We start from the raw sequence: 120,247 nt of genomic DNA, 5'->3' as shown, positions 1-120,247 counted from the left end.
ATCATCATTATAGGGGAATAACTCTATTAAGAGCTAACTGACAATTTCAGTCATGTTGACATTATTATAGATCTTATCCTGCTGATAATGCCGAATGGCAGATGCCCTATAGTGATCAGTCTGTCCGTCTGTCTGTCTGTCCGTCCGTCTGTTCGTCCGTCCGTAACAAATTGTGTCTGCTCTATATCTAATTATGAGCATTATGATTTCAAAGTTTATACTTGACATGTATATTAACCAACACCAGAGGGTGTGTCATAATGTATGTACAACTTCATAGGTCAAAGGTCAAGGTCAAAAACTTTGGTTTTAGTTGACAACCCCATGTCTTATGGTAAAGATCGTGTCCGCTCTATATCTTGAGAACCGTTATGATTTCAAAGTTTATACTTGACATGTATATAAACCAACACCAGAGGGTGTGTTATAATTTATGTACAACTTCCCAGGTCAAAGGTCAAGGTCAAAAACTTTGGTTTCAGTTGACAACCCCATGTCCAATGATAAAGATACATTTTTTTTACCACACATTAATCACAGAGGGGCCCACAGAGATGGCTCCTATCTCAATGATGTCTAGTTTTTCCTAAAAGTTTTTATTTATCTGTTATAGTTTTCAAAATACAGGCAAAAAACACAAAAACAAAAATTGGTAAATTTTAAATGAGTCAACTGAAGATTTCAGCCATGATGGCTTATTTGTAAGTCTTGTCTTGTTGATCATTTTTGCTTTTTAGCTCACCATTCCGAAGGAAATGTGAGCTTTTGCCATCACTTAGCGTCTGTCGTTTGAGGTCGTCGTCGTCCGTCTGGTGTAAACTATTTCAAACATCTTCTCCTCTGAAACTACTGAACCGATTTCAACCAAACTTAAGCTGAATGATGCTTAGGGTATCTAGAATAAAGTTTGTGTTTTATTTACTGTTTCATCAAATAACATGGCCGCCATGGCTAAAAATAGAACATAGGGGTATAATGTAGTTTTTGGCTTATATCTCAAAAACCAAAGCATTTAGAGCAAATCTGACAGAGGTCAAAGTGTTCATAAGGTGAAGTTCTATCAGCCCTAAAATTTTCAGTTGAATCTGATAACCCATTGTTGGGTTGCTGCCACTAAATTGGTAATTTTAAGGAAATTTTGCAGTTTTTGGTTATCTTGAATGTTATTAATGATAAAGATAAACTGTGAACAGCAAAAATGTTCAGCAAGGTAATTTCTACAAATAAGTTCGTATGATCAAAATTGTCAATTGACCCCTGAAGGAGTTATTGCCCTTTAAGGACAATTTTACACAATTTGTTTATAATGTTTTCTAACTTTCTCTGAAACTTTTGAACCAATTCCAACCAAACTTAAGCTGAATGATTCAAAGGGTATCTAGAACAAAGTTTGTGTTTTATTTTCTGTTTCGTAAAAAAACATGTCCGCCATGGCTAAAAATAGAACATAGGGGTAAAATGCAATTTTTGGCTTATATCTCAAAAACCAAAGCATTTAGAGCTAAACTGATGCGAGGTAAAAATGTTTATTAGGCCAAGCTCTGTCAGCCCTGAAATTTTCAGATGAATCTAACAACCCATTGTTGGATTGCTGGCACTTAATTGGTAATTTTAAGGAAATTTTGCAGATTTTGGTTATTATCTTGAATATTATTAATGATAAAGATAAACTGTAAACAAGCAAAAATGTTCAGCAAAGTAAGATCTACAAATAAGTTTTGTATGACCAAAATTGTCAATTGTCCCCTTAAGGAGTTATTGCCCTTTAAAATCAATTTTTCACAATTTGTTCATTTAGTTTGCTTACTTTAAAAAATCTTCTCCTTTGAAACTGCTGAATCAATTTCAGCCAAACTTGGGCTGAATGAGTTTCAGAGTATCTAGTATAAATTTTGTATTTTATTTTCTTGTACGTCAAGAAACATAGCCACTATGGCTAAAATGAAACATAGGGGTAAAATGCATTTCTTTGATTTTGAAGAAAATATGACAGATACAAAGAACATTTCAATGGAAGTTTTAAGCCATTCATTAATATATATTGAAAAGCAAAAATAATCATTGATGAAAGATTTAAGCAAAAAATTACAGGTGAGCGATTCAGGCTCTTGAGAACATCTTGTTAAAGTTTCTATCTATCCATTATAGTTTTCAATATAATAGGCAAACATGCAAAAAAATGGTAAAAATTGTTATTTAAGGGCAATAGCTTCAATCAATAAGGTCTCATCTGATGATTTTGATCATGTTGACATATTAGTAGATTTTGTCTTGCTGATCATTTTTCTATTTAAAGTTTCTATCTGTTATAGCTTTCAAGATAAAACGTGAAAAATCGTCATTAAAGGGCAAAAACTTCAATAAGTTCTCATCTGATGATTTCGATCATGTTGACTTATTCTTAGATTTTGTCATGGTGATCATTTTTTCTATTTAAAGTTTCTGTCATCTTTTATCATTTTTCGAGAAAACAGACAGAAATTAAAAAAAAAATCGGTAAAATTTTTCAATTAAGGGCAATAACTCTTATAAGAAGCTGTCCTTTAGTTTTGATGTCAATAGTCATTAGGTAGATCTCATAATTTTTAGCTCACCTGGCCCAAAGGGCAAATTGAGCTTTTCTCATCACTTGGCGTCCGTCGTCTGTCTTCCGTTGTCGTCCGTTAACTTTTACAAAAATCTTCTCCTCTGAAACTACTGGGCCAAATTTAACCAAACTTGGCCACAATCATCACTAGGGTATCTAGTTTATAATATGTGTCCAATGACCCCGCTTGCCAACCAAGATGGCCAACATGGCTAAAAATAGAACATAGGGGTAAAATGCAGTTTTTGGCTTATATCTCTGAAACTAAAGCATTGAGGGCAAATTTGACATGGGGGTAAAAATGTTCATCAGTTTAAGATCTATCTGCCCTGAAATTTTCAGACGACTCAGACAAGCCATTGTTGGGTTGCTGCCCCTGAATTAGTAATTTTAAGGAAATTTTGCAGTTTTTGGTTATTATCTTGAATATTATTATAGATAGAGATAAACTGTAAACAGCAATAATGTTCAGCAAAGTAAGATCTACAAATAAGTCAGCATGACCAATATTGTCAATTGACCCCATAAGGAGTTATTGCCCTTTAAAGTCAAATTTAACAATTATTCGTAAATTTTTGTAATCTTTTACAAAAATCTTCTCTCATGAAACAACTGAGACAAATTTAACCAAACTTGGCCACAATCATCACTAGGGTATCTAGTTTAAAAAATGTGTCCAACCAACATGTCAGACATGGCTTAGATAGAACTTAGGCAGAACATGCAGTTTTTGACTTATATCTCTGAAACTAAAGCAAATGTATAACGGTTGCATTATTTCATGCATCAATTGTAAATAAAAATATCAGGTGAGTGACACAGGCTCCTTGGAGCCTCTAGTTAACATTTTTGCCCTGTCAGATTTCTTCATCTAAAGCGATTTTGAAGATAATAGACAAAAATTGTTTTTTACCCCTATGTTCTATTTTTAGCCATGTTGGCCATGTTTGTTGACAGGCAGGGTCATTGGTCAAATTTTTTAAACTAGATACTACATTAATGATTGTGGCAAAGTTTGGCATAATTAGGCCCAGTAGTTTTAAAGGAGACAGACGATCTTTGTAAAAGTTAATGGATGACAACAGACACAAGTGATGTAAAAAGCTCACAATGGCTCTTCAGTAACTGTGAGTACTCTCAGATCTGTACTTTGTGTGTCTCATTGGCACTCATACCACATCTTCTTATATCTATTTGTGTCTTATATGTGTTTTTGTTAGTTGTTTTTTGTGCTTTGTATTGATCTTTCTTTTCATGAGTTTGCTCATTGTTGAAGGCCTACAGTTGTTAAATTATCGGCAGTCATTCGGTTGCTGGTGGAGAGTTGTCTCATTGGCAATCAAACCACATCTTGAAAATAAATAATCCTGATTGAACTATTGTCTATTCCTTGTTGAAAATCATACAGAGATCTCCGGTTTGGTTTGTTTTACTCAAGTTTTGGATATTGTCTCATGTTCGTCTCTCCCATCATAACTTGTATTATGAATAAGATTTGCTTAAGTTTAGGTGATTTCTTGCAGCCATTTCATATACAAAATTTACATGCACTTCTTTGACTGATGGCATGATTTTTTATCAACAGGTAAAGAACTTTTACCTTTCTTTCAGTTACTGAGCATTCTTTGATACAGTATGCACACTTTAGAACAGAAATGTAAGTTTATGTCACTATGATGACATTCACATGTTAAAATTAACATATTTTATCTAAAACAGCCACTTTACACATAGCTTACATGGCAAAATAAGAATGAAATTTAAAAATATAAAATATTGATACCAAATATACATTACAGAGAAATGACCTGTGTAGGGTTTTATTTCGTAGATTTGTAATACTTTTTAATTTTCAAGGGACGAAATAAATTGCCTAAACGTACATTTTACTTTTTTAAGATCCAAAAGACGTAATTAGAACAGATTTATCAGAAATGAATGCACTGAAATCCAGCTAAATATTTACAGTAAAATGAAAACATGCATCATTTTACCTGATTTATCCCCTTAGTCACAACCATGAAATTAGTCTGTAGTTACATCAGGAAATATAATTTTGACAACACGTCCCAAGGAAAATGGGACCAGGGTCAATTCAAACCAATCCTTTGGTAGCACTCCAGTTAGAAAATAAAATTAAAATTGAACCACAAAATGTTTAATCACCTTCTATTCATGGCTTTCTAATACATTAAGCAAACTGTTTGTGTCATACATGACAGCCTGGGGAGATCACTGTACATGTGCATATGTATGTAATCAGTATCTTCCATAGATTTAATTTTCAAAACTAAAAATGGTGAAAATAATTCCTTTTTTTGTGTATCCATAGCAACATTCTGCATTTATTTATCATAAAATATTGCAAAAAGGGGCATGAAAATGTCACATTTTCCCCCAAAATTTGGTTTAAACTAGAATTTCAATGCCTATGAGTGATACCTTTTCTGAAACTGTTCACATTAATCTACCAAATGATCAAATAAAAATTGGGTGTCTTTCGCCTCATTTTTTTTTTGTAAAATTTAATCACAAAGTTTGTGCGACAAAAAGATAGAAAAAAACAATGCAATAATTGCCGGACCGATGTCTGGCATAGATATGAAAATACGGACTGTCATACAGAAAACAGTCCATAATACATACATTACACAATCTTGATGTTTCTATAAACCCACTGTGAAGGCTATATTAATCTTCAGCTATCCAAAAATGAATTTTATTGCTCACTAGCTCTCATATTTGAAAAATCCACAGGGGCCAAAATGCGATACTACACACCTAACTGTGGAGTGCTACCTTTGGTAACAGAGGTGAAGAACAATAGTTTACCAGACTGGGATGCCAAGTGATAAATACTAAAGAAATGACTCAAACAGGAAAACCTTAAAATGACATCTACACTTCACAGAGCAATATAGCTATTATAGATGACCATAGGATATGATTTCTGTTCATTGTACATACATGCATTGAAAGACTATAGTTGCTTACATCCATGTCGTTTGGACTATGGTGGATAGTTGTCTCATTGGCATTCATACCACATCTTCTTATTTTTCTCAGACAAATACACAAACATATCAAGTTTAAAATTTATTTTTTAAATACAAACAATATTTACACAGTATAATGCTGATTGTCCTTCATCTTAAAATAACCGTCATCATTTAGATAGGAATAATTCCTTTCTATCTTAATCAAATGAAATTTCTGTAATCTATTTTTATTTATTCTCAAAATTCAGAAAGGCAACTTGATATAAATTTCTCACAAATATACTTACTTATAATTTCAATAGGACAAGGTAACAAGTATGTCTAAATACAGCAAATGTAAAAAAAACACAAATGATATAAATTCTGTGTGGTTTGAAAAATGTGATTTCTGCTTGAGAAATGATTGATTTGATTTTTGGTGTTTTAATGCCACTTTTAAGCACCGCTTTTGGGCTATTTCGTGGCGGACAGTTTTTATTGGTGGAGGAAGCCATAGTGCCCAGCGAAAACCACTGACCTTTGATAGGAAAAACTTGAAAAATGAAAATGACAAAATTAAACCGTATTTCATTAGACCATCCACTGATTACCATAAATGCTTGAAATACAAATAAACAATGTCCATAAGTGTATAGAAAGTCAAGTATACATGCATTCAAAATATTTCACTTTCAGCAATATTTGTAAAACATTTTTCTCTGTCCCTGCATGCAATTAATTAAGGTAACTGGTGTACTGAAGCATAATTTTTGTTGTATAGCGAGTGTTATAAAATTTTCAAACTATCAGCAAACTGGAAGTAGCTGCACGGCAGATGTAAACATTGCTTACAGGCTACAACTCAACATTATAAAGCTGTAAAGCAAATATAAAATCATTCCCTTTTATAGAAGCCAAGAAAACTTTGAAGAAAATTTTCTACCCAAGGTCATTCAGACAGACGAACAGGACAGTATGACAGTTGCGATGCAACCAAAAATTACAGAAATTTGTCCAACTGTGGGAACAATCAATTTTTGTAGAATATTTAACTTTAAGTGCATACCTTGATAAAGGCCTGCAACTTAGAAAATCAGAAAATTAGTTAAATACTCTAATAGATAGCAAAATTATCTCCCTTTGACCACTGACCCTTTCCTCATGCATTTGAACTATTATTTTATGTTTCTTTAATCACTCTGTAATGTTTATGTCATTTGTTATTAATGTTATGCTCTTAATGGGCCCTTTAATTTGGAAAAATAAAAATATTGTAAATTGTATTGTAAATATTGTAAATTACTTCTAAAAACAATAGCCGTTCCAACCTTTATCAAAATCAATTAACATACACATTTTCATGTTTTGACATCAAAGAACCAAATGATTTAAGCCAATAAAATACATTACATCTGACCACTTAAATTTCCAATTTTACATGCAGTGAAAGGAGCTGATATTTTTATCCAAATCAAAAAAAAAGAAAAAGCATTACGTCATTTAACCTTGATATTGTAGTACTAAATGCTGATTATAAAATCACTGTTATTTTATAGTAGTTATTGTGAACTCTTATCAAATCACTGTTATGTAGTAGTTATTGTGAACTCTTATAAAATCACTGTTATGTAGTAGTTATTGTGAACTCTTATCAAATCACTGTTATGTAGTAGTTATTGTGAACTCTTATAAAATCACTGTTATGTAGTAGTTATTGTGAACTCTATCTTGGAAAAGTGTGACAGCTAAACAGACAAATCTATTTTAATCGGTGTTTACACAGGCAGAGTATGAAAAAATGTCTGAAAATAAATTTTAACTTTTTTTTTTTAAATACCAGGTGTGCATCTTACAAAATTCTTACAGTTCTCATATATATTATGTATATAGAAGCCTTAGAAGATGCATCGTAATAATAGTTTTTCAAATGGTTTTTATTCTCCTAATTTGAGTCATTATGATCACTAATTGAAATTTGCATTTTGAAGAACAAATGTTTCTTCTACCCAATGATCACCATTTAATTTATCTTTATGCCTTAATATCTCCTTTTACATTACTACAGTAACCAATAGTAAAATAATCATCAAAAGTAGCGAGAAGGCAAAATAAGTGTTTGGGAATGTGCCTGTAGTACAAAATAACCCTTTAATTTTGGCAAGCTTCTACACCTCAAAGAAATAACTGGTTGTCATCTGGTGAAAATGGTGTTGGCCACAAGATTCTGTAGCAGTTCTTGATTTAGACATAAAAATTATCAAAACAGATCCAGCTAATTAGAAGGATAAGATGATGTTTCGTAAGCATATAATTTATACCTTTAAATTCTCAGTTTAAACAAGGTACTTTAAAAATTCAATAAAAAATCTATAATATTATTTTGTTTATTACGATTAGAAATTTTCATTCATTGAGGAACAAAAACCCAGATAACATTGAATTTTTTTAAGGGTTCCAAACTAACACTGTTTCTAAACAGTGTTTACCAGAAATTTTTCTTATTTTAGGGGGAGTCAGTAAACTGTGAACTGTCTTCTCTTTTTGCTACATTTTCATAAAATAAGATTATTAATGGGATTATAATTCACTTTCATAATTTGTTAAAGAAAAGAAGAAAAATTTACAAATAAGAAGTGAATTTTGAAAATAAATTTTTAATTACTTAGTTCTTTAGTTTTTATAACATTATATTCATCCATTGCTTTATAACAGATATGCATAACATACAAGATGTGCATTGCTATCTATAAAAAAAATAAATAAATGTGGATTGTGTCCAAATGTGGATTGTGTCCACATGTAGACACAGATGATGCCCCTGCTTGCATATCATATAGTTATGAAGGGACATAACTGAAGAACGGTAAATGTGACGCTACCCAATTTGAACTTGATCCGAGTTTTGTGGTAATAAGCATTGTGTGTAAGTCTCATAACATTTGGTTGAGGCTAACTCAAGAAGAGAACAGAAACGAAAAATTCAGCAATTTTTCTATTTGTAAACTCGAATAACTCTAGAACGGTTGTGTATAAGTTTTATAACATTTGGTTGAGACAAACTAAAGTAAGAGAACGGAAACGAAAAATTCAGCAATTTCTATGTTTATAAAGGATGGTAGAAGTGACACCACCAAATTTCGTACTTAATTTGTATTATGTAGTAAAAAGCATTGTGTATAAGTTTTATAACATTTGGTTGAGGCAAACTAAAGTTAGAGAACGGAAACAATATTTGTACCTGATCTTAGTTTTGTGGTAATGAGTTTTGTGTTTAGGTTTCATAATGTTTGGTTGGGGCAAACTTAAGTTACAGAATGGAAACTAAAGATTTTGCAATTTTTCGATTTATAAAGGGGCATAACTCAATAATGGTTAAAGTGACACTACCCAAATTCAACTTGATCTGTGTTTTATCAGTGGAAGGCCAAATTAAACATTGCATTGTATAAAGCATTGATTGTAGTTGATTTAACTATAATCATGGACAAAGGAAGATAACTCCAATTTTAAAAATTACTTGAATAATGACATTGATATTTTTGGAAAAAAAAAATGAAAAATTTAGCAATTTTCCCATTTGTAAAGGGGCATAACTCTAGAACAGTAAAAAGTGACGCCCCCAAAATTCAAACTTGATCTGTGTATTGTGGTAATAAGCATTGTGTATAAGTTTCATAACATTTGGATGAGGCAAACTTAAGTTAAGGAACGGAAACGAAAAATTAAGCAATTTTTCCATTTGTAAAGGGACATTACTCTAAAACAGTAAAAGTGACGCCACCCAAATTCAAACTTGACCTGTGTTTTGTGTTAATAAGCATTATGTATAAGTTTCATAACATTTGGTTGAGGCAAACTAAAGTTAGAGAACTGAAACCAATTTTGGGACGTACGGACGGACAGACGTACAGACGGACAAGGGTAAAACTTAATGCCCCCACCGCAACGGCGGGGGCAAAAAAAAAAATAGAAATATTGAATGATTTAATTAAAAATTTCTTCAAGACCTTCTCCAGAAAAAAACATTTAACATTAACATGATTAACAGAATTCATTATATCAACATATCAACATCTTCCCTGATTTTAGTTTTGTTACAATGTAAGAACAATGTATTTGGCTGTTAATTTATACACAAAACATGTAACCAACATGGTCTTTATCTTTTCCTAGTATGTCTGTTTTATCTCTATCTGCTCACAGGTAATTGTCATGTTCATTACAGTTTTATTACGGTTAGCTGTCTCCATCCATTCATCAGGTAACTTCATCATCATTACAAGCCAGGTTCTAAATTTTATGAATGTATTGATTTTTCAATTCTTTTTCTTATTATGTCTATTTTTCCTATCTATAAATTTTTTCAAATCTTTATCTTCAATCAAATCACTGAGTTCTATTGGTTTGTCATTTCCACAACCGCCCACAGGACATCTAAAAATACATAGCAAACACTAATTACTGTTTGGTAACCAACAGGACATATCTAAACATAAATTGTGAACACAGCATATACTAGACATCTAATCGTGCCCGTCCCAAGTCACGAGCCTGTAATTCAGTGGTAGCCGTTTTTTGCTGTATATCATATTTGTTTTTCTATTTATACTGTTTTGTATATAAATCAGGCTGTTAGTTTTCTCATTTGGATTGTTTTACATTTGTCATTTTATGGCCTTTTATAGCTTTCTATGCGGTATGGGTTTTGCTCATTGTTGAAGGCTGTAGTGACCTATAGTTGTTAACTTCTACGTCATTTGGTCTCTGATGGAGAGTTGTCTCATTGGCAATTATAGCACATCTTCTTATTTCTATATACACATGAAATATAGAATCTCAATACTTTTGGTTTATGATACATTTGTGTGATAGTAAAATCACTATCAAATACAAAAAGTACTAAATTATATATTCATTGGTTATTAGAATTCAGAAAAATTACTCAAAAATGAACAAACTTCTTTAGATTATGTAATGAGGGCAAATCACAACTGAATTCACAAACTTCATGATGTTATGATCTAAATTTTGTCATCATGAAAATAAATATGGTTACAAGCCAAGAAATAAGCAATGGATAATTCTGAAATCGTACATTCCTAACACATAACAGAATATTAATAAAATACAGTTAAAACTACTTCATTTTTCATTCTTTTTTGGGGGGTTAAATAATACAATGTAAATCTGCATGCCATTATTTGAAACTTCCATTACATGACTGACCATTTTCTACACTAGATGTGTGATGAAATACAACTTTCGAAAGCTTTTGTTTTTACCTAGACTAAGGTAAACAATTCTCACATTCATTAGGTCCTTTGTGGAATACTGTGGATTCATTTATTTTCGTGGATATTTGATTTGATGGTTTTGCAAAAGTCACTATGATGGGCCTATATAAAATATAAACTTTGTTGAACATTAAAATTTCATGGCTAACCAATACCCATAAAATAAACAAAAGTTGGTATTCCACAAATCATAATGAATCCACACTAGACTAATATAACATTATTTTAAAGACAGCACTTTTTCACACAAATTCTGATGGACCTACTTTGCTTTGCGTCCCTTTATTTTGATATAATGACTGATTCCCTCTTTATCATAGTGATGACCACAATAGGAGTTTTTGACAGGATTAATCATATCTTTGCCTGTATATGGACAGCGTGTGTTGACCTCTGGCTGTGTCATGGCAATATCCTCATCAATCTGAGTTGATGTGGCTGGACCAGCATAGGATCCTTCTGAAACAAAATATTGCAAACAATTGTAGTTTTATATACACTAATTATTGAAACAGTGAAGAAAAAAGAAATGTATAACCTAACATTTTTTATTATCATATTACTGAAAGTAATTGTTTATTAAAGTGTCAAAATCAAAGAGAAAATTCTAAGTCACAGTTTGACCCCTATAAAGGATTAAAAGGTACATTTATAAGTTGTAACGTTGCTGTTTTTAAAAAAAAACATTCATTTCTTTTAACGACCAAACTTTTAAAAAACAGAACAGAATTTTTTTAAGAGGTTAGAAAATATTTATTTCTTTTCTGTATTACAGGAAAACTTTACAGAAGGGACAAGTTTTTCATCATTAACATGATTAAGTCACAAAACTCTTATACATATGTACAGTTATTCATATGAATATATCGATGACAAACGGCTGTGGGTTTGTATGTGTAAACAGACAGTACCAAGGTGCTCGAACAAGGATCCAGAAATTTTTCACACAATTTCGGTCATTTTGAGATGAATTAAAAGTTGGTGCCTTTTTTTTAAATTGTCGATATCACACTAGATTCATAGCATCAAACAACTTGTATTGACTGTTCATTGCATTTACTTCGTGAAATTTCTTACCATTTTTTCTAAAAACGTTCAAGAACAGTTTTGGGAAGGCAATGGTTTAAAATTGAAATGATTTTAATGACTAAAATGGTTAATTTCTCAGACTTAAATAATGTTTCTTTCGATTTTGAAGTCAAAATGAAAACCGAAAGTTTTGCGACAATACTAAAGTACGAATAATTCTGGATTCATTTCCGGGATTCGTTTTGTTTATCAAATTGACAGGAAATCACCGGCTTTTTAATTTTATTACCTTTAAAAGTGTTTTAATATAACAGATAATAGTTGCACTCGTTTAATAAAGCATTAAATCATTTTGCATTTTACAATTAAATGTCTAATCTGCTGAAGACAACTTCACGCATGCATATTACATAATAAATAAAGCACATGTGTTACTCGTGAAAAATTACCTTATTCTACATAAATTAAATTAAGTTTTTAATTTTTAAATCAGAATTGATGATTGTCTTTGCTGAAAGTAATAAATAATGAATACAGTTGTCATGGAATTTTAATTTCTTTATAATATGTGTTCTGAGCTTGTGATCAATGTGTGTGAATTAAAAACACAGGTAAAAAGTGATTAGCGATCATTAGCCAATATTTCACAGAGGCATTAATATAGTTATTAGAAGGGCCCTCAGGATTATCAGACCTAACTGGAGTGGCAGTTTTATTATAGGAAAGGGATTATATGATCACAAGTGCAAAATGGTGATTAAGAAACCTGATCTCAATGAAATGACCGAAATTATTTCTATAAAATAATAAAAATTTGTCCTAAATCCCAATTTTTTGTTTAGGACAAATAATTTCAGTTTAGGTCATGACTGGCAAATATGACCATTTCCGGACCCTTGTGCTCGAAATCATATCAAACCACCATAAGTTTCTGAGATAAGAAGAATTGTAAAAAGTTGTAGATTTTATCATAGAAAGGTTTCTCAAATAAGGAGTTTAATTCAAAAATCAAACATGTCACTCAAAAATAAAATAAATTACTTAAATATCTACAAATATACATGTATTATTATCTTGCTGAGGCAAATTTTGCGTGTGAGGAATGAGTTCACATGATGTTGTGTAATGTCAACACAGGATTTCAATCATACAAAATTCTTCATCATAGACCTGAGATAAAGAATAGATCCATTATATATAATTAGACACCTGGTATTATCATTAGAATTTTCAACCATTGCAGAAAAAGTCTGAACCATCACAAAACAGAGTGAAGATAGACACACATTGATAAAATCAAACTGTACAAACCACAGAATACACAATCTGAAATAGGTAAGTAAATTATTATCATATTCTATATTTCTAATAGGATTGTATCAATTACACATTATGACAGTTAACCAGGGCTCACACTACTGGGGATCAAGGGCTAAAAAAGCCGCTTTGCCTTTTGTCACATGGCTTTTCTTGACCCCAAAAGTGATATCTAGTCACCCAGGTGTATGCAACAGTCGCTTTTGACGTTCGTAAATTTCCATTTTTTCAAGTTACTCTAATGTCAATTTTTCATTTATAAGGAAGAAAATTCATGGTTTCTGTAGATGGGTTGTATGTTATTTCAAAGGCACACATATTTATGCAAACAAATTGAGCATACATCCAAAGATTCTGGTTTGCATCCAAATAAATTTGTTCCTTCATGAAAACATAATTTTAATTGCCTTTCGTTAAATCTATACTAACCATGAATCAGAGCTTGACCAACAATGACCGAAATCTGTTTTCTTAAGGTAATAATTACAAGCATGCATGGCTCAGCTGACACAACAATTAATGATTCCAAAATTGAAAAATATGCATTCAACATATAAATTAAACATTGTTAAAAGACAGTTGGTTAGATTCACTAAATATTTCATGCAGTTGCATTGTTTCAATTAATTGATTAGAGTTTTTTAAATTTATTAAAGTTATCAATTTTTTTATTGAGAAACAATGCGTAGCATAAACAGATTAGTTTTCCTCCTTGACCTTTAATTGATAAATGATATCATCTTTTTCTTTAAATCTGCAACATATTTAGTTGGTAATTCCTGACAAGTGGAAAAATATAATTGTGTAACTATAAATGGCAATTTTAGACATAAACTGAGACAGCTGAATTGGTATTCTTAGCCATAAAATGAATTTGTAATTATGTACAAGAATGTATGATGAATAGGAGAGAGGCGAAAGATACCAAAGGGGCATTCAAACTCATAAGTTGAAAATAAACTGACAATGCCATGGTAAAAAAGAAAAAGACCAAAAGACAAACAACAGTATACAAAACACAACATAGAAAACTAAAGACTGAGCAACACGAACCCAACCAAAAACTGGGGGTGATCTCAAGTGCTCTGGAAGGGTAAGCAGATCCTGCCCCAAATGTGGCACCTGTATCTTCCCATTTCTATCCTATTCATTTATGTAATCAGAGCCGGACTGTCAGAGCTCACACTACTTCAGAATCATAGGGAGAACGATTAATTAATCAAAGTGCTTGTGAGCACTGAAGGGTAAAGATTGCTTTCATTTTGCAATTTTGTGAATTTTTAAATAAAACATTGAATTATTTTGCTAGGCAAGTTAAAAATTTGAGTTGGAGTTATCTTCCTTTGTTCATGATTGTACATTTGTAGTTGAACCTATTTTTTATAGCAGATTCATACACCATGCATTAATTCTGTAATTTTTCATAAAAAAATGTTTTCTTCACAAGTATGGTAAAATTCAAATACACGTCATATTGCATTTAAAATATCAAAGTATAACATATCATCAATAAATTGCATGACTTTGACTGGATAAAATCTAAATAATGATCACTTCACTGCACTATTTTGTTTGAACTATCAAAGGTAGTGATCAACCTTGGATGATATAGATATCAAGTCAGTACCATAGGGTTTTGATTGCATTTCATGCAATCTTTACCCCAAAATTGCTTATTAATTGAAAGTAGATGGACCATAACTAAGTGGTCCAGCAAGGATTTCAAAAGGGCAGGGAGTCAATCATGAAAAGGGCACTTTAGCACACTGATTGTCTTATGTAAAAAGCAGGGGTTTCAGCTAGGAGTTTGAGGGCATAAGTCACTTTTACGCGAGATGAAAATCAACCTTATTTTTGGGAACAGTGAGGGACCAAGGACGTATATAACTAGCTATACATATGCCCAAGTCCTTCAAGGACCAGTATCTTTGAAGGCCTTAGGCATGCTACAAATGTAGGCAGTCATGGCATGATTTGACTGGTGTGATGCTTAAATATGAAGATTAGAACAAGGATCTGGAAATCTAGTTCACAAATTCAGTTATTTGCAGGGGGACATCCTGATCAACAAAAGTTGGGTTCCTCTTTCTTAATAAATTGCTTCGCCGAGCACAGCTGGATACGACCGCAGAGGTCCAACCCTGAACAGTTGGGGCAAAAATGGACACAATATTCGCGCTTGATACAGGTCTGAATTTGGATTGTAATTAAATATTTGACACATAATAGGTTTCTGACACAGAAAAACTGTAGTCAAAGAACTTAGAATTGGTTTTATATGATTTGAATTTATATTCAATTTTTTCGCTTTTGTGCAATACACTATGCTGTTGCGAATTGACCCCCCCCCCCCCCCCCCCCCCCCCAAAAAAATATTTGAAGAAATTTTCTTTTTAATTTCTGAAATCTGAAATGAGAAGAAATTGTCCCCCCTCACAATTTCTTTCCCCCCCCCCCCCCCTAAAAAAAAAATTTGAAGAAATTTTCTTTTCAATTTCTGAAATCTGAAATGAGAAAAAATTGTCCCCCCTCACAATTCACAATTTCTTTTTTCCCCCCCCAAAAAAAAAATTTGAAGAAATTTTCTTTTTAATTTCTGAAATCTGAAATGAGAAGAAATTGTCCCCCCTCACAATTCACAATTTCTTTTTCCCCCCCCCAAAAAAAAAAATTTGAAGAAATTTTCTTTTTAATTTCTGAAATCTGAAATGAGAAGAAATTGTCCCCCCTCACAATTTCTTCCCCCCCCCCCCCTGAGGGTCATAAACTTGTCAGAAATATGAAGACAGGTAGCATTATAGTATTTTCATCAAAATATAACGACAATAAAGGTATGGACTTACAAAAAAAGGGCAGGGAGTCTTAAAAAGGGCACAGGGCATCATTCGGGAAAGTGCATTGATTTTAGAAAAGAGTTCATCAAAGATGGCACAGGACATTCCAAAACCAACAGCAAGTACAATACTAACACTTGGATTTTTTTGTACTCATCAATGTAGTTAATCACTTACATCAAAAAGGATGATAGTTAGCTATAATTTCAAATATTTTGTTAAATTTGATACAATTATGATTTAGAATAAAATGCATTACTGGTATATTTCTTGCTTAAACTAGCAATAGTCTATTTCTAATCAAACCATTACCTGGCTGTTGCATTTCATTAACTTTGTCAATAAGATCCACATATTTCTCATGCTGTGTCAGTTCTGCATCCTTGTTTGCTTGCTTAAGTTCCAACAATTTATTATCTAATTCTTTCTCCAAATCCAAGGGTTCGTTTTTCTTTGTTGCCTGAAAATAAATATGTACCAGTAAATTATTATCAAATTATTTTAAACCTATGCCCCATTGTAAACGCTTTAATACAATGAAAATTTAGATTTGAACAAACCTTGTACTATATTGACAGGTACCTTATAATTGTCAGGGATCACCATGACCTATTTAAGCACCGCCATGCTTAAATTCCTAGCACCACGCTAAAATTCAAAGCACCACGCTCATTTTATTGTCCGCCACACTTGCAAATTCAATAGATTGAAATATTTAAATTCCGGGTATCCCTAATCCAATTATCATACATGTTCCTCATTATCATGTCAGTAGCAATTAAGAAATCTAATTAGTGTTTAATGGTGTGAATACCCGTACATTGACAGCTGATTGCATTGTTTATATTGTCTAACGTGGTTGAACAAGGTAACATTCAATGAACGATCAGTTTCGTCAAATTGAAATGTAAAAATTGTTTGCAAACTTTTCTTTAAATACAAATGCTTGACTGTACCTTAAATGGAATGCATATATATATCCAAACTAAATTAATAAAAGCAGTATAATCCAGAAATCAAATGAATTCCCTGACCACAGGTTTTTATAAAAAAAAAATATTAAAAATCATTATTAAAGGGTAATAATGAGTTGACTGAAAATTTCGGCCATTTTGGTTTATTTTTGTAAATCTCGTCTTGCTGATCATGTTTGCTATTTAAAGTTTCTGTCTATCTATTTTAGTTTTCAAGCAATTAAGCAAAAAGAAAATCATGGTAAAATTTGTCATTTAATGGAAAGTAGGTATATCTAAACATTCTGAAAATTTAGGATCCAGTTAGATTTTTCATTATCTATAGCAGTTTTCAAAATAATAAACAAAACTTGCTATTTTCACTATGTTCTATTTTAAGCCAGCATTTTAAACTAGATAACCCAATGAAAATTGTAGCAAAGCTTGGTTCCAATTTTGCACAATAGTTTCAGAGATCACTGATCCATGAAATGGGGTTGAGGACATGTGAACCTAACCTCATGGATATGTAGACGTTGCAAGGAACCCATAAACCAAATATAGTTACTCCATTACTCATAATAAGTGTCAGAGTATGTCACTGGACAAAAATCTTTAATTCTTTTTTAAGCAGTCACTGAACCATGAAATTCAAATGAGGTCACGGACAATGGACATATATGACAGATGGAAATTTGTAACATAAGATATCTGTATACAAGGTATGAATCATCCATTTCTTCTACCTTCTGAAATATAAAGCTTAATACAAATAGTTTATGTTGTTGCTGATTGACAATTGTAATCATCCTGCGACTTTCGTCACAGGCGAGACAAAAATGATTTTTTGTGTTTTCATATTTCAAATTTTTAACTGAAATAACTCTAACAGTAAGTTGGGAAGGTATATTTCTTTGCACATTTCTATAGTAGAATAAAATAAAATTGAGAATGGAAATAGGGAATGTGTCAAAGAGACAACAACCCGACCAAAGAGCAGAAAACATGTATAACTCTAACAGCAAGTTGGGAAGGTATATTTTCTTTGCACATTTCTATAGTAAAATAAAATAAAATGGAAAATGGAAATGGGGAAGGTGTCAAAGAGACAACAACCCGACCAAACTGCAGAAAACATGTATATCAAAATTGAATCAGTATCAAAATCTTAAGAATAAACAAAGAGAAATTTTTTGTAAGCCTTTAACTGAATACACTTAAACTTTTATAAGGTCTGGTACACTGGTAAAACTTCCATTTTCACCAGATACACCGCGTCTAGTAAAATTTCCAAATTTTTTAAACCCTTAAAGGAGAGCCAATAAGGATAAGTCATTCAAGTTTGATCCTGAAAGGCCTGCAGGATCCAGGAGAAGAATTAAAAAGAAAAATTATTTGAAAGTGTTTAATTCTGAGTAGAGATGATAATAAACGGTTATCACAGAGATATGTCTCGCCTTTTAGTAATTTTGATAATGCAAATGTTGAAATTAAAATAGCAATACTTTGACATGTAAGTTATGTAAATATGCAAAGTCAATGAACCATGACTGAAGGTACATGGCTAAACAATCTCCATGGAATGAGATGTACCAATGCTAATACAATTGCATACCAAATACCATTGACTTATTATAAGTCGTTCCCTTTAAACAAACCTAAACACAAACATTAACTTGTAAACTATGTAAAGGTTCAAAGTCATTGAACCATGATCAGGGGTGGGGATATATAATCTCCATGGAAACAATACTTGCAAATGCCAATACATTTGCATACCAAATATCATTGACTTAATATTAGCAGTTCATCTTAAACTGATGTAATCACAAACTAATACATGTAAACTAAGCAAAAGTTTCAAAGTCAATAGACCATGACTGAGGGGGCGGGGCCAAATATTCTCCATGGAAATGAGATGTGCTAATGCTTATTCAACTGAACACCAATTAACATTGGCCTACCACTAATGCTTCCCCTTGAACTGACCTAATCACAAACTAATACATGTTAACTTAGCAAAATTTTCAAAGTATATAGACCATGACTAAGGGGGCAGAGCCAAATAATCTCCATGGAAATGAGATATGCCAATGCTTATACAACTGCATACCAAATATCATTGACCTACCACTAGTGGTTCCCCATAAAATGACCTAATCACAAACTAATACACTATGAAAAGTTTCAAAGTCAATAGACCTTGACTGAGGGGGCAGGGCCAAATAATCTCCATGGTAATGAGATGTGCCAATGCTAATACAACTGCATACCAAATATCATTGACCTACAACTAGTGGTTCACCATGAACTAGACCTAATCACAAACTAATACATTGTTGACGCCGCTGCCACCGCCGCCGGAAACAGCATACCTATGTCTCGCTTTTTGACTCCGTCAAGGCAAACAAAAATGGAACACACGGGTTCTTCAGACAAATCTAACTTCAAAGTTTACAATCAAAGTGCTTGTGAACACTGAAGGGTAAAGACTGCATTCATTTTGCATTGGGAACTTAACATCAAACATTGCAATGTATAAATCATTGGAAGGCAATTCTGTGAATTGGTTCATCTATAACTATGGACAAAGGAAGATAACTCCAATTTTTAAATATTACATTAACAATGACATCATTGACATTTTTAGAAGAGATACTAGATTTATGCACCATGCACAATATATCATATGTATTTTCTTGATAAGTATGGTTATACACATACACATCATTCTGTAACTTGAATATTTGAGTATATCTTTTATTGATTTAGTTCTTGAAATGTTCATGATAGATGTAAAGAATGTTGTATTCAATGCACAATATTTTGTTTATCTCAAAAGTGGTGATAAAGTTTGGAATATTGATAACTATCAAGTCAGCCACATAAGGCTTTTGATTGCATGAATGCAATCTTACCCCAATAAAAATTGCCTGATATGGAAGAAGAATAGGTAGTACAAATGTATCGGGAATAGCTATGACAAGCTTTCAGGACCAAGGGGAATGAACATTGTGTTGTCAGATTTAGTGTTGTTCAAAAGCAGACAGGGATAATTATACTCTCACTATTCCTCATTCTAGGGAATATAACTCAGCACATACAGTAGATTTGACACATTCAACAGCTTCCATAAATTGCTGAAGATCTCTTTCCATTCTAACATAGTCTTTCATCACAGATCTCAGCTCATCTATTTGTTTCTCATTGTCTGGAAAATAATAAAATGGGTGCTAAAATTTATCATTTAATTAAAAAAAGTAATAAACAAGGGGAGGTTTCACCACAATTATAACTGGCTTAACCCCAATAAGGGCTGTTAGGACCATGTGTTGATTGTTGTTGTCATTGTTTGCACATCCTATTTCATGGAAAAAGTTTCTGGAGTAAAGGGTATAGAATATTTGTTCCAACAGAACAAGATATTATAGTATTGTTTATAACTAAGTTTCAAGTTCTGTTAGGAAGAAGAAATATATGTTGACAAAGGGACCAAAGGATGAAAATTGCAATTTTATTTTCAAATGTCATGATTATGCTTCAACCAAAACAATGACACCACTGCAAAATTATATTTGTCAGTGCAAACTTTTGTCTTTGTTGTAAACATTCATGACATTACAGATGTGTCAGGTGACCTACATGTATCAAATACAGCTGTGTCGGGCATACTGTCAAATACAGCTGTGTCAGGTATATTGTCAAAATTGAATCATGTTAAGATAGAAAGTTTTGTTGGCATTATAAAGTGTCTAGTTTTCATGAAAGGATTGTCTGAAATATACAGTAACAGCTCTATTTCCTTGCCTGGCTTGGGCTATACTTTTTGTCCTTTTTGGTCTATTAGCTCTTCACTTTATTTAAATAAGTTTTGGATTTTCAAATATTTTGGCATTTATTGTAGAAATGCGTATCTGGTGAAGAAAAATTGGTACCGTTAATGTTATATATCAGTAAATATATTTAGTGTTGGATTATAACAGCTCTGACAGTTACCTTTGTCATGTTCAACAAAGTCCATACCAACATCTAGAGTTGTTTCCATACCAACTTTGATGTATTCTTCAACAGTCTTCATAGACTTCATAGCCTGATCAACAACACCAAAGTGTGTTCTGGACGACATCTTTAAACCTGGAAAGATATTGAAACTGCCAACGTTAATTACACTGTATATTAAAGGTACCATATTCTTACTGTTTTTAAAACCTACAATCTTGACAATGTACAATGGCATAAATGATGTATTATTAGTTATATCTTTTGTTCGTTACATAATCATTTGTTTTCTGAACAAACTATAAATGAATAGCATTCTGAATATGATAAAAATACATTTGTACACAAGGGCCAAGAAACAGACATATTTGCCAAACATGGCCGAAACTGAAAGGCCAAACCATATTGCCAAATCTGTCAGAAATGGCAGATTGGGATTTAGGTCCAATTTTTTTTACAGTTACAGAAATAATTTCGGTCATTTCATTGGGATGCCAATTTGACCTTATTTTTGTTTAGAAATGCTTTTCCAGTTATCAAACTTCCACTTGAGTATAGTATGATAATTCTAAGGGCCCTCTCAATAATCATATGAATGCCTCTGGGAGATATTGATTAATGATTTGCTAATCCTTTTTTTACCTGAGTTTTTTCGCACCTGACAGAAGTGATCAACCTCAGAACTACATGAACTAATCATGCCAATATTATAAAGAAATTCTATTCCATTGACCATGACAAATCATTATTACTTATTATAATAATTATTTAATAAAGACAATCGCCAATTCTGATTTAAAAGTTAAAACTTTTATTAATTTACGCAAAAAACGATAATTTTTCAAGAGTCAAACATTACTTACTATGTAATAAGCATGCATCAGGAATATTGTCTTCTCCAGATTAGACACTAAGTCGTAAAATGTAAAATGATTGCATGCTCAATTAAACGAGTGAAACCATTAAAAGCATGATAAGTTATATTCAGTTATAAGCATGATAAGTTATATTCAACACTTTAACAGGCAGTCAGGGGTACTACTTGTACAAGTTATTTTTATTTACTTGAAGAAGAAAATATTAATATACTTATATAAGTAAGTTTGTAAGATACTTATGCAAGTGTATTTTATTTTTTTGTATAGGTTAATTATTTAAAAGGCTTAGTTATGTCCCTTAGGCATTCAGATTTTTTTACTAAAAAAGTAAAAAAGTCATACTACATGTATCTTCTTTTCTTGAATTTCCCAGGACTTCTTTGCTCTAATAGAATTTTTAATTGTCTGTCCTTTGCAGATGTCTTTACTAATCATTTAAGTGTAATTTCATGGACAATGATAATCTCATTTGTCTGTTATCTTGAAAACACTGCTGATTTACAAGGCAATTTTTGAAGGCCTTGTGCAATTACTTAAGATCTTTGCGCAATTAGTTCCTTTGTTGAATTAATGCAGCCTTCACGATAAACTTTTTGAGTCCACAACCCTGAAGCTCCATTTTTGTAAAATTTTAGTTGGATTCTGTTGGCTTGTAGAGAAAAAAAAAGAAAAATTTAGCAATTTTTCCATTTGTAAAGGGGCAAAACTCTAGAACATTAAAAGTGATGCCCCCAAAACCTAAACTTGATCTGTGTATTGTGGTAATAAGCATTGTGTATGAGTTTCATAACATTTGGATGAGGCAAACTTAAGTTAGAGAACGAAAATGAAAAATTTTGCAATTTTTCCATTTATAAAGGGGCATAACTCTAGAACGGTTAAAGTGACGTCACCAAAATTCTAACTTGATCTGTATTTTGTGGTAATAAACATTATGTATAAGTTTGATAACATTTGGTTGAGGCAAACTTAAGTTAGAGAACGGAAACCAATTTTGGGACGTACGGACGGACATACAGACGGACAAGGGTAAAACTTAATGCTCCCTCCGCTTTGGCGGAGGCATAATTAACAAGCCTGAAAGCAATTTTACAAGCCTGGGCCGTAGGACTTGAGGTTAAGCCTGAAGACTGTTAATGAGATGAAATATTGAACTCTATTCAAAAATTAAGAGCTAACAAGAGAAAAATTGTTTAAGCCCAAAACTTGAGAATTTTGGGGATTGTAAAAAAAAAAAATACTTAACAAGTAAATTTTTTTGAGAAAATTAAAGGGAGATTATTCAAACCTTATCAGAAAATATGGATATAACATATTTACTTATATAAGTATATTATTATTTACTTCTTCAAATAAATAAAAATAACTTGTATAAGTAGTACCCCTGACTGACAGGTAACAAAATAAAAAATATGATGATTTCCTCTCATTTGATAAACAAAATGAATCCTGTAAATCACATGCACTCGTAAATTACCTTGAAACTTCCGATTTTTTTTTCTACTTCAAAATGGAAAAGCAGAGTTAGCAATTCTTGAAATATTTACTATTTTACATTAAAATCATTTCAATTTCAAACTTTTGCTTCCATAAATCATTCCTTAATGTTATGAGAGAAACTGTAAGAAACTTCATGAAGTAAAAGCGGTGAAACCATCAAAAAAAGTTTGTTGATGCCATGAATCTATGAATTATTTTGACAGTTTGAATAAAATGCTCTGCTGGGTGCAGCTTGATACGACCGCAGAGGATGAACCCTGAACAGTTGGGGCAAGTATGGACACAACATTCAAGCTCGATACAGCACTGAATTTGGATTGTGATTAAATATTTGACACAGCATAGGTTTCTGACACAGAATGAATGTGGTCTAAGAACTTATAAATTTTTAATTTACCTATTCAAACCATATCATTATTATTTGCTTTTATATATAAATCAGAAATAGCCAATACTTAACAAGTAAATTTTTTTGAGAAAATTAAAGGGAGATTATTCAAACCTTATCAGAAAATATGGATATAACATATTTACTTATATAAGTATATTATTATTTACTTCTTCAAATAAATAAAAATAACTTGTATAAGTAGTACCCCTGACTGACAGGTAACAAAATAAAAAATATGATGATTTCCTCTCATTTGATAAACAAAATGAATCCTGTAAATCACATGCACTCGTAAATTACCTTGAAACTTCCGATTTTTTTTTCTACTTCAAAATGGAAAAGCAGAGTTAGCAATTCTTGAAATATTTACTATTTTACATTAAAATCATTTCAATTTCAAACTTTTGCTTCCATAAATCATTCCTTAATGTTATGAGAGAAACTGTAAGAAACTTCATGAAGTAAAAGCGGTGAAACCATCAAAAAAAGTTTGTTGATGCCATGAATCTATGAATTATTTTGACAGTTTGAATAAAATGCTCTGCTGGGTGCAGCTTGATACGACCGCAGAGGATGAACCCTGAACAGTTGGGGCAAGTATGGACACAACATTCAAGCTCGATACAGCACTGAATTTGGATTGTGATTAAATATTTGACACAGCATAGGTTTCTGACACAGAATGAATGTGGTCTAAGAACTTATAAATTTTTAATTTACCTATTCAAACCATATCATTATTATTTGCTTTTATATATAAATCAGAAATAGCCAATTTAAAATGGAAAATTTTAAAGAAAAAAAAAGGAAAAAAAAATCCCCCCCAAATTTTTTGAACCCCTTTATGATTCATCACCCCCAAACTCAATCCCAGCCTTACCTTTGAGGTATGGTACCTTGCAGTACAATTTCAGAGAGATCCATACACTTGAACACTAAGTTATTGTCTGGAAACTAGAAAAATGCTTGTTTTTTGGCCCCATATTCCTAAACAATTAGGGCAATTACCTCCAAACTCAAACCCAGTTTTCCCTTTGAGATATGGAACCTTGTAGTACAATTTCATAAAGATCCATTCACTTACACACAAGTTATTGTCCTGAAACTAGAAAAATGCTTGTTTTTGCCCCTTTTTAGGCCCCTAATTCCTAAAATTTTGAGGCAATTACCCCCAAAATCAATCCCAGCCTTCCCTTTGTGGTATGGTACCTTGCAGTATAATTTCAGAGAGATCCATACACTTGAACACAAGTTATTGTCTGGAAACTAGAAAAATGCTTATTTTTGGCCCCTTATTTTTAAACGTTTTGCGCAATTACCCACAAACTCAATTCCAGCTTTCCCTTTGTGATATGGAACCTTGTAGTACAATTTCAGAAAGATCCATACACTTACACACAAGTTATTGTCATGAAACTAGAAAAATGCTTGTTTTTTGCCCTTTTTTTGGCCCCTAATTCCTAAAATTTTGAGGCAATTACCCCCAAAATCAATCCAAACATTCCCTTTGTGATATGGAACCTTGTGGTACAATGTCAGAGAGATCCATACACTAACACACAAGTTATGTCTGGAAGTTACAAATAATGCTTATTTTTGGCCCCTAATTCCTTAACTGTTGGTACCATAAAACCCAAAATCAATCCAAACCTTCCTTTTGTGGTATTGAACCTTATGGTAAAATTTCATAGAGATCCATTCACTTAAACTTAAGTTAGAGTGCGAAAACCAATGTGTCTTTGGACGATGACGACGACGACGCCAACGTCATACCAATATACGACCACAAAATTGGTATAAAAAAGGACCCAAACTTTTTAGTCATTTCAAAATGACTGAAATTGTATGAAAAAATTTACATGATTTACGGATCCTTGTTTGTACACCTAAACAAATAATTGCAAAGCTTCAAGTACATGAAATAAATAAATATACATTAGTGTTGGGAATTGCCAATTGGCTGAAAAAAAATATTATAGATTAATTAGAATAATTGGATAGCAAGCTTGCAGCTGCTTGCTCAGATTCAATTTTCGATTATAATAATTATCCATTTTGTTTGCAAATAATGTAGGAATTTAGTAACACATTTTTATTTATGTAATACTTGTGTATACATTTTAAATATATAGCATAGAATTGAAGTAAAATTATACTTAAACATACAGATGCATAAATACAGAGTATTGTAGTTTGTACACAAAAACATGGATATTTTACTGGTAATTTAACATGTTTGAGGCATTCCTTACATTTACAGGAAGAAAAATAAATGCCCATCAAAATCCAATAAAACTAGAGGCTCTAAAGAGCCTTTGTCACTCACTTTGGTCTATGTGCATATAATGGCATATTCAACAAAGGACACTCTCCAATATTGTAGATGAGAATAGAATTCATGACAAAAATCTCAGTTTTGTTGATCTTGTATTGCTGATCATTTACCATGTTTACCTGTAGCCTGTTTAGTTTCTCTCTATCTTCTTTAGTTTCTGCTCAAAACACAAAAGAGGGTAAACAAAATCCTTATTTAAGGACAATCACTCCTATAAAGAGCGACAGTGTACTAATTATATCGGCAAAATTGGACTTGTTAGTAGATCCTGGCTTTCTGATAGTTTTTTTGATTTAAAGTGTCTATTTAACTCTTATAATTTTTAACATATGAGGCAAAAACTAAAAGAAAAGGTAAAAATCGTCATTAAAGGGCAATAACTCCAATAAGGAGTCGTCAGACAATTTCCACCATATTGTTTAGATTGTAGATCTTGTCTTCCTGATCATTTTTCCTGATTTGAGTTTCTATATTTCTATTATAATTTCAAGAAATAAGGCAAAAACGCAAAAAAATTGGTAAAAATCTTCATCAAAGGGCAATAACTCTAATAAGGAGTCAATTGATGATTTCAACCATGCAAAATTATTTTTAAAACTTGTCTTGCTGATAATTTTTGCAATATAAAGTTTCTCTCTATCTATTATAGTTTTCAAGATAATCATGATAATAGGCAATAAATTGCTTCGCCGAGCGCAACTGGATACGACCGCAGAGGTCCAACCCTGAACAGTTAGGGCAAAAATGGACGCAATATTCGCGCTTGATACAGGTCTGAATTTGGATTGTAATTAAATATTTGACACATAAAAGGTTTCTGACACAGAATAACTGTAGTCAAAGAACTTAGAATTGGTTATATGATTTGAATTTATATTCAATTTTTTGCTTTTGTGCAATACATTTTCAGTTTGCTGTTGCGAATTCACCCCCCCCCCCCACCAACAAAAAAAAAAAAAAATAAAAAACTTACAACCCCCTTTTTTTTTGCTTTTGTGCAATACACTATGCTGTTGCCTATTAACCCCCCCCCCCCCCCCCAATTTCTTTTTACCCTCCCCCCTTATTCCCCCAAAAAAATTCTTTCCCTCAAGATATGGTCATAATCTCAATTCAAATTTCCAATGGAGTTTGCAACCATAATTACCCATTTAAATTTACCATAATGCTAACTTAATCTAGTATTTTTTATAATAGAATTTAAAATATGGTGTCAAATCTTTCATATGGATTTTTTTGTAAAAAAAAGATGCAACATTTGCAGATATTTTTACTGGTCTTCATTTATAAATATGCATTTCTTTAAACATAATTTAAAAGCAGTGTAAGGGAGGTAATCAAAACGTTGTATTTGGATTACCTCCCTTACACTGCTTTTAAATTGTCTTAATTGTTCATTAACCATTATTTTAAACATGATTTAAAAGCAGTATAAGGGAGGTCATTCAAATGATGTATTTGAATTACCTCCCTTACACTGCTTTAAATTACACAACAGCCCGTGTGGATTTTGCTTTTTCCACCGGCCCACCGTGGGCAGTCCACCCGTGCCCACTCTAGCTATAATCTCTCTTTTGTAAAAATATTGATTACAAATGCTTATCTGCTTTTTTCAAGTGATTGTACATGTACTTGCAAGTCTTTAGATGAAACAAAAGAAATTGAATGCCCACTCCCATGGTGGGCCGGTGGACAAAGCAAAATCCACCCGAGCTGTAGTGTATGTTTTGTACTAAATTATTTGTCCATTAACCAGGACACTCTTGTTTTCCCCCCTTGTTTGCCCCTAATTCCTAAACAGTTTGAGCCATAACCCTCCAAAGCAAATCATAACCATCCCTTTGTGGTATGAGAACTTGTGGTAAAATTTCAGAGAGATCCATACACCGTTCCACAAGTTATTGTCTGGAAACTAGAAAAATTCTTATTTTTGGCCCTTTTTTGGCCCCTAATTCTTTAACTGTTTGTACCATAACCCCCAAAATCAATCCCAACCTTCCTTTTGTGGTATTGAACCTTATGGTAAAATTTTTAGCCATGTCAGTCATCTTGGTTGGCAGGTGGGGTCATCTGACAAATTTCTTAAACTAAATACCCCAATGATGATTGTGACGAGGTTTGTTTTTTATATTTATTATTATAATAAAATTCATAAACACTGAATTCATATCTTTATTTTTATTCCTTATAAATATTTTTATATCATATAACTCAGTGTAGCATGGAAAATATGTTTAGTGACTTCACATAAGAGAGTACAACATACAGATACATCTAATAACCAAATACAATATAAGACCAATACATGACATCCCCCCCTTTTTTTCATGTTTACGGACAACCTTTCCTGGTGTTAACTGATTGTTGTGTTGAATCATAACTGTTTTGTTGTCTTTTAGTTCTCTCAACAGTTTTCCACTGTGTTTGTTGAAATAGTATTCTTGAGTTTGTTGTCTTTTGTTATATAGTTTTTTAACTTTCTGTTCATTTACAAAAGTTGGTTTCAACAGTGGTGCTGATGTTGGAAGACTTGATTTTAAACGTCTTCCAATGTGCAATTGTGCTGGTGATAGTTCAATTTCATCCAACGGTGTGTTCCTGTAATCCAACATGGCTTTGTATGAATCTTTGCTCTTCTTGATAAAGATTTTTCACTGTTCACTAATCCATATTCTTCTGCAAACTGCAAATTCTCTGCAAGCGAATTGCGGACCATTGTGACTGATCAATGTATCCAAATCTAGACATTTGCTTTTTTAAGTAGCAAATTGTATTTGATGAACTTAATTCATCAAGTTTATCAGTTTTTGGCCATTTTGAATAATAATCAACTGTTAGCAAATAATGTTCTCCTTTGAATTGAAACAAGTCAGCTGCTAGTTTAGATGAAGGTCTATCTGGAAGCTTTGAAGTTATCATAGGTTCCTTGTTGTTAGTTTTCTTGTTGTTTACTGCGCATGTTTCACATTTTTCCACAATGTCTTGTATATCGGACATCATTCCAGGCCAATACATGAACTCTCTGGCTCTGGTTTTGCATTTAACGATTCCCATATGTGTTTCATGGATTATTTGTAACATTTCTTTACGTAAGCTTGTTGGTACTATCAGCTTTAATCCTTTGTACATTAGGTTATCGATGCAGGTAATTTCATTTCGAAACTGCCAATACATTTTGAGATCTTCTGGTATTTATTCTCTTTTCAGTGGCCATCCTTCTTCATTTGTTTTCTTCATTTGTTGCAAAATTTCATCACTCCAGACTACACGAATGAATTTTTTTTTTACAGGACATTCGGTCTGGTAAACAACCTAGCTTTACCAGACCGAATGAAATTTTACCAGACCAATTTTTTTTTTTACATCTAATTGTATATTATCCGACAAAAAACAACAAACTTATGACTTGTTGTGCCCTACTCCTCTCCAAAATGCACAAAAACAAAATCATGTGACAAGAGAAAAATATATTTTGATGAAAGTTGTGCACAATTGCTTGAATGCATTTCAGTGATAAAGAAAAGTAATGTCACATTTTATTGGATTTTGAAATGAAAATTATTTGTGAACTTAAAATAATTTAGAGTTTCTGTATAAAATATTTCCTGTATCTTCTTCCTTTTTCATATATCATATTTGGTTTTCAATTCTAGTGTTTATATTTCATAGCTGTATTTTGTGAACCTGCTTGGATTTTTTTATTTATTTATTGTATTTGATCGGCAAACCCGGAATTGGCCTTATCCGTTCCCGGAATCTGATCCGGTATTGTCTATATTTCCGGTTGATGGCAGCCATTGTTGTTTTTGTCGGTCAAGATATGTTTTTACTTGGATTCACACATTACTTGTTGGCGATTTTCGGCATAAAGCTAGCGGTTGAACAAAATAAACATCGCTGTCATGAACAATAAAGATGAAAATGAATTTTGAGATAGTTTGGGAATTTTGCTTCCAAAATTGGTGAAAATGTAGGGTTTTTAGAAAAATCCACGAAAAAACAACACCGGACATTCGGACCGGTATTCAACAAAATTTTACCAGACCGATCCATTATTCACCGGATTTGTTCGACGAATTTCATGTAGTCTGCACTCTCCGTTTGTTTCTTCAACAGTTCATATTTCTCAGGTGATATTGAAAGATGAGCATTAATTTGATTAAACTGAATCTCATTAATTTCTATATCTGGTACCAGTTTTTCTACTGTTTCCTGTAAGTACATTCTTGACAATGTATCTGATACATACATAGATTTTCCTGGGTTATATCAAACAATAATGTCATACTTCTGAAGCTGTAATACAAATCTTTGTATTCTTGGTGGTGCCTCATTTAGTGGTTTACTAAATACATTTTCTAGTGGCTTATGGTCACTTTCTACCTCCACTTGTCTACCATATACATAATGGTGGAACATCATTACATCTAATAACCAAATACAATATAAGACCAATACATGACAGGGACGGTTTGACTTTAAATATGGGGCCGCCGGATTGACTTGGGATGGATCGTCTTGGTGCCGGATCGACATGAAAGCAATTTCACAAGCCTGGTCTGGTGGGCCTATGGTTATAGTCAGTACATGTTATTTGTTCATGTTGTTAATACAGCAGTTTCAGTAATCCACAACATTTCATTCCTTTAAAAGTTGCATTTACATGATTTTATGTCCATAAATGGCAGTTTAAAATTTCTTAAGTTATGAAATCACAAAATTTGAACAAGAGGTTATTTCATGTATTTCTTTCGGACAAGAAATATATCATGGTGACTTGCCCAAAGGCAAAGCTATTGTGGAACCCTGAGATTATACAATTTGTGACACAAAATAAAATTGGAACAAAGCAACCAGGAACAAATTAAAAATGGAACGAATTACCCAAAGTAACTTTGAACGAATTGGTTGGTCATGTTGGTACGAATCAGAGTTGGAACAGATTAAAGGTAATGTTCCCAGATACTTGTTTCGATCCATGGAAAGGTCGACTATCCATAGTCGACCTTCCCATGAATAGACATGATTCAAGTCTACAAAGTGTTACATGGTATTGATGATATCAACTGGATGAACCTATTTACTTTAGCACCATCTAATACAACTACAACTTTTTTTGTATTGCTATGAGTTACAATTTATGACAAAAATCAGCAAAGACCAATCGAAACAACATCTGATACACAAATTTAATAATACTTTTAGATATTTGGATGATATTTTGGCTCTCAATAATGACGACTTCAGTATGTATACTAAAGAAATTTATCCTGTTGAACTTACTTTAAATAAAGCTAATACTAACAATGACCACTGCCCTTTCCTTGATCTTGATATCTATATCATTAATGGAAAGCTTAATACTAAAATATATGATAAAAGAGATGATTTTTCATTTCCTATCGTTAATTATCCATTTTTAGATGGTGACGTTCCCTTGTCACCATCTTACGGTGTTTATATATCTCAACTTGTACGATTCGCTCGTGTATGTAACAATGTTTTAGATTTTAACGAGAGAAATTTATGTATTACTGAAAAATTATTACACCAGGGTTTTCGATATCACAAACTAGTCAAAATATTTACTAAATTTTATCATCGGTATAAGGACATCATTCGTAAATATAGCTCAACATGCAGACTTCTTATACGTTCAGGTATTTCACATCCAATTTTTTATGGAAATATTCTTTACAAAGCACAAAAATGTCAGTATTCACCTCTGAAGCTAACAAAACCTTTAAATAGACTTATTAAGAAGGGATATAGTTACGATACTGTTGTCAGGTCATTAAAGATTGCATATTTTGGCTTTAATATTGATTCACTTATAGGGTCTTTGCATCAGCACTAAACACATTTATTTAAAAACCAGTTGTTGGCATGACACGGGTTATGTTCTTCTCATATATTGGTATGATACTAAACCCCTAACGGGAAGGATTGTGCCTGATATTCATATGATGAAGACATAATCTTTCAATCAGTTTAATTGAAGTCTGGAGCTTGCATGTCAGTTAACTGCTAGTAGTCTGTTGTTATTTATGTATTATTGTCATTTTGTTTATTTTCTTTGGTTACATCTTCTGACATCAGACTCTGACTTTTCTTGAACTGAATTTTAATGTGTGTATTGTTATGCGTTTACTTTTCTACATTGGCTAGAGGTATAGGGGGAGGGTTGAGATCTCATAAACATGTTTAACCCTGCCGCATTTTTTGCGCCTGTCCCAAGTCAGGATCCTCTAGCCTTTGTTAGTCTTGTATTATTTTTAATTTTAGTTTTCTTGTGTAAAATTTGGAGTTTAGTATGGCGTTCATTATCACTGAACTAGTATATATATTTGTTTAGGGGCCAGCTGAAGGACGCCTCCGGTGCGGGAATTTCTCGCTGCATTGAAGACCTGTTGGTGACCTTCTGCTGTTGTCTGTTCTATGGTCGGGTTGTTGTCTCTTTGACACATTCCCCATTTCCATTCTCAATTTTAACTAGAGGTCACTCTTTAAAACTATCTAACATGTTTAAGAAACAGTGTAAGACGACACATAGACTAAATACTTTTTCAATTAGAGAAGTGGATCAGTGGAATAACCTGTCAGATTAAGGTTCATCTATACACTTTTACAAAAAAGGCTGTGTTTACACCATGAAATTTTCTCCGAGTACAGACTAAACTGTGTAACTTAAAAAGTTTTAATGCCTGGCAGCACCTAGATAAATTATTGTTACATCCAATTTATGTTCTAAAAAGTTAAAACAATTTATGGATTTTGTTGAACATTTTCTTTCCTTGCCACAGAAGATGGTGAAATAAACATGATAAGGCCAAAAAAAAATATATGTCTGTTTACGGTTACCCAACCTACCCTACTTTTGAGCGCCAACCCTATGTCATTTTATTTCCGTCGTAAAGTGAAAAATAAACTGAACTCCTGTCAAAAGCGAAGTTAGTGTTGCAAATGATATAAATCAATTGCCTGATACATCCCAATGTTCAAAATCGTGAATATGACAGCTGTTTTAAGGAAATTCGCAACTCAACATTGAACTCGTGTGATGAAATAAACACTTTGCCGCCATTTTTTTCCAAGGGAAATAATCCAATCATCAAAAATATGGGTAAACTCGGCCCATGATCAACTCGGACCACGACAAGTCGAAACGGCATGACTCAAAATCATGTCACAAAAAATAAAATAAAATGAAAATACCGACCTACCTACTCTATTTTTTTAAAGTATGTAACCTTAAACAGACATATTTTTTTTTTGGCCTAAACAAACACCCGAGTTTTCTTTGATACAGTCCACTCATTTACACTATTTAAATCACCTTTGTTGTGAGTAGATTTCTATTGTTCCTCTATTGTCCATATCAAAAATGATACAATACAATCATTACCTGAGGGGGACCATCTAAAAGATTTCACATGACTTTGTTCATTTTTACACCACCTGTGGCAATGAAAGAAAATGTTTAGCAAAATCCACAAAAGTTTTTTTCTTTTTAAAACACAAAATGTATACAACTTGTATATCTAGGTGCTGCCAGGATTTAAAACTATTAGAATTACACAGTTTGTCTGCATTCAGAGAAAATTTCATGGTGTAAACACAGCCATTTTTGTTAAAGTGTATAGGTGAACCTTAAACAGTGACAGCAAAGAATTTGAATAATTTTAAGTCAGCGTTAAATGGCGAAAATTGGAACCTGTATAAATTTATAAGTTCGTGTTAATTGTTAAGCCGCGCTCACCTAAATAAATTTTATTTTTATTAAGTATCGTCTCGTATTTTGTTTCCGACCGTCTTACATTTTCGACCTAATTCTACATTCACTTCCCGTATGCTGCACATGTCCGTGTGAGGTCATATTCGGCTGCTATAATTAGTAATAATATCAAATAATACCACGTGGCGGTTAAGATGTTCCAAGTAAAGTTAATGTAATTAAGTATTTACGTTTTGTTATTTGATATCATATTTGTGTACCCTTTTACTAATACTATTATTACCTTCAAAAAGAATCTATAAAAAATAAACAAATATTCTAGAAATATGGCATGGGGACTTTTTGCACGTGAAGTTTACATCCAGGTCATTAAGTCACATGACTCAGTGAGCAGTCTTCACGCTGAACCACAGGCCAAGCAGCCCAGGCTTGTAAAATTGCTCTCGGGCCTGTAAAAATCAACTCTACAGGCCAAGAGAATCCAACTAAAATTCTCCAAAAATTGAGTTCTGGGCCTGTAGATTTAAAAGTTCATTGTGAAGACTGCTGACTGTCAGGTGGTTAGTTGTAATACTTAAAGTTATTTTAAATACGGAAATCTGCATGATCCTTACAGCTTTTTACAAAAAAAATAAAATATAGATTAGTTTTGATTTACAGAAACAACAGTCTGTCAGTGGAAATTACAGACAATACTCACTCCACAATGCCTTCACTAAAGTATTGAACAAAAAAATGACTGTATACAAGATCAGAGACATATAATACGTATGTGCCTCATGTGAAATGTGTACAACTAGTCAAATAAAGATATCAAAATAATATTTTTTATCTTAAAGTTGTATATGTAAAATTGAGAATGGAAATGGGGAATGTGTCAAAGAGACAACAACCCGACCATAGAACAGACAACAGCAGAAGGTCACCAACAGGTCTTCAATGCAGCGAGAAATTCCCGCACCCGAGGCGTCCTTCAGCTGGCCCCTAAACAAATATATACACTAGTTCAGTGATAATGAACGCCATACTAAACTCCAAATTGTACACAAGAAACTAAAATTAAAAATAATACAAGACTAACAAAGGCTAGAGGCTCCTGACTTGGGACAGGCGCAAAAATGCGGCGGGGTTAAACATGTTTATGAGATCTCAACCCTCCCCCTATACCTCTAGCCAATGTAGAAAAGTAAACGCATAACAATACGCACATTAAAATTCAGTTCAAGAGAAGTCCGAGTCTGATGTCAGAAGATGTAACCAAAGAAAATAAACAAAATGACAATAATACATAAATAACAGACTACTAGCAGTTAACTGACATGCCAGCTCCAGACTTCAATTAAACTTAATTCATTAAGTCATAAGTTTGATCGCCTCCTAACAATTTAAATAATTTGATATAGACATTGGCATCAAATTTTAACCAATTCCAGATTTGTACGACATGTCATTTCCGACTTTTGACTAGTTTCACAGATAGGTCGAAAACACAAGACGCTAGTTTTTGTCAACAAACGTGCCATCGATCTAATGAACTCAAATAAAAAAATATTTTAAGATCGAAATATATTTCAGATACAATTATTTTAAGCACAAGTATACTAGTGACTCTCAAAATATTAGGCATGTCTATCAGTGATATTGTTGTCTTTTTTCAAAACTACCTCTACCGTTTTTTATTGGGAAAAATGCATACAGTACAAATTTCGCGAAAGGCTTCCCAAACTCCGAACACCAAGTTTTTTCTTGGTGTGACACCAGGAAACTCCGACATCCCTCCCTAAATTCTCGGAGAAATTTGGGAGTATTCCCTCCGACTTCCGCGTAAATTCGCTACCTTTTGTTTATTGTATTAGCGACATCTCTCCCAGTCCGGTGTGACGCGGTGTCACACCAGGTAATTAATTGCCCTAATCCTTCTGATCTATACCGGCACGCGACAGTCAAGGTATGTGAGATTACTTATGTAATTAAACAATTGTATTTCCTGTCTATTGATAATCAGGTTATATTTCTGATTGCTTGAAACAAATAAAAGATTTAAAAGCAAAATGTTGTTGTTAATTCTTTCAATTACACTGTACATTTAAAAATAGTTTTATTAAAAAAAAAACTATATCTGATTTTGACCTCGTTTTTCTTCTGGTCAGTAAATTTATATTTAATTTACAAAAGAGATATACTTGTGTAAAAATAAACGGAGACTTACGCTGAATAAATGTGGGCAGTTTAAAGGAAAATTACATGTCTCAAAGTTTTGTATACAAGTAAAAAAGAAAATATTATTCACTATTCGTTATGCTAATAAGTCCACGCCATTTTCATTTTACGATTACATAATTGCTTGAAACAAATTAAAGATTTAAAAGCAGAATGTTGTTAATTCTTTCAATTGCATTAAAGTTTTATAACAAAAACTATACTTGATTTTGACCTTGTTTAAGTTCATTGGTAAATTATTTTATTTACAAAATGAGACATACTTGCGTAAAAATAAACGGAAACTAACGCTGAATATAAAAGTGAGCAGTTTAAAAAATTAAGTGTCTCAAAATTTGTATATGCAAGTAAAAAAGAAAATACTATTCACCATTCGTTATGCTTAATAAGTCTACGGCATTATCTCTTTACGATTTGTTGGCATTACTTTAGGATAAATAATTACATTTCGGCTACAACAGGAATATTTCTATAGCTGCATCAACTCGTCGTTGCATAATATTCATTTACGCACAATGAATGTAAACTTGTGTGTTGTATAAAGGACAGTGATTTTTAAATTTAATAAAAGAAATTAATTGCCATGGGAAGACGATACACATCTCAGTGATCAACAGTCCGTGGTTGAACTTTGAACTTGACTTCGCTCACAATATTGAATGCTAATAATAGTGACATCAATTTTGTCCACGAGATTTTTATTTGGCGGGAAATATTATCACGTAACAGTAAACTCAGGTGACCTTTCTGGATGACCTTGGGAAAATTCATTCGGGGTTTAAATTTGCTTTGGAATGATTGACATTTGTATGCCTTAAGATTGAGGCTCTAGAAGGTCCTTTTACAATTGATTAACCGGAATCTAAAATATAATCCTTTTCTGAATAAACGAACACCAGCCTTTTAATTTTACGTTTCTCAGTCAACACAGGACATAAACCTGGACATTATTTATACGTCCATGGTCAACAATATACATAAATGGTAGATGAAAACAGTTAACAGGATGCATGTCGTTCAGTTCATGTTGGGCGTTGGTAGAGATCCTCTGTGAAAATGTGTAGATCGTAAAAATCCGATCCACATTTTTTTCACATATTTCTTTCTTGTAGAACACGATATAATTTCATTTAAATATTCTATAGTATTAATTGTTGAAATACTTCTTTTTTTTATTTCGCCAAGGACATTTAACGAGCAGTAAAATACGGATTGCGCCCATCCAATTTTATTTTAAATAATAAAGGATCAATAACAGATCCTAACAGAGATAAACAACACATGATTGTTTTCTTCTTCATATAATTAAATTAGGTTGTGATTATTGTGTTGTGTCTGGGCAGGGCACATTGCATTACGTTTTCCCTTCGTTCAACAGAGTTGTCACTTTACAGTTTCTTTTCTGAGTTCAAATATTTCAAGTCGGTAATCTACCGAGGTAGTGAAACATAATATTTTACATTGCAAAATAAATTGAAAGTAACAGAGTTCACTTGTTGATCCGATAAATTAACTCTTGGGTTTAGATTGGACAAATTACCGTAAAAACATCATTTTGTTTTAAGCCAGTTGATATTTATATATTGAACAATAAATGAACCGGATATTGCTCACTGAGTAGGTCATAAAAGATTCTAATTGTAGTAAACAGTCAGAGCTCTGACATAAACAAGTCAGAATAAAATGACTTCCATAGGTCAGATATAATTTGATGTAAGTGTTGTCTCCCTTCTTGCACTCAACAGAATATGACTTGTACAGGTCAGTTTATGTCAGACTTAAATTAATCATAAAATGACTTCCACAGGTCAGCTTTTGCACAAAATATTGTGACTTAATATCTTCATATTCTAATAAGATTTATGCCCCTTTTTAATGCATTTTGACTTCGAGAGGTCATTTTTGTTCTGATTTGAAGCAGTCATTACTACCACTTTGTTATCAATCTCCATAAAAATATGGTGATTACTAGTTTCGAATTAAAGAGTTTTAAAAAGTGGGGCTCATCTGACATCATACCTTCTCCTTTCCAGAATCTAAACATAATATATTTATCTCATCACTTTCAATTATTTCAAAATACAAAGAAAAACCAGGTGAGAAAAAATGGATCATACAATTTTCTGAATATCAAAAGATTTACAAAATACAATATTGGATACATTTACTAGTACCATGACAATACTTCAAATCTTCCAAGGAAAAACAAGACACTTATTCATGATAAGACAATGTTAATAAAAGATATATTCTCATCCACTTTAAGCTAAATTTATTAAGAGCAAAACATTTATTATTTTAATATTTCATTGAGGTAAATACTGTTGTGCAAACTGACTCAAACAAGTCACATTATGTTCTGACTTCAAAGAGTCAGTCATACTAAATGTATTACAACTTTTAAGTCTAGTATTGTCATATTGATTTAAAAATGTATAGGTAAGCCAGATAAAAGACTGAGGAAATAAGGTCCCCATAAGTCACAATAATGAGGACTATAAAAAAGTTTATTTGGTATATTCAATATTAAATGTATTTTGTTTTAAACAGGTCAAATCATGTTCTGACTTAAAAGAGTCAGTCCAAAACTAAAATAAATTTATTGAAATATTTAAGCCGGGCATTGCCATATGATATTAAATGAATGTATGGGAACGTCAGATAAAAGACACAGGATATATATGTTAAGATCCCCTAAAATAAAGAATCATTTGACTTAATTGTTTCTAAAAATTTATCAAATAATAAACTCGAAAATGGCAGATTCCGAAGCAGTCTGAAAGCAAGGACTTTCTTGGATTAAAGGAAGTACACCTAGCTTTGATTGGAAATTTTGTTCTGTAAACTGACTTTAACAGGTCAAATCATGTTCTGACCTCAAAGAGTCAGTCAAAACTAAACTTATTACAACTTTTAAGTCTAGTATTGTCATATTGATTTAAAAATGTATGGGAGAGCCAGATAAAAAACAGAGGAAATAAGGTCCCCTAAAGTCACAATAATGAGGATTATATAAAAAAGTTTATTTGGTATATTCAATATTTAAATGTATTTTGTTTTAATCAGGTCAAATTATGTTCTGACTTCAAAGAGTCAGTCAAAAACTATACTTTAACTAATTATTGCAACTTCTAAGTCTGGCATTGTCATATGCATTTAAGAATGTATGGGAAAAAACAGATAAAAGGCACCCAATAATGAAGTCACAATAATGAGGACTATAAAAAAGTTTGTTTGGTATATGTAATATTCAAATGTATTTTGTTTACAAGTTTCATCAAATTATCTTAAAATTTTATTCTATTTCTGTATTTTCATGACTTTTCTTTTCTGTTAAGTTAACACATGGAACTTTTGGTTGTAAAAAATATTATTTTAAAGACCATTTGACTGAATGTTTCTAAAAAAAACTTATCAATTAACATGATTAATTAACTCAACAGTAGCAGATTCAGATAAAGGGAAAAAAGGGGGGGCTTAGAGGAAGAAGACCTAGTTTTGATTGGAAATTTTGTTCTGTAAACTGACTTTAACAGGTCAAATCATGTTCTGACTTCAAAGAGTCAAACAAAACTAAACTTATTTCAACTTTTAAGTCTAGGATTTTCATATTGATTTTAAAATGCATGGGAAAGCCAGATAAAAGCCAGATGAAATAAGGTCCCCTTATGTCACAATAATGAGGACTATAAAAAGGTTTATTTGGTATATTCAATATTCAAATGCATTTTGTTTTTAAAGATTTTCATCAAATTATCTTAAAATTTTATTTTATTTCTGTATTTTCATGACTTTTCTTTTTCTATTAGGTTAACAAATAGAACTTGTGGTTGCCAAAAAAAAAAATATTTTAATAACCATTTGGCTGAATTGTTTCTAAAAAAACTTATCAATTAATTAACTCAACAGTAGCAGATTCATATTTAGGGGGGGGGCTTAGAGGAAGAACACCTAGCTTTGATTGGAAATTTTGTTCTGTAAACTGACTTTAACAGGTCAAATCATGTTCTGATTTCAAAGAGTCAGTCAAAACTAAACTTATTAATACAACTTTTAAGTCTAGTATTGTCATATTGATTTAAAAATGTATGGGAAAGCCAGATAAAAGACAGAGGAAATAAGGTCCCCTAAAGTCACAATAATGAGGACTATAAAAAAGTTTATTTGGTATATTCAATATTAAATGTATTTTGTTTTAAACAGGTCAAATCATGTTCTGACTTAAAACAGTCAGTCCAAAACTAAGTTTATTGAAATTTTAAAGTTGGACACTTCCATATGATATTAATGAATGTATGAGAACGTCAGATAAAAGACATAGGAAGTATATGTAAGATCCCCTAAAATAAATAACCATTTGACTTAATTGTTTCTAAAAAAATATCAAATAATAAACTCAAAAATGGCAGATTCAGAAGCAGGGCTTAAAGGAAGTACACCTAGCTTTAATTGGAAATTTTGTTCTGCAAACTGACTTGAACAGGTCAAATCATGTTCTGACTTCAAAGAGTCAAACAAAACTAAACTTATTACAACTTTTAAGTCTAGTATTGTCATATTGATTTAAAAATGTATGGGAGAGCCAGATAAAAAACAGAGGAAATAAGGTCCCCTTAAGTCACAATAACGAGGATTATATAAAAAAGTTTATTTGGTATATTCAATATTTAAATGTATTTTGTTTTAATCAGGTCAAATTATGTTCTGACTTCAAAGAGTCAGTCAAAAACTATACTTTAACTAATTATTGCAACTTCTAAGTCTGGCATTGTCATATGCATTTAAGAATGTATGGGAAAAAACAGATAAAAGGCACCCAATAATAAAGTCACAATAATGAGGACTATAAAAAAGTTTGTTTGGTATATGTAATATTCAAATGTATTTTGTTTACAAGTTTCATCAAATTATCTTAAAATTTTATTCTATTTCTGTATTTTCATGACTTTTCTTTTCTGTTAAGTTAACACATGGAACTTTTGGTTGTAAAAAATATTATTTTAAAGACCATTTGACTGAATTGTTTCTAAAAAAACTTATCAATTAACATGATTAATTAACTCAACAGTAGCAGATTTAGATAAAGGGAAAAAGGGGGGGGCTTAGAGGAAGAAGACCTAGTTTTGATTGGAAATTTTGTTCTGTAAACTGACTTTAACAGGTCAAATCATGTTCTGACTTCAAAGAGTCAAACAAAACTAAACTTATTTCAACTTCTAGGATTTTCATATTGATTTTAAAATGTATGGGAAAGCCAGATAAAAGCCAGATGAAACAAGGTCCCCTTATGTCACAATAATGAGGACTATAAAAAAGTTTATTTGGTATATTCAATATTCAAATGCATTTTGTTTTTAAAGATTTTCATCAAATTATCTTAAAATTTTATTTTATTTCTGTATTTTCATGACTTTTCTTTTCTGTTAAGTTAACACATAGAACTTGTGGTTGCCAAAAAAAATAATATTTTCATAACCATTTGGCTGAATTGTTTTAAAAAAAACGTATCAATTAATTAACTCAACAGTAGCAGATTCATATTTAGGGGGGGCTTAGAGGAAGAACACCTAGCTTTGATTGGAAATTTTGTTCTGTAAACTGACTTTAACAGGTCAAATCATGTTCTGATTTCAAAGAGTCAGTCAAAACTAAACTTATTAATACAACTTTTAAGTCTAGTATTGTCATATTGATTTAAAAATGTATGGGAGAGCCAGATAAAAGACAGAGGAAATAAGGTCCCCTAAAGTCACAATAATGAGGACTATAAAAAAGTTTATTTGGTATATTCAATATTAAATGTCTTTTGTTTTAAATAGGTCAAATCATGTTCTGACTTAAAACAGTCAGTCCAAAACTAAGTTTATTGAAATTTTAAAGTTGGACACTTCCATATGATATTAATGAATGTATGAGAATGTCAGATAAATGACATAGGAAATATATGTAAGATCCCCTAAAATAAATAACCATTTGACTTAATTGTTTCTAAAAAATTATCAAATAATAAACTCAAAAATGGCAGATTCAGAAGCAGGGCTTAAAGGAAGTACACCTAGCTTTAATTGGAAATGTTGTTCTGCAAACTGACTTGAACAGGTCAAATTATGTTCTGACAAATTGACTTAAACAGGTCAAATCATGTTCTGACTTTAAAAAATCAGTCAAAAACTAAATTTATTGAAATGTTTAAGTCAGGCATTGCCATATGATATTAATGATATGTATGGAAAAGTCAGATAAAATACACACGAAATACATGCAAGATCCTCTAAGATAAATAACCATTTGACTTAATTGTTTCTTAAAACTTATCAATTAATAAACTCAACAGTGGCAGATTCAGAAGGGGACTAAGAGGAAGAACACATAGCTTTGATTGGAAATTGTGTTCTGTAAACTGACTCAAGCAGGTCAAATCATGTTCTGACTTATACGAGTCTGTCAAACACTAAATGGATTGCAACTGTAACAGTCGGGCATTGTCATGATTGTGATGTGATTGTTAGAATGTATGGATACAAGTAGGAAAAAAGATTACAAATATTAAGTCACAATTATTAGAACTATATAAAAGTTTATTTGGTATATATTTGATATCTTAATATATCATTGAGGTAAATCCTGTTGTGCAAACTGACTTGAACAAGTCACATTATGTTCTGACTTCAAAGAGTCAGTAAAAAACTATACTTTTACTAATTATTGCAACTTTTAAGTCTGGAATTGTCATATGCATTTAAGAATGTATGGGAAAATCAGATAAAAGACACCCGATAATAAAGTCACATTAATGAGGACTATAAAAAAGATTATTTGGTATATTTAATATTCAAATGTATTTTGTTTACAAATTTCATCAAATTATCTTAAAATTTTATTCTATTTCTGCATTTTCATGACTTTTTTTTCTGTTAAGTTAACATATGGAACTTTTGGTTATAAAAAATATTATTTTAAAAACCATTTGACTGAATTGTTTCTAAACAAACTTATCAATTAATTAACTCAACAGTAGCAGATTCATATTAGGAGGGAGGGGGGGGGGGGGCTTAGAGGAAAAGACCAGTTTTGATTGGAAATTTTGTTCTGTAAACTGACTTTAACAGGTCAAATCATGTTCTGACTTCAAAGAGTCAAACAAAACTTAACCTATTACAACTTTTAAGTCTAGTATTGTCATATTGATTTAAAAATATATAGGTGAGCCAGATAAAAGACAGAGGAAATAAGGTCGCCATAAGTCACAATAATGAGGACTATAAAAAAGTTTATTTGGTATATTCAATATTAAATGTATTTTGTTTTAAACAGGTCAAATCATGTTCTGACTTAAAAGAGTCAGTCCAAAACTAAAATAAATTTATTGAAATATTTAGGCTGGGCATTGCCATATGTTATTTAATGAATGTATGGGAACGTCAGATAAAAGACACAGGAAATATAAGTAAGATCCCCTAAAATAAATAACCATTTGACTTAGTTGTTTCTAAAAATTTATCAAATAATAAACTCAAAAATGACAGATTCAGAAGCAGGGCTTAAAGGAAGTACACCTAGCTTTGATTGGAAATTTTGTTCTGTAAACTGACTTTAACAGGTCAAATCATGTTCTGACTTCAAAGAGTCAAACAAAACTAAACTTATTACAACTTTTAAGTCTAGTATTGTCATATTGATTTAAAAATGTATGGGTGAGCCAGATAAAAGACAGAGGAAATAAAGTCCCCATAAGTCACAATAATGAGGACTATAAAAAAGTTTATTTGGTATATTAAATATTAAATGTATTTTGTTTTAAACAGGTCAAATCATGTTCTGACTTAAAAGAGTCAGTCCAAAACTAAAATAAATTTATTGAAATATTTAAGCTGGGCATTGCCATATGTTATTTAATGAATGTATGGGAACGTCAGATAAAAGACTCAGGAAATATATGAAAGATCCCCTAAAATAAATAACCATTTGACTTAGTTGTTTCTAAAAATTTATCAAATAATAAACTCAAAAATGACAGATTCAGAAGCAGGGCTTAAAGGAAGTACACCTAGCTTTGATTGGAAATTTTGTTCTGTTAACTGACTTTAACAGGTCAAATCATGTTCTGACTTCAAAGAGTCAAACAAAACTAAACTTATTACAACTTTTAAGTCTAGTATTGTCATATTGATATTAATGATAATGTATCGAAAAATCAATTAATAAACTCAACAGTGGCAGATTCAGAAGGGGGCTAAGAGGAAGAACACATAGCTTTGATTGGAAATTTTGTTCTGCAAACTGACTCAAACAGGTCAAATCATGTTCTGACTTAAAAGAGTCCGTCAAAAACTAAATGGATATGCATAAAATCTGGTTCATAATTTTTGAAAAGATGGAGAGATTAATGAGTCTATATTTTGTTATGCCGACTCACAAATGTCACTATGTGACAAATTTCGGGAATTTTTCTCTCCTTTTGACTGATTTCTATATGTTGTATGGGTGCCATAACTATCACTACAACATGTACAAAGTCAGCACATTTTAAGGGACGACATTAAAAGACCAATGTAGGATAAAAAAACTTAAATCAAATAGTTTGGGGGTGGGGGTGGGGTTAAAATTGCTGCAAGTTTTGTTTATCCAAAATCGATTTTACATAAATCCATATTGGTCAATCAATCTTTCCCAAATTAAGTTAAGAGGGGGGTGGGTGGGTCAGTGAAAAAACTATGTGATGTGAATTAAGTTTTTTATCCTACATTGAACTTTTGATGTCGTCCCTAATGACTTGACCTATTACAGTATTTCTGTCTGAATTTTGTATGAATATTCTGTATTTACTTATTTAACTACATGTATGTGATTGCAAGTGTATTAATTAGCTTTGTTTATTACTTATATTAAACTAAACCTCTATTAATCAATTATCTTTACTCTGGTTATTGATTATATAAGAAAAACTCTGCCTATTACTATATGACTGTAATCTAAACTCTGATTGTTAACATCCTGGATTGCATATCTGCATGACCATTAAACTCATGGTATGCCCATTTTATTTGAGGATATAAAAGTATTGTTTTTTCAATATAACATTTTCAGACACATTGAATCTGTGAACATGGTGAAGACAACTTTCAATTTGACTTTAGAAATTAAAGAGTTTGTAAGCAAAATGTTGGGGAAATTTAATTATAATTAAGAATGTTTAAAATTAGTTAAGAAAAAAGCCGACATTATTAATGTTAAAAAAATTTTGAGGAGAAAAAAAATACAAATTCAGACCAAATATGGTGACCTTGTTGTCCTTCAAGAAGCCGTACATATAATCCATAATATTTTCACTGTTTTTTAAATACATGTAAAAGTTGAAAGATAACTATATATATTGATATTTTTTTTAAAATAGCTTTTTTCACAACACTTATAACTTTGTAATTTATGTTCCATTGTACACTTGTTATTCTTAATATCTTTAAAAATTGTTGTTTGGGAACAAAATCTTGTCAGGGTTTCTTATGGTACTAGCATGACAAGTGCATTCATATTCTAAAATACTCTAAACATTAAAAAAAGTCAGTATTTTCAGATCATTCTGAGTCTTTCTGACCTTATTAAGTCAGAACATTCAGACTTTTATAAGTCAGAACATTCTGACTTCCAATGTTCTTCTCACTTCTGTAGAAACAAAGACTATCTATGTCTCAAATAAGAGGTAAATGCTTCATGTGGCTAAGCATCTAGGGTAAGAATTATAGATGTGTAATTTCAGAGGAAAACAAATATGCCAAAATTTTTTTTTTTTATATATAGATTAGACCGTTGGTTTTTCCGTTTGAATGGTTTTACACTAGTAATTTTTTGAGGCCCTTTATAGCTTGCTGTTCGGTGTGAGCCAATGCTCCATGTTGAAGGCCGTACCTTGACCTATAATGGTTTACTTTTATAAATTGTAACTTGGATGGAGAGTTGTCTCATTGGCACTCATACCACATCTTCCTATATCCATGTAATTAATAAGATGTGATGCATGTGAGAGGAAAATAATACTGAATAGACAATTCTGTTTGCACAAACACTGATAAATATAATATGTAAAGGTGGTCTCTCACCAGATTTAAATAAACAAGAAATAATTGTAACAGGATGCTGTTACGAAGTCTCCCAAACAAAGCTCCCATAATTCGTCATTCCCATAGTTGCCTGACATTGGGCAAGTTCCAGTACAAATTGGTTTTGTCTAGTAAAGTGATATGCATAAGTGACACCTAGGGTTTGACCCTGCATGTCATTCAAATCTTCTTGAAATGACGAACAGGAATATCATATGGTTTACCTTTAGGGGTGGTGATCCAGAACATTTCAAAAAGGGGGATGGGGATGACCCCAATGGACTTCCCCTATATTTCATTTGATTTGTTTTATTGTCCTGTGCAAGAATGTATATGGTTTAGGGGTGGGGATCTCGACCGTTTACAAGTTTTCAAACATGAGGGGGTGGGGTGACCCTCAGGGACTTCACCTTTATTTCATTTGATTTGTCTTATTGACCCTTACAAGAATATATATGGTTAAGGGGTGGGGATCCCGGCCGTTTACAAGTTTTCACACAGGAGGGGGTGGGGGTGACCCCAAGGGACTTCCCCTATATTTCATTTGATTTGTTTTATTGTCCAATTCAAGAATATATATGGTTTTAGGGTGGGGATCTCGACCGTTTACAAGTTTTCAAACAGGAGGGGTAGGGGTGACCCCCAGGGACCTCCCCAACATATCATTTGATTTGTTAAATTGTCCCATACAAGAATATATATGGTTTAGGGGTGGGGATCTCTACCGTTTACAAAATATAAGAACATTTGCAAATGGCAGGGGGTGGGGGTAAACCTGGAGACTAGCCCGGTATATTTCATTCAAATCAATTTGACATTATAAAGAGGAATAGAGAAATGACAGGGATAGGGGTGATCCCTGGAGACTTGCCCTACATTTCATTTGATTTGTTTTATCATGTCCCATGATCATAAATGAAGACCAGGTGTGTGCATCACTTATTGTTCTCAAGTTGTAAATTTAAAAATAAAAAAAAAAACCTTGGGTTCTTTAGTTAAACCCCTCCCTTCCTTTTTCTTTTATTAAAATTTTTCCCATTTTCATTTCATTATCATCATATCAATATTCACAATGATCGTTTTTCTCATTGGGAGAAACGAATCAGAAAGGTTAAACAAGAGTGCACACGCTGAAATGTCTCGCCTTCTTTACTAATCATTTATATTATGTTGATAGTCCTAAATATAAAGCTTTATTACAACTGTCACATAAACTTAACATTAACCAAGTAAACTAAACATTGACCAATGAACCATGAAAATGAGGTCAAGGTCAGATGAACCATGCTAGGCAGGCATGTACAGCTAACAATTCTTCCATACAACAAATAGAGTTGACCTATTGCTTATAGTTTAAGAAAAACAGACCAAAACACAAAAACTTAACACTGAGCAATGAACCTTGAAAATGAGGTCAAGGTCAAATAAAACCTGCGTGACTGCCAAATAGATCATAAAATATTTCTATACACCAAATATAGTTGAACTATTGCATATAGTATAAGAAAAAAAGACCAAAACTCAAAAACTTAACTTTGACCACTGAACCATGAAAATAAGGTCAAGGTCAGATTACACCTGCCCGCTAGACATGTACACCTTACAATCATTCCATACACCAAATAAAGTAGACCTATGGCATACAGTATAAGAAAAACAGACCAAAACACAAAAACTTAACTATAACCACTGAACCATGAAAATGAGGTCAAGGTCAGATGACACCTGCCAGTTGGACATGTACACCTTACAGTCCTTCCATACACCGAATATACTAGACCTATTGCTTATAGTATCTGAGATATGGACTTGACCACCAAAACTTAACCTTGTTCACTGATCCATGAAATGAGGTCAAGGTCAAGTGAAAACTGTCTGACGGGCATGAGGACCTTGCAAGGTACGCACATACCAAATATAGTTGAACTATTGCACATAGTATTAGAAAAAAAGACCAAAACTCAAAAACTTAACTTTGACCACTGAACCATGAAAATGAGGTCAAGGTCAAATGACACCTGCCCGCTAGACATGTACACCTTACAATTATTCCATACACCAAATATAGTAGACCTATGGCATACAGTATAAGAAAAACAGACCAAAACATAAAAACTTAACTATAACCACTGAACCATGAAAATGAGGTCAAGGTCAGATGACACCTGCCAGTTGGACATGTACACCTTACAGTCCTTCCATACACCGAATATACTAGACCTATTGCTTATAGTATCTGAGATATGGACTTGACCACCAAAACTTAACCTTGTTCACTGATCCATGAAATGAGGTCAAGGTCAAGTGAAAACTGTCTGACGGGCATGAGGACCTTGCAAGGTACGCACATACCAAATATAGTTGAACTATTGCACATAGTATTAGAAAAAAAGACCAAAACTCAAAAACTTAACTTTGACCACTGAACCATGAAAATGAGGTCAAGGTCAAATGACACCTGCCCGCAAGACATGTACACCTTACAATTATTCCATACACCAAATATAGTAGACCTATGGCATACAGTATAAGAAAAACAGACCAAAACACAAAAACTTAACTATAACCACTGAACCATGAAAATGAGGTCAAGGTCAGATGACACCTGCCAGTTGGACATGTACACCTTACAGTCCTTCCATACACCGAATATACTAGACCTATTGCTTATACTATCTGAGATATGGACTTGACCACCAAAACTTAACCTTGTTCACTGATCCATGAAATGAGGTCGAGGTCAAGTGAAAACTGTCTGACGGGCATGAGGACCTTGCAAGGTACGCACATACCAAATATAGTTATCTTATTACTTATAATAAGAGAGAATCTAACATTACAAAAAATCTTAACTTTTTTTTCAAGTAGTCACTGAACCATGAAAATGAGGTCAAGGACATTGGACATGTGACTGACGGAAACTTCGTAACATGAGGCATCCATATACAAAGTATGAAGCCTCCAGACCTTCCACCTTCTAAAATATAAAGCTTTTAAGAAGTTAGCTAACGCCACCGCCGCCGCCGTAGCCGCCGCCGCCGCCGCCGCCGGATATCTATCCCTATGTCGAGCTTTCTGCGACAAAAGTCGCAGGCTCGACAAAAATCAATTCGTGATTGAGTTTAAAAATAGAAAAATCACGTGACGATGTTCAGCTCGAAGCAATAATTTTACTTTTTAAATTGCACTGACTGGTTAATAATGTTAATATTGTTTAAGACAACACGAGTTATCTCCCGAAAATAACAATTCATTATCATAACAACATTTTCTGACCTGAACAAGTCAGAATTGTCAAACACCAGGTCATCTCAAAGACCACGCGTCCGTATTTACAGGTCGCGCGCCTTCATGAAACAGCAAAAAAATCACTTGCAAGGAACTTCTTTATAGGCAAAAAATATCAAAATGCCCATGAAAATACGGAGGTAATATGAATTACCTTTCTAAAAATGCCCACAATGACCTAGATTTTCACTAAAAATCGTAAATAATCAATATAATATTCAATGACTTCTCGTTCGAGACACTTCCAAAACAACGACTCTCAAACACGTGATCTCTTGCAAAAAACCGCGTGATCGTATGTGTCGTAGATCGGCGGCAAATTCAAAATAACTTCTGGTTTGACGGACTCGAGTGAAAACTACGCAAAACAAAAATTGACGCGTACAGGTCAGAATTTCAAAACACTTTCTGACTTGAAGAAGTCATTTTATTCTGACTTGTTTATGTCAGAGCTCTGACTGGTAAAATCGTCTTTGTTGAGAAAAAAAAAATGATGACCTGACTGGACTATAATAAAAATACAAAATAAGTGTTTTATTCTAATTTTTATACGTTTGTACGTTTTATTTCAAATGGCAATGACATGGGGCAAACACATACAAGAATAATTATCTTATTTTGAATGAAAATGTCACATTTTTATCTGTCAAAGAAAGGAAATTTTAATACCGTGTTTTAAAGCACACAGGTGCAATCAAGATCGATTAAATGTACAAAGGTAATAAATCTGGCTAATCCGATTATGTTGTCATGCGTCATTAATTTTCAGTACATCCGATGGGCAATAAACCAATTAACAGCCACGCGGTGTTGGGAGAGAATCTTTGGAGGAAATTGGGAGTATAATCCGTGATTCGCGGTGTGACACCGCTACACTCCGGAATCCGTGCTTAGAGTTCGCGATTACAAACTCTCTGTGCGTACTGTATTTATTATTGAAATTGGGAAATTTGTATATTTTATTCTAAACACATTTCCGATTTTTTGCCGACCTTTGCAGTCTTTTTTGAACTGTTTTTTCATGTATATTTTGGTTGTCAGACATTTTCAACCTGAAAGGTACTTTTCTAAGAGGGGAAAGAAACAGAAGCAATGATGGTACTTAATGCATTGAAAACCACATGTGTTACAAACACCATGATAATTCTGATCAGAAAACCAGATCTCAAAAGTCAAATGAAAGTGCTTTCTAATATCAAAATAATAACATGAATACGATATTTACAATCATTACTACCAATGCCATCACTGTTTGGGGAAAATGTAAAACTTTTTGGGAGGAATTTTAAGCCATTTTTTTTAGTAATTGGGAATTTTCTCTAGGGGAAAAAGCCAAATTTCGGCTGTAATTTGAGGCAAACAATATCACTGTCTATGTTCAAACATATAAAACTGAAATTCGGAGAAATATGTTAGTAGGTCGAAAATACAATACACGAGGATATAATTAAGGTTCATGTGGACCCTTTGGCTAAAATGGCTGCGTTTTCACCTCAAAATTAACTCTGAGTACAGACAAACCTGTGCATCTGGAAAAGTTTTAAGGCATAGCATGCCCTTGATTAATAAAATTCAAATGCATTGTATGTTTTAGAAAATTTAAGACTTAAATGGATTTTGCAGTGCACCTTTTTTTCGTCCCTGCAGAAGATGATAAAATTAACAAACAGTTGAGTTTCACTTGATATGGTCCACTCAGGTACACAGTTTAAATCACCAGTTATTGTCAGGTATCTATTGTCCATCTATTGTCCATGTAAATCAATACAGTTCACTTCAATTATTACCTATGGGGAGGTTCTCAAACCTCTTTCTCAACTTAGTTTATTTTTACACCTTCTGGAGGAATGAAAAAAAGTGCACTGTAAAATCCTGTTAAGTTTTTAATTTTCTAAAACCTAAAATATATTTGAATTTTATTTATCTAGGGCATGCTATGCCTTAAAACTTTTCAAGATACACAGGTTTGTCTGTACTCAGAGTAAATTTTGAGGTGAAAATGCAGCCATTTTAGCCAAAGGGTCCACATGAACCTTAATATAATTATGCGATGAGAAATTGCATTAGACATTCCATGATGAGGGGTCAGTAGAAGCCATTGGCTTATTGATGGACCCGAAGATAAAGGTATAAAGGTCGTTGGAAGGCGTCACAGAAAAAAATTAAAATAGCCTTTCAAGACGTCATAATTATTTGGACTAGTATAAAGGTATAGAAACAACATGCAAGTGCCTGTGGCTGTCCCTGTGGTACAAAACACAAATATTCTGGTGTCAGTTCTACTTGAAGCCGTGGTATCAATACTGTCTTATACCTTTTGTTCCTATATCCTGTGTTTTTTTTCAACAATGCCAAATTTTATAAATCAACGAAGAATGTACCGGAAACAGATTTTCAGTTTTCGTTTTGGCGGTAAAACTAAATACAGATACGAATTCGGAGAAATTTTTGCGCAGGTAGTACATGTAGAGAGTATTTTAAACAGAATTTTCTTCTTCTTCTTCTGCATATTTCTATTCTCCTATTCTTATTCGTATATCCAATTAGGAACACCAAGTATCAGTTGTGATGTCCATATCTAGGATATCTAGATAGACTTGAAAAAATCTTGTATCGTCTTTGCTGGATAATTTTCTCATTTTTGTCGAGCCTTCGACTTTAGTCGAAAAAGCGAGACATAGCGATCCTACATTCCGTCGGCGTCGTCGGCGGCGTCCACAAATATTCACTCTGTGGTTATAGTTTTTGAAATTTTAATAACTTTCTTAAACTATCCTGGATTTCTACCAAAAAAAAAACAAACTTGGACAGAGGCTTGTTTATGATCATAACTTAAGATAGTATCCAGAAGTAAATTTTGTAAAAATAAAATTCCATTTTTCCGTATTTTACTTATAAATGGACTTAGTTTTTCTGCCTGGAAATATTACATTCACTCTGTGGTTAAAGTTTTTAAAATTTTAATAACTTTCTTAAACTATCCTGGGTTTGTACCAAACTTGGACAGAAGCTTGTTTATGATCATAAGATAGTATCCAGAAGTAAATTTTGTAAAAAAAATAAATCCATTTTTTCCTTATTTTACTTTTAAACATGTTAAATGGACTTAAATTTTCTGCCAGGAAACAACACATTCACTCCACATGCTCCATGCACTCTGTGGTTAAAGTTTTTGAAATTTTAATAACTTTCTTATACTATTTTGGATTTGTACCAAACTTGGATAGAAGCTTGTTTACGATCAAATGCTAGTATCTAGAAGGAAATTTTGTTTTCTTCCAGTTAACATTACATTCAGTCTGCAGTTAAGTTTTTCATTGTTTTTAAACATTTATTAGATTCATGAACTATCCTGGATTTTTACCAAACTTGGACAGATTTTTTGCTTCTAACAATCAAAAGATAGTATCAAGAGGAATATTTTTATTGATTTACTTCCTCATTTTTGTTGAGCCTGCGATTAACAGAAAAAGTAGGCGAGACACTGGGTTCCTTGGAACCCATACAAATTTTTTTAGATTTTAAAAGTATGAGAATATTTTAGCCTATCTGTAGATATTAAAGTTACAACTTACTAGATATGGACATCATACAACTCACATTTATTATTTTAGATAAATGTCATATTGCCAGATGGATCCAGGTCCATTTGCCAACAAATTATCAGTTAGACTACTTGCATGTTAGCTCTGGGAATATTAGATTATTACATGTCCCTAGTATCAGCTGGAGACTCCCATATTGGACCAAGTGCTTTAGCCCAAGGTCATAATATAGGTACTAGGTCCGAAATGGATAATATCATGTAATAGTCTATTTATAACATTTTCTATTTTGGAATGAGAAAATTGAATAAACAATTAGCTAAAGACTATATATATGTACTTATTTAATTTGTTTTTGTTGTGTAGTTTGATTTTTTTTTTAGCATTTTATAAGATCCAATAATTCCGGATAACATGGATAATAATCCTGTATATATACCTGTTGGGTTTAATTTTCAGACTTATATAAACATGGCTTCCGAAGCTACACAAAACACCTTACAAATATAGATTCATTTCGTCTTCAAGCCATTGTTCCACTACTAAATTGTCTATTCTTCTTACCAGTACACTTGGTACAATCAAAAACCTGATAATAAATTGTTCAAATAAGGCCTTCGAAAAATAGTGGAATTAATTACTTTTGGAGTGTCAAGAACTCTTTGGAAGTACTTGATAAATTACATGCATATATTGGTGATTTTGAATCTGTTCAAAGTTTTGATTTTTCTACCCTATATACCACATTGCCTCACATTCTCATTAAGAAAAAATTCACACACCTAATTAAATGGGCATTTAAAAAGTCAGAATGTGAATATATATGTTCAAACTCTTTTAGGTCATTTTTTAGTAGCAATAAACAAAAAAAACTATGTCAATTGGACATGCTTTGTTACTATATATGCCTGGAATTTTTACTAGATAACATTTTTGTTCGCTTTGGAGATTCCGTATATCGTCAGGTTATCGGAATTCCAATGGGGACTAATTGTGCACCACTTATTGCGGACCTTTTTGTCGAGCCTTCGACTTTTGTCGAAAAAGCGAGACATAGCGATCCTACATTCCGTCGGCGTCGTCGTCGTCGGCGGCGTCCACAAATATTCACTCTGTGGTTAAAGTTTTTGAAATTTTAATAACTTTCTTAAACTATCCTGGATTTCTACCAAACTTGGACAGAAGCTTGTTTATGATCATAAGATTATATTCAAAAGTAAATTTTGTAAAAAAAAAATTCCATTTTTTCCGTATTTTACTTATAAGTGGACTTAGTTTTTCTGCCAGTTAACATTACATTCACTCTGTGGTTAAAGTTTTTAAAATTTCAATAACTTTCTTCAACTATCCTAGATTTCTACCAAACTTGGAAAGAAGCTTGTTTATGATCATAAGATAGTATCCAGAAGTAAATTTTGTAAAAAAAAAATTCCATTTTTCCGTATTTTACTTATAAATGGACTTAGTTTTTCTGCCAGGAAACATTACATTCACTCTGTGGTTAAAGTTTTTGAAATTTCAATAACTTTCTTAAACTATCCTGGATTTATACCAAACTTGGAAAGAAGCTTGTTTATGATCATAAGATAGTATCTAGAAGGAAATTTTGATAAAATTTTGTTCCATTTTTTCTGTATTTTACTTATAAATGGACTTAGTTTTTCTTCCAGTCAACATTACATACATTCTGCAGTTTAAGTTTTTAAAACATTTATTAGATTCATAATTTATCCTGGATTTTTACCAAACTTGGACAGAAGCTACTTACAATCAAAACATAGTATAGAGGGGAATATTTTTATTAATTTTTTTCTTCATTTTTGTTGAGCCTGCGATTAACACCAAAAGTAGGCGAGACACTGGGTTCCGCGGAACCCTTACGAATTTTTTTGTATTGCTATGAGTTACAATTTATGACAAAAATCAGCAAAGACCCATCGAAACAACATCTGATACACAAATTTAATAATACTTTTAGATATTTGGATGATATTTTGGCTCTCAGTAATGACGACTTCAGTATGTATACTATAGAAATTTATCCTGTTGAACTTACTTTAAATAAAGCTAATACTAACAATGACCACTGCCCTTTCCTCGATCTTGATATCTATATCATTAATGGAAAGCTTAATACTAAAATATATGATAAAAGAGATGATTTTTCATTTCCTATCTTTAATTATCCATTTTTAGATGGTGACGTTCCCTTGTCACCATCTTACGGTGTTTATATATCTCAACTTGTACGATTCGCTCGTGTATGTAACAATGTTTTAGATTTTAACAAGAGAAATTTATGTATTACTGAAAAATTATTACACCAGGGTTTTCGATATCACAAACTAGTCAAAACATTTACTAAATTTTATCATCGGTATAAGGACATCATTAGTAAATATAGCTCAACATGCAGACTTCTTATACGTTCAGGTATTTCACATCCAATTTTTTATGGAAATATTCTTTATAAAGCACAAAAATGTCAGTATTCACCTCTGAAGCTAACAAAACCTTTAAATAGACTTATTAAGAAGGGATATAGTTACGATACTGTTGTCAGGTCATTAAAGATTGCATATTTTGGCGTTAATATTGATTCACTTATAGGGTCTTTGCATCGGCACTAAACACATTTATTTAAAAACCAGTTGTTGGCATGACACGGGTTATGTTCTTCTCATAGATGTTATGATGGTATGATACTAAACCCCTAACGGGAAGGATTGTGCCTGATATTCATATGATGAAGACATAATCTTTCAATCAGTTTAATTGAAGTCTGGAGCTGGCATGTCAGTTAACTGCTAGTAGTCTGTTGTTATTTATGTATTATTGTCATTTTGTTTATTTTCTTTGGTTACATCTTCTGACATCAGACTCGGACTTCTCTTGAACTGAATTTTAATGTGCGTATTGTTATGCGTTTACTTTTCTACATTGGCTAAAGGTATAGGGGGAGGGTTGAGATCTCATAAACATGTTTAACCCCGCCGCATTTTTGCGCCTGTCCCAAGTCAGGAGCCTCTAGCCTTTGTTAGTCTTGTATTATTTTTAATTTTAGTTTCTTGTGTACAATTTGGAGTTTAGTATGGCGTTCATTATCACTGAACTAGTATATATATTTGTTTAGGGGCCAGCTGAAGGACGCCTTCGGGTGCAGGAATTTCTCGCTGCATTGAAGACCTGTTAGTGACCTTCTGTTGTTGTCTGTTCTATGGTCGGGTTGTTGTCTCTTTGACACATTCCCCATTTCCATTCTCAATTTTATGATAAATATTTGTATTATCCTGTATCTCAAACACACCGAGATCCAGTGGGCATATATATTGTATGGTTGTCACTTGCTTAGACTTGTTTGTATAATATACTTATTTCTAGTGACTTTATAATAAATTGAATCATTATCCCATACGGTATACAAAAATTGCTGAGTTAGATTGCCGACAAATGAAAATACATTGTGTGTAAAAAATAATATAACATCTACACACTCTTAAACACATGTCTTATGTCTATCTCTTAGATTCCCCTTACGTGACAAACTAACACTACAACTATTGAAGTTATATTTTTTTAACAAATTTATCCCCGGTCTTAGTCCGAATCTGTCGATTTTTAGGGAAATTTGACCTCAAATTGTAACGTGAAAGAAACGTTTTTTTCATTATTTAAAAAAGTTTTATTGAAACTTGGGAATTTGACATATTTAAAATTTTAACTGGGTGTAGGGTTCTACCTTTGGTAGAACCCTACACCCAGTTAAAAATATGTCAAATTTAAGACTGGGGATAAATTTGTTATCTACGTTCATATCCGTACATATGGATATGAACGTAGATAACTTATAGTATATATATCTGTCAATTTGTTTTTACTTGTGGATATGGCATTTGGTTCATTAAGATATTTCCTGCTTTGAAGTGCTTGCCTGCTTTCAATGTATGTATGGTAAACTGCCACAGTGGAAAATAAGAATAGAGGGGCAGCATATATAATCTACTGATATTGTATTAATGTTTGGATACGAGCAAGAACACATTGATTAAGTTAAAACTGGTTAAAATGTTAAAGGGAAATAAAAAAAGGGGGTCCATGCCTAACATTCCTAAAGAGACAGTGATTTCTTTGATTTGGATATTAACATTTATCACAAGTGTTTGATTTTAACAGAATGTTCTGTTCCAAACTTTTTAAATAAGTACATTGACACATTCCCCATTTCCATTCTCAATTTTATTTTACATGAAGTACACATCGTTATGCTATTTGAAGTCTGAATAAAAAAATTGTGTTTGCAGGAAACATTATTATATTTATCCTAGAAAAAAACTGTTAAACATGTTAAAGACAATAAAGCATCATGATATCACAGATATGCATAGGATAATCTCTGAATTGTGTTCAACAGTTACTGTGGATTTATTATTATTCATTGGATACCAATTTTCATGGATATAATGGATAAACATATAAAGACGATCCACAAATTTTAATGTTCAGTAAAGTACACACATTTTCTATAGGCTTGTATGCAGACTGTAGCAAAACCATGGAATCAAATAGCCACAAAAACATCATTTTACCTCAATCCACGAAGATTGTTACCTGCAGAAATAAACGAATCTACGTTATCATGGTTATGGGAAATAAAACAAAATTGTAGATTGAAACTGTAGGAGGAGTTGTGACCACAGACAATATGTATTGTCCATGCAGAAATAACATGAATAAGAAAAACTGTTCAGTATAATTTGTTAAATACAAAAATCCTCATGACTGACAAATGCATGATATGCATGAAAACAAAAAAACTCATGATATGCAAGTTTCTTTTATATATATACATATACACATCATACAGGTAAAGTTGCAACAACCAGTCACTCATATATATACCTAATCTTATGCAGACAAGGAATAAGGAGTGCACAATTGGTTCCAATTAGAGTGACAATTGTGTGTTGTAGCCATCATATTCAACATTTGTTCAATATGGACGTAATTGTATGAAACTCCAACATACTTTTATCCTGATCATGCTGATTACTGGTCATTTTTGTTTGAGTGTTTTTTCCTCAGATATGATGACTCATGTGTAATCTTTTGTAACATCATAAACATGGATACATCTGTTTTACTTTTATCATGTTTATCATTTTCATTGTAGAAATGGACTTCCTAGAAGTATTAGAAGCCAACAATCAGAGTAGAAACACATCAGTCCAGGATAACACACAACTAACAGTACAAAGATTAGTGAAGTTAAGAAGACAAAGAGATGCTCTCAAAATTCAGTTACAGACTGTAGAAACTATGGTAAATGCCTCTTGATATTATTAATTAGGCCTGTCAACCTTTCCATGGAAAGACCTTTTGATTTTGTTCTGAGTATTATTTTTTTCTTCTGTCATCCTAGAACTATTATACTACATGTAGTTTAATGGTCCCAGTGTCATCTGAGATGTTTTTTTGTTTTGAGATATAATTATGAATGAGTTATGATGAATGAATTAGAATGTTAAATGAAGTTATAAAAATAATTATTGAATATGATTCTTAAAGTAGAAATGGTTAAAATAAAGTTGATTATAAATGCTAAATGTTTGACAGAAATAGCACCCATTTTTTGACATAAGGTTTATGTGTTATAATGCTTTATATTGTCACTGGTATAATGATTTTTGTTAGTGTAGTCTGATTATTTAGACATCCCTTTTTATACGACCGCAAGTATATTGGTATCACGTTGTCGTCGTCGTCCGAAGACAGTTGGTTTCCGGACAATAACATATATAATTAAATAGAAATCTATGAAATTTAAACACAAGGTTGATAACCACAAAAGGAAGGTTGGGATTGATTTTGGGGGTTATGGTCCTAACAGTTGGGAATTAGGGGCCAAAAAGGGCCCAAATAAGCATTTTTCTAGTTTCCAGACAATAACTTGTGGAACGGTGTATGGATCTCTCTGAAATTATACCACAAGTTTCCATACCACAAAGGGATTTGCATTGGGGGTTATGGCTCAAACCATTTAGGAATTAGGGGCAAAAAAGGGGGAAAAACAAGGGTGTCCTCAGGGGTTCAAATCAACATTTGGTACTGGAAGGTCCAGGACCTTTGACACTCCAAACTGAAAGGTCCACAACCTTAATCCTAGGTCCTACTTTTACATGAAATATTTTATAACTCAGTAACTAAGATACAAAATTAATGTGCTTTTGGTGTTAGGTTATACTGATCTTGTTTCATCATATTTAAAGAACTGCATGTAATGTTTTGTTAAGTTTACAAATATATTGCCAGGCAACCATATACATAAAGCACTATACTGTCAGTGTCATTGTGGTATAGCATGTCCATGATAATAAATGTATTTGTCTTGTATATATATTATGAATTCCAATAATCTTTTTTTTTGTATTGGGGAGGGTGTCACTGTGGGTGGTTGTGTTGTCTCAATCATTCACAATTATACCATAATCTCAGGGCTCACACTCTTCAGAATCATAGTGAGAAGTAACTTCTCTTTTTGAAAATCATAGGGAGAAGTGGTGAGATTTGAAAAGAGGGACGAAAGATACCAGAGGGACAGTCAAACTCATAGATCGAAAACAAACTGACAACGCCATGGCCAAAAATAAAAAAGACAAACAGACAAATAATAGTACAGATGACACAACATAGAAAACTAAAGACTTAGCAACACGAACCCCACCAAAAACTGGGGGTGATCTCAGGTGCTCCAGAAGGGTAAGCAGATCCTGCTCCACATGTGGCACCCGACGTGTTGCTTATGTTATTACAAATCCGGTAAATAGTCTAATTCGGTAGGTCACATTCGTGAAAAGGGAATGGTACTGTAGTTACGACATAAGGAACATATCCGATATCATCTGTGAAACGGTTATTCCATAACGGTCAACCAACTCATGATGCCGTCCGTAAAATTTACAAAGGGATGATTTCAACTTCACCATTTGGAACTCTTGGTTTAATAGCTTTTTTGTTAGCAGCAATCCTTTATCAAGGAAATCATGATAGGAAATACAAGCCCGGGAATATCATATCAATTGGGAGATATATACTCTGTATGCAGGCGCTGCTGGAATGTTGCTACATAGAAGGAGGAGTGTTCAAAGTTGGTCGCAGCGCTACAATGTTTGGTTTAAACTATAACATAAAGGGCTATATATGTATCTTTCTTTATATTGTTGTTGAATTTATACCGTAACCCGAGTATACAATTAAAGTAACAGTTCCAATTCAAAGCTGTTTAAGTTTATCATATCTAGTTGCACAATGATTATATTAGTTGTCTTGTTAGAAACTACCAACTAAATCATTTAAATATCTAGCACTGATAAAAAAGAACTTTTTTATACCAAAAAGGAAAAAAAGTTGTTATATCAATTAAAATTCAATTGAAAAACTACTCTGTTATCATGTTTATGAAATTCAGTGTTTCTCATTAAAAAAATATATAAATTTAACAAAATTAAGCTAGGACATAATATAATGATATTAGTATAATAATAGTCCCAGAGTTGAGCAACTTTAATTAATAAATTGAAACAATGCATATACATGAATATATACATTATTCAAGTAGATCAAGTATTAAATGCGCATGGAAAGCGTAATTTTTGTCGAGCCTGCGACTTTTGTCGCAGAAAGCTCGACATAGGGAAAGTGATCCGGCGGCGGCGTTAGCTAACTTCTTAAAAGCTTTATATTTTAGAAGGTGGAAGACCTGGATGCTTCATACTTTGTATATAGATGCCTCATGTTACGAAGTTTCCGTCAGTCACATGTCCAATGTCCTTGACCTCATTTTCATGGTTCACTGACTACTTGAAAAAAAAGTTTTTGTAATGTTAAATTCTCTCTTATTATAAGTAATAGGATACCTATATTTGGTATGTGCGTACCTTGCAAGGTCCTCATGCCCGTCAAACAGTTTTCACTTGACCTCGACCTCATTTCATGGATCAGTGAACAAGGTTAAGTTTTGGTGGTCAAGTCCATATCTCAGATACTATAAGCAGTAGGTCTAGTATATTCGGTGTATGGAAGGACTGTATGGTGTACATGTCCAACTGGCAGGTGTCATCTGACCTTGACCTCATTTTCATGGTTCAATGGTTATAGTTACCGTAGAAACTCGCCTAATAGTCGATCCTACTATAAGTCGGGTGCCCTTTTCAGCTCCAAATTCTAAGGATTTAGTCTTGACCCTCGTATAAGTCGGACAAAATTTGGGCATTTTTTTTTTCAGCTGACAGTAACTGAACGCCGGTAAAACCAATGCAAATCCAGGAATAATATTCATTTCTGCATTAATGTTTGTTTGGTTTGAATTTAGTTGATGCTCATCATGATAATTTATATTGCTGTTAATAATAAAGATGTATTCATTTCTCTTGTTTTGTTCACTGTTCAAATGTTTGATTAGCCATGTGTTGTTTACGTAATGCATCAATGATTTTGTAGGGTATGACTAACAACCTATTGTTTGAGAAAAGCGAATATAAACCAATATGAACCTGAAAAATTTAAAGTCAATCAACACTTGATGAAAATATTTTTCACAGCATACATAACTCGGTGTTAAATGAGCATGTACACTTCATAATTCTTATCATATTGTGATGATTAAAGGATTAAAAAAATTAAGTGAAGCTAATCAATATATTAAAATAACTAACTGCAACTCATTAGTGTCATCTGTTTACCTATCACTGATAGTTTTCACAACTTTAGTAAATACAACTCTTTGTCTCTTAATTGGGGTTATCAATGGATTATATTGGCTTGTCAATCAATTTTGTAATTTTTGTTTACCTGAGACACTTTAATGAATAATATTTTGATTTTGGGAATGAATCTTAAAATTATTTTTTGATTATTATATGATTTATGAGCATTAAATTGATATCATGATATCACAATAATGACACAATAACTCCGCTGAAAACATCCTTTCACATATTTGGTACATTGTTATCTCCTTTTCATTTTTGGTTCTTGGCTCTTCTTTTGGGTTTATAGGAAAACCATGTGACCATGAAAATCAATACACAAACCGGAAACAGTAGAATTTCAACACGAATTTGCAGAAAATGTTTACCAAAGAACAAATAAAACACAAAGACAGTATTGTAGTCATTTATTTTCAACAAAAACTTTTTATTTATTGATTTATGTAGGTTTGGCAATCAAAAACGTAGGAAATTCACTCCTGACCACTTTTCTCAAGCTTGGATTTTTCCTCTGGTCGCTAGATCTCGTCTATTAGTCGGTCCCCCTCTCTGGATTATGAATTTTACTCCCAATTTTCTGACTAATAAGCGAGTAGGAACGGTAAGTTTTTGTGTTTTGGTCTGTTTTTCTTATACTGTATGCAGTAGGTCTACTATATTTAGTGTATGGAATGATTGTAACGTGGACATGTCTAGCTGGCAGGTGTCATCTGACCTTGACCTCATTTTCATGGTTCAGTGGTCAAAGTTAAATTTTTGAGTTTTGGTCTTTTTTTCTAATACTTTATGCAATAGGTCAACTATATTTGGTGTATGGAAATATTTTATGATCTATATGTCAGTCGCGCAGGTTTTATTTGACCTTGACCCCATTTTCACGGTTCATTGCTCAGTGTTAAGTTTTTGTGTTTTGGTCTCTTTTTCTTAAACTATTAGCAATTAACTATATTTGTTGTATGGAAGAATTGTTAGCTGCACATGTCTGCCTGACATGGTTCATCTGACCTTGACCTCATTTTCATGGTTCATTGGTCAATGTTTAGTTTTCTTGGTTAATGTTAAGTTTATGTGACAGTTGTAATAAAGCTTTATATTTAGGACTATCAACATAATATCAATGATTAGTAAAGAAGGCGAGACATTTCAGCGTGTGCACTCTTGTTGCTTTTGGGATCAATATTCTTCTGAATGGGTGGACAGGGGGTACCCTTCTCCCACTTCCCACCCCCTATCTCCCACCTCCCACTTTAAGAATCTTTTTTTCTCCCCCACCTATTTGTTGTCTCCCACCTCCCTCAAAAGCTGTCCACCCTTCTCTTCTGCCAGCTGCGTCATTCATGCGTCCGTAGTCATTGTCGTAAGAATCAGGATTTCATTCATATCTGGCCCATTTCCGATGAATCATGTACAAATATTTCAATGGCCGAAGAGAAAAATTACAAAAATAAACGATGTTTGAGACGCTATTTGGAAGGGAATATGACGTTTTTAATGCAATACATGGATTACAAATTTACTTAAGGCATCTTTCATTACGTTCTTATAAATTAACAAACTTAATTTGCCGACAGTTGAAATGATTTGAAGTAAGCTCTCGAGGGATATACAATAATAATATGACTTTAAAATGACGATACTGATAGTTAAAAAAGGTCAGCAAAGTTAATTTTTAATTTCTTTCAAATCGAAGGTCCGTCGGGCGTAGCTAGTAACCAAAACGAAAGTCCAATTGCAATAGTGGAAGGTCACGGACCTCGGACCACCGCTAATTTGAACCCCTGGTCCTGGTTGATGGACAATAACTTTTGTACAAAACATAATTTAAAGCAAACTCATCAATTGAATTACCTCCCTTACACTGCTTTTAAATGATTAATGGACAATTACTTAAGACAATTTAAAAGCAGTGTAAGGGAGGTAATCCAAACACAATGTTTTGGTTTACCTCCCTTACACTGCTTTTAAATTATGTTTAAAGAAATGCATATTTATAAAGGAAGACCAGTAAAAATATCTGCAAATGTTGCATCTTTTTTTTTTTTACAAAAAAATCCATATGAAAGATTTGACACCATATTTACTATTCTATTACATGTATAAAATAGATTAAGTTAGCACTATGGTAAAATTAAATGGGTAATTATGGTTGCAAACTCCATTGGAAATTTGAATTGAGATTATGACCATATCTTGAGGTAAGAACTTTTTGGGGGGGAAAAGGAGGGGGGAGGTTAAAGTGGAGGGTCAATTTTTTTCTCATTTCAGATTTCAGAAATTAAAAAGAAAAATCCTTCAAATATTATTTTTTTGGCAAAAAAAAAGTGTGTGTGTGTGTGTGTGGGGGGGGGGGGTTATTACTCAACAGCATAGTGTATTGCACAAAAAATAAAAAAGGGCGTAATTTTTTTTAATTTTGTTGGGGCGGGGGGGTAGGGGGGTCAATTTGCAACAGCAAAGTGTATTGCACAAAAGCGAAAAATTGAATATAAATTCAAATCATATAACCAATTCTAAGTTCTTTGACTACAGTTATTCTGTGTCAGAAACCTTTTATGTGTCAAATATTTAATTACACTCCAAATTCAGACCTGTTTCAAGCGCGAATATTGTGTCCATTTTTGCCCCAACTGTTTAGGGTTGGACCTCTGTGGTCGTATCACAATGTTCTATATAAGCATGATAAGCCTGTTAATACTGTATTTCATATTGTACATTAAAAAAATATATGTTGAATCTTTCAATTAACTTTATTAAATCAATAGTTTTATCAATTATATCTGTCAAATCTTATGTTAGCAATTCCAAGATGATCTTTTTTGAAAACTATTATGATTCCCTCTTTATTGGTACAGATAATACTGTATACAAAATATTTTATATCAATTTGCCTTTCTTTTTTAAGCAAAATATACATTGAAACTTTGAAAATATTGAAGATATCAGGATTGTTCATGTTTCTATAAAATTTTTCTGTCAAAATGTCTGTCCATTTTCTTATGATAACAACATTGCATTTTACATGTCGTTTATTTAAAAAATAAGATGCAAATAAATTCATTTTTGTAAAAAAAGTCTTTATTAATATGAGCATGTATGAGGATAACATGTACATTGTATTCCAATACAGAAATTCATTAGTGTTGATTAACATGATTAATGCCAAACATGTTTATGGGAGTATTTTACTTTCTTATATGGAAGCTGCCATTTGACGCTCTAGATATTAACCTTTGCTATAAATTCCTACTGGTATATATATGATAAAGCCATACTAAGGGTTTTTGTCTCGCCTTGAGGGAGTCACAAAGTGAGGCATAGGAATGCTGTTTCCGGTGTTGGCGGCATCAACAATGCATTAGTTTGTGATTAGGTCAGTTTTGTTGGGAACCACTAGTGGTAGGTCAATGATATTTAGTATGCTGTTATATTAGCATAGGCACATCTCATTTCCATGGAGATTATTTGGCCCGCCCCCTCGGTAATAGTCTGTAGAAAGTGTATGTTAACAATTGCCACGTGCTTATTGTGCAACAGATCTTTACATCCCTAAACATACGACTATATTTAGTGACAATTTGAATGTGTTTAATCAACTAATAGAAGTTCCTGTGTATGTTTCTTGCACAAATGCATGAATGTCAACGTATATTTTCGTTTCCTGCTTTACCAAGTGTGTAGAATCTAGACGCTACCGTGTTTTTACCTCCAAATTGAAGAGTTCAAGTGCTACCATTGGTCAAGAATAATGTATTTGGAATAGGCATGACTTTAATCTACCGATAGATGGCGCAACATTGTTATCACAAATGTTGGCTTAATCTGCCAAGGGTGTAGAGGAGGGAAGTGGATTGTAACCCTTGGCTAGCGAAGATGGCAAACATATGACCATGAAAAATGTTTCCAGAAGTAGCTATTTTTGCACTTAGTTTTAGAAATCATATATTTTTGGAATCATTGTAAAGTAACCTATCATTTTAAACTGAAAGTGACATTTTCTAAACTGGAAGTAGCAAATTACCTCCCTTATTTCAGACAAAAATATATATAGAAACCATACATTTTTTGAATTGGTGTAATTTAATTTATCATATATGACACCGGAAGTAATAGTTGAAGTATACAATTATCTCCCTTATTAACAGGAAATACATAGAAATTATTGCTTTGTATCATGATGGCCACAGACCACAATTAAATTCCCCTATTAGTTCTTTATAACGTTTTGTTTCATTAAAAAAATTGAACCATGCATTTTTGTCAAATCTTTTGTGTGTGTAATGTATAGTACTAGTCCAAAAATATATCCAAAATTCAGAAAGATTGAACCAATCACTCTTACAAATTTAGGCAATACACATCCATACCCCTATGGACAAGTCAAGAAATATTCCGAAAACTGTAAATATCACCTTTTTGCACCTGGCCTAATCACTCTTTCCATATCAAAATCAGTTAAAATACAACATCCAAAAGTTTATTTCACCTCTCTTCTGTTATTTCCACCCCAAAAAAAACTAAGAAATGAGTGAGGAAGGGAAAGAAAAAAAATTAAGAAAAAATACACTCTAATTAAAAGGAACTATATTCGTGGACAACGAAAAGCGGGATCATTAATTGTGGTCTTGGGCCTGATGCGAATCTTTTACTTTCAATTGAAATTATTACGAAACAGCAGTTAGTTCTGATTGGTTTGCCTTTTGGTGTTGCTGATATTCTATTGGCTTGAAAGAGTTATAAAATTCAGATTGATGAATATGTTGCCAGGTTGCTATAGGATCACATATTGTTGGATAAGTGCTAGCTGATAGTCAAAATTCATACATTTATTATTATACATTTCTTTTGCTTTAATCTGGATAACAGGATTAGTTTTATTCACATTATTTCCTATGTTACTGTATGATGTCTATGTTTTTGATATCACATCATCAGCTTATACATACATGTATAATATACCAAAATGATAACTGATTCATTTACTTGATGCTGACTGATATTTTATTATAAGTTATTTATTTGATAAAAGTAATTGGTTTAACTATCACATTATACAATTTCAGAAAGTATGGGTTCAAAATGACCATTCAATAAAAGTTCAACAAAGCAACACGTATATAAACATCAACATTTTAGGTGTAACCCTTGGAACATGGTCATTAATGGATATCTGTTGCTTTGTACTTTAGATGATGATGAAGTCAAGAGTATCAATTTACTTGTACCTGACAGAAATAATTTAACTCATTAGAAAGAGAGACAGAGAGTAGATAGAGAGACAGATAGTAGAAAGAGAGACAGAGAGTAGATAAAGGGACGAGAGTAGATAGAGAGACAGAGAGTAGATGGAAAGACAGAGAGTAGAAAGAGAGACAGAGAGTAGATACATTGATTTAAAATTAATGGTATTGTGTGTCAGTTTAATTGAGGAAATCCAAACATAACCTTCTCCATCTATTGAATTATTGGTTTCTTTAACCATCTTATCATGCTTATGTTACATCCTTTTACACTCCCTTATTTGTGACCCCCAGAGAGGAGTCTATTCCCTGTTAGGTCACATTCTGTATCGATATTATTAATAATGATGAAACTCACTGAAACCCAATGTGCCCAAATAAAAGTATCAGAAAATTAAAAAATAATGAATATAATTTCAGAAAAGAAAAGAAAAACGTTTTCTCTAAACAAGAACACATTCAAAAACAGAAGCTGACATTAATTTATGACAATGTGAAGCACACCAATTTGGAATGGTTGAATGTGTATATTTTTTAAATCAGTGAAATGTAGTCTTTCAGTTGACACAGGAAATGCCTTTTTAAAACCTTAATAGCTGGGCATATTCATTATTTCAAAGAAATGAACTATAAACTAAATATTTTTGGAATCTGTGTAAGATGAGTTATATTCTGACCCCTTTTTTTCTTTTGAAAGAAAGTGAAATTAAGGAAGATTTAAATATATATCTGAATAAATGTTAACCCCAATATATTTATTTATGAGCTTTCTCAATGTCCAGCACTACTTACTTTATTTAAGGAAAGGGTTTCTGTGGGTAAAAATATATGAGAGTTGCATCAGTATAGATCTCAGATCAATCCAAGTGGGAGCAAACAGTACTCTCAATTAACATTCCAGAGACCCTGTGATTGAATATCACCCCGCAGCTGACACGGAGGAAGTTTTGTGGCAGAATAATGCAATAAAACAGTAAGCTGAAAATAATTAAACCAAAACAACAACAAAAATATGAAAAGAATAATTTAGAATAATATTACAAGTTGATTTAATAATGTTATTAAATAAAAGAATATTATGGCACAATTAGGTTTATAACTGGTGTATAAAAAGGGACATACAAAATTTTGACAGTGGTTTTGTATTTCTGGCTAGTAATTTCATGGTCGTTTAGGCAAGTTGTTAAAAAGTTGATGTCAAATGCTGGTACATTCGAAAATTCTTTTCTTTCATCATAAGTTTAAACATACATGTAACAATAAACAAGCAGTTTTTGAAATAGATTTCAGAAAACAATGTGTCATTGGGAGAAGATACTCCAGAGAGAGATACAGAGGAATTAACTGATGTAAAAAGTCATCATCGTGAATTGTCTACCTTGATGGATTGTTACAGATTAACAGGTGATAAGAATTAACTGATGTTCAGCATAATACTACCTGTCAGTAAACATATATATGCATTGATTACTGAAATTGAGGAGTAGTAACTGTAGAATACTGTGGTGTTAAATGCAAGAAATTTGTAAACCCTTCCTGAATTTGAACTATATGCTAAAAAACCTTTATTTGAACATATTTGTACTTGTACTTATTTTAATTCTTGTTTCAAATTTTCTTATTTCAATTGTCAATATATATCACAAATAATACAAAGGCAAAGCATAATGTTTGCCATCAAAAAGTAATTTGAAGTATGAAATCTCTGTTTCAACAATATACAGGAGGCTATGTGATTAGTATATAATTTGTTCAATAATGATAAATGATGTCACAAAGTGAAATTGGTGATTAGTTTTCTCTGTTTGCAAAAGCTTTTTGTCTGAATCCTTCCTTGTTTTCTGACTAAATTTTACATTGTTCAGATGTAAAGTTTTTATAATTGACAAACCATTGATATTTGAAACATTGTTGTAATTATCATCTACTGGTAAATAACCATTTATTAATAGAATTCTGAATCATGAAGAACCATTTAGCATGTACTACAGAATTGGAAGTGCATGTAGTACCTTTGTCTAATATAGGGTTTTTGTCTTGCCTCAACAAAGTTGAAAAAGCAGGCCTTAGGCAAGCAATGTATTAGTTTGTGATTAGGTCAGTGTAAGGGGAACCACTAATGATAGGTCAATTATATTTGGTAGACATTTGTATTACTGTGGATTCATTTATTTTCGTGGGTACCAATTTTCGTGGATTAAGGAAAACTTACATGTTCGTGGATATTTAATTTCATAGTTTTTGACAATGTCTGCATACAAGCCTATAGTAAATTTACCATTCGTTGAACTTTTAATTTCATGGTTAACATATAACAACGAAATCCACGAAAATTGGTATCCAACGAATGATAATGAATCCACAGTAGCATTGGCACATTTCATTTCCATAGAGATTATATGGACCCACCCCTCAGCCATGGTTTATTGACTCTGAAACTTTAGCATAAATTATATGTTAAGGTTTTTGATTACTGTAAATTCATAAATTATTGCGATGTTTTTATTATTGCGAAAAATGCGACAGGATAATAATCGCAATAATTTAAACTCGCATTTTGAAATTTTTTATATGAATTAAACAGGATTTTTATCAATATCACAAAAATTAAAATCGCATTTCTAAAATGACAAAATCGCAATAATAAATGCACGCAATAATTTCTGAATTTACAGTATTGTGTTATTATTTTAAGGTGAACCACTAATGGTAAGCCAATGATATTTGGTATGCAGTTGAAAGCATTTGTATGTCTCATGTGCATGCAAATTATATGGCCCTGCCCCTGATCATGGTTTATTGACTTTGAAACTTTTGCATAGTTTGCATGTTAAAGTATGTGTTTATACCAGTTGAATTTTAATTTCAACATTTGCATTATTGATATTATTGTTTTTCGTTGCAAACCTGGCAAAACATTTCTCTGCAATTATACAATTATCATTACACAATTATACATTTATATTTAATCAGTTTGACATATTTTAGGATTTTCAGTGTTTTCTGTTGACAATACCAACATTATATTCAGTTATGACACATCACACAAAGGCATTTGTCACGAGACATTTTACTTAGAAATTCAGGATTTGGAAAATGAGAATTTCAAGGTGATGAGACATTCTTTTCCTGGTTTTATTCCTGTCTTGGATTTGGAAGAAACATTACTGAAGGTAGACCCTAGACAGTTTCTGCTTAAGCTCAATGATTACTTGTTTGCATTTATAACTAGAAGAGAAGAGGCAAAAATTGTACAGGTAAGTAAGTAAAATAGAAATCAGTTGGCAAGTCAAAATCAATCTTATATTTTGAAATATTAATCAAATTAACTCTCTTTGCCAATGGTAAATTTTCTTATTGATAAATCGATATATATAAATATGCAACACACATTGTGACATCCATACTCTGACTGAATTGAATTAGAACTTCTATATTTAGAAGTAATGTTTAGTATTGGTATTGTCATCTCATGATGTCACACAGTGAATTAGGTGATTAGTTTTCTCTGCTTGCAAAAGCTTTCTGTCTGAACCCCTCCCTTTTTTCTGACTGGATTTTTACTGTCACATGATCAGTTGGATGGGTGTCAGAGTGGAGCAGAAATTGTTTATCCTTCTAGAAAACATAATTTTGTCTCTAGTTTTATTGGGGTGCATGTTTTCAACATGTTATTCCTCAAGTTTACAAAAAGATAGTGCAGAGATATTATAAAAAGTATGTCTTTCCATAATTATAAATTCCTTCTTCAATTTATCAGTTAGAGCTCAGACATAAATAAGTCTAAATCTGCTTTTGACTCATAGAGGTCTAAATTTGTAGGTTTCAAGATTTGTGTCCCTTTAATTTAAGACAAATTATGACTTCAATAAGTCAATTAGTGTTAAGCAAGAAATATTTGACCTGAATTAAAAAGTTGCAAATATTGACTCCTACAAGTCGATAAGTTACCAAAATTGGTCAACTTCAAGACCCAAACATATTTATAAAAAGGTCGAGCATCTACATGAAATTATGACAACATTGAAAGACAATGCTTTGTCTTCTAAAGAAAAATATGCATGAGAGCCTAAAAAAATGGAGATAATGTTTATTTACTTTACAATGCAACCATCTATAACCACACAAAATGAGGAAAATTATCTTATGTTAAGTAAAAATGTTCAATTAGATAATTAAATATAGATAGCTCAGGTCCTTGTGAACTCTCAGACAGGTTTATGATGTCATAGGTGGTGCACTTTGGCCACCAATTAAAATTAAGTCTTTTCATAAACATAAATAGACCTAAACAAGTCTGTCATTTTCTGACTTAGATAAGTCTGAAAATAAAAACACATTTTTATAATAAATACATTTTTTTACTTCTGTAAGTCAAAAACAAAAAACGACTTGTTTATGTCTGAGCTCTGACTGTTTATTGCACCTACTATATCCATCTATCTTCACCTGTTAGTTAAACCATTTGTCAATTATTCTTTATTCTTTATATTTTAGCACCTCATTATTCTCTATTCTTTATATTTTAGCACCTCATTATTCTCTATTCTTTATATTTTAGCACCTCATTATTCTCTATTCTTTGTATTTTAGCACCTCATTATTCTCTATTCTTTATATTTTAGCACCTCATTATTCTCTATTCTTTGTATTTTAGCACCTCATTATTCTCTATTCTTTGTATTTTAGCACCTCATTATTCTCTATTCTTTATATTTTAGCACCTCATTATTCTCTATTCTTTATATTTTAGCACCTCATTATTCTCTATTCTTTGTATTTTAGCACCTCATTATTCCTTTTCTTTGTATTTAAGCACTTCATTATTCTCTATTCTATTTTTTTTGTTCATTTTTCTGTATTCTTTATATTTTTATTATGCCCCCGCCGTAGCGGAGGGAGCATTAAGGTTTACCATTGTCCATCTGTACAACCGTCCGTAAGTCCCCAAATTGGTCTCTGTTCTCTAATTTAGTTTCCCTTGACCAAATGTTATGAAACTTATACACAAACTTTAATTCAAGTGGTTTTTGTTTATAACTATACGGATGATGTTGTTTTAATGATATATTATAATTAGGGATGTCAACTCAGAGAACAATTACTTATCAAGTACTGGTTGGTTTAATCGAGCGATACTCAAGTACTCGCTCCGGAATATACCTACAACACATAAACACAAAAATATGTATTTTACATTCTGTAGTTTGTTGTTCAACAGACGAAAAAAACATCTACATAAGCATCTGGGACAAGGAATTACACACCATAATTAATAGCTCATTACCTACAAGTACTAATTAAGTAAAAAACAATAAACTAATCAATATGATTTAATGAACATCTATTAAAGAATTATAACAAAGAAAACCCATATCAAACAATGTATAAAGAGTGGAAAAGTCAAAATCGTCAACCGAATCAAGAGAACCATCAAAAGTATGTAATTTACACTCCAAAAATAGTTAATTCCACTATTTTCATATGTTTTATTACAAAAGCTATTGATAAGTTCATTGTTATAGGTTAAGGCGAAGTATACGTAATTGCACGCCTCTAGCGGAATTCGGGATACAAAACGTGCGTCGTTAGTTACGCAAGTTATCTCCCCTACTCCAAGAACGGGAAATAGGCACATGAAAGAGAAATCATCATTTTAATGACTTTGTGCGGTCTATCACGAACCCAAACAAGTATTCCTGTGCTATGTCAAAATTTCAAAGAAATTAGCTGACTCCAATCAGAAATCTTAGATCTATCTTAGTATCCTATTTATTTCAACAGAAATTAAAAATAAACAAATAAACTAATGACAATTCTGCTTCTAGTCGTATCAAACTCGTTAAAATCAATCCAGAATTGACCCAATATTATTTGAATGAAATTCACAGTGTCAGTGTAGCGTAATCTAGAAGGTAACAATAATTACCGGTAAATTGTATGTAAATATGTATGTTGAACTAGAAAGGCGTTGGGATGTCCCGTTTTTTAAGCAATTGAAAATTTTAGGATAATTTATATTTGTGTGAAAAGTATAAACGATACTAAAGGGTAATCGACCACAAGTGAAACATTTTTAACATGTATACATAAGTGGAAGGACAAAGCTTACAGAAAAAAAAAACGAACAAAAAAATCAGATTCCGTCTACAAAACATTACACAGAAACTAAGAATTTAGCACTGTGACATTTATCTCAGAATAAGTAAATCATTTATCTCATCCAAATCTCAGTTCTCAAGGAGCAGAAAATAAACAGGTGTCTTCTATTCCGTCCGCAATTTTTTGGGAAAGTAAAATCTAAATTTAGAACCATGGTTGAAACTGAAACTACACATGTATGATAAAAATAGAACATGCATTTTTTTTCTTGATCAAATTCCAATTTCGAAAGGATAGCGAAATTTGCATTCTTGTGTTGTTCTTTTGTGTATCATTGAGAAGCAGAGAATACAATTTTGAAGTAATTTTTTCTTCTCAAGTCTCAATATTGAAGATTACTAGTATTTTAGAATTATAGAGTATAAGATATAGGGAAGAAGGGAGAGGGTGAAGAAAATAATGTTACTATGTCGGGGCCTTTTATAACGTTAGGGATTTTTCTCATGGTTGATGGCCTTATGGTTGCCTATTATAATTGCTTATATCCACTTCATTCAATAAGGCAGCTGGGGTGTCAAAATTTTCGGCGATAAATGTTTCGTAAGCTTCTGTAAAAGACTTTTCGGTCAAAGTAATTTCGAATATCAATATAAAAACTGGGGATCGCGGACCTTGTTTTTTCGTAACAATACATTGAAATTATCCACATTTAGGGTATTTTATTTTGTTTATATAGGGGAAACTTAAGTTTTCCTTTTTGAAGAAACATTAAACGATAGAATTGTCTAAAATTCGAAGAGATAATTTCGTTAATTAATACTTCTGAAATATATATATATATATATATATATATAAAGGGGGTCACGGGCCTAATTTTCCTGAAAAAAAAATATTGATAGTTCAATCTTTAAATTTCAAGTTGTAGGTATTTTGTTGTATATTGAATGATACTTGGTAAACTATTTGTAAAACAAATAAGTAATTTTGCAACATGACCAGAAAGGACGCTAAGAAAAAATACACCCGATAGATCTACCTTAAACTGTGGCAAATATTTGTATAATTTGCAATGATACCACATCTCCTTATTTTTATATCACATTAAAAAACCCAATTTATTTGCATTAGATACAGGCACAATACGCAAGGTAAACTCGTATAGCATTACGTTATGAACAGTCTCCTTGCCAACTTCCGAAGCAAGGTTGTCGGCTCTCCGAACTTTCTAGAGGTCCTGATTTTATTGCCGAGTTTATGAGCTTCGATCCTTGCTTAGAAGTGGTCTCCTTACATTATACTGGATACAATCTAATGAATTTACACTAGAAACTGGTTTCATCATACTGGATGATTACATTCTAATAACATCGCCCTTGGTACATTCGTATAGCATTACATACGTACATTCGCATAGCATTACATACGTATATTCGCATAGCATTACACACGTACATTCGTATAGCATTAGATACGTACATTCGTATAATTATCATTACATAGGTACATTCGTATAGCATTACATACGTACATTCGTATCGCATTACATACGTACATTTATTTCATGACACCAGTACATTGAATTTTATATCATGACACCAGCACATTTACAGCATATAACTATAATACACAAAGCTTTAGACTTAGACTTAACAATACGGCTTTAGTATTACAATATACACAATGCTTAGGCATAACACAGGCAGTGATCTATGCAACGGGAAGTTATATAAAAAACTCCGATTTGTTTTATTTTGCTGAAATTCATATACGGGTCTTCTTTTGACCTTATTACAGCCATTCTCAAGATAATACGCATTTGCAGATTTCTTATTTTTTATGAGTCGTACATGTGGAAATTTAAGAAATAATGGTACAAGAAAGTATTTTCTTTGTTAATGAATCTCCAGCAAACATTATACCATGTATAATGCCTTGTCGTGTAGTTAAAGAAAAGGGAAAGCTATCGAGACAGGAAATTTTCAAGTAAAATTGTAGAATCACGTGCACGTGTCTGAACTTGACAAATAGAATGGGTTGTGTACGCAATACCTCGCATAGTGCCGGAAATGGTGAGGATGAAAAGAAGCGATCCCAATATTATAACGAAATTTTTCAAATATGTATAGAATCATTCTGTACTAATCTGGACAACTCCATATTTTATTTAAAATTATTAGAACAATACAAATATTTCAAAAAAAAGATGTGGAACCCCTGTCTAATCAAGAAAAGATGGAGTTAAAGTCTATACAGTAACTTTCTTTCACTTGCAGTATATTTATTTGCCAATTTGCATTATTTTGGCAGCAGAAATATCCTTAAACCTTTTTCAGTTTGTAAAATTATCAACCATGACAACCGATTACGCTTTTATTTTTTTTAGCATTTCCAATACTTAGGAAAATGTGCTACACGCACTCACGATTTGTATGACAATACTGTACAGTACAATTGGTATACTAGCGTTATAGAGTAGAATTTGTGGTGACGTTACAGTAGACATCAATAACGTCGCCGAATATTTTATAATTTTTCGCTAAAAATCAAACTTCAAAAGAATATAGCTTGAAAACTAGCACGGTTGCTAAGGACTTTCTTTGCACCAATGGATTCGTCGTTTATTTTTGAATCGCATTTCGAACTTCAACAAAATTCTGTGGACCAACGAATTAGAAAATCATGATAAAGTAAAATTATCTGCCGTTTTTTATGATTTTCCCTATATATCCTTTGTATTTCTGGCGTATCATGCTGTTAGTTTTAACAGCTTGTATCTGAAAAACGAAAACGGTTACCCCCTTTTTTTATTTTATATTCTGATGTAATTTTACAAGCAAAATCCACATGTAAAATATAAAAAAATTCTGTGGAGTAGTTATATTACGTACACTTCGCCTTAAGGAACTAGTTAAAAGCACTGAAAGATTAGTAGTAGAACACTTACTAGAGGCCAAGATCAAACAATATTTTGCTTCTTTTTTAGTGTAGTTTAGGTAACCAATACATAGTAGGACTTTCAAATGTTCAGATGGGCCCTTAAGGTGACCTGTGATAGTGACATGATTATTTACTATTTGACTCTCTGTGGAGTGTAGATCAGGCATTAAAAATTTTACCATTTTGTTACCCTCATCCTTTTATATCGTTCTATATACATGTAGGTATGGATTTTGCTCAAAATTGAAGGTTTGTGTAGTTGCTTATGTTTTTGCTCGTTGGCCTTTTGTGGATAGTTGTTTCATTGAAAATCAAAGGAAATCTTATTGTCCCCCGCATAACGCATTGCGTGGGGCATGGAAATACCGGGCTTCCGTCTGTCCGGTCTTGTTAGTGCTCTCACAGGTACAATTCTTGCCAGATTTTTATAAAACTCATACTATACTATACTATAATAATGGCTGATCAACTTTTTTTAAAAGAGTTATGCCCCTTGGAAATATTAAATTTATGGAAAATGGCCTCGTTAGCACTCTCACGGGTACAGTTCTTGCCAGATTTTTATAAAACCTATACTTTAGGTTAATATCAGCAATATCTCGGACAAGTTCTATAATGTTGAACTATCGACTTTTTTTAAAAGAGTTATGACCCTTGGTAATATTAAATTTATGGAAAATGGCTGTGTTAGCGCTCTCACAGGTACAATTTTTTATAAAACTTATAGTATACTATAAGTAATGCCCTTGAAGGTCTGTTTGAAATATTTAGTATACAATAAAAAAAACTTTTTTGTCCCCCGTGTACACTTTTTATTTATAAATTGTTTTAAAGAACAACAAAAACTAGAGGCTCTTAAGAGCCTGTGTCGCTCACCTGTATCTACTGTGGTTTTGGAAATCATGTAAAATACGGTTAAAATCTTAATCAGGGCTCACACTACTTCAAAATCATAGGCAGAAGTGACTTCTCTTTTTGAAACTAGTAGGGAGGAGTGATGAGATGAAAGAGAAGTGCTAGTTCGCTTGCGGAGCTACAATATTTGGTTTTTACTATAATATAAAGGGCCATATGTATCCTTTTTTTTGTATAGGTGTTCAATTCATACCAGTCAATTAAAGTAACAGTTGTTTCAGTTTATGTCTTAAATAGTCATTTTTAGTTGCACAATTATATTGGTCCTCTTGTCAGAATCTACCAGCTAAATATCTAGCACTACAAAGAACTTTTTTATATCAAAAAGGAAAAAGAAAGTATCATATATCAATTAAAATGCAATTAAAAAACTATGCTGTTTATCATCTTAATGAAATTCATTGTTTCTCATTAAAAAGATATAAAATTTAACAATGTTAAGCAACTTTAATCAATAAATTATGATAATAGATACCCTAATAATGATTGAGGCCAAGTTTGGTTTAATTTGGCCCAGTAGTTAAATAAAAAACAGAAGATTTTTGAAAAAATTTACAAAAATTACCAATAAATTGCAGAAAATGACTTTAAAGGACAATAACTCCAATAAGATGTCAATTGCCAATTTTGGTCATGTTGACTTAATTGTAGATCTTTCTTTGCTTCATATTTTTGCTGTTTACAGTATATCTCAAGTATATTAAAGATAATTAACAAAAAATGCAAAATTTCCTTTCCTCTGCTCCAAAATTTATTTTACCCAGGGCCTGTATAATGCTGGAAATTGGTTTAAATTGGTTTTTTTTAACATCTTTCAAAAAAATTTGGGCAAGGGTTTTGACCCAGACTAACCTGCCTGGTCTGGGGGGCATTCACACAATATAAGTATGCTGAAAGAAAAGATATAATGGTTTTTAGAAAAAGTAACACTAATTTATTCTGAAAATCGAACATATCAAGGAGGAATTATTAGCAACAACAAAAAATTGTCAGTTGAAACCTGTGCTTGTTTAAATGTATTTGTCAAGCAGTTCTCTTTATGAGCTTCATATATATCTATGATTATTTTCAGGGAAAATTAAATGTAGATTACACTGAACCTGTTGACTTTATTGAAATAAAGATAGGAAATTCTTCAGATATACTTCAGCTAGAATTCCAGTTAACATACACTGATCTACTTCACACAATGCCATCAAAGACTAGATTAACTGTAATTGTTAATGGTGAGTACACTGATCTACTTCACACAATGCCATCAGAGACTAGATTAACTGTAATTGTTAATGGTGAGTACACTGATCTACTTCACACAATGCCATCCAGGGCTCGACAATAACGCTTGTCCGATTGTCCGGTACCAGAGGAAAAAAAGGTCGGACAAGTAAAAGCTATATCAAGCTTGTCTGACGGGACAAGTAAAATTATTCTGCAGAAAATAAATTATTAATCCAACTTTGATGAACAAAGTAATTATAAACCAAAAACAAGAAAAGAAGATAAAAACAAGTATTAATTTGACATGCTTACTTGCAATCGATAATTTAAAACTGGTTCTTTGTCAGGTACTATTTAACAGTTCTTGGAAACCAGTCTTACTGATCCGAATATCGCTGCGCTTTGTAGATAAGGTAAATTTACAAGACAGTTCGTCACCAGCTTGGAAGCGATTCGGCTCCAAGTTTAATAGACAGTTAGTTTGGCACCGTAGGAGACATATTTAATAGACATAATTAAAGGACAGTTTGGTAACGCAGGAGACATTACGGGACCAAGACAAATCAGTACCTCATTTTCCTACCTTATTCTGTTGCCAGGCCATAATCTTGCCGGCGAAATGACGATTTAAGTCGCCAAAGAATTTTGAAAATCGCTAAATCTCGCCAGCCGACTGACTTCATGGCGAAGTCAAATCGCTATGAAAATTGGTAAAAGGGAGACAACTTGTGAATTACAAGTCTCCCAGGTAAAAAAAATGGCGACTGACAAGGAAAATCGAGATTTTCGAAACGACCCAGGACTAATACTGTCGACGATCAAATTAAATAAATACAACGGCGACTTTGAGCATCATAGGATATAACATTCAAAAACTATTCAAACGGAAAACTGACCGTCTGTTAAAGTTATCATTTTACGATGATTTTTATCTGAGGATGTTGCGTAATCACTCAGCTGAGTTGTTTTATTTTTATTTATTACGAGTCGATCAAATTGTACTATTCAGTGGGTTAAGGGTGGGAATTAACGGTAGATATTATATTCATTGAATAAAAATTGAAATATAAAAGGTAGTAAGACAGCTGATGGATAATGTAATTGCAAACGTACGACACGCGACCAGCTATGATCAGCAGTGGAATTTTTTTCACGACAATTATTTCGTTGATAGGGAAATGATCTTTAAAAAATTATAGAAATTAGCTCTGTATTGGTTAATCAAAATGTGATTGACAGATATTTTCATTTATAGGCTTACAATCTTTAACGAGAATCTAAATTTACAACTACATGTAACATGATGTCCTGGACATTCAATAATGTTTAACAAAATAATGACAAAGTGGTGATATAAAGTAAATTCCCAGTCATGTGAAATTCATCAGGTAAAATGGGAATCATATTTTTCTAGACATTTTAAAATAAATTGAGGCAGATGCACATGAATTTGATGCATCATAATATTACTAGGCTACTCCCTCATGTCCCAAGCAACAAATTTTATTTAAACTTAAACTCAAGTTGACAGTACAATGAATAAATAACAACTATATTGTCTAAACCCTTTTATGAAGAACTTTCTATATATACATTTTGTGCAATAACATGAAAAAAACATAAACATATAAAGCAATTTCCTTAGTGATAAGCACGAGAACACTATGCAACCGAAACGGTAATGGAATCTCACTTCTCCAAGAAATTGACCACTTCTCCCTTCTCTCTGATGGAAGGAGAAGTCACTTCTCCCTCTCCAAAATCCTAGATTAGGCCCTGTGTTGCTTTATAATAAATACCATACCGGTAATTTTTTTAACAAAAATATTTTTTAAATAAAATGGAAGAAATTATTTACCATAAAATTCACAAAACCATATTTGATCATATGTAGAAAAAAACAATACTTGCAATACGGTGACCTATAGTTGTTAATTTCTGTGTCATTTGATCTCTTGCAGAGAGTTGTCTTATTGGCAATCATACCTCATCTTCTTTTTTTTATTGATTGTATTTGAATAAACTTTTTTCAACTTAAAAAACCAGGATACAATTCCAATGAGTGTACATTGGTAATCCTATCAGACGGTGCCTCATGTGCAGAGTCTGATGAGACTTTGGCATTGATGAAAACTAGAACCTAAGTCCTGTGACATGACTAGATTCAGTTATTCTCGACTAATATTTTTGAAAAGTATTGCAAAAGATATGTTAAAATAAAATTCTGTTCTATTGTTTTAATTCAATCAACTTAAAATGCAAAAAAGGTTATTATTAAGATTTTTTTTGGACAAGTTACAATTTCATTCGGACAAGTAAGTTTTGGTATGTACTTGTCCTACTGGACAAGTTGAAAAAAAAGTTATTGTAGAGGCCTGCCATCAGAGACTAGATTAACTGTAATTGTTGATCTACTTCACACAATGCCATCAAAGACTAGATTAACTGTAATTGTTAATGGTGAGTACACTGATCTACTTCACACAATGCCATCAAAGACTAGATTAACTGTAATTGTTAATGGTGAGTACACTGATCTACTTCACACAATGCCATCAAAGACTACATTAACTGTAATTGTTAATGGTAAGTACACTGATCTACTTCACACAATGCCATCAAAGACTAGATTAACTGTAATTGTTAATGGTGAGTACACTGATCTACTTCACACAATGCCATCAAAGACTACATTAACTGTAATTGTTAATGGTGAGTACACTGATCTACTTCACACAATGCCATCAAATAGATATAAGAAGATGTGGTATGAGTGCCAATGAGACAACTCTCCATCCAAGTCAAAATTATAAAAGTAAACCATTATAGGTCAAAGTACGGTCTTGAACACGGAGCCTTGGCTCACACCGAACAGCAAGCTATAAAGGGCCCCAAAAATTACTAGTGTAAAACCATTCAACCAGGAAAACCAACGACCTAATCTATATAAAAACCGAGAAACGAGAAACACTAATGAACCACATCAACAAACGACAACTACTGAATATCAGATTCCTGACTTAGGACAGGTGCAAACAAATGCAGCGGGTTTAAACGTTTTGATGGTACCAAACCTTCACCCTTTTTCTGAAACAATAGTGTAACATCACAACATAGAAGACTACATTAACTGTAATTGTTAATGGTGAGTACACTGATCTACTTCACACAATGCCATCAAAGACTACATTAACTGTAATTGTTAATGGTGAGTACACTGGTCTACTGCACACAATGCCATCAAAGACTAGATTAGCTGTAATTGTTGATAATTATATATAATATCCTATTCAAAATATTGCCTTCCAATGATTAATACAAGGCAATGTTTAATTTTTAGTTAGGATGCATTCTTTACCCTTCAAGTTCTTTAAACACTTTGACTACTGAAAACATTTTTGTTTGTTTAAGTGATTGCTACACAGATTTGTCTCTTTACAGCTCCACTAAGCTAGGCTAACAAGAAAAAAGAATAACATTTGATAAAAAAATTGAATTATCTGTGAAAAATCCAGATTTTTTCTGGTCTGTGACTTTCATCGAAGAGAGCAAAACATATAGCGATTACAATCCGTCTGTGGTGGGGACAGAGTAAACTATTTATATAAAGGTTTATATTTAAGAAGGAAGAAGACCTTAGTGCTTTATACCTTTTATTCTGATACCTTATGCTACAAAGTTTCTGTCTGTCATATGTCCATTGTCCACAGCCTTATTTTCATGGGTTAGCGACTACTTGAAAAAAAAAAGTTTTCTTGTCATGTTAAATATTCAATTATTATAATTAACAGGATAACTATATTTGGTATATGGGATCCTTGCAAGGTTTACCAGTCCATCACCTTACCTCCACCTCATTTCAGGGAATAGTGATCAAGGTTAAGTTTTTGTGGTCAAATCCGTATCTCAGATACTATAAGCAATAGGTCAAATATATTTTGGTGTATGGAATGATTGTAAGGTCCCTTAGATGTACATGTTCGACTGGCAAGTTTCATCTGACCTTTACTTTTTTCACAGTTTATTGGACAATATTTATTTTTTGTGGTTTGGTCTATTTCTGTAATACTATAGGTTGCACTTTGTAAATACAGCTGTTTTTCAAACCACGCCTCTTTTGGGGAGATATAGAATATTCATAGACAATTGATTTTGTTTATGTACTGGTTCCCGGGTATGATCTCTATGTTTCATCTCATAGAGACATAACTTGGGAATGTTACCAGTAAATATACATATTCATAGTGATCAAGTTGAAGTCTGTGGAAATCCTTAAGTCAAGGTTGGGGTAGTATAGAAATTTAATGTAAGTTTAAACTCTTAGAAGTTCGGGGCATATAAACGTTGAAAAATAGAATGCTGCACAGCCCTATATTTTGACCTTTGAAAAAAATAGTAGTGCATATGAACTTTCCATTCTAGTTTAAATTGTTTAGAAGTGCTTAAATTTACTCTTTGCAGTCATTGAAACTCATAGATCCTTCCTGAATATTATTGGTGGGGTGTTTTTATCCTGTCGATAACCCAAAAGTAAGCCGTGGAACCTAAATGTGCTTTTTGTCATCACGGCATAAAAAAATACAAGCTAGAAATACAAAAATACCTCAATAAAACTTACAATAGTGTGTTCTATCCTAAATATGCACTAAATATTCCATATTGCTAGAAACAGCAGAATAATTTAGGAAATTTGAGGCCCCAGGGGGAAAAAACAGAGAAAAATGGCTACCCCCTGGGTCATAAAACAAATAATTTAACTTGTAAATGCTATGACTTTATTATTTTAAAGGTCTTTTGTATAGAAACCAATAACTGTACTTGGAAGTTATGCAAAATCAGATGTTAGCAGTCATTTCTATAAAACTTTTAGAGAATTCATACATCAGACTGATATCTTCATTCATACAACTTTTGCAAATATGGCTTTGTTTAAACACTTCTAGTTCATATATTAGCTAAATCATGTTAGATATATGGTAAGAGATGATACTGTTGTGACAAGATTTCTTAACTGACCATTTGAGGCAGTAATTGTTAACTTTCATTGACAAATAGGCATACAGTTAGATGTGGACTGGAGACAGAGGCAGGATTGGACACTTTATATAATCTTGAATATTGGAATGATTAGCTGCTAAACATTACATTTATAGTGTTCTGAAATGCTTTCAATTTGTTATCAGAATAGTTTCAAACAGGTTCTAGATATTTCATGTCAGAAAACATTCTCATAGGGTAAGCTGGCAATAAGTAAAGAGCATTGGGCCATTATATTTGGTGTATTGAATGATTGTAAGGGGTACATGACTGTCTGGCAGCTTCATATATATGAACCTGACTTGATTGCAAGGGGTAGGTTTTAGCTGACCTTGACCTTTGTTCATTGTTCATTGAACAATGATAAGTTTTCCACTATTGTATAAGCATTTTTTGGTGTATGTAATTATTACATGGTGAACATGCTGTCTGGCAGGGTTCTTCTTACCTTGACCTCATTTTAATGGTTCATTGATAATGTTAACTGTTTGTGATGCTTGTAGTAAAACCATTATATTTTATCGCACCGCAGGTAAATTATCACGTTGTGATTGGTTTAACGCCGTCACGTGTTGACCCCTATGGATCCGTAGGGTGTTAGTAAATTTCAGAGGGGGTTCATGATGTCACGTCTACTGTTAATGGTGACGTCATCTATTAGTGTTGTTACAAAACGCAGCAGAAAAAGTCTCACGGGCGATAAATTCGTTATACGGTTCACTACTGACCCCCTAAAGACCATAGAGGGTGAATAAAATCCATAGGAGATAATTTTATCATCTTCTGCAGGGACGAAAAAGTGCACAGCAAAATCCAGTTAAGTTTTAAATTTTTCTGATACATTAGATGAATTTGAATTTTATTTATCTAGGGCATAATGCATAATGCCTTAAAACTTTTTCCAGATGCACAGGTTAATCTGTACTCTGTAAATTTTGAGGTGAAAACGCAGCCATTTTAGCCAAAGGGTCCACATGAACCTTAATCTTATTTTGATAATTTATGGAAATTAATTATCACCTCTCCTTACTATCATTTAAATAGGTGCTCCATTATGCCTATCAAATACTAGTGTTACTACTATATACATGATATATATCATGTATATGGTCTTTCAAATTACAAACAAAAAATATTGCAGCTTGGACATTTATGTACAGGACCCTTTTGATAAAAAGTGAACTGTTTATTATTACTTTTGTAAATTCTTTCTTCATATTTACCGTACATATTCATGGAATATATATTAATGTTTTTCTTGTATTTGAATTACAGATGATTCTGAAGGCCATGGTGTAAAGCCAAAGGAAAAACTTGTCAAAGAATGGAAAAACAATTTACAAACAGAACTGCTGACAGATGCAGTTTTTAATATTATGAAGGATTACAAAAATCTCACATCTTACCATTTTGATAAATAGAAATATATCCAAGCTTTAAAGGGGCATTAGCTCCGAGATGTAAAAAATATTAAAATATGATTTTTTTTGTTCAATCATTAAAGAAAGTGAAATAGTGAAATAATAATTCAATAATTCAATTTTATCAAAATAAGCTAAGAAACATCGCTGATGAATTATTCACTTGAAACATAATCATGTGACCTTCAATTTTACCCCTTAGCTAGAGATGGGTTATGCATAAACTAGGCGTGTTTAGCTATTAAAATGAAAAAAATTTCAACATTGATTGTGAAACAAGGGTTAACCAATTAGTTAACTGATTCAATCCACAAAAACTCATTCTTATATAGTTACAAAAGATGATTAACATATTTTTTTAACCTGTAATATGAAAACTAACAGACCTAGAAAAATTTAATTGTATGTGTTCGTTATCTATTTATATCTATATTTATGTTTATATTGGTTTATATGGCTGTCTGCAGTCTTTGAAGGTCACCTCAATGGTTAATTAGATGACGTCTAGACTAAAATACACACAGATGCTGATGCATATTATCAAGTCCATGCATCGTTAATTGTTTATTTTTAGACTTTTCATAATTTGGATATAGTTTTAGTATGTTACAGGCCTGGGGCCATTACATTGCAATGTAATGCATTACATTGCAATTACTTTGTGATTCTTCCATTACAATTACAATTACAATTACATTTTTTCTCACATGTAATGCATTACATTACAATTACTTTGCCTGTTGAATGCATTACATTACACATTACTTTTTCAATATAAAAACATTTAAAAAAAACAGATTTTTATAAGAAATTTATAAATATTACCGGGGTATATGTACATATATATACAGTGCTAGTGACATAGACTTCAAATACTTGAAAAATAAATAAATAAATATTACCGGGGTATATGATATCAGGGCCTAATCTAGGATTTTGGAGAGGGAGAAGTGACTTCTCCTTCCATCAGAGAGAAGGGAGAAGTGGTCAATTTCTTGGAGAAGTGAGATTCCATTACCGTTTCGGTTGCATAGTGTTCTCGTGCTTATCACTAAGGAAATTGCTTTATATGTTTATGTTTTTTTCATGTTATTGCACAAAATGTATATATAGAAAGTTCTTCATAAGAGGGTTTAGACAATATAGTTGTTATTTATTCATTGTACTGTCAACTTGAGTTTAAGCTTAAATAAAATTTGTTGCTTGGGACATGAGGGAGTAGCCTAGTAATATTATGATGCATCAAATTCATGTGCATCTGCCTCAATTTATTTTAAAATGTCTAGAAAAATATGATTCCCATTTTACCTGATGAATTTCACATGACTGGGAATTTACTTTATATCACCACTTTGTCATTATTTTGTTAAACATTATTGAATGTCCAGGACATCATGTTACATGTAGTTGTAAATTTAGATTCTCGTTAAAGATTGTAAGCCTATAAATGAAAATATCTGTCAATCACATTTTGATTAACCAATACAGAGCTAATTTCTATAATTTTTTAAAGATCATTTCCCTATCAACGAAATAATTGTCGTGAAAAAAATTCCACTGCTGATCATAGCTGGTCGCGTGTCGTACGTTTGCAATTACATTATCCATCAGCTGTCTTACTACCTTTTATATTTCAATTTTTATTCAATGAATATAATATCTACCGTTAATTCCCACCCTTAACCCACTGAATAGTACAATTTGATCGACTCGTAATAAATAAAAATAAAACAACTCAGCTGAGTGATTACGCAACATCCTCAGATAAAAATCATCGTAAAATGATAACTTTAACAGACGGTCAGTTTTCCGTTTGAATAGTTTTTGAATGTTATATCCTATGATGCTCAAAGTCGCCGTTGTATTTATTTAATTTGATCGTCGACAGTATTAGTCCTGGGTCGTTTCGAAAATCTCGATTTTCCTTGTCAGTCGCCATTTTTTTTACCTGGGAGACTTGTAATTCACAAGTTGTCTCCCTTTTACCAATTTTCATAGCGATTTGACTTCGCCATGAAGTCAGTCGGCTGGCGAGATTTAGCGATTTTCAAAATTCTTTGGCGACTTAAATCGTCATTTCGCCGGCAAGATTATGGCCTGGACCGTATATGTACATACATATATAATATATACAGTGTTAGTGACATAGACTTCAAATACTTGAAAAATAAATAAATTATCATATAATTTTGTTTCTAACATTGATCACTTAATCATTAAGACATCATAAAGGTATTTCAAAGGGATATAAAAAATGTGCAATTAAAGGATTATCTTGTTAAATGCCTAAGGGCTCTGTGAGGACAAACATAAGTTGAGAAGATTTGATTGCAACAAAAACATTTTGATATTAATTAGGTAAAATAACCGGCGTTTTACGTTTCCGCAAATTGGCATTACTTTTCCGGAAAAAAAAGATGACGTTTCCGCAAAAAAAAGTCTACCTTTCCGGAAATAAATACCTTATTTTTTCGAGAAAATAATAACGATGCCGGAAAAAATAAATTATTACTTTTTCGAGAAAATAAGTAAGGAGTACCTTATCTGGACCCCTGCTGTTGTTTCAATCTTTTCTACGTTTGTGTCGAAGTATCAATCAGCGTGTGGCCAGTTAAAGGAGTACCTTGAACTTTGTCCTAAATGAAACCTGCAACTACTGATTGTAGCAGCATGAAATTTTTGTAACAGCAGTATATATGCATTGCACATTCAAAGTCAATATGATCTACCTCGGACTGGAGAGTTAGTCTTCGGGAAGTGCACACATCAATAAGCAGATCCCACATTTGATAAAAGTGGAAGTAGCGCAAACACAAGAGGAATGTAGTTACCATTTTACACCCATGTATTGAATAATTAACTGTGCCATCTATGAAAATATTAGTTATTTCATTGCATGGACGATCATAGACATTTCACGACGGGTGCCACATGTGGAGCAGGATCTGATTACCCTTCCGGAGCACCTGAGATCACCCCAGTTTTTGGTGGGGTTCGTGTTGCTTAGTCTTTAGTTTTCTATGTTGTGTTATCTGTACTATTATTTGTCTGTTTGTCTTTTTATTTTTGGCCATGGCGTTGTCAGTTTGTTTTCGATCTATGAGTTTGACTGTCCCTCTGGTATCTTTCGATCCTCTTTTCAAGTTGGTGAAACATAAAAATATAACAATTCCAACATCATCATCTTTCACTAAGGTGAAACTTTCATTTTTTTATATCTAGTATATTGTAGATATAAGATCAGAACCTTTTTTGTATAAAAATATGAAATAAATAATTTATCTAACATATATTCAAATATTAATAATTTACTACCAGGTAAATTTCCAGAAAAGTAATAAATACAATTTCTGGAAACGCATACTTTAAGTTTCCAGAAACATAGTTTTGGAACTTTGAAAAATTAGCGGAAATGCAATACGCCCAAAATAACAACCACAGTTTGGTGTAAAAATGTTGATTGACATATTCAATCTTTCATTGAAATACATGTAAGGTGTGTATAGAATTATGGAAATTTCATCTTCATATTTTGTCCATTCATCTATATAGTTTTGTTTAATAATTATTTTTAGAAGATTTTTTAAGGACAAACTATCTATAATGATTTAATACAGTAATTAACTGTGACAATAATGTTATTCAATATTTTCTTTTGTTTTTGTTAATATTTTATTTTTATTTTTCAATTTTATGTATTTTACCAATTTGTAATGAAAAGTAATGGAGGCATTACATTGATTTTTAACTAAAGTAATCATTACATTACATGTAATTGTAATGCAGAAAATGTGCATTACAAATTACTTTGCATTACATTAAAAAAATGTAATATTACAATGCATTACAATTACAAATTACCATTACCCCAGTCCTGGTATGTTATCAATCAAATATGATAATTTTAGTCAAGTCAGTGAACAAGAATTTGAATGCTAATGCCCCTTTAAGCCTGGTTTTTCTAATGAACCAGGACGTTAAGCAACCAACAATCAATCAATCAATTTTATGACCCACATCAACCACTCAGTTCTCACAACGAAAAATAAAACTACGGTAATGGAACCTGTTTTGTTGCCTATGGCTGTTCCACTAAATTATATCTGGTACCCAAGGAAGACACTTTCAAAATAGGTAAACCACCCATAGAAGCAATTTTAGAGACCTTGATACATATTTAAGGTATAGCCCTTATGATAAGTCAAAATTGATGATGAAACTTAAAGGAGGACATGACTATGGCTATGACATTGACATACCCATGATTCATGTATTTTCCTTGCAAGAGACCAACCCTCTATTGTGGTAATTTGGACATTAAACAAATAATGTCAATTTAGCTCACCTGGTCCAAAGGTCCAGTGTGAGCTATTGTTATCTTTTAAAAAATCTTTTGAACTATTAGGCCAATTGAAACCATAATTATCCTTGGGGCATATAGATTAAACATATTTTTTTTGGATTCTGCCTTCCAACTGGGAAACACTAAAAATAATTTGTGACTAATCACAAAATCTGGGAAACTTATAGATGGACAAAATCTGTATAGTTATAGATAAACAATATCTGGCAAAAATGTTCAAATCGTCACTTCATGTAGATCAAAATTGTCTGAGACTTCTAATGGTAAACTACTTTTGTGAATGATTTGTATTTTTATGTGTGAAGTTGTTATTTTCATGTAATATTTTTATTAAAATATTGTGTAACTAAGTATTTAATGATAACAATTATATTAACAATTGTTTTTTTATTTATTTCACTAAATATATGAAGGTCAATGATCTTTGTTTGGTCATTCTGTTTTCTCATAGTTATCTTGTGATCATTTTGCACAATATATCAACAGAAACATGCAATTCTAACTCAGTCTTCAAATTGAACGAAAAAGTAAAAGAAACACTTTCATATTTTCAATGGTCATAGCAATGTCTGTAGTGATAAATTCACAGAAATCTCTCATGTTTCACATTCAAGGAAGTTGTCACTTCTTTGCATAATGTCTTTGCAGTAGGTTATGCAAATTGTCCTGTTTGGCTTCAAGGGTCTTTAGGCGTCTATTGATATCAGTTAGTTTATGGTCAAGTGTGGCAACTCCCTCTATTATAACATATAATAACTTAATAATCTTGTGTTCATCAGGAAAAATGGAACATGCATACATGGTTGAAGGTGCTTGTGATGGTGGTTGTGTTGATGTAAGCTATGTTGGTGGTACTATTCTGGAGGTAGAGGCTGATTGTCTGGTTGTTGATTCAGATGTTGTAGATGGTGTAGTTTTGGAGAGTGATACTTTGCTGTATAAAATTTTTGCAGCAGTTTTTGATTGCCTCTGAAATAAAGTAAAACTATTTCCTAAAAGTCTATCTAAATGAAACAAATTTTGATTTCCGAGTTAACTTAAGATTTATGGACTGAAATAGTATCTCTTATACATTATTAGAGGGCTGTTGTTCACTCAATAATATAATGCACCACAATATGAAATATCTCAGCATCAACCTCATTTAAATGTTTGAATAAAATCATTTTAAAAAGTTCATACAAATCTCCAATTTTATGCAAAAATATAGCATGTATAATATTAAAATTCAGCCTTCATGAATGGCTATAAGAAGTATAATACACAGACATATCAGTTATAATTGGTACATATGTCCATGATAACAAAGGACCAGCTGTTCTTCAAACAAATAAGATATATGAGCTGCGTCCGAAGGAATATCAATACATGAAATACACCTGTTTCGGGTTGAAAAAAACTCTATGGAAAGTCTGCAACTGTTTTAAAATTGATTATAAGAAAATCTACAAAAACAAACCGCAAGTCATCTTTTATTTGATATTTGAATGTCCCAAAAGCATTCAAAGTCTTATACGTGCACTTGCATAAGGTGTATTTCTATCTGACGCAGTTCATATATTGTTTAATGGATCCATTAAGTTTACGATTTATATAATTAAATGATGCATAACAATGCTACAAATATGGGTATGAGATTATAAATATACGAGTTGTTTTGAAAAATGTTCCAATTCTTTCCTTGGGCATCACCTCACCAACTATAAATCTTGCACACAACTCTTGACCTAGACTAATATTTTTACTCATTAATTTTTAAGGACAGTACATTAAAGTATTCTGTAAATTTGTTTGAGAGGTGAATGATTATTTTAGGATTCATAAGATGCCTTTTTTGAAGAAAAGGAGAAAAATAAAAATCTTTATGAGTATAGAATAATCAAGTGTAGTGAATTTTACTTGTTAATTAATACTGTAATGACCTGTATGAGGCGCCGTTTTACTATTTATTACCTATTTTCTGATATCAAAAAATGATTTTTTGATATCAAAAATTCTATTTTTTGATATCAGAAAATCGATTTCTTGATATCAAGAAATAAAGAATATTTTCTGATATCAAAAATTCGAATTCCTGATATCAAAAATTCATTTTTTGATATCAGGAAATAGATTTTTTGATATCAGAAATTCGAATTTTTGATATCAGAAAATATTTTTGATTTTTTGATATCAAGAAATAGATTTTGTGATATCAAAAAATGATTTTGTTATATCAAGAATTCGAATTCCTGATATCAAAAAATGATTTTTTGATATCAGAAAATAAGAAATAAATGAATGATGGCTCCCTGTGTGTCATTTAAAACATTCAGGCTCACCAATGAGGCCAAACATTAGGAAATATCTGAAATAATGTTCCCGGTAGACCAATTGTTTTATAGTGTGGAGTACCGCTATACACGGTATTGGTCAATATATTGATGACATTGTGTCCCTTGTTACAAAAACAAAATGCTTATACACTTCAAGTTTTATAAACATGAATAAGACTTCAAAGTCTCCGGAAAACTGCTATTTAATGACAATATTTGAAGCAAAAAAAATATTTACACTAATCTTCAGTTTGATCAAACTTATTATGAAATTCAAGATCCATGCACTAAAAGACAATATATGGAAGATTTTTTAAAATTATTCCTAAAGAAAACATATTTACTCTTGTGTCGTACAATCCGAATTGACGGGATATGTCGACCTAAGAATTTACTACATACTGGAAAATGTTTTCAAGATTTAGATACGATGGCTCGATAATATATTCAGGTTCAACTGGCGATATACACGATCTTTTTGCCTTATATATCTAATAAAATGTACTACATATATATCCATCTAAATTGTACTTACAACTTTTCTCAAAATGAAGTGAAAATTTCTTGACAATCCTTTCAATATAAAGACAAACTTTTCCAAAATGAAGGTATTTTAGAGATGAAAACGTACATCCAACCTACTGAAACGTTTCATTACTTCACAGAAAAAGCTCATATGTATTTAAAAGGTTTATGGAAGACGCGGTTCATAAGAAATACTAGCAGTCTCGTAAAAAGACGAAATAGACAAATCTTTTGAAAATATAAGACATGCATTTTTTTTTATGTTGTTGTTGGCTTTGAACTAGTTGTCACTATCACATCTGTAATTTGTGTCCTTTTGTTGTTGTTACCCTGCCACGTTTGTTCTTACACTATGTTGTAATGTAACACCAGTGTCCCAGGTTAGGGGGAGAGTTGAGCGCTCAAACATGTTTAATCCCGCCACATTCTTTATGTGTCTGTTCCAAGTCCGGAGCCTGCAGTTTAGTGCATTGTCTTGGTTCATAGAATTGAGAATGGAAATGGGGGGAATATGTCAAAGAGAAAACAATCCGATCAAAGAGCAGACAACAGCCGAAGGCCACCAATGGGTCTTCAACGCAGCGAGAAAATCCCGCACCCGGAGGTGGTCCTCAGCTGGACCCTAAAAAAAATTGTGTACTAGTTCAGTAAAAATGGACGTCACACTAAACTCCAAAACATATCAATGAACTAAAATTAAAAAAACATACAAGACTAACAAAGGCCAGAGGCTCCTGACTTGGGACAGGCGGAAAAATGCGGTGGAGTTAGACATGTTTTGTGAGATCTCAACCCTCCCCCTATACCTCTAGCCAATGTAGAATAAAGAAAAACATAGCAATACGCACAGTAAAACTAATTTTAAAAGAAGTCCGAGTCCGATGTCAGAATAGGTAGCAAAATAAACTAAGCAACTTGAAGGACAATGATACATAAATGAACAAAGGACTACTAGCAGTTACTGACATGCCAGCTCCAGACCTCAATTAAACTGATTGAAAGATTATGTCTTCATCATAAGAAAATAAAGTACAATCCCTCCCGTTAGGAGTTTAGTATCATACCATCATAAAATATATGAGAAGAACATAGACAGTATCATGCCAAAACTGGTTTTAGAATAAATGTGTTTATTTCCGATGCAAAGACCCTATGAGTGAATCAAAATATGCAATCATTAATGACTTATTGACAACAGTATCGTAACTACCGGTATATCCTTTCCGAATAAGTCTGTTTAAAGGTTTGGTTAGATTTTGAGGTGAATGCCGACATTTTTGTGCTTTGTAAAGAATATTTCCATAAAATATTGGATGTGAAATACCTGAACGTATAAGAAGTCTGCATGTTGATTTATATTTACGAATGATGTCTGCCATATTTGTTTTACGATTTGTTTTGTTAAAAATCATATAGGCCTTTAGCTTTCTAAATTGAGTTGTTTATTTCTTTTTCATATTGGAGCCTTTTATAGGCGACTATATGGTATGGGGTTTTCTCATTGTTGAAGGCCGTACGGTTGCTTATAATTGCTTACATCAACTTCTTTTAAACTTTGGTGGCTAGTTGTCTCATGGGCTATCATACCACATCTCCTTATTTTTTAAACTTAACAGAACTTACTTACTAAATCCTCAACATAAATAACGGGAAAAAAAATATAAAAACAAGATGAACAAAACACTGGGGCTTGATATTTGCAAAAACCTGACTGCACAAATCTGTTTCAAAGGAAACCAATAATTGCTTATAAAAGAAGCGAGAACTTACAATTATTGACTATAAACCTTAAAATAATAAATATGTGAAACACAAAAAACACAAAACTTCTTATATATATTAAGACTGATGAAGCCGAACTCTGATACATGCTTTCGTATATATTACACGACCGAAACACCAGACTTAATGTAAGGGCTCATTGGTGAACGTTGATGCTTTTATTGACACACAGGGAGCAATCGTTGATATTCTTCTTATTTTCTGATATCAAAAAATGATTTTTTGATATAAGGAATTCGAATTTTTGATATCAAAAAATCATTTTTTGATATCAGAAAATGTATTTCTTGATATCAAAATATCGTCAGTAATAATTGATATCAGAAAATCTATTTTTTGATATCAGAAAATGGATTTCTTGATATCAAAAAATGATTTTTTGATATCAAAAAATCGAATTTCTGATATCAAGAAATAAAGATTATTTTCTGATATCAAGAAATCGAATTCTTGATATCAAAAAAGGCAATTTTTGATATCAAAAAATTGAATTCCTGATATCAAGAAATATTTTTTGATATCAAGAAATATTTCCTGATATCAATTTTTTGATATCAGGAATTCAATTTTTGGATATCAAGAAATATTTTTTGATATCAGAAAATAAGGAATAAATAGTAAAACGGCGCCTCATAGACCTGCAACTACTCAATAATAAGGAGACAATTATCCAGTGCATGCATTGCTGTATTAATTGTTTTGATGATGGCCTGTAATATTTTATTACATTTGAGTACAGGTAATTACGATAATTTATAGTAAGGAAAGTCATTTGCAAATATTGAAGGAGTGATCCATAGTCTTTCCCTTAGAATACTGAATACTAGCAATTATAGCTTAAATGAATAAGCCAATATAAAAATAAGAAGATCTGGTATGATTGCCATGAGACAACTTACCATCTGAAACCAGAAGTTAGCAGCTATAGGTTACCGTATGGCCTTCAACAATGAGAAAAACCCATAGCGCATACCAAGTTACAAAAGGCCCTATTATAACAAATTTAATACAATTGAAAAAGAACGGACTGATTTATGTACAGCAGCAAGCAACAACTACTAAATTTACAAGAAAATATCAAAATAAGTGAAGTTTTATTTTTCTTATTTTTTTCATCATTAAGTTGGATAATACATTATTTTGTGAAATTCTTACATTAACATGATTAGGTCCTTTGTAGATACAAGTAACTTGGCGCAGAATTTCTGATAAATGAACATTAGGTTTTCAAAAGAATTGTCACATATTTTATGAATAAAAGGATACATGTGTGTCAGGAATAGGTTAATGAGACGCCCACCAACACTCGATGTCTGATTTGTACTTTTATGGTAAGACTCACCATTGGTGTCGTACTTGTTGTCCTTTTCCTCTTGGCGTGACGTCTGATGGTAGGTGGACTAGTTGGCTGTCCTGTTTGTTCAGTTGAAGGTGGTGTTGGTAGTCTTGTGGATGCTTCACCTGGTGGCTGTGATGTCTCTCTGTCTGTTTTCATTTGGATCATCTCGGTCTCTGTCCCAGATCCAATAATAAAAGCAGTGGCAACTTGTCTCCTGGTTCCATACTGTACCTCATAGGAGACCATGTTTTGAATCTAAAAAAATGAAATTATGAAATCAGAGACATATAATACATTATTATATGTCTCTGATGAAATGCATGATTTTAATAACGTATTATTACGAGACACATATATTTTGCTACAGTATTACACGAGTATATATTGTTTTTTTAAACAATCACATAATGAATTTTCCCAAAACGGATTCGTGACCATTGGAATACAATTTAGTATTATGGTTTTTAATTTGTAAGTTTGTCTTACGAGGACCATACTTTACGAACAGTTGGATGAACATCTTATTTTTGTCAATCTTTTATTTCCTTGACTTAAAGCATGTACAGAACAGTTTTCACAATAAGATTTATTGATAATCTTCCTTGATATTTATCAATGTGCCATTATGTTTTAAAGTTTTGAGCAGCTACCACATGGTAAAGTTATCGTACCTTCAACCATTTTTTATACTTTGACCAAAATGAATACGACATCACTCTAAAGCGACCATATTTAATACTTTATTTTTGCTAACTTGTTAAGTAAATAACATCTTATTGCAGAGAATTGTTTGACAAGATTAAAAATATGATATCTAATCCTTTATATTGAATCTTTGACTAGCAGAACGTTTTAAAATGAAGATTTTGACATCGTCAGTAGTTGTCTTGCGTTATATCTTAATGTTTTCGTAAGAATTTGGTGTTGATAGCAGATCTATATTTGTTTCTGTTTACTTGGTTCACCATTTTTATACTCAGGACGTTTAGAGCTTGACATATGTTGCCCAATAGATTTCTTTTTGGTTATTTGTGTCGTTGGATTGCTTGCTCATTAACGTATATCCCAAATATCCTCTATATTCATTGTGTGACTTTCTTACCCATACATATACGAGTCCGAGACATATGTAGATGTCTCTGGTAGTACTACGATATGACGCCATACGTCTTCACCACAATTTAATTCAAATATAGTCTTAAATTTTAATTAGGTTGGACTTCCAACAGTGAATTTTATCCTGGTAGTTTAAAAATAGGAGAAAGGTACGACCAATTTCGCCTGTATTTATTTCACACCAGGGTAATTTTCAAAAAGTCCATCCTAGGACTAATATATTAAAACGGGACGCTAGTGTGATAGTGCCAGGTCCGTCTTAACTAAAGTTCCCGATAACGCAGCTTCATGGATATGTGGTATAATTGCCAATGAGACAAATATCCAACAGAGTCCAAAATTTAGCAAATTTAATCTGAGACTACTATAACAAACGTGAGAAATATCGGCCTGATTGTTAAGGTAGTTTCGGCCCCAAGTCTTTCTACCCCCAGTCGATTCGGCCCATAGATAAATAATGAATAATTTGTTACTATATAAATCGGATTGTTTTATGACATATGTGATTTATTGCAGAGACATATGTATATATGTCTCTGTTTATGGTAAGCTGAATTTGCACATGAAAAGTTTGTAAATTACGCCGATGATCAGAGGTATATATTTAGGAAACGGTAATGACAGTCGGCAAATCAAACAAAAGTTGTTTTCAATTTGAACACTTTTTTAATACTTTAAACAAAAACAAAGTGTGTATGCATCAGCTTGGGAATTGTCTTGTCCATCTAAATGTCAAGTTTATGACATAATACAATAGAGGTTTAGAATAAATCCAATCAGAGTCGATGGCTTCGATTAAAGTATTTACACGTGCAAATTCTTTGAACAGTCTTAAACATTTCCTAATACTGTTTGATACACTCAAATCGGCATTACTATAAATAAAATGTACAATGATAATTTGTGCCTACAGTTTTCTCGTTTGACTTATTTAACACTTTTCTTTTGGGTTTTTTTAATTACTCACTAATGCGGTATGGGCTCTGCTCATTGTTGAAGGCAGTACAATGACTTATTGTTATTAATGCGGTATGGGCCCTGCTCATTGCTGAAGGCAGTAAAATTACTTATTGTTATTAATGCGGCATGGGCTCTGCTCATTGTTGAAGGCAGTAAAATGACTTATTGTTATTAATGCGGTATGGGCCCTGCTCATTGTTGAAGGCAGTACGATGACTTATTGTTATTGATTTCTTTGCCATTTGGTCTACTGTGAAGAGTTGTCTCATTGGCAATCATACCAATTCTTTTTTACACGAGTTACTCAGTTACATGTATATATATATACTTTTCAATTTGCGTTTCTTTTCTTGTTAGCTTGCTTGCTTTAATTTATGCATGTTTGCCTAGCTATTTACATTTATATGCATGTGTTCTTGTATACATGTAATATGCTTATAATTTGATATTTGATTTTTATATTAAATATCAAGTCAGTTGAGAGATCTGCAGAGCTCATTTTTACGTTGTTGAATCATACATATCATGCCCGACCCTAAATTATCTTACTTACGCAAATAGAGTTAATATAGTTATACAAGCAAATATAGTTATACAAGCAATTAAAGCTGAGTTGATATTTTCAAAAAAGACCTCAACATATGATATGTTATTACTATTGGTATAGGTTATTCAGATAGCTCACTAAAACTCATTTACCGTTGTTCTTGATAGTATATATATACACAACAGACAATGGACTTCCAGAACAACAGCATAACATGCTACGAATGAATTTAATACGATCAGAATATACCTTGCCCAAATTCACACTTCAATCAGTTCACGAAGATAAACTACGTCTTCTTCAAACCAGTAGTTAATAGGCAACTATGGACAGGTCAATTAATTTATCAACAAGTCAACTTAGAGAAAATAAGGGAATTATGTGCACTTTTGACACAATTATTAAATTACTTTATAAACTCACGAAGCAGCAGACAGAGCATGGTACACAATATCCTCTTTTCTTTGAAGTGCGATAATGTTATTGTATATATACATGTATTGTTTATAATATTTTTGATTGTCATCATCATCTAACACGGATATGTGAACATTGAGGATACCTTTGTATTTTACTATCACATTTCTTTTACATGCCAGCACGAACTATGGGCTTTCCCACAACTATTTTTAGAAACAAAACAAATATGTGGTATATAGGTGAAGGACTTTTACAGACAAACACGTATATTATCCAGATGGGAGCCTTAATGAATTTTTAAATTTATTTCAAATACTCTTGATCTATTTCCTTCTATTAAAAGGAACATTTAGCATTCCTATCTATTCACAGAGCTGATGGACTCATTCTTTTTAATTCTAGTCGGAATTAATCAACTATGCTTCTATATACACCCATTACTTAGAGTAATACATAGAATTTCACTCTAGCACCTAGTTCTTTTAGGTCACAAAATATATTCGACGTAAAACTATTCAAGTTTGAACTTTCCAAAAAGCTGCACGGACTGCTTAGCTGTATCCGAATTTTAAGTACTAGTAGGAATGCATGTGGTTGCCGATTTAGTACACGAAGTGTGGTACTTTCTATATATTGATTGATACGAATAAATTAATTTTTAAAAGTGTACGTTTTAAAATATTGGTCACGATACTTGTTGAAAATAAAAATATATACAAATGTACAAGACTTCGAAGGGGTGCCTAGAATAGCATGAATTATATATACAGGTAATGCATTTTCGTAAACTTAGTAGAGGAACATAGATTTGCAAAACGAATAGTGCATATTGCAGATTAACAAAGCAATTAGGTAGATTCATGGTATACCACCATCTTGGATTGTACTTTTGCAGTGAACAATCAGTCTAGTTGCTACCCAAATCTCCGAATTTATAGACAGATGTTCAATGTTATTGATTAGACTGATTATCTCTATGAAGAAAACTTCCTGATTTATCGCATTATTAAAAATATTTTAACAAGTACCGAACATATGTGTTTTAGAATAAATTTGTTCAACTAAGCCGGTTAAGGCGAGATAACTCTTTTAGTAAACCTATTGATAATTCATGATCGGTTTATCAGTGGATGTATTACTGCTAAAATATTGCGTTTTTATGATGATATTAAATATATATATAACATGGATAATACAACAAAAGAAGTGATATCGTCCAAAACAAATCTTGCTGAGGGGATATCATGGAAGAATAACAGCCCCATTATAACAAAGCTATTACAAAAGGAAAAATATTATTGTCCAAGATTCAAACGTATTAACAAAGAGTAATGCATTCTTAGCTAGTTCACTTAAATGGACGTTTAGGTTGTGGAAAAAGGAGGGGGGGGGGGTTCTGATGAGTGTGTATAGACACACTCAAGTGGCAAGATTAAGGGGTTATGATCGTTTCCCGTAATTGTACGTCGGATCATATTAGGTTTTTACTTTCCTGCGGTACCGCAGGAAGTTCTGTTGAGACCATCTCATGTCTACCCTGAGTGGCCGGTTCTGAATTGGTACCAGTTCGAGCTTGACTGTTTTATGATACATAGTATGGACTATGTATTCAGCGTGCACATAGAGTTTTATGATATAGAAACTGTTAATCTTTACTCCCCTGAAACCAGGGGGTGATGCGAATAAGACCCGACGTATTTGGGGATCATAACCCTCGTTCTCTTTAGGATGAACCTTGAGGAACTTGAGCATCCATTGCTACCAATGGTGCACAGATTTGTCAGTTAAATCAATCATGTCGGCATTCTGTTATCATGTCAGACCTCGTCATTCAAAGTGAACTGTGGCCGTTATTTCCACATTAATTATTTGTTTGTTATGTTTTTGCCTGAAACTTGATTCTTTGATTAATACGGTTTATCTCATTTATAAGATAAACCAATTTAATGAAAGAGAAATGATTACTGCGTCATTCGGATCCGGTTCTCGTTTCCCGATAATCAACGTCACATGACTCTTCAGCATTACATTGAACTAGCCACTCTTGTAGATATGTAAAAGTTTCAAAAACCCACCCACCTACCCTTGTAATCTTCCATCTAATAACAATTCTTTTGTCTGCTGCTGTTTTATTTATCTTTTCAGAATGACCAGAACAGGCCGGATCTATAACATTTTGGACAAAAAAGAGGAGACAAACAAGCCGATGGATTTGCTTGCTGAATCATACGTTCGAGAACTATATATGTTAATGCTAATTTTCATGAATGGCTACCACTTTTATCTAAATTTTCAGACACCAGCAGTGTGAAAATGGAATTATCAATACCTGCTATTAGTTCTTCGCCTGGAATGCATTTAACTTTTGACTTTATTTGGATAAAGATCAGCATTTATCTTGATTACTTGATTCTAATTGTTCATTATTTTGTAATAAAATCATTCGTCACAGTCAAAAAGGATGTCGGGATCTGGCAAGATTAAGGGGTTATGATCGTTTCCCGTAATTGTACGTCGGATCATATTAGGTTTTTACTTTCCTGCGGTACCGCAGGAAGTTCTGTTGAGACCATCTCATGTCTACCCTGAGTGGCCGGTTCTGAATTGGTACCAGTTCGAGCTTGACTGTTTTATGATACATAGTATGGACTATGTATTCAGCGTGCATATAGAGTTTTATGATATAGAAACTGTTAATCTTTACTCCCCTGAAACCAGGGGGTGATGCGAATAAGACCCGACGTATTTGGGGATCATAACCCTCGTTCTCTTTAGGATGAACCTTGAGGAACTTGAGCATCCATTGCTACCAATGGTGCACAGATTTGTCAGTTAAATCAATCATGTCGGCATTCTGTTATCATGTCAGACCTCGTCATTCAAAGTGAACTGTGGCCGTTATTTCCACATTAATTATTTGTTTGTTATGTTTTTGCCTGAAACTTGATTCTTTGATTAAATTATACAAAATTATAAACATTCTATACAAAATTTATGAAAGAACTTTTTTAGAAGATAAAAAAAAAGTCAATTTTAAAACAATTCTGGGACTAATAGATAAAATTCAAAGAACAATTTAATGAATTCCTTATGAAAATCTTAAACAAGATAAAGAAATCAATGCAAGCAATGATTTATATCTTACTATATATTCAGTTATACTGTATACATTGGACTACTATACTATGATAAGTATAATAGTCCCAGTGTTTACTTATTTTGTATTTGTCACAAACTTATTGTTTAAAGTTTATAAGGCAATAAACGTTTGAATTAACTTGAATATATTAGTTCTTGATACAAGTTAGAAAATTTAATTAAGCAAATTACTTATTTAAATTGTTTTTGATAATGTGACTATTTTTCCTGTGACTTTTTCCTACGTGATTTTTATTTCTGTGACTTTTTCCTACATTCATTATTATATATCTTTGATGGGACAAAACAATTTGTATTTCTATGTTTTACTTTCCATATCCAAAACGTCAACGTGTCAGCTTTTATTAAGAATTAAAAAAAAAGAAAAGACACATGTTTTAATTCTTCGTTTTAGTTTGGACTTTTTTACTCGTAGTAGTTTTCAACAAGGGTTTTGATATTCGAATCAGAGTTAAATCTTTGTAATCAAGAATTACATATATATTTTTCAGTTTCCTTAAGCAACTTGATTATTTACCTGGAACTCATTATATTCACTACATAAAATTATGTTTCTAAGCTGAAGAATCAGTCAAGTTAACCGCTTAAAACGTAATTGTTTAACAGATTGATTCGAAAATATGTGAAGTTAGAAAATGTAAGTGGGTTCTGTTTCAATTGTTCCGACACAGCTAGTTAACTACTATTCGGTCAAAGAAATAGTTTCGACATATATATTCAAGAAAAATATTGGGCCCCTTGTCATTTTCAAAAACAGACACAATACAGAATATTAGATTACAATTTTACATAATGTGTAAAGTATATGTACAAACCTTTCCATTACATCTTAAGAAACCTCTGGTTCTGACTTTATAAGTTTTGCTTGCTGTATATTTCACAAGATAATGTGTTGATGCTTTCGTCTGAATGCTGAGCTTACGAGATATTGGTAGCGTAGACATTATGAAATACTGATAACAATATGATGTTTTCGACCCATTATATAGCACGTCTGTTTTGTCATTAAGATTTGACAGGTTCATCCGGATATAATAAAACATTATTAATTAACTACATTGTTATTGGACTTAATATGATGAAAACTGCCTATGCAATATAAAGGTGTCAACTCGGCCAATACAGAATAACTCGGCCAATATAGATTTTTTTTCTGTATTGGCCGAGTTCTGATCCGGCCAATACAGGATTTCGGAACGTCTCTAGTTTTTAGATCGAAAGTCACGATAAACACAAACTGAAAGTAAACAGTTGTTTGGAAGACGCAGTTTTCATTTACTCACCATAAACATGCTGAAACGTTCAGTATGGCATATATTTCAGGCTAAAGAAGGTCACATTCATTTAAAAAGCATTTTGAAAGCAGACGATGGAATTATTTCAGGTCTGGGGAACGAGTAGATTATCACAAAGACTGAAAAGTTCATTTCTTGTCGACCTCATAATTTCACGATGGTACAAATCGATTTACTGTTTACTTTCGCTTCTCATGTTTTGTAAACTGTCATTTATTTTTAAACCCGAACCAGGCATATGAATTCTGGAAGGGTGACCTGTAATTGTGCAAATCTTCGTTCTTTGGTCAGTTGGCTTATGGATAGTTGTATCATTTTCAACTCCTACATTATTTTTTTTTAGATATATTCAATTTGTTTCTGCATAACACATGCAATGGCAGTACCTTTCCAATTACTATTTATGTGTTGTGTCTAAATTTAAATTATAACACTTTATAGTGACTGGAAAGGGTCGAAAAATTCATCAGATGAGAAAATGCTGAAGACACCTGGAAACGGCACCAGATCATTAGATATTGCATCTTATAAAAAGAAACTGAGATTTTGATAGTTCCACTTCAAGGTAAAATGTTTATCTCTTGTGAAATGAAATTAAAAAAATATTGTAACACTGTAGTTAATTAATAAAGATACTATTACGTGTATTTCTGTATTGGCCTTGTTATTGGTCCTCGGCCAGCTGTATTGGCCTTCGGCTTCGCCTCAGGCTAATACAGCAAGCCTCGGACCAATAACAAGGCTAATACAGAAATACTCACGTAATAATATCATAATACATTAAGCAAGGCTTAATAACTTGTGAATTGTTTGTATATTTGAAGGTCCATGTCATAGTGATGGTGTGATACTAGTATATTATTCAACAGTGTCAAAGAATACAATTTATGGCTTTATTGTCGAGATGAATAAGACAGCTGTCTGAAATGAAATGAAATGAAATAAAAAAAGTAAAGTAAAGTAAAGTAAAGTAAAGTAAACAAGTCAAGTCAAGTCAAGTCAAGTCAAGACAAGACAAGACAGCATAGTCATGATAGTAAAGTAGAGTAATTAAAGTAATTATTTATATTTTTTCGTATTTAGTGCATTAATTTTGAATTGCGTTCAACTCGGATATTTTTGGTTCGAGAAATAACAAATCTCACTTTCACCCTTACTGGACAAAAGAACTGTATATTCAACCTTCAAAATAAGATTAGATGATAAAAATTTAATATCTGTTTCGATTAATCCTCAAACAGTGAAACACACAATAGAATAAGAGGTAAAGACAAACAAACACAGATCTGTCCGTAGTTCGTACAAAATATTTGGAATTATCTTTCACATGTAACGGATAATCTTTTTTCTTTAAATTCCGCAATTGTAGTTTTAATTTATTTTCTGTAAAGGCAAACGTACTTTGGAGGGACATTTTTAATGCAAAGATTAAATTAACGATTTCACAATATTTCATTTGAAAGATGTGCGTCATGAAAGGCTCTGATTGACCACGGCTCAAACTGTTGAAATAAGGTCTTAAACGTTTATATGTAAAAACAGGGATTTTGTAAAATTGTGAAATAATCAGAGATGTTGTAAAATCCCTAATTCGATGTTTAAACAGAATGTAGGAAAACAAAGTCAGGATAATTCAAAGTGTTTAATATTATTTCATTTGTTTTCTCTCTTTTTTTAAACGTTATATGAATTTTTTTTTTGGGGTAAATTACTGAAATAAAAAAAAATAATTTTAAACATATAATAGCATGTATGTTTATTGCTTTTTTATTTACGTAATAATTAAATTGAAACCAGTTTACTAATTTGAACATTTGTTGAATTGTTTCATTTTTTTCTTCTTCTTCTGATTTCATGGTTTGTACGGGAGAACTTCCAAAGAATGTGTAAACATCTTTCCTTCACTTCTGCAAATTTGGTTAAGACTGCATTTTAACTATCAAAGATAAAAAGCGCAAATGTCCGGTCAATTTAGTTCATGTGTTTTAAAGTTTAAAGCTCAAATGTCCATAATGCTTGGAGCGCAAATGACCTTTCATTTTACAAGTAAAAAAGGCGCAAACGTCCTGCGCTTGAAATAACACATCCCTGTATGTTATTTTTATTAGTTCATTCAAAGAAAAAGAATGGTTTCAATTACAACTTGTATAAAATACATATCAAGATTCTTAAAACAAGCAGATTTATACCAAACTTATGATTAATCATTTACATTTGCATTCTTTCAATTTCCTACTCATTATTTTTGTTGAAAATTATGTTATACAATCCAATATATTGATATTAACTACATATGTGAGGGTCTGGATGGGGGTCCTTCATTTCTTTATTCTTTAATCTATAAGGTCATTTTTCTCTATTCTTTATACTTTTTGCCCGTTATTCTCTATTCTTTATGTATTTTAGCACCCCGTTATTCCATTTTCTTTATTTTTTGGCCCTATTTTATTTTTATCTAATCTATATATTTTTCACCTTATTCTGCACTTTATGCCCATTATTCTCTATTCTGTAAACCCCATCCAGACCCTCAGATATGGCACAAATCATCATGAAACTTCAATTAATTTTCCCTGTGTCCTTTTACTTTACATCAAAGACATATAATACATATATATGTGTGTACCAAAAAGACTTTTTTCCTATCAAGCGTAATGTTGGCCATATCTTCATAAATTTAGTAATGATTTATCATTATATAGATAGAAAAGAAAGGAAATGGGGTATCGATCTATGACACAAAATCAGTATATGTGCAGCAAAAAACTCGAAAGCAAAGGAAAAACGCTTTTATTGTTGTTCTTCATCTTAAAGTCCCGTTGAGGCCTTCAACAGGGTGTAAAAACTCTCACATCACTGTAAGTTTAAGACGGCCCCCTAGCACAGGTTTGTTATTTTTTAACAAACACTTTTTTGAGTTCAATAGGCAAAGAAGTTACGTTCAATGCGCAATAGATGTGAAAGAGGTTTCTCGACCGGTTAACCGCTCGATAGTACTACTTGTAATATCGAAAAAAAACTATTAATGTCGATATTAAATTGCATTGTTCTTAATAACAAATTATTCAAATTTTCTTCTTATTCCCTAAAAGATGGCCAATAGTCCTAGTTTAAATTACGGTTCTTTGAATCAAAAAGGATGTAGATATGTACGTAAGGCCAAAAATACAATTCGAATTCGCGATCACGAATTTTACAAATCACGATCACGAATTTAAAAGATCGTTATCATGGGTTGTATAATTCTTTATCTCCAATTACTCGTTTTTTGTCACCTTATTGAACTCAAAAGTGTTTGTTAAAAAAGAACAATACAATGATAAATAATAACTAAATTCCTAAAGATATATAGCCAATTATAGTTCTATATTACAAGTGCAAAATTTATATCTATTCAAAATTTGTTACATGTGTTATATAAATGACTTTTGAATGGTAAGGCTTAACATCTAAGAATATGCGAAAGATAATATCTATGTGAACAAAGAACTTGTGCAAAAATTGTCAGATCGTAAATACTTACTTGTTAATACAATGCATGATAGTACAGTGATGATCGTACAGATATTCACAAGTCTAATGCTGTTTGATTTTTCAAGTCAAACATTTCTTGGAGGAACAATTAACTGGGTGAAATGGCCGAGCAATGACAAGGTTTGTTTAGTTAATAGGCTAAAAAAAAGTTGGATAAAAAAATGGGTGTGTTTAAGAATCCTTGGTCATATATTTCAAACCCTTTAAAATTTCCGATTTTCAAGGAATTCTCTTTTCAATTTGATTGTCATTCTTCTGTTTAATGTTTAATAACTATTACAGCCAAAAAACTTTTAAATTATTGTTCAAATTATTGAAATTTATAATGGAATAAGTCTATAAATTAAAAAAAAAATACTAAGAGACTAACTAAAAAGGTTTAAACTCCCGAACGCAAAGTTGGCCATAACAAAATTTATAGCTATTCTTTTCAGGTCTCCTTTGGTCGTAATACTCCTAACATTTCTACTTATTTATGCATGGTTTGTTTGTGTTTGAGCGTTTCTGATGAAGATAAATCCAGAAAAGTGCTTAGTTCGTATGAAATTCATAAAGTTTCATTTTCATTTATAATAATGGGAATAATATAGAATAGGTTTGAATGCTAAAGTAGGTGCATTGGCTTTTACGACTCGAAAAGTACTGAGAAAATGTTACAATGTCTTTTAGAATTGAACATACCCAAGAATGAAGGACACTAATGGCCGATTACCCTTATCAGCGACACCCGGGGTGCAATGTTTTTAATGATGTTCGATTAACATAGAAAGTAATGGGAAAATAAATAGGTACCTTCATTAATTCTTCATATTATTTTTATTAATCATCTGAATTCTTATTAACACATACGACCGAATTCTACATAGATTTACCTTTCTGGTGGTATTAAAAAATCCAGTTTATCTTATTTCATTGTTAGGTCTCCGATGTTTTGAAATTTCATAATCTAAATTCCCTTACTCACATCAGTAAATTTCGATGAATTACCTCAAAAGAAACGAGACAGCAGTAAGTAAAAAAATTGAAGCACACTTAATATGTGGAGGAAATACTATTAACACATACTGTTGAATACTCCTGTCAATAAGCCTTATTTTGATGTCAGAAAACTCAGTTTAAATTAAGAAATTCTTAGGTCTCCGGCGTTTTGAAAAGTTGTCTTTGAAAAAAATAACCAACACAAATGTAATATACGAGAACAACGTACATTAGCGAGATCATACTGGTATACATGTAAACTAAATTCCGGTTATTCTTAAATAAATGAAATAATACATAATAAGTTCAAATTCAAAGTGTTCACTGTGGCTATTTTTTATTGTTCAAATAGAAACGATAAATATTGAATACAAAATAAAATTATATTTAATTATATTAAATTGTATTCGTCGGGATAGCTCATCTGTTCAAAGGACATAATGGAGTTTTACTATAAGGGTTCTTGTTCATGATAGTTCATAGTTCGTATAATTTCATATAATAGAGACTATAAAGATATTTTTTATTCATATTTGGTGAAACGTATTTAATGATAAATGATAAAGTATACATTTACATTTAAATAATAATAAACGATTCGCTGTTTAATATTTTTTTTCACCCGTAAAACATTTTTCCATCATTTGTATTTCGATAATATTTAAAGAAAATGAAAAGATGGTATATTTAAAAAGTTTGAAATTGATATATTGTCAAATGAATTTTATTATCAGCAGGCACCCTGTCGCTTGATTGTCTTTCCTATACAAATGGAAGTTTTTAACGACCTTGACTGGATATACATCCCTCGCACGGTCGGCTCGGTGCCCGAAGGCGTTTGGTGAGCGTTTAAATAATTTTGTGCCATCGGTCAGGAACAGGTGGAGGACGCCATTTTGGTAGGCCGCCATCTTGGTTTTGTGAGTTGTTTTGTTTTTTTTTTTTTGTTGACTATTTTGATGTTATGTCTTCACAACGGCTGCTTTCAGGGCCAGGTTGGTCAGCTTGGCAGCCCGCTAACCTCGATGATGGAGTACTGGTAGATGAGTCTCGGACGTAGTATTAACGATGACAGGAAGCATTATCAGGACCAAAGTCGTGAGACAGTGAAATGGCGGTCCATCATCTAACACCTAGGATACAGCCCTCGGACGTCACTCGGCATACCACTCCCCTATCCATAATGGGTTTTGGAGTGTATGTTGACGCGGGAATTTGCCCCTACGCGGATTATAGCCTAACGTAGTCTGTACAGCGTTGGATTGGTTTCTGTCATCGAAAGTAGTAAGTCGTTGATCCATCCAACTGTAAACCCTCATCGAAGATAGCGGGTAAAGGAGAGCTGACCCAGCACGTCCGTTCAGTTGTAATGACTGAGACGTGAATGTAATGTGATTGATCTTTCCTATCTCCAATTACGATGTCTTATATATGCTCAACAGGATGCCACTGTTTGTTTTATTAAATTGAATCTGCCACAATACAACTTGAGTTAATTGGTGACATATGTACATGTAATGAATGTATGCACGGTTTGTTGTGGAAGTATCATCCTGTAATGACATTACATCAATGTGGTGGAACTATTAAAACAAATTTGATAACTCGAAAACTAATGCAAAAAATATTTCAAATCACTCTTTTTTTGGGAATCGTGTTCCTTGCTCTTTAGTTTGACCATGGAAGTAAATTGATTAGTGTTATCTATGTATAGATAGTTTAATTTGCTGCTTTTATTTTTTTATTTCTTCTTTTAATTTGTCATTTTCTATATATATGTTTTTTTTTAATTACTTAATGGTGCAATACAAAACACATGTAAGTTGTTTCTCGGTCATTTTAGAAATACACTATTCAAAATGTTCTTGTGTGAAAAAATGTAACGCCTACAACACATTGAATGTTGGTTTCTGTTATAATGATGAATGTGTTGTCATTGTAAATGGATATTAAAAAGCCGATTGCTGAAGACCTGGTGACAAGTTTTAATCTTATGCACAGCAAAAGAGGCCCTTCTTCGTTGATATGTTTGGGTTTCCTTGTATATCAAAACACCTTTTGTCTGGTGCATATGCCACGACTCATAAAAACTAACTTATATTTATTAATTTAGTTTTGTCCGACGAATTTGTGTCCCTGATTTTTTTTAATTTAAATTTTCGATCTTTCTTGCTGTGTGGAAAAAAATCTCAAACAAGAAAAATGTTACCCAAGTTTTTACAATCAATTGTTCATGAACAATGTAAATTGCTTTTTTTAAAGGCGATTTATTTATCAAAGACAAACTATGAATCGCAAAAATGAGCTTTGATTTAGGGACGACATCAAAAGATCAATGTAGGATAACAAACTTAATTCAAATAGTCTGGTGGTAGTGGGTAAAAATTGCTGCAAGTTTTGTTTATTTGACATCGATTTTACATATATCGATATATGTATTGGTCAATCAATTTTTCCCAAATTAAGTTAAGAGGGGGTGGTGGGGGGTGGGAGGTCAGTGAAAAAACTACGTGAATTAAGATTGTTTATCCTACATTGAACTTTTGATGTCGTCCCTTATTGACCTGTGAATTTTTATCCGTGACTTAATTCAGGCAAATTTTATACCTTTCTTGCACTGTTGAAAATAAGGACAGAGGGACATCAGATATAAATACTGTTAGTATTAAATCGCACTGATAGCAGTTAGAAAAGTTTAGATGGGTGAAAATAAGTTGAAATATGAAAGAAAACTTTCAAATAAGAATTACTTCTAAACACACATAAAAAGGGAGACCCACTATAAAAGCGCTTGCGACCTAACTCGCTTCATGATGATGTCTTTAGTTATTACAATTGATAAATCTTCACTTATCAATCAGAGAGAGAGCTCTACTTATCAATATCAATAAAAATATATTTTAACTGTTGAATGACTTATTCTCAATTATTAAGTCTTAGAATTTATATCGTTAATTTTCACCAATTGTCTAAATTTGATTTATTGAACCTTTTTGTCTGCTTACGCCTTACATAACTAAAGATGGTTGAGATATGTTTAGCCGTTTTTACATAAAACATTTAAAAAATGAAAAACATCTAGCTTGTAAGTTATTTCTTCAAAGACATATATAGCATCATTTTAAAGCAAACTTATTTGTCCAAGGCATAAATGAATGATTGTACTAAAATGAATGAATGTATATAGCCTATTGTTAGAAAGCAGGACAAACTTAATTGTGTTTGCTGGTGTTAAAATGTTTATAAAAAATTCAGCTGATATTATGCCATATAATTATTTCATTACTAATGGTGATTAAATTGCAATAAGCTACGGTTCGGTACCAATTTCGTCGTCAGCTCTGTTGCATAAGGACAAATGAAAATATTAAATTTCTTGGTAACAAGGATGTCATATAACCTCCTAGATGGTATTTTTTAAGATATATGAACATCAAAGCTCATGAGATACGTTTTATGACTGTTTGTTAAAAAAAAGTCATTCAAGATCAATTAACAAAAATTATGGATTTTTTCCGTAATTTTTCAAAATAATTTCCCCTTCTTACATTGATTTATAATCTCGACGAGGTTTTGATCTCAATATCATAGTCCTTTTAAAGACCACTAACTCAAGTATCGTAATTTATAACTCCCGTGAAGACGCTAATTAAATTTTATCAGAGACATGTCTCTGTTGTATTTAACAAGATTAGTAAATGCAACGACATCTATTGGAAGGAGTTAAGAGTTATCGTTAATTATCTACTGTCCAATATAAACAGGTTATCTCGCTTGGAAATGTGACATATTCCTGCACATGTAGGGCGTCTGTTTATTTTAGATCCCCATTCCACGAGGGATATCTAAATCGAGAGAGATTTTTTTTTTACATATATTCTAATTTCTTGACTCATTATAAGTATACCCAATAAAGAATTATGTTACATATACTTTTGACCCGTGCTTTAATCTATTATTACCTTGTACACTCCTTTTTTGATATCCTGCTTTGAATCCAGGTTTATCCTTATCAGAAAGAAAATAAATCTACAATTATTGCAATAAGTAGTATTAATTGTTTTAGATTAAAAGTTGTTAACACATTTCAAATTTCGCATATACTAAGTTTTAAAAACGGTTTGAATTGTTAAAACTAAATGTAAAAATGGTCAATTATTGCAGATTTTAATTCTTCGTCAAACATTGCCCTTTATTTTCAAGTTATTGTTTGCTGTGGAAATTACTTATACTTATAAACCACCAATAATTTTATTATATATTAAAAAATATATACTCTTTGAGGAAATGATAAGGGGAAATTGTTTTTGAATTTTCATATCATAAGGAAGGCATTCCATTATTTATTTTCAAACTCCTTGTCAGATCTTTACATCTAACACCCAGTGCAAGTACGAGTTTCATTTTTATCAGCGCATAAAATCTTTTTGATATTTAACCAAATTCAATTTAAATATGTGTAGTTATATTTCAAAAATTATTAAATTTTTCATTTTCTCTGATAAGACAGTGTATGATATATTATGGTTTAATCTCAGTGTATTAAGAATGTCAGTTTAATTTAAAAGTTTAGAAATGGACAATAAGTTAGTCCTCATGTAACTGATGACATCGGTAGAAACTGATAACTTGGGAAACTTTCAATTTACAAGGATTCATAACCCTAAATCCTTGCTTTGTATGACAAAGCTTAGTGCAAAACTAAAATGAATGTATTTGTCGTACAGTGAATTCGTTTTAATGGTGTACACTTCAGATTGAGAACTGGAAAATGTTTTTGCATTTAAGGATATATATAATTATCAGTCTCATTTCTGTTTCCAACCAAGCTTATCTAGGAGGAAGCATTAGTTGGTTAAAGTGGCCAAATACTGACAAGGTAGTATTTCCTGATTTTTCAATCCGTTTGAGAATTTTAGAACTAAATTGGCTTTTGCCAACATAGTACAAAATACAAAAACGGTGATTTTATTTTATACATGTATGAACAAATGCACTTACGCCGAATGTCTGCAGGAATTCTGATGTCATAGTTTAACTTAATGATTGACATGATTTTGAATTACTTTCTGAACATGTATACAATTTCATATGAGGACAAAGCGAACGCAATAAAAGAATATATAAAGGTTTTTAAATTGTACTTATGACCAACTGAATTTAAATTTTTAATGTTAATTACTTGTTAAATACGTTGAAATATGAGAATGTTAACTTTCCTAAAACGAAGCAAGAGATCAAATTTAAGAATTTCAAAGCAAACATATTTTTTTCCAGAAAATCTTATATCTTAGCAAAATGTAATGCCTGCAAACTAACCTTATAGGGTCATTTAAAAAAGTTGAAATGTTCTTCGTCAGAGTGCCAACTTACATAGTATATGTATGTATTAATACATGTGTATGATACGATAATACAATGTTGGTTACATTGAGTGACGGGTTACACGCCAATTTCAGCACCCAGTTTTTATTGGCGGAGGAATTCAGACTACACTGAGACAACCACCGATCTTTTGGCAGGGAAACTGGCAGTTCTAGTCAATTAAGATCGGAGTTGAACGCAGGTTGCCGAAGCGGACGTAAAAATGACAAATAGCTTTAATAATTTAGATTTTACTTCATGGCAATCTCGTATCAGTTGGTCAAAATTGTAGCCTCATACATGAATAGAAGGTATTTAGCAGATATCAATGAGCAAAAGTGACAATAGATAAATTTCAGGCATTTTTTATTCAAATTTTCGTCTCAAAAGTTAGAATTGTTGTTAGTTTTCATCGATATGCTGCAAAAACGACGATTCCTATTACTTGCTATGATAAAGAACTAAGAAAAAAGAGTATATTTCAAATACACGTTCTACACAACTTATTTTGTTTTTACTGTTTAACAATTCATTTGAAAAGACACGGCCATTAAACGATGAAGAACACATTTCTACATCTCTTCTTTTTTTTAGGTCAGATTTACATATCGATTAACATGGCAAAAGGGTACAGGTCCGTGTGGCCAAAACTGTTCTTCTAGTAATTTGTATATAAAGGGAACAGTTCCGCCATCATTATCATCAATCCAATGGAAATGTATCACCGGTTGTAACCCAGCGATAAATTTATCAGATATTAACACCATTTTAACGTCATTTAGTGAACAGTCAGCAGACTGGGAACAAGGTGAAAATCAATTTTTTCACCTTAATCCTGGAACAAACAGATATACTGTTCGGTATGTTTTATTTTTTATTTGTGTTAAATTTTTTCATCAATTTTGTTACTCCATATTAACACGTTAATATAATCTAATCAATGGATGGAATCAAGTCGATATATATAAAGATGGGACATTTAGTTGTAGCTTTGTTCGCCATCTGGACTATTTCGAAATTAAAAAGAAAAAACTTTTTCCTAAAAACCAAGCTTTTGTAAAGAAATAAATAACACGAACACTGTTTAATATTGAAGTATTGGTACACACACACACACTGTAATATTGAAGTATTGGTACACACGAACACTGTACTATAGAAGTATTTGTACACACGAACACTGTACTATTGAAGTATTGGTACACAACATACTGTAATATTGAAGTATTGGTACACAAGAACACTGTACTATTGAAGTATTGGTACACAAGAACGCTGTTATATTGAAGTATTGGTACACACAAATACTGTACTATAGAAGTATTGGTACACACGAACACTAAACTATTGAAGTATTGGTACACACAATACTGTTATATTGAAGTATTGGTACACAAAACACTGTTATATTGAAGTATTGGTACACACGAACACTATAATATTGAAGTATTGGTACACACAAATACTGTTTAATATCGAAGTATTGGTACACAAGAACAGTTTAATATTGAAGTATTGGTACACACGAATACTGTTTAATATTGAAGTATTGGTACACACGTATACTGTTCAATATTAAAGTATTGGTACACAAGAACAGTTTAATATTGAAGTATTGGTACACACGAATAATGATTAATATTGAGGTATTGGTTCACACAAACACTGTTTTGTAAAGATCTTTGTTTTCCCTTTAATAAAATCCAATTGAAAAGTAGTATTTTTCCTTTTAAAAATTTATAAATGTCATCGGAATCTGCATATCATTTTGGATATTGCTAAAACAATCGCTATACAGACACTGTAACCGTACTGATTAGAAAGATTCTAACGTTTAGATTATATCGGAAGTAACACATTTGAAATTTTCCTTTATTAACACGCATACTTATGCATGATAGCTTACTATACGGTATTGGTTTTTCAACTTTTTGAAGGCCATGCGGTGATCCGTAATTTTCCACGAAAAAGTCACATTTGACCTCTGATCTATTTTGGTATATGTCTCATTGGCAATCATACTACTTCTCCTTATTTTAATATAGATCGATATATTCAAAAAGAAGAACATACTTGTTTCTGGTATCTATAATAATTTTATATTCAATTGTTTTGTTTGTATAATTATGGATGAGATATTTATTTCGGCGGGAACTATTGGAGTCTCGATATCCACGTCCATGATGATGTGGGTCAGAAAACTAGTGAACAGCAACAAGATTATTTGATGTGTTTGTGCTCCACTGCTTCACAAAGAAAATTACCATGTGCTATATGATGAAGTTTAGGGTTAGAAAATTTACATGAACAATGGCTAATGAATTTGGTGACGACTTAGGGTTAGATAAGAGTCAATTACAAATCCGCTATTGGGTGATGGCTAATCATTTGATATAACTTGTCAACATATTTTATAGGAGTAGCACGACGAGTGTCACATGTAGAGCAGGATCTGCTCACCCTTCCGGGACACATGAGATCAACCCCGGTTTTTTGTGGGGTTCGTCCGTGTTTTTCAGTCTTATGATTTCTATGTTGTGTTTTGTAGACTGTTGTTTGTCTTTTTGTCGTTTTTATTGTTTTTTTGCCATCGAATTGTCAGTTTGTTTTTCTGCATTTCGGTCCTTTCTAACACTGACATTAGAATTTACATATATCTTACTTTTTTTAAGTATAACATGAAGTTTTTCAAGTACAATTAGTGGACTAGGAAATTTTTGTCACGGTAGATATCCCATATTTGTGAAGATTTTTTTTCAAAGACAAACGACTATCACAATGAATAACGACAACGATGATAATGCACATAGGAAAATACAAAAATATAGTGAACATTCAGTAAATCACAGATACACAGTAGCAACAAAAATCAGCAATATGATTCTCGTAATATTCTCGTATAGGCTAGACGGTATCCCATGGGCAGTTCCAGCAAGTGGTTCTGGAAGACTTGTTACAACAATAGATCTGCGGATAAGGAATGACAGTCATTTACCAAACGCTAGTCCTGTATCAGCAGTTCAACCTACAGTAGGGTAAAATTAATTACTGAATATTCAAAACACAATTAGAATCAAATAATGCTGAGTTGTCTAGTTTATACAACGTTAGTAAAATAATAATCAACAAAATCTATTTCAAATTTGTAGTTACTAGTATATGAGAGCTAACTATCACTAAGAAATTGCAGAAACAAAACTGTAATTTGTCGACATACTGCATCCTGTCCATTCCTTTTAGTGAATTCAATACCAATAATGAAAAAAAGCTGCTGGTTTAATTGGGTACATTGGTTTCTCTTTATTTTCAATTCTGTATTTGAAAGAACATAATCTGATTACGTGTCACACAGAGAATATCATTGTTCTTTTTGTCAATCGTTTGCGTGTTAACAACGATCAAGTTTCTATTGTCAGTAATAAAGTGACCGATATTTTTATTTCATTTGAAATAAATATTCACTTGATTTGATAGAATATATGTCAATCATTAATGGTAGCAATCCTTCATGTTGACGACCTTCAATCAATTAATGGTAACAATCTTTCATGTTCGACGACCTCCAATCAGTTAATGGTAGCAATCATTCATGTTCGACGACCTTCAATTATTAATGGTAGCAATCATTCATGTTCGACGACCTTCTATCAATTAATGGTAGCAATCCTTCATGTTCGACGACCTTCAATCAATAAATGGTAGCAATCTTTCATGTATTTATCCTGCTTTTACTTTTCGTTTCAAAATCGAAAATGAACACAGTGAAAAAAATAACTTCTGCAAAACTTGAAATACTGATAGCTTAGATAAAGAAAGAGTAGTATAGTTTAGAGGACGATCATTTGATTTTCTGGGATGGTGTGGGATGTAAGAAATTATTATCTTGGCCTTGTAAAACTGAAAAAATATAATTTTGCTCAAGCCAGTATGAAACTTAATGCATAACAAAATGCAGTAAACACCTTTGTACAAAATTAAAAACAAATATACCAGTCTAGTATTAAGTGAAAATGAATAACCCACCCGTAAAAACCCTGCCCCCGCCAAAATCAACCATCCCCTTTACGAACTCGGTATGTCCATATTGTAATAATTTGATTCAACAAATGTGATAAATAGGAGTAGTTTCAGAAAGATTTATTTTATTTTACATGACTGCTGGTGGTAATCATATTGAAATATTTAAACTTAAGATCACTTGGCGTACGTCCTTGAGGTCCATCTGTTATTTGGATTTGCCCCAACGGACAGCATGAAGGATGTTCACATGCAATTTTTAATGATTTTTGTATTTGATTTCAACAGCAAAATACCATGTTCGTTATAAAGTCTTGTTAATTCATATTTTCTGACAAACAAAAATCACATCACAAAAATGAAACCATGCACACGTATTGCCATTAGAAGTTAGGAATGAATTGCTTACATCCACTTCATTTGAACTTTGGTGAATAGTTGTCTCATTGGCAATCATACAACATCTCCTTATTTTTATATTCATGGTAGCTTCTTAACTTCAGTGAATGTTATATTAATTTAATAAATTTGTTGAATTTACATCGAAATAAGTAAAATTGTTATAGAATTCCGTTTGGATGCCCAACAACAATTACACTACCAGTAGAAGATCCTGATGGTGACAATTTACAAGCAAGAGATGCTTATCCAGATGAATGTGGAGGAGCCTGCACATCGCTTCCTAAGTTCATATTAAAACCAGTATGTATACGTTTATTTTGAATGTAGCATTCTATATCGAGTTACGGAGGGCGTGAACACTAGTAAAATAAACAAAACTATTTTAGTCGACCACTCACTGGATGCAGACATATTAACGAATTTTGTTCGGATCCTTATGTAATATAGAAAACCTTTACATTGTAGATACCTTGTGGTATCTAGTATCAGGTTTTAGCTCAGTTGCTGTGATTGATGTCCATCGACGATCTTTTCTTTAATTAAATCTGTATGTATGAATTGAACGTACTAGAATTTAGTTTTGAGTACTCGATATACTACTTGCGTCAGAAAATAACATTGTTAGCTACTTTGTCAGCTTGTACAAACAAAATTATTTCGGAGAATACTCCAATTGTTTCACAATCTAGAAGATTTTCTAGAAGGACGATTTTCGAAATTTTTTTTAAGATAATTTACTTGATTCATAGATGTTTTGAAGAAATAATTCAAAAACTGTTTACACCTTTCACCCTTTTGCACAAGCTCTCCTTTAGGATAAAAGGGAGTCCCACACAACTTTATAATACAAATATTCTTGACAATTAATTTTAGAAGGTTGGCGATATGTCCGTCACATTATAAGAACCTTTATCGGTCACGGACAAGATAAGGTCTCCGGTGAAACATGACCACAAGGATGACATTTTACGGATTTAAGCCCTAGGAATGTTGTTTTCAATATCATCATTTGAAGTTATAGATATACAATTAATTCTTCTGCTACTTTAAATAGAAGTAAAAGATTGAATAGCCCAGTCAGTCTTATATAAGTATAGAAGCACAGGTTTGTGAACACAACAAACAAATTTAATTGATACAATTGAATAAGTCCTCGATTAACATATTCAAAAAATGTAATTTAAAAAAACGGGTCTGTTTATAGATAGGGAAACAATGGTTTTAGCAATCGTGTACAGCAGGGTTTGATCTGTGTTACCTGTTGTATCTGAAGTATCGATATCCGGTAATAGGGTGTGTAGTGTGAACGATAGACATGCAATTTGAAACATCTGCTGAACACGATTGCAAAACTAATTGTTGTGAATGGCAATCGGGAACGCTGACCATAATGTATCTGCCGTAATGATAGCCGCTTGGCTAACAAGAAGACAAGAAGCTCTAATAATTTGAGATCCGTGATAAAAGATTTATCATAAGAATCTTATTAGATATAATTTTACTGCGTCTAATTAGTGGAGCTGTTTCTTCAAAGCAATAAGAGTTCTGTTGTTTTCAAAAATGGTTCAAAGATGGTAACAATACTGGATGAGCTATATGACAAAAAGGGAAGCCAGTGTGCCCAGAGAGAACCACCGGCCTTCCGCAGGAAAATTGACAATCCTAGTGAATTAAGATTTGAGTCGAACGCAAATGGCACTTGCGGGGTTCGAACTCACAACCTCCGTGTTGACAGGCTAGTGATGCAGTAGTTGAGTTTCTAAGACCACTAGACAAATGAGGCCCTCAAAATATCGTTTTGGGGTAAAGCTGCTGCTTCTCATATCGTAAGGATAAGATCTTAGAATGAGGTTATTTGGCAGTTTATGCAGGTTTGCTCTAAATTCAAGAAGTTTAGATCCCAAATGCAAATATGCAAGACAAGACAGAATCCAAAAATATAAATACTAATGTCTGACAGACTTATGTCCTATGAACATCTGAATAAACTTATTTGGTAGATGTATGGTATTTTTTTATTTTCGATTTCAACGGGCCAAAATATTGGCATTATCATACCTTCTCCTTCCTAAAGTCACGGTTTATTTTATTTTCCTGAAGGAAGTTGAAACCTTAGGTTTTTAAACTTATTAATAAATCGATGGAGAAATTAAGAAAGGTATGTTATAAATAAGTTCAGTGGGTTGCTGTCACATATATATTAACCCCTTGTTTTTATTATACATATATAAGCATTTTATTTTCGGACATTTAACTGATAAACTTGGGACATTTCATTGACTTTCACGCAGCAGCATCGCAAATGAATAGCCTTTTCCTGATAAAATACTTAAAAAATTTAGTGAAGGATACACGAAAGAGCTACCACAGACCACGGGGAAAGAATGGGATAATATTTAGATCACCATACTGTCCAACAATTATAAAAGTTTATATATGGAATAATCTCAAATGTCTTCACTTCGACAAAGGAATCAAATACAAAGTTTTACAAGAAAGAAGGCGACAACAAAGTTTTAACATTAGCAATTTGCGCATAAATTAACAAAAAAATGTCGCTTCTTTCAGACAAATGATGATTTTAAAACAATATATTCAGCCAAATATTCAATGTTTCTTTTAGATATAAGTAAGCTCGTGAGTTACGTAATACTTTTTGCATAAAGCAATTCTTGAATACATCATATTCACTGAAGACGTAAAATGAATTATTAACCAATGACTTACTACGCTTCGAGCCAATACAACAAACCTCGACATAATACGACTGTACTTGAACAAAGAACAGGATCAATATGAAAACACCCATGTAATAACACTATATTGTTAACCTGACTACTTAATTTACTATAGACCCTGGGACAACTCATCATCGATGCAACTACAAAGAATGGATACGAAGCTGAAAAATTCTACCGTGTAACGCTCATGATTGAAGATTATCCAACCTATACAATTAAAATCGGAAATGACACTGTAACACCACGTCACAGTATCAGTAAAATACCTCTTCAGGTTTGTGGACTATTATATATATCTTGTATTACTGTTTTGTATATTATTGATACTGGAAAATACAAAAAGTTCTCTAGTTTTTAGCAGAGTATAGTAACGAGGATAAACTTATGTTCTTCTTTATATATACGAAAAAAAGACCAGCTTGTCTATTTCGTTATGAAAAGATTATGAAATAATAGCTTTTTGTACTGATAAAATGTCGGCGAAACCATCCAAGCACTTTTTATTTTCAACTTTTAATGGCATTGTTACCTTCTAAATCATTTTTGTTAAGTTTGATTTTCTTTGAGCATAGCAATATGTGGACTTTGATATCACCCCAAGTAAGGATAAACCATCTCCAGTTCATATTTCATTCTGAACCTTAAACCAATAATTGAATATCAATGAAACAAGAACATGAAATCAAAAGATAGGTTTCGTTTATCATCAATATTTTACATCGTTCAAGTTCTCATTTTTTTTTTTTTTTATCAAATTGAACTTAAGAACTTTCAATAG

General features: G+C 32.2%; 3 protein-coding genes and 1 long non-coding RNA gene across 6 annotated transcripts; 1 reads left to right on the top strand and 3 right to left on the bottom strand.

Moving 5' to 3' along the window:
• Positions 1-5,670: 5,670 nt before the first annotated feature.
• Positions 5,671-51,840, bottom strand: LOC127726079 (E3 SUMO-protein ligase NSE2-like). 2 transcript variants are annotated; one of them, XM_052233418.1, is made up of 7 exons: positions 51,750-51,840; positions 20,989-21,126; positions 20,097-20,203; positions 16,352-16,499; positions 13,200-13,214; positions 11,126-11,318; positions 5,671-9,999 (listed from the first exon to the last, which is right to left on the bottom strand). In XM_052233418.1, the coding sequence occupies exons 2-7, from the start codon at positions 21,116-21,118 to the stop codon at positions 9,882-9,884; spliced, it is 711 nt and encodes a 236-aa protein (XP_052089378.1). In that variant the 5' UTR covers positions 21,119-21,126; positions 51,750-51,840; the 3' UTR covers positions 5,671-9,881. The 2 variants fall into 2 exon arrangements, with proteins under 2 accessions (XP_052089378.1, XP_052089379.1); XM_052233419.1 differs by lacking the exon at positions 13,200-13,214 and having other exon boundaries at positions 51,750-51,838.
• Positions 51,841-51,859: 19 nt separating this feature from the next.
• Positions 51,860-84,680, top strand: LOC127726078 (centromere protein O-like). 2 transcript variants are annotated; one of them, XM_052233415.1, is made up of 6 exons: positions 51,860-51,891; positions 58,151-58,299; positions 68,266-68,386; positions 69,971-70,239; positions 78,009-78,162; positions 84,467-84,680. In XM_052233415.1, the coding sequence occupies exons 2-6, from the start codon at positions 58,153-58,155 to the stop codon at positions 84,610-84,612; spliced, it is 837 nt and encodes a 278-aa protein (XP_052089375.1). In that variant the 5' UTR covers positions 51,860-51,891; positions 58,151-58,152; the 3' UTR covers positions 84,613-84,680. The 2 variants fall into 2 exon arrangements, with proteins under 2 accessions (XP_052089375.1, XP_052089377.1); XM_052233417.1 differs by lacking the exon at positions 51,860-51,891 and adding an exon at positions 54,791-54,999.
• Positions 71,460-71,819, bottom strand: LOC127726083 (uncharacterized). Its single transcript, XR_007993320.1, has 3 exons — positions 71,675-71,819; positions 71,579-71,610; positions 71,460-71,546 (listed from the first exon to the last, which is right to left on the bottom strand). It is a non-coding gene; the product is annotated as an uncharacterized LOC127726083 (long non-coding RNA).
• A 4,337-nt stretch (positions 84,681-89,017) lies between the features above and the next one.
• LOC127726080 (uncharacterized) lies at positions 89,018-102,030 on the bottom strand. The gene is made up of 3 exons (XM_052233420.1): positions 101,954-102,030; positions 94,940-95,191; positions 89,018-89,944 (listed from the first exon to the last, which is right to left on the bottom strand). The coding sequence occupies exons 2-3, from the start codon at positions 95,180-95,182 to the stop codon at positions 89,816-89,818; spliced, it is 372 nt and encodes a 123-aa protein (XP_052089380.1). The 5' UTR covers positions 95,183-95,191; positions 101,954-102,030; the 3' UTR covers positions 89,018-89,815.
• Between the last annotated feature and the right edge of the window lie 18,217 nt (positions 102,031-120,247).

This window comes from Mytilus californianus, unplaced genomic scaffold (assembly GCF_021869535.1).
Source record: "Mytilus californianus isolate M0D057914Y unplaced genomic scaffold, xbMytCali1.0.p SCAF_16, whole genome shotgun sequence".
Lineage (NCBI taxonomy): Eukaryota > Metazoa > Mollusca > Bivalvia > Mytilida > Mytilidae > Mytilus > Mytilus californianus.
This window is presented reverse-complemented; position numbering and strand designations above follow the sequence as displayed.

Bases quoted from the DNA above. Each gene is read 5' to 3' on its own strand.
- LOC127726080 (XM_052233420.1), bottom strand. From the start codon at position 95,182: ATGGTCTCCTATGAGGTACAGTATGGAACCAGGAGACAAGTTGCCACT. The intron at 89,945-94,939 runs GTGAGTCTTACC...ACTTTATTTCAG, and splicing joins CAACAAGTACGACACCAATG to AGGCAATCAAAAACTGCTGC.
- LOC127726078 (XM_052233417.1), top strand. From the start codon at position 54,894: ATGACAAAAATCAGCAAAGACCCATCGAAACAACATCTGATACACAAA. The intron at 68,387-69,970 runs GTGATAAGAATT...GACATATTTTAG, and splicing joins GGATTGTTACAGATTAACAG to GATTTTCAGTGTTTTCTGTT. The intron at 70,240-78,008 runs GTAAGTAAGTAA...GATTATTTTCAG, and splicing joins AAGAGGCAAAAATTGTACAG to GGAAAATTAAATGTAGATTA.
- LOC127726079 (XM_052233418.1), bottom strand. From the start codon at position 21,118: ATGTCGTCCAGAACACACTTTGGTGTTGTTGATCAGGCTATGAAGTCT. The intron at 20,204-20,988 runs GTAACTGTCAGA...ATTATTTTCCAG, and splicing joins CTTTGTTGAACATGACAAAG to ACAATGAGAAACAAATAGAT. The intron at 10,000-11,125 runs GTAGGTCCATCA...ATGTATTTTTAG, and splicing joins ATAAAGGGACGCAAAGCAAA to ATGTCCTGTGGGCGGTTGTG.